This window comes from Enhydra lutris, unplaced genomic scaffold (assembly GCF_002288905.1).
Source record: "Enhydra lutris kenyoni isolate GAN:26980312 unplaced genomic scaffold, ASM228890v2 scaffoldscaffold17, whole genome shotgun sequence".
Taxonomy (NCBI): Eukaryota; Metazoa; Chordata; class Mammalia; order Carnivora; family Mustelidae; genus Enhydra; species Enhydra lutris.
The window spans coordinates 27,729,398-27,858,267 of NW_019154101.1; the positions used below are offsets into that span (position 1 = coordinate 27,729,398).

General features: G+C 38.1%; 1 protein-coding gene across 4 annotated transcripts; it reads left to right on the forward strand.

The window, feature by feature from the left end:
* The first annotated feature begins 54,536 nt into the window (after positions 1 to 54,536).
* On the forward strand, positions 54,537 to 120,042 carry LOC111147636 (EYA transcriptional coactivator and phosphatase 4). 4 transcript variants are annotated; one of them, XM_022503825.1, is made up of 17 exons: positions 54,546 to 54,672; positions 56,043 to 56,111; positions 64,408 to 64,500; positions 68,909 to 68,975; positions 70,126 to 70,268; positions 70,412 to 70,555; positions 72,380 to 72,459; positions 76,094 to 76,259; positions 85,067 to 85,203; positions 86,666 to 86,749; positions 101,645 to 101,734; positions 107,246 to 107,304; positions 107,412 to 107,572; positions 110,130 to 110,244; positions 114,085 to 114,206; positions 116,128 to 116,228; positions 119,962 to 120,042. In XM_022503825.1, the coding sequence occupies exons 1-17, from the start codon at positions 54,552 to 54,554 to the stop codon at positions 120,040 to 120,042; spliced, it is 1,833 nt and encodes a 610-aa protein (XP_022359533.1). In that variant the 5' UTR covers positions 54,546 to 54,551. The 4 variants fall into 4 exon arrangements, with proteins under 4 accessions (XP_022359534.1, XP_022359533.1, XP_022359531.1 ...); XM_022503826.1 differs by lacking the exons at positions 56,043 to 56,111; positions 116,128 to 116,228 and adding an exon at positions 116,267 to 116,367 and having other exon boundaries at positions 54,537 to 54,672; positions 64,423 to 64,500; positions 70,102 to 70,268; positions 76,094 to 76,277; positions 85,070 to 85,203; XM_022503823.1 differs by lacking the exons at positions 56,043 to 56,111; positions 116,128 to 116,228 and adding an exon at positions 116,267 to 116,367 and having other exon boundaries at positions 54,552 to 54,672; positions 64,423 to 64,500; positions 70,433 to 70,555; positions 76,094 to 76,277; positions 85,070 to 85,203.
* The last annotated feature ends 8,828 nt before the right edge of the window (positions 120,043 to 128,870 follow it).

Here is a 128,870-nt window from a genome sequence, read left to right on the forward strand (position 1 = left end):
CTGGGGACGGCTTGCAGGGAAGACTTAGGGCTGTGGCTGAATGTCAGAGAATAGATAAGATTTGAAGAAATGGGGAAAAGAGAACCCCAGTGGGTGCAAGAAAGGACTAGAAACCGAAACTGATGTGGATCTTTTTTTTTTTTTTTTTAAGATTTTATTTATTTATTTTACAGAGAGAGGTAGCACTAGGCAGAGGAAAAGGGAGAAGCAGGCTCCCCGCAGATGAGGGGCTCAGATCGCAGATCTCTGGGATCATGACCTGAGCCCAAGGCAGACACTTAACCGTCTGAACACCCAGGTGCCCCTGGTGGGGATTTGTTTTTATAGTTGCCCCACATGGTTCTACTTGATTCATGTGGGAAAATGGTCAGTGAGATTGGAAAATAGGTAAATTAACTCAGAATGTTGCCGGCTTGGATTTCTAATGTTTTGTTTTTTGTTTTTTGTTTTTTTTTTTGTTAGCACTCACTGGTTGTAGCTGCCACTATGAAGCAGTTTAGGCAGAAAAGAGGAGTTTTGCTTGTTTATTTGTCACTTTATTGTTTCAGTATTAAACTAGAATGTGGTGTCTTAGGGAACCTGAAAGGAGAGGATTTGAAAGATTTTGTAAGATGTGCGAGCAGGGCTCACCTTCCTGCTCATTTCTTGTTCACACACGTCCTGGCTGCTTGGCCACTTTCATGTCTTACCTCCTCATGAGGACCGGCTGATTGGGCTTATATTCTCCCAAGGTCTCACAGTAGGAGGAAAATGCCCACATGTTACTGCCTCTGATTTTATAATTTATACTTCTGTAGGTGAAACCTCTAGCCTAGAATCTCTCTCTTTTTCCTTATCTCAGGTCCAAATTTCTGGGGCAGGGAATGGCATTAGTGGGACGGGTTCACAAAACAGAAACTTGGCATTCAGGAGCCACCCCTGGGAGCACAGGAAGCAGGGGTGAGAAGAACTTCCAAGAAAAGACTGCTGAGCAGATAACCCAACAAGTACCTCTACTTTCTACCTTTGTCCAAGACTGTTTTCTCCATCGACCCTTCCCCAAGTCCTTTATTTTACATAATCCAGTTTTTATTGCTCTCCAGCCTTCCCTCATCACATATAACTCAGTGGTTATCACTTTTGCTTGTACAGAGACTTGGAGCTTGATTTCATAGGTCTGACATCTACAAGCTGCAGTCAACAAAGAAGAGATCGTGTGAGAGAGCTTTACGCCAAGTGGTAGGAGGTACTCCACTCACCCTTTGCTGAAAACCCTTCTTGCAGTTTACCCCTGCTGTCCCAATCCCCAGGATGACCAGCTGCTCTTCAGTGGGCCCAGTCCTTGTCCTCTGCTGTCAGACGCCATGGCAAATGTAAATTACTTTCTCCACTTCCTCCAGTTGTTACATGACTGTCTGATGAATGCACTTCATGTAGCGATTGAAATTACTTATCTTTCTGAAGATAATCTTGTCAAAATGAGTATATAAGTTTGGAATTAGGTAAATAAAACAAAACAAAACAAAACAAAAACTGTCAAATGCATTCAAAGAAATAAAACTAGTGACCAGTAACCTAGAGTCCAAATTTGAAGTTTTGGCAGGCCACCTTTCCAGGTATTGGGAGGTTACCGGTGGATTGCTGAGCAGGTGATACCATGATTCAACTGTAGTCGTCATGATAAAGCAACTTGACCTAGGGGCCTGGAGGCAGGGAAGCTAGCTCTGAGACTTACTTAAAAGGCCTGAGAGACAGTGAGCAAACTGGGGTTATTTTGAGGTGACATTTGACGCTATTTTTTTTTTTCATAGTTCAAACATGTTTTCTAAATTTTCTACATCGTGTATTATTTATTTGTCTTAAGAACCAATAAACATATTATAAAGCATGAAATAATAGATTCAGCTTGAAATAGGATGGTGGCAGTGGGAGGGATCTGGCTGCTTCTTCCTGACCGCCTGCATTATTCTCTAAAGATGAGAAAACATTTGATTTCCCCACATGTTGTTAGTGATGGGTTCCAGAGAATGGCTGTGGTCCTGGTTCAGCGTCTCTTGCAGTAAACTGAGTTCTTCTGAAATCTTTATGGTTCGTAATACGAAACAGTCTTCCTGGAGACTGTTAGCTGCTTTGAATTAATTTGGTCAGAGTCACACATCACATAAAGTTGCCTTTGTTTAGTGACTTTTATCCAGAGGACCCCAGGAGCTGAGAGGAGATTCTACTTTGCATCAGAATGATAATGTAAATTACTACAGTTGGGGGTAGTGAGGGTCTCTGAGTGTTTAGCATGGTGGCCGAGGTTCTGCTTCGGAGTTACTGGCCTACATAAATCCGTATGGTTATTCTGGACTTGGGGTATCTTTAGCACAAAGTTCTAGACTTGACTGAGTAGAAAACAGACACTTTGGAGGGCTGTCAGTGTGTTGGGCCAACCTAAGGTGGAAAGAAACAAGATCTTACAGTTTTCTTCTCAGCAGTTCATTTAGAGGAACACTAATTCTTGCCCTTAGAGTGACTGTTTACGAGCATCTTCTGTGTGTCAGGCACTGGAATGGGTGCTTGGGATATTTCAGTGAACGAAACAGGAGCGTGTGTGATGATGGCTTATTTCAGAAGATGATCAATGCCGGCAACAAAGCGAAGTATGCAGAGTATTGGGAAGGAGTGGGTTCTGGTTTTATTTTTTTATTTTTTTTTTTAAAGATTTTATTTATTTATTTGTCAGAGAGAGAGAGAGGGAGAGAGAGCAAGCACAGGCAGACAGAATGGCAGGCAGAGGCAGAGGGAGAAGCAGGCTCCCTGCTGAGCAAGGAGCTCGATGTGGGACTCGATCCCAGGACACTGGGATCATGACCTGAGCCGAAGGCAGCCGCTTAACCAACTGAGCCACCCAGGCATCCCGGGTTCTGGTTTTAAATTGGGCGATATTTAAGCAAAGACTTGAAGGAGCTGGTAGTACAGCCAGAGTAGGGCTGGGAGAAGTTCGTTCCCTTGGGCTTGAGCCACTGCACAGACCTTCAGTGGGAGCCTTGCCCACCTGGCGTGTTGCAGCACCAATGAGGAGGGCCTGGTGGCTCAGAGGGAGTGAGCCTAGAGTTTCATATTTGAAGTAGTAACATTCTAGAAAAAGCTGCTGGTTCTGTTAATCACTGTATTTTGAAAACATGTATTTACAGTTTTGATAAATCCATTGCAAATAATTTTTCCCTGACCTATGGGTAATAATCTCTGACAAGCAGCTCATCCATCACTGCCCACAGCCCCCAGACTGACTTGATTCCTTGCCAGGAACACCTCTTTCTGCCACAGGGCGAATGTCCTCCAAGACAAGGGCTCTGGCTGATCAGAAGGCTGTAAGCTTCTTCACCAGCAGACCTCAAAATCCTGAAGACATTTTTTTTAAAGTAATACTCTTAAAATTTTAGTTATATATACAGAGGAGGCATTAGATTCCAGAATTTTGATTCATAAAGACACAAAGATTCTGCTCATTATCTTACAGTTAATCATCTCATCTCTGTTGTCTTAGCAACCCATACAGTGTTCTCATTTGCTTTTCAATAAGCCAATAGTTGAATGGGCTCTTTGTTCATTTGTTTTCTAAATTTCTATCACCTGATACTCAATGTCTTTCTGGCCTGTTATTCTATCAAAGAAATGCCTTTTTATTTAAATTCATGTAACTAAAATTAAACTTTACTTTTTCTAAAAATCTAAATTTCTCCTGAGAAAATATCCAACCTGAGAATAATTGGACAAAATATATATGAGATTATATTGTAAAAATGTTTCCATTTTAATTGTAATTAATTCCAAGGCTCAGTGAACTTGGCAAACTGAGTTATGTGACAGACTTCACTTACACAGGCATATTTGTGAGTTACAGAGCAAGAAAAACGCCTTATGACAAATATAGGTGTCATAGATTTGATTTCCCCAAACTCACAGGCTTACGTTTCTCAAATGCATATTTTCTCTTACAATAGTCTAAAGTTTCCAAGTTCATGGCTTATTAAGGTAGACGTGGCATTGCTTACATGGCAGGGTAGGCAAATGTGGTGGATGGCCTGCGTTGGACTCCCAGGTGTTTGAGCTCAAGCAAACTGCTTAACTTCTCTGTGTCTCAGAGTTTTCCATCTGTAAAGTGGAGATAATGACATATTGTCCTACTAGGTACATTATGACTAAAATACTGACAAATGACAGTTGAACTATCAGAAGGAGACAAAAATAATGAAATAAAAATACAAGAATGTAAACTGCTGAGTCATGTAGGCTGTTTTGTGATTAATACTAGAAACCCTGCATTCTTTAGCAATTCCCCAGGGCATTTGCATGTCTTAGTACTGTATAATCATTCTCATCAGGTCTGATTACCTTGGCTCTCTAAAGAAAAGTTACGTTTAGCATCCTAACACATTGGGGAATTATTTCTATACAGAAGGTTCCATATTGACTGTGCCATTGCTAAAATTATGCATATCACAGCCACCCAAATGATTTGACTAAACCCTAATGACCATTTCTTTTTTTTTTTTCCTTTTTTTTTTTTTTATATTTTATTTATTTATTTGACAGAGAGAGATCACAAGTAGACAGAGAGGCAGGCAGGGAGAGAGAGGAGGAAGCAGGCTCCCTGCTGAGCAGAGAGCCCGACGTGGGGCTCGATCCCAGGATCCTGGGAATCATGACCTGAGCTGAAGGCAGAGGCTTTAACCCACTGAGCCACCCAGGTGCCCCCCTAATGACCATTTCTTGAAGGTCCTAGATAGCTGAAGTTTTGTAGAAATATTTCTTTTTCACATTAATAGGAGCAACTCAATGTCTGGATCATTTAGGAATTTTTTTTTTTTTTTTCAAACCACTTGATTCCTAGCATATTGTACCTGCCACATAGTAGGAAAGCAACAAATATTTGTTATATACATGAGTGAATGAATGAATAAGCGGCTAAGTTATTACATTTTCTTATGTGAAAAATTCTTTATATCTGGTCCTGAGTTATTCTCATTACCGTATGTGACATGATAACTAATACACCTCAAATATCATTTGTAAACATAAGGTAGAAACTCAGAGAGACCTCTTAGCTTTCTGTAGCAAGTTGGGGGCTTCTCCATCCTAGGTTGGCCCAAGTATGGTACCACTTTACATCACTGTTCCAGTGTTCCCTCTGGAGCTGGTTAGAGATACTCTACTTTCAAGAAAATCCTAGTTTGCATGGTAAGTTTTTCAGTCACTCTAACTAAATGCTCATGCCATTATCAGACTTTCTAAAGTAGAAGTGTAACAATCTCTCTCTCCCATCCCATCCTTTCCTCCTTCTCTGCTTTCCCTTTCTTTCTATCTTCTTCTCTTTCCTTCCTTAGGATGGTTTTTATTAAGGGTATTGCACTTTTGTTTCTAAAGCAACACCATATATGAAGATGCTTCTTGAAACAAAAGGTCACTGGGAAATAATTGTTCTGTTTTTATAGGCTTGACTTAAATAGCAAGCTCCTCTGTTGCATTCTGTCATGGGATAAGTTGGAAGAGAGGCCATGCTTCTGCAATGTAATACTAATTTTTCAGGAACGTACTCAGTCTTATTACATGAAGTGATGTAACCCTTATTTATTTATCTCCCCTACATGGACTCTTGTCTCGTTTTGTATTATTCTTCTGATGGGAGATCCAGAATCCCAGCTAATGGGGATATTAGGGGTCATGTAAGTGCCTCGTAAAGAGATGATGAGTGTGGTTTGTCTATGCTGCCCTCCATGAGCAGCTGTCATCCTGAAGGCAGCTATCAGGCGGTGGAAGGGAGCATTGTGTCCTGCACAGCAGGAGTCTAAACAGGCCAATGTAGCTCACACAACACTGACTTGACATATTCTTAAACATAATGTTCCATATGTGCTCTTGGGGTATAACTCTCCTAGGTTTCCTTGTCAAGAGATGCACTGATGGTAACCATGGTGGGGAGGAAGCATGAAATGCACTGGTACCACGTGACTGGAAGTGTGGGGGACCCACCAGCATTTCTCCAAAGAGGATTTGGAAGAGACAATCCTTTGTTATGCGGGACTGTCTCCTGCCCTGCACTGCACGACTGTCCTAACCTGGCTTCTTCCACATCTAAGTAGCAGCCCCAGTTGAAGTGAGAATCCCAACACTTCCTGGCATGGTTTCAGACATTACCCAGGTACCCTGTGGATGCCTGATTATGGTCAGAGGAGGCTACAGTGTAACCTAAAAGATCATAAGTCTGGTAGACTAAGAGAAGTTTTAAGAAATACAAGGCTTAGAAATTGGAGCCAGTGAAGCTGCCTTCCCAGGGCCCAGAATGAGTCACTCGACTTTGCTGGAAAAAGAGCTCTCATCTATAGCCTCTGACATTTAACCCCAGCATGGCTCTCACAGACACTTGACATTGGGACAAGGACATCCATGTGAGAGTATAGACAGCAAAGAATAACCTGTTAATACCTTAGAAAAACAACTTAAGGTCAGTATCCCAGTAACATCATTTGAGTTGTTGATGCTGCTTAGACAGAGTCAATAATCTCTACAGCCAGATGTCAAGGAACATTTCTGACAATGGAGTATGAGCAGTGTGAGGTTTCAGAATTATTTCCAAAATTCCTATATGTTCAGTGCCTTTTTACTCTTTCCATTCCATTTCCAGTCTACCCATTGCATTCCATTGACCAAATTCTTGATATTAGAGCATATGAATTTTTATGAAATTGAGTTTTCCTTCATGGAAAGGTTTTTTTTTTCCCTTCATGCAATAGAAATTAGTGATCATTGAGAAATCTTAGAAGCAGTTGGCTTTAAAATATTGATATCGTCTTCTTAATTTATCATTGACCATTACTTTATATAGGAGTTGGAAAGCCGTTAGAATTGATTTATTTTGCTGATGTAGATGGTGCGCTCCCAAATCTGTCACCCTGCATACTTTCATGTGTCCTTTCCCCTATGGTCATGCATTGAGGTCCATTTAATTAAAGTGACTAGGTGGCTGATAAATAAAATAAGAAAAAAAGAGAGTCCAGTGTAAAATGTAGGCCTTGTCTTCAGGTTAAGACTCGGAAGAATTGCAAAGGAATGCCTGTTTCCCATCTCTGTAATGCCAGGAGTGACCAAACTGGTTTTACAAAGCATGTGAATTGATTCTTGTGTATGGTAAGGGTGAAGAGGTTGCTGAGACTAGTTTATTTGGGCTATTTTGAATGGTTTTTTTTTTTTTTAAACCTCTCTAAATAATCTTACTCCTTTTCTTAAGGGAACAGAAATTTTATACAGTGGACCTTCATTAAATTCAATTTTCATATCCACATTGAAGCTGGATCAGTTGTTTGAACTCTCTCTGAGCAACTATTAGGACACGTTTCCATTTCTTTGTATTTCAGGAGTCTGATTTATTTAGCTTCTACTTTTTTTCTTCATGTTACTTTTACCCAGTTGGCCTTTCTTTTGATATTGTCAATAGTAAGAGTTAGAACTTCTCCGACTGATACGTGTTTCTTATTTCAAAGTTCTGTCTTAATATTGCTCCTTTTGCATGTATGCTGTAGAAGGTTTGTTCAGGAACTTTGGGAAGGTTCTAAATCAGTGAAGCAGAATTTCAGTGTAAGTGAAGACTTTTTTTGGGAGAGGGATAGGTAAATTTTCCATGCTGTAGAATGAGAAAAGTCTTTTTCCTGAAGAAAGTTCTGATATGGCTTCTTAGAGAAAGAAGGGAAAGAAAAAAAAAAAACAGTTTGCAGTTTAAAAACAGATTTTGTAAAATCTTGTCCCCTGTGGCAACTGGTGAATTGCAGGCAAAGACAAGAAGCCTGCACAGGGTTATTTTAGCGGATGAGACTGGTATATGATGAAGCAGCATTGGATTTGTTTAAAGAAGAATCACAAAGCTCATGGGTGATAGTTAATTAAGTAAGTATAAGGTATAACACAGCTAACTACATGGTTATTTATCTTTTGGTCAAATGTGTGCCTTCCAAGGTCTATAGTCATTTGCTGTTCTGTTTAGAGAGTGCAAATCTGGAAAGCTCGTGCCTACACCAGGTCATGCTAAATCCAGGTCAGTATCCCAGGGAATCCATTTGCTTTGCTAGTGGATTTTCTGGGCATAATTTATACATGCTCAGTTCTTTACAGTGTCAGACCAAGTATATTTATGTCATAATTTATTCTTTATGATTATAATTTGGAACACATATAAATTATCTCTAATGAAGCAGTGGGGACAGAAGGAAATTATTTGTTCAGCTAGTACTTTAGTATGTTTTTCTACCTCTTTCAAGTAGACGATATCTATGAGAAACTGATACTCAGTATTATTCATTATCTGGTTAGTTGACCAGATCAAGATGTTGATGTGTGGTGTGGAAAGGTGAAGAAAGTTAGGGAGTTAAAAACAGGTTGATAGAAGCTGTAGAGAAAAAAAAAAAAAAAAGTCAAATGAGGCCACTTATGTTTTAAATCAAGAATATGTTTTCAGTGAAACTGTTTTCTAATGATTCACAAAAGAATGTTGTCAACTTTTACTACATCTGCTGAAAATCAAAATATAAGTAGTTATATAGCCTAGAATTTTGGCAGGAATCTATGCTGTGACATGTAACAAAGTTCCCATTAAATGACAATACTTTTGTATTTTTCTGACTTTAAAAGTAGTTTCCTGACTTTTTAAAAAATGTTGACGGTGTTTTTTCTCCTTCACATTACATGGATCGATTGGCAACCTGCCTGTGTGATTTCCAGAGTAGGTTTCTTAGAATAATTTTGATGGGAAGATAATTGTTTAACATCAGTATATAAAGTTCTGCTGTAGTTTGAACAAATTATGTCAGAGAAAATAAAAAGAGGAGGCATTTGTATGATTACAATATACAGATTGTATATGGGAAATATGGAAGGAATAATTAGGTGATTGGATCTGAAAAAATAGGGACTAGTATTTCCAAATTTTATCATATTCATCAGGATTCCTTACCTCATTCTCTGACATTATTTGATTTTTATGTTTCTGAGTTTATTATCAAATAGCAACATATTTACGCTACTTATTTCTAAGTTTTCTTGTGCTTGTATATTCTCTATTTGCAAGTTTCCTATAACAGTGAAACCTGTTTAATCTATATTATGTATAAAACATCATTACTGCAATATAAACTGATCCAGACACTGGTTGGACACCTGCACACAAGCCCTCTTGCATAAGCGGTCTCTGCTAATATAAGGATTTGTATTTAGCAAAATCCCTGAAAATAGCTTGTGCCCCGGACATCATGTTGAAAGCTGGATCATAGTTGAGTCACGGATAGTAGTACAGTGTACAAAGTACTGTTTGTTACCTTACCTTTCAACAGTGTTATTTTACAAAAATGCTTTGGAGATGTTCTAAATTGTGATTTGGGTTCAAACCCACTTCTGTTTGGCTCTGCCCCTTTTATGTTAAATTGTAGACTTTTTCTTATTTAGCAGGCATACATTCTAATCCCGTCTAATCTTGTGTAAGAACCAAGACAAAAAACTTGCAGTGGTTCATGTGGTCAGGTTTGGTTTTGGAACTAAACTGAGGGATACGGCACAAGTTCTCCTACTTTGTTCTAATTCTAACACTCTCTTCTTAGGCAATAATATCAAATAGTCAACAGACTCTAGACACAAAAAGACCTGAGTTCAAATATCATTCCCTTACTTATCAACCTCTAGGTTTCCTATCCTCTCTTACCCTAGAGAAATGGTACCTTCCTCTTGTGTTGTCATGAAGACTAAATTAGATGATATTATGTTCAGTGTTTGACACCATAGTAAACATTCCGTGGGAGGTGGCTGTTACCTTCCCAGTGTCCACAACTGATCCTGGGGACTTATGACCTGACCAGATTGAAATGTGGCAGAATCCAGGGCTCAGTCTTCCTAGGAATAAGCAGCTTGGTTGGAGAGTCTTTTCCAGCATCTCTCTCTCATAAAAGAAACCTGATTTTTTAGCAGACACGGAAATGACGACAGGCAGCCGCAGTGCCACAGTATGTGTGTGGGGTGGGAACAGCAAGGACTGTACTGCTCTTGCTGACCTTTGAGGAGTAATCACGGGGCAGTAAGGGAAGCAGAGGGAAGATCCAGAGCTCGCTGGCTGTCACATTGTGACGAGCCATCTCCACTGGCTATGAGAAGATATTCATTTACACTTTTTTGCAAAATTTTAGCTGAAAATGTATTTTTTTTCAAAATTATTCATATTTTTGGGAGGGGGGAGTATATTCTCGGGAGAGGGGATTTGCATATGGGCATGTACACGCACACACACAGATCTTGTTCACACTATTGTATATCTGCGGACCCTGCACACCTTCCTCAGCCTGCATAAGGACACAGAAGGATATCCAATGATAGTTCTTAATACTTCTCCAGAATACCTTATTCGGCAAAAGTGCTTTGGTGCATCTGTTAAACTGTTGATTGGCAAGCTCTTCTTAGGTTGTCTTATCATTATTAAATTAATTACTTATTAGTTAGTAATTAGCTCTCTGAATAGAACACTTGCCCCTTTTATTCCCTTCAGATTTCTAAAAAGGTAGCATTGATGAAATAACACAGTCTTATAAAAACATTCCAAAGTGAGAATCTACTTAAGTATCTGGAAGCTTAAATTCACACTATTACTTATCAGCACAAATGTCGAAATGTGTACTGAAATGGCCTAGTCCATTTTTTCCCAGTGCAAATTCATTTTGATGAAGCACTATGGGAATATTTAACCATAATTAGGAATCAGATGCTTGCCTCTTTGCTGTCGTGATTCAGGGAGCAGCGCAATGTAAAGATGTCATCATCAAGGTATGCCTAGTAGGAGATGTTGCGCCATCGTAATTCCTTATATAAAAATTATGAACCATCACTAAGTACAGTCTTTATATACTAGCTCAGTCAATAATAATTAGGATTATGTTTGAATTCAAAGCAAGGATAATATATATTATATTGAAAATATAAAATGTCATGGTTATAAAGAGCTAAGAGGAAGGGTAGCAAGTGACAGGGTCAATAGAATTAGGGAGGAGACAGGGTTGTAGAACTGTTAATTATTTGATACCTCTATTCATTGTGAAAAGACTATTACACATAAATACCTTTGACTGGGAGCTTAAGAAATGGCATTGTGCTGTGGGGAAGCACCTGGGCTCTGGAGACAGACAAAGACTGGCCTTTGCTCCACAACCTGTGCCCTTCTCTTAACCTTCTGGTGTCTCTGTTTCGGCACTTCTGTCCTGGGGATACTGACTGTGTCTGCTGTCCCGAGTTGTTGCAGGGCTTACATTTGTGGAACGAAAGCACTTAGAATGGCACTATGTGCTATTTTTAAAATTTCTGTTGCTATTATTTACTATTTATTATTTATTATTTCTGTGCTTATGTGTCTGTATAATAGGAAGCATTAATATTATATAGGCCAAGTAGCAAAAATGAGTAAAAATGTGTTAGGCTAAATAAGAATTGTTGTGGTTGTAGTGCACCTGAAAATAAACAGGATTCTGGGATTCACAAAACAGAAAAGGACCAAAAAATGTCCTTTCTAACCCTCTTCCTTTGTTTTTATAGAAAGACAGAAATTGACCTGAGAGAGAATGAAAACTATGTTGTAGCTGCCTTACTTTAGTGATAATTTTCCACAAGCTTTGTTTAACTCTGAAAAGATCTACCCAAGTATTGGAGTCTTAGAGGGCAAAGTCCTATAAAATAAGTCCAATTCACTTTCCCACCAAATGCTTTCTTTAGCTGAAAGGGGAAAAAAAAAATAAGATGTTGTTCAGGGTTTTTTTTTTTTTTTTTTTTTCCTGAAGATTCATTTATTTCAGTGAGAAAAAGAGAGTGCTGGAGGGAGAGGTAGAGGGGCAGAGAGAGTGAGTCAAGCACTCTGTGCTAAATGTGAGCCCAGACGCAGGGCTCGATCTTGCAACCCTGAGATCCTGACCTGAGCTGAAACCAGGAGTCAGACACTTAACTGACTGTGCCACCCAGGCACCCCCTGGTATATTTGTCAAGGAGAGTATGTATAGTTAGTGTACAATGTTAGTTCCATACAAAAATGACAGTTTGATGAAAATGTTTAAGAAAGCCTACTTTTTAATTTCAAGGATTTTCCTGTATATCATATGTATTTTTCATGATTGAGTTTATCTCCTTAAAATAATCTATTCAAATCTGAGTGATTATAGTTTCCTTTATGCACCTTCAAATTTTAGACTGTGTTTTTTAAGGAAAGGAGGTTGCTTCCACAACGCATACCTCAGAACTGGAAGACATCTTTTCCTTTCCTTTATGTCCAATAAAAGTGTCTTGGGAATTTGAACTCTCCCTTTGTACCACTTTCTTTCCTTAGGTTTTCAGATTCAAAGTGAGGGTTGCCAAAAAACGATAGAGTAGATGGGAAACCTAAAGCACATGGTCTCTTTTCTAATCCCGATGCTATTTAGTGACAAGGAGAGAGCAGTTAACATCCTTACTTACTGAAGCGATGAATGACTTTATTCCATTAATTCATTCACCTCCATTTAGCCAGTGACACATGAAGATCTGTGTTGGTCCCAGTCACTGTGCCTCTCCTGAAAAGACAGTCCACACTCTCAATGGGTTTCCCAGTAGCAGTTCTTAGTTCAGTATTTTTCTTAAAACATTCACAACTGTGTTTTTTCATATTAGAAATATAATACATTATAGATCCTTTAGATAAAATAAATACATGCAGTCACACTAAATAAAACAAATCCTCTCTATTTCCAGTTTCTAAGGTCTAGTGATGAGAACAAGTCTAGTTGTTGTCTTAAATATTAAAGGCTTTTCCTAATATAAATTTGAGACTAATCATCTGCTGTGCACTTAATTAGCAAATATGAGCCTATAAGTAATAGAAGGCATTTTAACTGAGCTTTGGAATGTACTTTCGGCTTATAGGTGGCCCTGCTTCATCAGCCACCACAAAGTGGTTTGCTTATATCCAGCCTCTAGTCCCCTTGGCTCTTCGTGTGAGGTCAGAGAAATAGGAAACCTGGATGTCCTATTCACTTGATTCAACATCTATTATTACATTCTATTTTAAAACTCCCCTCTGACAGTACCTGCTCGCCCATGTTTAGTTATCTTTAGTTATGCTATTATTTCTGTTTGAACATACTTCCTTGGTCCTTTTTGTGGATAACTCTTGCCTTGTGGAACCCGGTTCCAGAAAGTCATTTCCTGGGGTCATAGATTCGAGGTACCTTTCCTAACTGTCCTTTTGTTCCCCAGGCACACCACTGCCATGGCCATAACACGCTGTGCTAGAATATTGTCTGACTCCCTGCCACCCTAACTGGCCTTTGGTTGGTAGGGACTTTGTTTTCGTAGCTGTGTTCCAAAGGATCTTAGCCATGTGCTGGCATATGGAAGTGTGGGTGTCATGAAATATCTAGCAAATATGAGAATGAGTGAGTGGATTAGCATCATTTTGGCAGTCTCTCTTCTGCAATAAAAATCAGAATGAAATATACTTCTGACAGTCTCAGTGTTTCTAACTGAATATGAAAGGTATCTTGATGGTAGAAAGCACCATTGAGCTGAAAACCTTAAGGTTGTCTAGTAACTTTTTAAATTTATTCTTCCATTTGTCACAGTGAGGTGACTGATTTGCACAAGAATCATAAAAAATCCTCCTCAATATTTTATATTCTACCCATCTATAGATTGTAAATACTCTTCATCAATTCAACAAATTAATTCAACAAATATTTATTGAATGCAAATAATATGCCAGGCACTACTTTAGATGAAGGTACAGCAGGGTACAAAACAGACTTAAGTTTCCCTGTTGGGGCTTACATTCTAGTAGAGGGAGGCAAACAATAAGCAAGATTAATACATAAAATAAGAGTATATTATGTGGTACTGGGTAATATGGAAAAAGAGCAAGAAAAGAAGAACAGGAATATGTGGGGACAGGGGGTGATAATTTTATATTGTATGGCCAGGGAAGGCCTTCAAGCATTAGAGGAAATGAGGGGGTTAGCCTTGCAGATATCTGGGAGAAGAGTTACAGGCAGATGGAACTGCATGTGCAAAGGTCCTGAGGTGACAGCATGTTTATTATGTTTTAGGATCATTGTGTCTGGCAGGAGAGCAGTGAGAATGGAATTGAGAGATAGATGATGTGATGCAGCCTGGGGTTGAGAATCAAGGCACCTCATTTAAGCTCATTATAGGGCTTTTATCTTTTGCTCTGAATGAGCTGGAAAGTCATTGGAAGGCTGGGATCCGAGGATGAACAATTGGACTTTGTTTTTAATAGGATCGCTTTGATTACTCTGTAGAGTAGTGCTGTAACTGTTTGTGATGGAAATGTTCTATAATCTGTGCTGTCCGCTATAATAGCTACTAGTTACATACGGCCGTTGAAGGCTTGAAATGTGACTAGTGCGAGCGAGTGAGTGAATTTTTAATTTCAGTTGATTTATATTTAAATACAGCCACATGTAGCTAGTATTTACTGTATCAGACAACATAGATCTAGAGGAAAGACTGAAGGGAAACCCAAAGTTGCTATCTATATCAAGTATTACCTTGTCTATAGAATATAGATTGTCAAACTTCATTAATATTTCCATTAATTAATTTAACAGGTTATTCAGCACTTAAGTGTGGGTCAAGCTCTGTCCTAGGTCTTGGAAGGTATTAAAAACTATTAGATGTAGTTCTTGCCCTAAACAGGTTTGCAGAATAATAGGAGAGATAAGACACATACGTGAGTAGTGATAGACTACATTTCTTTATGATAGACTATCATAAAGAAATGACTGCTGGTTGGTGGGAGAAGGAAAGTGAGCGAAGTCAGGGCTTGGAAGACAGGACTTCTAGCTGTGCCTCAGGGGAGTTTCACGCAGACAGAACCTCCTGGGCAGTGGCATGAATATGACCTTGCCTGTGCGGGACTCCTACTCTAGTATCTGTGAAAACAGCAGGGAAGCTAGGACTGGGAAGGAATATTTTACTTTGGAAAGCCTTTGAAACAGTGTATATTTTCTGAATTCTCTTCATTAACAATGTCCTAAGATTTCAGGATGTTCAATGCCTTGGCCTTCAGAATCCAATGTTGTCCTTGACTAAATGCTGATATGTGTGGGTTAGGTTTGCTTTGCCAGTATCCATCAACCTGCATATCCCTCAAATAAGTTCAAGTTGAAAGCTGTTAACAAGTTGTATAAACGTGTTTTTATACCTTAACAAACTATATAATTTCCAAGTGTACACAACTATGACTTTTTAATTCTAGAATGTTTCTGGCCAAAATTAAAGTGAAATTTATTCATGTCACTCCTCCTCATAATTATCTGAACAGAATAAGTTAGGAAGAAATGCAGAACCTTTTTAGTAAGCTTTATAATGACAGAGAAAAGCTGATTAGAGAAATAACATATCTAGAGCATTGGTTTTCCCAGAAGTTGGAAGATAAATCACTTATTGGACTTCCAACTTTTGGATGTATCATATCTGTGTTTCTCTTTAGTAGATTTTGCATACAGCTGTTGGTATTATATATATATATATATATATACATATATATATATATATATATACATACACACATACACTCTAGCTTTGAATTTAGAAAGAAAGGGAAAATAACCTTTGCTGTCACATTTGGTTGTTGTTGTTAGGGAAAGGATTAATTAAAACACTTAAGTGTTCATGTGATTACTCAGTGCTATCAACCACAGATTATCCAAGGGTTTTATCAAACTACACTGTTAAATAACAGCATCTAGGCATTTTTTAATTGCAGGAAAGGTATTCATCTCAAGAGCTTTATTTAGATCACTCTGTGTCTTTAGCCTTGTTGGGAGTTTGCATTTCTTAGACTTAAGAGAAGATTGGACTAGATGTTGAATGGGGGACTGTGGGGGTGGGAAAATAGTGATCCCCTCCAAGCTCAGACTCTCCCACATCACCAGGACTTTTGTTCTTGTTCTCTCCCTTCCTGCTTTCCAAGCCCGCTCCCCCGCACCCCCACCCCCACCCCCGTACCCCCCCCAATGGCGTCACATTACAGCAGGCTTAACAGAAACAGCTCACTGGGTGCCAGCTCCCCGGACTCCAGTAATCCCAGGAACCCCTGTGCCATGGATAAAATGCAATAATAAATCTTCTCAGCTCCAGTGATTTTAGTCTCCTGAATTCAATTAAGTTGAGCCTAGTAGGAATTTGTAAATCAAATAGTGAACTCTATGTAGATTCAAATTCAATTTAGGGCTCCTATGTTTGTTACTGATTTTCTGGGGGAGAAAAAAAAAAAAAAGAAAAACACCGCTGCTGTTTTCCATTTTTCAGCTTCCTTGTAAAGGTATTTCTTATTGAAACCAAACTCATATTTCTTAAATTCCTAGACCACTATCTATCATGCAGTTCAAGTCTCTTTTCCAAATGGTAGAGTGCCAGAACTCAAAAGCTGCTTGTTTGGGTTGTCTGATTTTCTCTAGCATTCTTTGGAGGATCTGAAGTAGAGGGGAAGAAAACACTGACCTATAATAAGAACTATACCTGGAAAGGGGATTAGGACACGCTTTAGTATGCAAACTCTCCCAGAACTATAATTCATACCTGTAGAGGGTTTCTTTTATTCTTGGTGCTGCTGTTTGGGTTTTGCTAAAAGAGTATTTTGTTATATACGAAACATCCCATGCTTCTTACTAAGTGTGTCGTATGTTTTATGTGTGCAACACGACCATCCTTCTTCTGTTTTTTCTCAGTGAGTGCCCACCTCAAGTTCTGGGTGACAAGCTCAGGAAGGTACTCCTGCCCTGAGGGAGGGCAGCATCTGGCTCCATGGCAGATCCCATGTGCACTTTTGTTAATGGGCTCAAATTTGCCAGGAAGTCTTTTATGTGGTTACATTACAGATGGACTGTCTGCATAGTCTTGTCCTCCTGAATGATTGGTGTAGAGGTGAAAAGGAAAAAAAAAAAAAATCTTTGGTTTCTAGAATCTAGATTGAATGAATCTCAGCAAGAGAAAAATTTTATAAAAAGTTGTTCTCAGGACAATTGAGTTTCAAGTATAATAGTAGAGAATATAAATTCTGGAGCCAGATCGACTTAATTTGAAACAACTTAATTTGAAACCCGGATTTACCACTGGCTGGCAGCAAGGCCTCAGATAGCTTTCTTAACCTCTTAGTGCCTCCGTTTCTCCACCCAAGCGTGAGGTGATAGGGACAATGCCTACTTCATAGGTTTCTGTGAAGATTAAAAGAGTTTACTTCCCAGAGGTGCTAAGGATAGTGTCTGGCACACACCTGGCACTCGGTCTATCCATGGTATTCTTAAGACTGGAGTATGTTCTTGCTTGTATGGGTTAAATTCAGCTTTAAGTGTCAAGTGGTTTAATGCTATTTTTTTTTTATTTTTGATGGGGCTCAGGGAGATGCATGGTCATTTCTAGTGGAGAGTAACTTCGGTTCCTTTTTAAGTCATGAAAAAAGAGTTCACCTTCCACTAACTAGACTTTGATCTTACACAACCCCTGGTCCAATCTGGATTTTATTATAAGTGAAAATGAAGTAGGTGACTCTGTCTGTGGTCCTTGGGTCCTAGGTCTATAGCTGCCATGTTACATGGAAAAGGCCTGGGTCCTGATGGACAAAGAAGACATTTGAGGTTGGATTGGCAAAATAATGTGGAAGCATCTACTGCTCTCCACCAAAATTAAAGCATTAAAATTTATATTCAGTTCTTCTGGGGTCATCTTAATGGACTTAAAAAAAAAAAAAAGAGGGCTATGAAGCTTTTGAAACACTTCAAACACAACTACAACTGATGTCTATCTATTAAAAGTTTAACATGGCAGATTCACTAACATTTGCAAAGCCAGACCATGACCTTAGTGTCCTATGTGCTATATTTGTTGATTAAATCTATTTCGTTAGTTTAGTGAGATGATAGTGGCATATACTAGAAGTTGCATACGTGAACAGAAAAATTAACATCCTAGAACACTTCCTGTCAAATGTGATATGAGTAAAATGCTCATGCAAAAGATATTTCTAAAAGATAAGATTGTGTTACTGGTGTTTCTTAAATACAAATTACGTGCTGCTTTTGCTCCAAGTGGGATTTAAACTTTTATAGTGAACATCAGTGTGTGAAGACTAGGTGAGAGAGAACAGACATTTTGAGAAAGTATTATTTAAGTTGGTGTATAAATCCAGCTTAATTAAGGATATTGGATAATTAGTATTCTGGTCACAAATTTTCAAAAAATGACCACCTACCATAAAAATTAGCAATTTCTTCCAAAGGTAGTGATTACAATTTGACTATGAGGGAGCTCCTTTTAGAAAAAATTCTCTGTATTTTTTTGTCGAACTAAGTTTGTAATTCCTTCTATCAATCATGAACCTTCCTTTTCCCCTTGAAGGCTCCCTACTCTCTTAAGCAGCTCGAAGTCCCTCCTATTGACCTGGCTTTCCTCCCCTCCTGTGGGCTCCCTGCAGTCCACTTCAAACGGGGCTCAGGTTCCCCAGTGGGCCAGTTAAATGATTACCCCCAGGTGTTGATTCACCCTTGGCTTTGTTGGATTTTACCTCCTTCAACCTTGAGTCATGGGGGAAGGGGAAGTGACTTGGAAGAAGATCAAAGTCGCGGTTCTCTAGTTGGAGCCTTGGAACTGGGATTGAGCCCCTCAGCCCTGTCTTTTGCCCCTCCCGACCCAACCCGACCGTGCCTGGACCTTCAGCCCCTTCTGAGCCTAATCAGAAGATGGAGTGCAATGTGTGGCTCAACCATCAGCAGTGCAGCTGGAAGTATGTTTACTTTCGAATATAAGCAGTGAAAAGGCTAATGTTGCATGCTGTTTACTTAATTGTATAGTACAATTGTATAGTACAATTATAGAAATAAAAATAACAGATGAGGGCTCAATGTTTGATTCAGTATTTTTATTTTTTATTCTTATTTATTTATTTATTTTATAAAAAATTTTTATTCTATAAAATTTATTATTTATTATTTATTATATTTATTTATTAAATATTAAAATATTTATTTTATTTTATTTTTCATTTTTTATTTTTATTTTTCAAGATTTTATTTATTTGAGAGAGAGAGCACGAGAGAGAGAGCATAAGCAGGGGGAAGGGTGGAAGGATAGGGAGAAGCAGACGCCCCACTGAGCAAGGAGCCCAGCTTGGGGTTTGATCCCAGGACCCTGAGATCATGACCTGAGCCTAAGCCAGACACCTAACCAACTGAGCCACCAGGCAACCCTGATTAGGTGTTTTTAGAGAGCAGACTCCATTCTCTACAAGGTGTTATGAGAGAAAGTTAAGATGAATTAAAAAAGTTAAGAGTCAAACAGTTAAGATAGTTCTTATGGAGCAGAACACAATTGTTACTGATGTTTCTATAAAAATAGGAAACTATGAGAAGAGCAAATAAAAATGCCACATAGGCATGATTTTTTTTATCTGTAATCAACAAAGTATTGCATACTTTTTAAAGAAAATGTAGGATATACAGAATTTATGAAAAGAAAACAAAATCATTCTACCAGAGATAACTGCACTTTGGTACATATTTTTATGGATATTTGGAATAATACTTTATCCTCACTTTTTCTATTTTGCTTTTTAAAAAACTTTACATGATGAACATTTCACTATGTAATTGAAAATTATTTGCATAATTATCACATCACAGGATTTAACAGTTTATGTAATCATTCTCCTCTTTTGGGGACACTTCTGTTCCTTTTAAAGTTTCCCCTCTTATAAATAATTCATTGAATATATTTATGCATAAGTCTTCTCATATTTCTAATTTTCTTAAAATGAACTTCTAGAAATGGAATTCTAGGTCGAAGGTCATGCATATTTTAAAGCTCTTGAAACCTTTTGCCGGAGAACTTTCCACCAAGCTGATGCCATTTTAAAGTCAGACCACGAGGGCATAGGAGCTTTTGTGTCATTCTTGAGAACACTGAGAAGTACCGTGTTTTTTTAAAAGCTACAACTTCTGCTATTTGGATAAGTAAAAATGGTATGTATTTCTCCAGTTGGGTAATTTTACAGTATACTTACGGAAGTGCATACATATTATAAATTATGTGTGCTATTTTCTGAATTTTCACAAAACTGGAAACAGCCATGTCATCAGCACCCAGGGAAGATCGGGAACATAACCAGCTTCTACCAGCCCCACTGTGATCACTTTCCAGCCACAATCCTTTTTTTGTTTGTTTCTTTTTGGGGGTGGTTTTTGACTTGTAATGTTATAGTTTAATGTTATCTGGTTTTTATTCTGTATTTGTGGAATTATATGTGCTGTATGTGTGTCCGGCTTCTTTTGCTTAACTTCTTTATAAAAGTCATTGTTATTTCTTTGTGTGGTTGTATATTTTAGTCTCCATTGATCCTGTCCGTCTGCATGCATTCTGTTAAGTGATCCTAATGTTGCCTGAGACTTCATTAAGACTCCTCATTTTTTGACACAGTCTGTCACCTCTGAATGATCTTCTTTGCCTGCTGGCTTGGGCGTAGGTCCCATGGCTCACCGTTTCAACTAGTCGCTTTCTAGTGGTCTTAATTTCCTATCCCTTTTTCTCTTTATCACACCCCTTTGCAAAAATCAAGAGTGCCTATCCTCTCTGCTTATGCTCCCAAGGCTTCTGAGTGTTTTCAGAATTACTGTGTGTATTAGCTAGACTGCAGAGTAACAAAGAAATCTAGAAGTGCCCAGATTAAATAAGATTGATGTTCTTTCACATCACAGGGCAGAGGTCAGTGGTGACCCAGGGCTGGTGTGGCTTCTGCTCTCCCCCACCACTTGACTGGTGCTGATGGGTCCACAGTGGTTGCTCTACTTTGCACCATTTTCCTACAGCTAGAAGGGTTAAGGATAAGGACAAACCCAACTGGAAAGACACATGTCTCTGAAATTCACTCTTATTAGAGAGAATGTCTTCGTGTGTACACATCTACCTGTGAAAAGGTTGTGAAATGCAAAATTATGGCTGGGTGGCTATGAACACAACTAAAATCCTATTTTTTTTAGTGAAGGAAGAAGGAAATACCCAGATACTGGGGGAAATCCAGAAGAATGCTAGAAAACCTTACCAATTCATTCTTGGTTTCAACAAGGCCCTCCATCCTGCCTAGCAATATTCTTTTTACCCAAAATTCTCTCTCATTTTTAGTAGTATATTTATTTGAAACTCACTTCACTCTCCTTAAACTGACTCTACTTCATCTTCCCTTCATATTCCCACATGCAAAGAGTTTGCCCAGCACCTCCCAGATAAATTAGAACTATCAACAAGGGATTTCTTTTATTTCCTCCCTTAATCTGCATCTGGCTGCATCTTTCTTTGCCTTTTACCTTGTTATTCTGACACAAAGTACTCCTGTCCTGTCAAAGGCCAATTCTTTCCATATATGTTCAGGATTCCCCACCATTTCAGAGGTTATCCATGATTTCTGGTGCTAATCCAGTGCATTATTTTAACTCTCCTATAGATCATACCCTCCTGGCTTTCTTGCCATCTTTTGATTCTTTCTTTTCTGTTGTCTCTTCTGTATTCTCCTTTAATGCTTATCCCTTAAGGAACAGTCCTTTCCAGGATCCTCTCATGTTTATCTTCTCACTGCCTACCGTTGCACAGGGAACATGTTCCATACCCAGACGTTGTGGACACTCCATAGTGTGGATGAACCTCAACGCTGTCTCCAGCACAGGCCTCTCCCTCACACTTCTGTTAACACTGGATATCTCTCTTTGCATGTCCCTTGGACACCTCAATCCCTCTGTGTCCAAAATTGAACTCACATACTTCTCCAAAATTTCTTCCCTTTCTTTCTATCACAGTGAATCATGGTGCCTTTCCTGTCACAGAAATCTGGACATCCATCCTTGATGCTTTTCTCATAGTTTATCGATCATAATTTATTAGAAAAATCCATCTCCCTAGACTTTTTAGAATCTACTGAGTTTTGAACTCATACCTGTTATCTGTCAGAGTCTCTTAATAATTTCCACACATCTGGTTTTCTCCTCTCCAGTCCACTTTCTGTGTGTTAGCAAGAATGATTTATACAAAATAACAAATAAATTAGGTAATTTCCTATTTAAACCATAGGTGGCTCTCCACTGCCTGCAGAACTAATCCACTTTTCTTAGCCAGATGGATAGGGCCCTTCAGGGTCTGAAGGCTGCTGACCTCTACACCACCTTCTTCATTCCTAGCTCCTTGTATGTCTGTACTCTCTATGCTCATTGCCGTGTTTGGGCTTTTGCCTGTGTTCCCACTCTGCTTGGATTACCCTCTCTTCCTTCGTTTAGCTCTTATTTAGATTTTAGTACATAGCTTCTGGTTTTCTCTGCAAAGAACCTTCCTCTGATCTGTTTCCTTCAGGGCTGCTGGAAATCGTTCTCATATTTTTCCCAATGATTATGTGCCTGCACTGATGGTAGAGAATTTGGAAAACCCTATTGTAATTTTTTAAATCTATTTGTCTGTATGCCTACTAGACTCTGAGCTTCTTGAGGATAGAAACTCTTTGTCCTCCACTCCATCTGTGGATGATGTTAAAAGCATCGCGAGAAGTAGCATTGGCACAGCTAGGCTGTCTCTCCTCCATTCATTGGGCTCTGCCTGTGTTCCTCTGAGTCGTGGCTTGGAAATTTTCTCTAGAGATCAAGCTGGAGGCCTCACCTGACTTTGTCTTTCATCCTTCTCAGATCACTGTTGTCTGTTGGATGATGTTCGATGTCTTGAGAACCATTGTTTCATATTTCTTATTTGTTTGTTTGTTTTTAAAGATTTATTTATTTATTTGACAGAGAGAGAGAGAGAGAGAGAGAGATCACAAGTAGGCGGAGAGGCAGGTGGAGGGGTGGGGGAAGCAGGCTCCCTGTTGAGCAGAGAGCTCTGGGGCTCCATCCCAGGATCCTGAAATCATGACCTGAGCCGAAGGCAGAAGCTTAACCCACTGAGCCACCTGGCACCCCTTTCTTGTTTGTTTTTGAGTTGTTTTAGGTGAGAGGCTAAAAATGAGCTCCCTGATACCCTTGCCTTCATTAGAAGCAAAAGTTACATCATGCGTTTTACCTATTTGAAGTGGATGATGAAGAGAATGTGAGTGAGGGACTTACACATCCATAAACTGGGCTTCAGATAGAATCTCAACATAACTTAGAACAGAGAGAGCATTAAGAATATTGTGTATTACATTAATATATCATAGATAAGCAAAGCTACACATGTATAGGTATACACATGTATAAGTATTTATACACCTGTATTTTTGCATTAAGAATGATTGGACTTTTGCATTGAGAATCAATACCCCAAATCTGACTACTCTATCTTCTTGGTAAAAAAAATTAAAAAAAATTTTTAAAAAGTAGTAGAACCACATTCCCTGAGGTGAAATTGTATTTCCTCTCTGGGTTCCTCCGCAACTTATATACCATGGGTCACACATGAATGGGAGAGTAGGGTAAACACCACCTCTGTATAGCTTTCAACCTAAATGAGTGGAAATTGGGGTGGTCCAGTGCCCTCGGTAGTTATGCCGTATGGGCACACAGGTGGGCTTGGTGGCTTGCTTAATACATCCAGCTTGTGTGCAGTGGGGTCCAGTGCACAACAATATGTTGCTGTTGTTTGTCTCCTGATCATTATTTCCTTCAGGACTGTTGTCTTGACTATCGGTTTTTACAATGATATTTTTGATGTGTCATTTGAAATTAAATTTAAAATTAAGAATATTCAGTTGGAAACCCAGAAACCATTTACATTAAGTGTACTCAGTTTATAAAAGGGGAAACTGAAGATCAGAGAAGTTAAGGAACTCGCCCCATAATTGGGTTAAGCTTGAAACAGAAGCAAGAATAGACCTTAATTTCTTGGCTCATAATTTACTCCCTTTCTACTTCACTGTGCAAACTGTGTGGTACCTACACAGGGAAAGGAAAATCATCTTTTAGGAAGGTGGGTCTTTTGGTAAAACAGGAATACATGTTGAAGCAAGAAGGTCTGGATAGGACTGTGGTGATTCAGACCTAAAACAGAGGGGCCCTGGACTAGGCTGGAGTAAGTGGGAACAAGAAATAAAAAGGCGAATATGAGACCTGTTGTCAGGATAACTCACAGGACTTGTGATGAGTTGATTAATTTGTAGGCTTTGCATGGGATAGAATATATAGTTTGTGGAATGTTGAATGAGTGAAGGAGTATGTCTTTGTGTGATGCTTACTCATACATACACATATACACAGCCCTCATGCATTTCACAGGTGCATTCTATACTGGACGTTCATAACCAGGCATGTCATTAGTATTTAAAAAACCTTTAAAGTGATTTATTCCTTTAATCTGTATAATAGCACCCTAAGTTACTGTCCCCACTATATAGATAGAAATAAGGCTCTGGGAGGTTCAAGGTTTGCCTAAAATCACAAATTAGTATGAGGAGCTGAGCTGGGATTTGAGGACATATTTCTTGATTTAAAGTCTGAATCTTTCTACAGGAGCCTTTTTTAAAAAAAAAATTTAATTTAATTTAATTTTTTTTCAATGTTCCAAAATTCATTGTTTATGTACCACACCCAGAGCTCCATGCAATATGTGCCCTCCACAGGAGCCTTTTTAATTATCCAAAACATATAGAGAATATTTCTGTTGTTGTTGTTTTCATTATTTTCCCATCATGGCTGATTTTTAAACCCAATGTGTCATTCTTTCCCTTTATTGTATTCAGTGCACAGTATTCCTGTTCCGAAAATAAATACCCCACCCCTCTTCTCTGATTTTCCAATTTTGTTTCACCTTTCCGGTTTTCCCCCGTGTTTTACAGCTAACTCTATGTTGCTTGAGGATGTACTCGTGCATTGTGACATTCATTTTGCTGGTGATCAGGAGCTTTCCTACTTGAGCCTTTCCTCCTTTAACAGTTGGGGGAAAACAGTATGCATTCCGAACCTGAGTACCACCTAGCAAAAACCTGGGAAGTCTGTGTGCTGGTTGACTGCATTCTGGGGTGCGTTCACAATGGCCTGACTCTTCGGGCTGCTGTCTGAACACCAGCTTGCACTTTTCACAGTGTGGAGAGGATCGCTGTGGCGGGTCTTTGGATTGTGTTACCTAGATGGCCGACTCTTAGATGTCTCATGAATTTTTCTCCCTAGATGCTCGACTCTTAGATGTCTTGTGAATTTTTCTCCATACAGTGCCCAGCACAGTACCTTATAGATACTAGTTGCTCAAGGATACTTGTTGGATGCATATATAATAAAAGTTATTATTGTCATTATTCTGTGGACTTTGTCTATGACATTTAACATACTGAGCTTGCTTCAGCAGCACATATACTGAAATTAGAACGATACAGAGACCTTTAACATGCATATACATATATGGGATATGTATAAACACACATGCTTGCTCTCAGTATATTTGAAACACATAATGGGTAAGACAGTACACTGATGAATTGTATGAAGTTTGACACATGAACTTAAGGTTTTGTTCAAAATGAGTACTTTCTGGAGCACCTGGGTGGCTCAGTCAGTTAAGCATCTGTCTTCATCTCGTGTCATGAACCCTGGGATCAAGACCCAAGACTGGCGGCCTCCTTGCTCAGTGGGGAGTCTGCTTCTCCCTTTCTTTCTGCCCCTCACCCCTCTCGAGTCTGCTTCTCCCTTTGCTTACCTTGCTTATGCTCTCTCAAATAAAGAAAATCTTTTAAAAAAATGAGGACTTTCTATTTTAAATTAGCTGGAGAAATATTAATACAATAACCAAGATAACTATAAACAGATTAATCAAATATGTATAACCAGGGATCTAAAGATAAATTGTGATTTTATAAAGTTTACAATTTTGACATTTTCAAGTTAGAATATCAAGTATTTCTTTCTTTGGTGTACGAAGATAGAGAAAAGAGCTGAGTGAGAGCAATAATTTCTAAATTGCTGAAGACATACTGCTATGGCATACAGCTCCTTTTGTGGGTATGTGCAAATAGAGTAATTTTCTGCTTTCTCTCTCTTGTCCCTCGGCCACTGTCACACTGTCTAACTGTATGCATTCATGAGAACATGAGATGGCCTTTTCCTCTTGATATAGAGGGCAGAATTGTGCAATAGTATTTCAGTATTCCTTTGTGCTTCCTCCAATTCTTTAATTCCTAATGTGGTTTCAATGAGTGCAGACTTTGACAACCTGACAAATTAGAGAGAAGGGATAGAGTCAGGGAGAAACATCCCGTAGCATGGTTTCCACTTCCGTAAACTCGTGAATCAGTGTGCCAGCCAGGTCTACACTGTGATAGGGACCAACATTGTTGGTCTTATATCAAAATGGAATAGCTGGTTTGTACACAGATAATCCTCCTGTTGTCCATCATTTGTGTTCCATCAGAGTTCCTCCTTTGGGATATAGCCCTTTCCTTTACAAGACGTCAGTGGTCCTGTGTCTTCGGGCTCCTTAGAACACCTCTGTGCGTCATCATTAAGCCTTCTTGATAGACACTGCCTGGAATCCTCTTCTCGTGTGTGATTGTTAGGGTGTGTCTTCATGATCAAACTATGAATTCTTACAGGAAATGAGTTCTAGTTTACAAAACTCAGTAACCTGTCAACGTGCCTCAGAGGAAGTAGACTTCAGATATGTATTTGTGAATGAATGAGAGGATTTTGTCTTGTATAAAAATAATCATGCACATAAACCACAAATATTATTTCCTTCCCTGAATTTAAAAAGTAGTGCAGTTCGGTCTAACAGTATCCCGGCCATGACAGTCTGAGAGGGTGTGATCTCCTTACGCAGTACAAACACCAGCTTCTTCATCTTGTGTGTAGAATGCCTCACATAGTGCCAGGCACACAGTGGGCATCAAAGACAGAGTTTTTTTTTTAAGGATTTTATTTATTTATTTGACAGACAGAGATCACAAGTAGGCAGAGAGACAGGCAGAGAGAGGAGGAGGAAGCAGGCTCCCCCCTGAGCAAAGAGCTCGATGCAGGGCTCAATCCCAGGACCCTAGGATCATGACCCGAGCTGAAGGCAGAGGCTTTAACCCACTGAGCCACTTAGGCATCCCAAAGACAGACTTTTTTTTTTTTTTTTTAAAGATTTTACTTATTTATTTATTTATTTGACAGAAAGAGAGAGAGCACAAGTAGGGGGAGCTGCAGAGGGAGAGGGTGAAGCAGGCTTCCAGCTGATCAGGGAGCCCGATGTGGACCTTGATCCCAGGACCCTGGTCTTATGACCTGAGCTAAAGGCAGACACTTAACTGACTGATCCATGCAGGCGCCCCAAAGAAAGACATTTATGAATGACTGACTGAAATGTCTCATTTCTGAAAAATCAGAAGAGATGTTCCATCTGTTGAGTATGTATGTGGGGTAAATGTGGAAAGAGCATTTCTGAGGTGACCCGCCACAATGAAGGAGCCATGGGCATATAGTTAGGCAAATGACTGCACAAGAGGGTTCTGATGACATCTGCAGTTTTAGTCTCTGGAGAATCACTGAAACAACAACAACAACAAAAATAAAACAAGGAAACCTCATAACTTAGGATGTAGGAATTTCTCATAATTTAAGAAACATTCTTTTGGGGGAAAGCCATAACTTCATGCATCTTTCATTTTCAGTAATAAAGCTCATTCAGCAGCCATAGTGGGAAGAGCCAATAGCATATTGATAGACATCCCAGTGTCAGGTAAAGACTGCAGAAAGAAGGGGTACTTTACAAGTATGATGTATCTTTTCTGATTATTATTTTTGCCATTATTACAAATAATATCTTGCATTTGCTTACAACTTAGTTTCTTAACTTTATTAAGATTTTTATTTTAATTCCAGCATAGTTAACATACAGTGTTATTAGTTTCAGGTGTGCAATATAGTGACTCAACCATTATGTGGATTATTCAGTGCTCGTCATAATAAGTGTACTCTTTAATCCTCATCGCCTATTTCATCCATTCCCCAACCCCCACGCTGGTAACACTTTGTGCTCTGTAGTTAAGAGTCTGTTTCTTGATTTGTCTCTCTCTTTTTAAAAAATCTTTGTTCATTTGTTTTGTTTCTTAAATTCTACGTAGGAGTAAGATCATATGGTATTTGTCTTTTCCCACTTAGCATTATACTCTCTACTCTCCTTTGTGTTGTTGCAAATGGCAAGATTTCACTCTTTTTTATGGCTGAGTAATATTCGTGTGTGTGTGTGTGTGTGTGTGTGTGTGTGTGTGTGTGTTTAGTATTTTTGTATTCTTTGGGATAAATGCCCAGTAGTGCCCTTTCTGGATCATAGGGTAGTTCTATTTTTTATTTTTTGAGGAACCTCCATACTGTTTCCATCGTGGCTGTAACAATTTACATTCCCACCAACAGGGGACAAGGGTTCCTGTCTTCCCACATCTTCTCCAACACTGTTATTTCTTGTGTTTTTGATTCCAGCCATCCTGACAGGTGTCAGGGGCTATCTCATTGTGGTTTTGATTTGCATTTCCCTGATGATGAGTGAAATTGGACATCTTTTCATGTGTCCATTGGTCATCTGGATATCTTCTTTGGAGAAATGTTTGTTCATGTCTTCTCCCCATTTTTTAATTGGATTATTTGTTTTTTGTGTGTGTTGAGTTGTATAAGTTCTTTACATATTTTGAATACTAATCCTTTATTAGATATATCATTTGCAAATGTCTTCTCCCATTTAGAAGGTTGTCTTTTAGTTTTGTTGATTGTTACCTTTGCTGTGAAGAAGCTTTTTATTTTTATGTAGTTCCAGTAGTTTACTTTTGCTTTGATTTTCCTTGCCTCAGAAGACCCATCTAGAAAAATGTTGCCATGGCCAGTGTCAGAAAAATTACTGCCTATTCTCTCTTTTAGGACTTTTATGGTTTCAGGTCTCACAATTAAGTCTTCAATCCATTTTGAGTATGTTTTTGTCAGTTATATAAGAAAGTGGTCCAGTTTCATAGCTATCCAGTTTTCCCAATTCCATTTGCTGAAAAGACTGTCTTTTTCTCACTACATATTCCTGCCTCTTTAGTCAAAGATTAACTGACCATATAATCCTGGGTTTATTTCAGGGCTCTCTATTCTGTTCTGTTGACCTATGTGTCTATTTTTGTGCCAGTACCATACTGTTTTGATGAGTACAGGTTGGTTGAATAATTTAAAACCTGAATTTGTGATGCCTCCAGCTTTGTAGAACTAAGGGTTTTATAAGATTTTATTTATTTATTTGACAGAAAGCTCACAAGTAGTCAGAGAGGCAGGCAGAGAGAAGGGGGGAAGCAGGCTCCCTGCCAAGCAGAGAGCCTGATGTGGGGCTCAATCTCAGGACCCTGAGATCATGACCTGCTCCGAAGGCAGAAGCTTAACCCACTGAGCCACCCAGGCACCCCCAACTTAGGGTTTTAAAAGCATCTTCCCCAACATGGGCCCTACTGTTTGTATTCCATCTTCCTTGTGAGGCAAGACAAAGGCTGTTTTCCTGGTTCCATACACGAGAAAATGGAGGTGTTAAGAATCTAAGGAATGGCACTCCTTGGGGAAAGAGTGGTGCGGGACTAGGGTCCCAGCCCGGCAGACATCCCAGGCCACTTGGACTTTTAAAATAGAACCCACAAGTAGGGGCTTGACTTTACCATTCACTGAAGCAATGTTTTGTTTTGTTTTTTTAAAGATTTTGTTTGTTTATTTGACAGAGATCACAAGTAGGCAGAGAGGCAGGTGCGGGGGTGGGGGAGTAGGCTCCCTGCTGAGCAGAGAGCCCAATGCAGGGCTCAATCCCAGGACCTTGGGAGGATCATGACCTGGGCCGAAGGCAGAGGCTTAACCCACTGAGCCACCCAGGCGCCCCACTGAAACAATGTTTGAAGGAGGGATGACCTTGACGATATTGAGAACTTCAACACTTCTGTAAGCATGAGAGAAACGAGCAGGGCCAATCTGGCGGTGTGCCGAGGTGACTGCACACTGGGAGGCTATCCGTGCGGCAGGACTGTGTGTTGAGTTGTGTGCAAAGGGCCGGGGGTAAGGCTAGTGGTGTTGTCAGCCTGTGAAACCCGACCAGCAGCTCTCTGACTCCCGACGCTCCATTTGATGCAGACTGAGCAGGGTCTGCTGTAGTGTTAGAAGTAGCTGCAAACTTTATACCGAAGAGGCTGCTCTGTATGGCCTTTCCTCTGGCTCACTTTTCTCCTCACCTATCACTTGTTATTGCAGCTGTCCTTCAAGTCAAGTTTCCCTGAAGAAACCAGATGGAGATGCTTTAGGAAAAAAAAAAAAAAAAAAAAAATCCCCCTTCCCTGTTTCTTCCCTCCATTTGGCTCACTGGTAGGTAGACTGGTCCTCCTCTACAGTGAACCCAAGGCTCCATCCACGGCAGCCCTGCAAGAGGCAGGTCAGAGGGAGCCTCTACTTTTTCCCCTGGGCAGATGCACTCAGCAGAAAGATCCACTGCTGTTCCTACCGCATGCTGATGATAATTGCACCTGGAGTCGTATTCCCATATAAATGTCGTTCAAATTAGCTTAGCTCGTCTATCCAAGAATTCTTGAAAGAACCCAGGAAGCAGAGCTGCTCAGACTGCCAGCACATTAATCCAAACATGCCAAGGAGTCTAAATAAATCAAGTAACATCTCATTTGGGATAAGGTTTAATATACTGAGCTTGTGGCAAGCCACAATGTTTGGAATTTACTCCGCATGCCTAAAATTTGGTTACAATAGGTTTTATTTAGCATGGGTTCTCAAGAGTGGCCTCCAAGGTCTTCATTTTAATGTCTCTGTATTTAGGCACTATTTCCCTGGGTGTCCCTGAAGCTCTCCCTCACTTTGAGAGGGGACACAGAGAAATGGAACTGCAAAATGTGGAGATTTCTGACATGGGGCAGTGCATTGTGGGAAGGGATCAGAACCATGCTTATTGTTGTCTTGCTTAAAGCTATATTCGAGCAAGAGCAGCTCGGTTTTAGATGTTTTCCTTCGAGAACATCCACATTGTCAAGAGCTGAACCAGGTAAATGACCAGTTTAACCAGGACTCTTTCCTCGTGTTCAGAAATTCATAGATGGGTGTGAATTCAGAAACCTCGTCAGCTGGAATTACTGTTACAACTGAACAGTTCACTGTTTGCATGATAATGGCATTTTAAAGATATGCTTTGTCTCCAAGCTCTTTTTTTGTCTTTACACTTTTTTTTTTTTTTTTTTTTTTTTAAGTAACGTTTTGGTACAAATCCTTTTGGTGTGAAAGGGAATAAAACTATTTTTTTTTTTTACCCACATGTAAACATCTGTCCCCACCCTCTATCTCTATGAGATTTTAACATCAGTTTACATTCACTTTGGATCTTAGAAATAAACACAAGACGGTGCTGAAGATTCTTGTGTATTCTCTGTCCTTGAGAAAGGACTGTCCTGGATTTAGAAGCTCTCACTATCATGAATGCATTGTATCTCGCTACATATTTATAAATTTAGAGACAATATGTAATATGTGTTGGTCAAGTTGTAAAATCCCTATGAATATAAAACAATTCACACAGTTCTGTGGCTTATTTTTTTCCCTAAGCTTATATTCTTTATCCATATTAATGAATGTAGCTCTGCCTCATTTATTGTAAACATTGTATACTATTCTATAGTATTTATATAATCCAAATTATCTATGCATTGTTTTCTTTTTTTTTTAAGATTTTATTTTTTTATTTGACAGAGAGAGAGATCACAGTAGACAGAGCAGCAGGTGGGGCAGGGGGTGCAGGGGGCAGTCTCCCTACTGAGCAGAGAGCAGGATGCCAGGCTTGATCCCAGAACCCTGAGATCATGACCCAAGGCAGAGGCTTAACCCACTGAGTCAGCCAGGCGCCCCTATGCATTCCTTTCTAGATAGACATTTAAGTTGTTTCTAATCGTTACTCTTACAAACGAACAATGTTATGCGATAATTTTTCTGGAGTCGAAATAGAAAGAGGAATTAGGAGACTTAGTACATAGTGTTGACTGTACCAGAGCCACTGACAGCTAAGCACTTCAGCATTTATCTTCTAATACAAACATTAATAACAGAATTTTAGAATAGCAGCATACACATCAATGAAAACATTTTGTGACATTCGTAAATATCTTAAACATCTCCATGAAAAATAATAGCTACAAATTATAAAGTTATAATACCACCCTTCTTGCTCTGCTGCTTTCTGGGTGTTTCGTTACCTCTAGTCAGAAAGCCCATAGGATTGAGGTTCCTGCCGTGACTGGCCCTATAAAGGCTTCAGTACCTTTCTGCTGTGTTTACTTGATGCCATGACTTTTCCCTGCCCGTCTTGTCCACTGTTGGACTGTCCACATTTCAGAGGACAGATGTGTCTTCTTCCCATGGAACTTCTGATCCCTGCTCAGTACTTTTTTTGGGGGTGGGGAGCAGGGGGGAATACGGGGCATGGGGTGGGGTGGGGTTGGGATGGGGAAGAGAAAGGCACTTTTAAAAGGTAAGGGATTTTAGCAGGTGTTGGGGTGGGTAAAGTGACTGGAGGGTTTGCCCCAGGCTGACAGGAAGGAGAGCTACCAGGGAAAGGGGAAGGAAAGATACTGCAGAGAGGAGTGATCTAAACTGTGGCATTCTGAAATCTTAACACTCACATAGAATACACACAACAAATGTGCATTCATACTTCACAATTGTACCAGTTATTAGAATCATGGAAAATTGAAAACTGGTTCTGCAGTCATTAGTCTAAACACAGCTTCAACTTTGCTAGATATTGAAGCATTTCTTTCCAAATTAGCTGTACCAATTTATATTCCCACCGGAAGTATGAGAATGACCTACGTTACCACATTCTAGCTGACATTTGACCTCATCTGATTTTGTAATTTTGCTAGTCTGATGGGCTTAATACAATATTTCACTGTTGTTTAAAGTTGCAGTTCCCTGATTACTAGGATTAGTTGAGTACCTGGCCAGTGCACTTTCTGTAATTTTTAAAATGAATTTTATTATAAAGGTCATAGGGTTTTATATTTGTGTATAAAATGTAAAAAAAAAAAAAAAAGAAAACTAAAATTAACCCATAATCCACCACACAAATATACTTATTATTTTATTTTTAAAAAACAGCTTTATTGGGGTGCCTGGGTGGCTTAGTGGGTTAAGCCTCTGCCTTTGGCTCAGGTTCTGGGATCTACCCCCACATTGGGCTCTCTGCTTAAGCAGGGAGCCTCCTTCCCCCTCTCTCTCTGCCTGCCTCTCTGCCTACTTGTGATCTCTCTCTCTGTCAATAAATAACTAAAATCTTTAAAAAACAAAACAAAAACAGCTTTATTGAGGTACATTTAACAGGTACATGTAAAGTGTTCAGTTTGATGTTTTGACATACATACATGCCAGTGAATTCATCACCACAGCCAAGATCATTAATTTATCCATCATCCCAAAAGTCTAGTCCTGCCTCTTCATTTATTTTTTCTCCCATCCTCCTTCTCCCTTACCTCCCATCTCCTGGCAACCACAGATGTCCTTTCATAATATTTTCAGATTCCTCCATGTCGTGAGCATCTGTCCCTGGGTCAAGTCGTTCCTTTGTATTACTGAGCAGTATTCTCCTGGGGGCTGATACCACAGCTTGTCTGTCCGTTCACCTCTTAGTGGATATTTGTGTTGTTTCCAGTTATTTAATTGATTAGCCATTTTATATTTTGTGGAGTTTTAAATATATATGTATATATTTAATTTATTTAACGTATATTTAAAATATAATATAAATATATATATATTTAAAACTCTACTATGTATATGTATGTATGTATACATATATATATATATATATACACACACCCATATATTTTCTCATAAGCTAAACATTAAACATGAAATAATACCTGTTATTAATCAGAGTCTGGGACAGTGTCTGGCATGTATGGTATTCAGTAATCATGTGGTAAAAGAAGTAGGTATCTTTTGGCAAATCTAAAAGCTAATTGGGAAAACAAAGCAAGCAAACTTCAGAAGTGAGAGTGCATGGAGTAATTGAACTGAACTGAAAGCTGTCATATGCCTCTTTTATCCAAATGCCAGGGGGTCCTGTCCTGCTACTTAGAAGTCTTTCCTTTCCCTCAAAGCCTTACATCACTCCTTCCTTGTTGCAAACAGTCTCTTCCTTTTGTTCCTATTTTGTTCCATCCTTTTCCCAGCCTCTGAGTTCAAAACCTCTGTTACCTCTGTGAAATGTCCCTGTCTTCATGGCTGATTCGTGTCCAGGTTCTAGGAATTTAGCTTCCCACTCAGTTTTCCTTCTTTTGTTTACCACTTGATAATCAGACCTTTATTTTTTTTAAGATTTTATTTATTTATTTGACCGACAGAGATCACAAGTAGACAGAGAGGCAGGCAGAGAGGGATGGAGAAGCAGGCTCCCTGCTGAGCCCTATGCGGGGGCTCCATCCCAGGACTCTGAGCTGAAGGCAGAAGCTTTAACCCACTGAGCCACCCAGGCGCCCGATAATCAGACCTTTAAATAACCATCAGTGCATTGCCCTGTCCTGCTCTTTTGTATAGTGTCTACCCATCTCCCACCTCAGCACGCCTGCAGGCTCCCCTCTTGTCTCCTGGACTTGTTTTTGCCTCCCAGAGTCAGCCTCCACGTGGTCCTCACATCTCTCTCTAATGTGTTATTTTGTCCATGCTGCCTTGTTGCCTCCCACCCTCCGGCTGCTCTTCTCCGCCTGCAGACTGCACTTCAGTCCTCAACAGGAACCTCAGTGAGCTCTGTGCTTCTTGCCACCTGCCCCCTGATCACGGTGATGCAGAAACATTTTACTGTTTGCAGTACACGCTACGCCTTTTCCCTGCACATGCTATGCCTTTTCCCACCTCCATGCCTTTGAGTCAGCCTGTCCTCCCATCTTCCGGAATCCCTCACTAACTTTGACTGGGGGAGAGTAACCTCAGAACTCTGTTTTGACACCTTCTTTTATTTCTACGTGCACGTGCACGTGCATGTGCCTTCCCACAGAGTCCAGGAAGTGAACCCCGTCTCATCCAGACTGCCCGTGTCCACAGGACTGCCCTGTACTGTGCTGTTGCTCCATCTCCCTTCCTAGACTGTGACCGTCGTCACAGAGTGTAGAGACCGTGGCTTTTTTACCACCATTGAATCTTCTAACTGGTACGATGGCGGATGTCTAGTAGATGCTCAATAAATATGTGGGGTGCTAGATCCATGTGAGTGACTCACATTGTGGTGCTTAATACATACGAATAGATGAATGTCGGATTTACATGTCTGATCATCAAGTTGTAATTTCCCAGCCAAAATATTCTTAAGGTCTTTTACCTCATTTTCAATCCTGTTTTCACCACTTCAGTCAAAAATCATTTAAATTCCTACCTGAACTGTTGCGTTAGCTTCCAGCCTGTGTCAGTTTAAGTTCTACTTCTTGTCTGTACCTCACTCATGCATGTGAACCAGACTCATCTCCTGCAGTGACTGCCCCGGTCACAGCACTCTCTGGTCAGAAGCCTGTGCCTGGCCTTCCGCAGCCTTAGCGAATCCAGTAATCCAACTCCTCTCTATTCTCCCAACATCATTCCCCATTTTAGTTAGCCTATTCTCCCCACTTCCCCGTGCCAGCTTGTGTTCTAGGGCTCAACTCTATCTTCTGGCCAGAATACCCTGTCCCCATGCCTCCATCGGTCAAAATTCTGCTAATAATCTGTCCTACCAAAGTTGAACCTTTGTGACCAAGCCATATCTCCTATGGACTCTCTAGGTATTTCTGCTGTATAGCCCACTGACACTCTCACTGGATGATAGTGAGTCTCATAAATAAATGAAGTAACCCATTGCAAAGATTTCCAAGTGAATAGCAATTGTTACACAAGGGAGTGTTTACTCTTCTCCCCTACCCCACTCCAGAATGGGAGCTCCACAAAAGTCAAGTTTGTTCATAAAGGAGAACCGAGGGCCTAGGCACCCAAGTATTTGGCAAATAAATAAATGAAAGTATGAAATTGTGTGCCAAATGGTGGAATTTAAATAATCTTTCTTCAGAAAAAAAAAAACTTTGAAGAAAATATGAACAAATTTGAGTGATTTCTGAATTTTAAAGAATGTGATACTTTAGAACTAATTTCTTGAGTGAAATCACAAACCAGCAAATCACCATATTCATTTATATAAAATGTAGTACTGAAATTCTGAATTTTAGAGCAGCTTCTAAAAAGTACTAATTTCTATACACGAAGAGTGTCAATTAGTCAATCATATTTTCTGGAATTTTTAAGTTGAAATTAACTCAGGATAATTCTAGTTCAGATCTAGATAGATGGAGCATAAAAATGGTATGAAAATAGTCTACCAAAATAAAAATAGATGCTGGTTCTTGATTCAGAGAGTAGTGTGAGGACACCTAGGTTTTGCCATGGCTAAGGTCATTTACCGATTTGTTCCTAAATTATATGTGATTTTTAAAATAAGAAAAGCAGGGGTGCCTAGGTGGCTCAGCCATTAAGCATCTGCCTTCAGCTCAGGTCATGATCCCAGGGTCCTGGGATCCAGCCCCGCATCAGGCTCCCTGCTCATGGGGCGCCTATTTCTCCCTCTCCCACTCCCTCTGATTGTGTTCCCTCTCTCTCTCTGTCAAATAAATAAATAAAAAGATCTTTAAAATAAGAAAAGCATAACTCACTCTTTCAAACTCCTTAACCCAAAATCTAACATATAGTAGACATTTTTTAAATATTTGAATTCAAGCCACTGGAGATTTTGTTTTGTTTTGTTTTGTTTTGTTTTTGCCAGTGGGAAGGGTATTTAAGAAGGGAACTGACATAGTTATAGTTGTATTTTGTATTTGAGAAAAATAATCTGATGATTGTCTGGAGGATGATTTGGAGAAACAAACAAAAAAACAGAACGAGCAGCTGTTTGTTCATTCACTAATGAAGGAATGGTCATAGAGCTCCTACTACTTGGTATGCACCAAAGAATGAGTGAAACGCCAAGATGCTGTGTGATAAGTATAGCCTACAGAAAAAGTTTAGATGAAGAATTATGAAAACCTAATTTAAGAAGTGATTAGGATAAAAAGGAGTAAATATCTGTGTATCTATTTAGACAGAAACCCTGAGGGTGTTTGGTGAACTCTATAAAGACCGAAGGCTCGAGTCTCTCACCCGGGTTTCTGACTTGAAGGACCAGTCTAATAGTATAGTTCGAGGTAAGAATTTAAGTACGTGTAAAGGAAATGAAGAGTTGAGCTGTGGTCATATTCTATTAGGAGAGTCTGTGTAAATCCCTGTGGAGAAAAGAGTATAAAATTGAAAAGAAGATCTGGTGCTTAGAAGGGATATGTGGGCTGAGGATGGATGGCTTTTGAATTGATCAACAACAACAAAAAGTTGTTGAAGACACAAATACATGTGGAAATTGTTGTTGAAGACACAAATACATGTGGAAATTGTTGTTGAAGACACAAATACATGTGAAAATTCCCAGAAGGGGCTTTGCCTGAGTGAGATGAGATGTGGGCTGAGGCTGGAAGATTATGGACATCAAAAGGTTAAGAGGACACAAAAATGACCCACGAAGAAGACTGGAAACTCATGGCCAGAACTGACGTCAAGAAACCAGGAAAGGGTAGTTGTCTCAGTGAAAATGGTTTCAAGTGCAGGTACTAGAGAAGCTGACTCACCTAGCTCGAAACAATAAGGTAATTTATTGGATCACATAACTAGAATTCCAAAGGTAAAACGGCCTTGGGCACGGTTGATCCAGGCACTCAATAATTTCATCAAGAAACCAGTTTCTTTTGTCTTCTTTCACTCCACCATCCAATCTTGGATTTGCCCTGTCTGTTTCTCCTCTGGTGATAGAATGATGGGTTGTAGAAATCAGGGCTACGTGCTCCCTCATTCACACCCCGCTGAAGAAGCAGTTTGCGTCTGGAAGCTCTCCTAAAAGAGCGAAGAGGAGCTTCGCGCAAGTCTCCAGCATATGTGTTCTGTGTATCCCCTGGGCACTGTTAAAATCAAAAACACGTGGAGACCCGCCTTGAAAGTTCCCTGAGCAGACAAAACCAGTTTATTCATACAACAAAGCTTAATTTAGCTTATTCTGCAAGGCTAACTTGACCTGGGTCATTTCTTGATTATGCCTCTGGAAATCATAAGCAACATTTGAATCGTTTCCCAAGGTTGAAATGAGGTGACTGCCGATCAATTCCCTACCATTGAAGAGAATTCTAATATTGTCACCAATCACTGTGAAGAACACACAGTCGCTGCTTTCTCACTAGATATGCTTCTTTGTAACAATACACCCCTCAGCCTCACTTCAGGTATTGGTTTGGGTGCTCCCGGTTTGCAGACTGTCTTTCTTGTGTGTCTTAGTTTACTACTTCAGTGATTCATTGGCTTTTACTTTGGCTCCTTCTGAACTCTTGACAGCACAAATATGGTTACGTGACTTAGGATTCCTAAAACAGTCATTAACTTGGGAAAAGAATTAGACTGCCATCTCCTGGAGCTGAGTGTGGTTTTAGCTTTCCCCAAGGCACTACTCTTTGTTGGTGAGGAATGGATACCACAACACAAATGGAGATATTTTTTTTAAGGTAAAAGGAAATGGCAAATGGAGAAGCCATAACCAGGCAACAGGACCACGCTGCAAGTATGAAGGAAGCCTAGGAGGAAGAAAGTTTGAGGAGAAGTCATGAACATCATGAAAAGCCAAGGAGGATCAAAGTGAGAGTTGATGAAAAAAACACAAAAGCCCATTGGATTAGTAATTAGGAGGTGACGCTAATGACTGCATAGACTATGGATACTGGTTGAAGTAGACAGAGGGTCATTGAGGTGAGGAGGGGCTAGGAAGAACTGAGGCCAGTGTGCAGACTCTGGATTTTGCAAGGAAGAGTAAGGATAAGAAAGCAGCCGGAGGGGAAAAACAGTAACAGGAATGTTTTGGGTTTGTTTTGTTTGTTTGTTTGTTTTGTTTGCTTTTTTTCCCCAATTATCAATTAAATCTGTCAAAGTCTAGTCCGTGGCTCCTGATGAGGTTCTGATGCTCTCTTCCAGTGCCAGTTGCATGAATTTTGTTAATTTGTCAAATCCTAGAGTTCTCATCACTTTAGAGAAAAAGAAAGCTCTTTTGTTTTTTGAATCCCACAGAGTTGGTGAATTTCAGAAATGATTTAAAGAAAGAGTGTTATTTCTATTTTAGGGAAATGCTTATGTTTAGGAGAGATTATAAATGTTATACTGCAATGAGGCATCAAAAGATTTTATTTGGAGTCTAAAAATGGAATATTTTTACTTTTTACCTCCATGCTTGGTGCTGTGGTCTCAATGTCAGTGTCCCCCTAAAATGCACATGTTGAAATCCTAATGCCCAAAGATGATAGTCTTAGGGTGCGGTGCCTTTGAGAGGTGCTTAAGTCATGAGGGTAGAGTCCTTATGAATCGGGTTAGTGTCCTTAAAAAAGAGGCTCCCGAGAGATCCCTGGCCCTTCTACCATGAAAGGGCACAGTGGAAAACTGTTAGCTATGAGCCAAGAAGAGAGTCTTCACCAGGGAACTCAAGCCTGCTGGCATCTTGATCTTGGACTTCCCAGCCTCCAGAACTGTGAGCAATAAATTTCTGTTGTTTATCAGCAATCCAGCCTGTAGTATTTTGTTATAGCAGCCTGAACATACCAAGACACTTGGTTTTAAGCTAAAGTTTGTATTTTGCAAAGAATGCAAGAAAATGTTTAATGTCTGGGAAAATTTTATTCTTTATTAAAATTATAGAAAGTAATGCCTCTTGCATGCTATGTACTCATTAATTATTAATTATCTATACTTCAAATTTAAGGACAAAAATAGGGAGATTCTGTCAAACTATCAAATTCTTTACTCTTGAACCATATATTTTAAATTATTAGATACATGATTCTCAAAAACCAGTAAAACGATGCCACAGAAAACTAATAATATTGAGCAGTACAATAAAACCTAAGTAACTAGGATTAACTAGGTCAGTCAGGTGAAATTAGTGAGTGATTTAGTCACACATTCACATGCAGTGATTAACTGAACCATCCGTATGTACCTTATACATTTTTCATGCTGTAGATACAGCAATGAACAAAATCTCCCTGCTCTCATGGAGCCTACATTGCAAACGGAGAGAGAATTAACAAACAGGAGCATCTGGGAGGCTCAGTCGGTTAAGCATCTGCCTTCGGCTCAGGTTATGATCCCTGAGTCCTGGGATGGAGCCCTGAGTCGGGCTCCATGCTCAGCGGGCAGCCTGCTTCTCCCTCTGCCCTTCATCCTGCTCCTGTTCTCACTTTCTCTCTCTCAAATAAGTAAATAAAATCTTTAAAAAAAAACCAAAAACAAACAGATAAACTAATATATTCTGTGCCAGGGGAGGTAATTGCCTTGAAGTAGAATAAAGCAACATTAATGGGGTAGTAGGCAATATTGGTTGGGGTGGCATTGCTGTTTTCTAAGGAGAACAGGAAATCCTCTCTTTAACAGGAAAAGTTTGAGCAGAGAAACAGGACAAGGAAGATGGCTGGGGGAGCTCTATTCCAGGTAAAGGAAATGTCCAGAGCCGAGGCCCTGCTCTGTGAGACCTGTTGGGCATGTTTGAAGGTCAGCAGTCAGGGTTGGGTAGATGGGCCAGAGGAGCTTCGTGAGTGAGGGGAATCATTGGGAGCCAAGGTCAGAGAGATGGGGAATTGGAGTATCTGTCATGTGAGGAAGGAGGCCTTAGGGCCAGGTGAGGAATTTGGGAACACTCTAAGAGGGTGAGGTGTATGGGACACCTGGGTGGCTCCATCCGTGGATCATGTTTGTTGATTTTGGCTCTGGTCATCATCTTGGGGTGGTGAGATGGAGCCCCGGGACTGGGCTCTGCACTCAGCAGGAATCTACTTGAGATTCTTTCTCTCTCCCTCTCCTTCTGCCCCGGCCCCTGCTCTTTCTCTCAAATGAGTAAATTTTTAATATGTTAAAAAAAAAAAAAAAAAGAGGAGTCGGGTGGTAATTAGAAGGTTTTGAAAAGTTTGAGGTGGTTATTGCAAAGCCCTAATGCCATGGGGAAATCAAGCTATTCTGGGGCAAGTGTGAAACTGAGAGAGTTAAGAACAAATGTAACTTTTTTTTTTTCCTTTTTAATACATAATAAAAATAAACTGATGCACCTCGGAAATTTATGCAAGTAATAGAACTGACAGATCTACTCTAGTAAATAGGCAAGATCAATTTGTAGGGGTGCCTGGGTGGCTCAGTGAGTTAAAGCCTCTGCCTTCAGCTCAGGTCAGGATCTGAGGGTCCTGGGATCAAGCCCTGCATGGGGCTTTCTGCTCAGCAGGGAGCCTGCTTCCCCCCTCTCTCTCTGCCTGCCTCTTTGCCTACTTGTGATCTCTCTCTCTCTGTCAAATAAATAAATAAAATCTTTTTTTTTTAAAGATCAATTTGTAATTATGAGCACAGTAAGTACTCATGTAGAAACAACCAAGTAGACCCTCGTTAACCCTTTGTTAGAAACAACCTGGTAGACTGTAGTTAACCCTTTGTCATGTATTTGTTTGTATTTGGTAAACCTTGCTTCATAGCAAGTAGAATAGGAGGCACACCCTCCCCCCATCACTGACAGATTGCAACAGATTACTGAGGTGAGTGTCCTAGAAATTAATGGCATTATGACACTTTTATTGAAAAGAAATAATTACATCGTAGTGTATTTTTGTCAAGCTTTTAGGAACTGGGCAAGTGCTTTAAATTTAGAACATTGTGTACTCCCCTTAAATGTGAATGGTTGGAACACATCTAAGTTTATGCAATATTTAAAAACCTTTTTGGCAGTGAGATTCAGGGGATAGCGATCTCAATGCCTCTCTCATCCTACATTTTATAGGCTAAACAGCAACTTATTTCTGAACTTGGAGGTAGCCATCCATTTTTTTCCAGGCAGAAGTTACAGCAGGATTTTACTTTGGAAAATGAGAAAAGAGTCAAGATGGCACGTGAGCTCAACAAAATATTCAATATGCTTGATACATTCTGCCAAGATTTTTGTCAAGAGCATTATTCCCCACCCCCAGCATCTGCAAAGGACCCAACATTTCCTGAGGGACCTTAATAGATGAGACATTGAATTCCCTGCCGTCAGTGTTGCCTTCCACCTGGGAAAAAGAGAGCCCTGTAATTGAAACCTAGCATATGCATTGTCATCCCTCCTGCCTGCCCCTCTGGTGCTTTACAAATTAAAAAGATCTCTAAGGCTCAGCCTGCTTTCCAGCTGCCAGCCCTTGGTAGACATGAGGGAGCCAGAAGGGACCAGGTGGAACAGTTTTGAGTTGCACTAAACTCACAGCGCAAGGAGGTTGGCCGTAACTTCCCAATGAATATTTATACCAGCCCCATTTCTCATCTTGCTCTTTGGCATGGGTCAGAGTGCTGAGCTCCTGCTGATTTCAAGGGCCCTGCATTGTTTTTGGACCTGCTCCGTGAAGTATTATGTCAGATGAGAAATGGGCCCCGGTTCCTATCACTAAGATGGCTGGTTGACTTTTTTTTTTTTTAATGGAGACTATCATGTTATAGTGTCATAAGGATGGGGCAGTGAGGGAATTCCCTGACGTCTCCTGGCATTCCTGTTCCTTGAATCAGACACTCAACTACTGTTTACTACGAAGTGGCACTTTAATTGCTTCTGTTCAGGGCCACACAGTCCCCTGATTTGTGTATTGCCATATTTTCTTCTTTTTCTTGGGGGTTTTATTTTTGTTTGCTAAGGTCAGGCACTTATCACAGGGCTCCCTCATCATCTTTCACATTCTGATCCTTCATGGCAGGTGCTAACTTCCTTGCGTTCAAAGTGAATGGGTTGAGTAACCTCATAAAGATACAGAATGTCTTGGCGTGAAAAGGAAGAGAGTACGGAATGCCTGTCTATTTCGGGGTTATTTAGAGAGTCCTATAAACCTGAGAAGATATTCAGAAAACCGTCTACACATACATCCATTAACTTTTCCTAGGTAGTAGATCATAGACTTATATTCATGTTTCTGATTCCCAGTCTGTACTTTTATCTAATACAATGCATACTTTATGTGTATTTTATCATCACATTGCTTATGAGAAATCATTTTTCATTGTTTCTTCCTAGGACATAAACTATAGACAGTAAAATTCTTGTGAATTGTTGACTCTAAAATTACATTCTTAGGTAATTAACTGTAAATAATTAGTAAGAGCTGTGGTCACAAGAATCTAGTACAAGTTCTCTAAGCAGAAGGCAGGCGGGATAACCTCAGTCTTTTGTGACAGCAGTACCAGAAAAGAGGAGCAAAGACATGCATTATACAAAGTATGTATGGAATTCAACAAGGGGTGTGTCAGAGGCTCTTGATACATTTATGAAGGTGGGGGGAATGATAGAAAAATACAGACTGAAGGCGAGGACTGCTAGTAGCTCAATAATTATTCCCGAGGACCTCATGTAAATCTGGAGTTACACCTCTAGTGTCCTCTTCAAGATCTCTTTGACATTGGCCCTTTAACATTTTTACTGTGATTCGGTATTGAAGGCATGCTAAGAAAATTTACTGGTGTCATAGCACAAGGGAAAAATAGGTTGAGCAGCAGAATCAGAATGTAATGGGACAAGCTGAAACAATGGACTTGCTCCAACAGGATGGCATTTAGTAGGAACACACAAAAAGCTTTTTACTTGGGTTCCAAATGCCAACTGCATGTGTAGTGACTGAGAGAAAACAGGACTGTAAATCCTGACATGGGACAAAGGCTTAAGGGTTTTGTTAGTTGGGTTTCAGCATGTATTAGTACTTGAAGTGTGGTAGCAAAGCTCATGTACTCTTAGGCTAGGGTGAGATGGTTCATGGTGAGTTGCACTGCCTCTGCTGTATTTTGTGCCTGTAAAGGCTCTAGTTCAGGGCAGCCCTCTTTGGAGTTTGAAGAGCAGTTATGGGGAAGAAGGTTTCGGCTTGACCCATGTCAATGGGTTCAATTTCTTCTAAGACCAAAATTCCATGGAAACCATGTATGGAAAACGTTCTCATAGTAAGAGTGATCTGAAAATGAACTGAGCTGGCTCTTAAGAAAATAATTTTCGTGTCAACGCAAGTTTTCAAACAGACAAATCAGGCATTTATTGACAGTGTCGTGAAATTGATTGTAGTAATAGCTAACATTTATTAAGATCTACTGTTTGCCAGATTCCATGCAGTGTGTGTGTGTGTGTGTGTGTGTGTGTGCGCACATGCGCACGTGCGCGCACACGCATGCGTGTGCATGATGTTATTTAATTTACACAGTAGCCCTCCAATGGATATTATTATCTTCATTTTTGAGCCCCAGGTCCAGTGACTGGTAAATGGGTAAGACAGGGTTTAAAACCCCGGTCTGAATCTACTGTGTAAGCTTTTAACACTGCATTCACAACCTCGAGCATAAAATGAAATTTTTCCATCTGAAGACATTGAATGTCCTTTGAACCCTGAAATTCCATGATTTTAGTAGGGGACCATCTTTTTTTTCAGGGGGGGCATCTTTATTTTATACATTCATTCATCCAGTCTTTCTCAGAAAAAGGAGTTGATGTGTTTCTGGGTATAATTGATGGCATTAGCTGTTTTGATTGTGGTCTTCAGTTTTCCTGCTTACTGGAGGGAAATAATTTCCTGCTTCATTAACCATGGTTTGTAACTGATCTAACAGAAACTTGAGTCCTGTACTATTCAAATAATGCTTGGGAATTTTTTTTTCTTTGTTTACAGATTAAGTTGGGGGGTGGGGCTTTAAAAATTGGCATTTAAAGATACGCTTCTGTTTTTTGAAAAATACTTCCTCGAATGTCTTTGGTGGGGAAACCATGTTTTATCTGGATAATTTGTTAGGATCATAGTGAAGAAGGGGCCAGAGTTGCAGATCTCAAGTGTAGAGCTATAAGCCCTGGAAAGGGAAGACTGTGGAAGTGTCCAGAGAACAGTGTGTTCATGGCTTTATTTGCTGTTACACCAGGGCCTGAGGTCACCCTGGCAGACAGGTCACTTGTACTGCAAGCATTCATGCTGGCCCCAGGGACAGGCATGAGGTCACTGGCAAAGTGCAAGAACAGCTCCCATTATGCATGGCCCATTTTCTTGATACTGGTTGCTAGGGGTCTTCTTCCTCCTCCATTTCCGCTTCTCTCTGGTGGAACCTGGTTCTGACCATGTCTGGTAAAATGGGTGAGGGAGGGTCTCCTTTTTAAGACCGTCTGTTCAGGGATATAATGGATCTAGAACTACTAGAGTGATCCATATCTCCCAGCCTTACAGCCAGAGGAGAAACTGGCTTAGATTTGTAGCTATGACGGTGATTTCTTGGATTCTAAACTGAAATGTTTAAGATAGCCTGTCGTTGTTACCTGCTGGCTTTTTCCAGACTGTGGGAACTGGTACTCCATAGTGATGTGCCATGACTTTCCTCTGATCTAGGTTGACCAAGTTGCTTTATTTTCTTTTTTCTTCCACAGTGGCTTTCTGTACACAGGCAGGACGTCCTTCTCTTCACCTCCAACATATGGGTGTACACACACACACAAAACCTTCTACTCATTTGGGAGATCTAACACTGCACATACAGATGTGAAAACTTGCACATACACTCACATCAGAGAACTGATCCCTGTTTTGCTCCACCTGTCCTCTTGCTCTCTGCTAGCCTGCAGGCTCACTGAAGATACCATGTGTATTCCTAGAACTAGCTCCAGAACATAATAGATGTTCAAGCAGTGTCTTCTGAACTAGACTACACTTGACTACCTCAGATCACTTCATCTACATTTTTCCTGTTCCTATTTGTTGTTCATTCATTAGTGCTTACCAAGTAGCCTGCACAATTGTAAGTGTAGCGACTAAAAACAATGAATAATATAGAAATAATCCCTGTCCTAACAGAGCTGAGACTCATTATTGAAGTGGAGGCTAATGTTGTTATTCCTACTTTGCAGCTAAGGGGAATTAAGACTTATATTGGGAAAGGGAGTGATACGCAAAGCAAAACCTAAACTCTTTCCTTAAACTCCTTCTGGGGGCTAAAATGAAGATAGACTCTGACAGCGAGAGACATAGAGCCATACGCACATACTGTCCACTTTCTGCAAAGAGAAGAAGCTGCTGTGAGAGCAAATGTCCTGGAAAGTATTGGATGCTTTTGCATTTTTGGGTCGTGAAGGATTGATGGAATCTCAGCCAGTATGTGCAAAAGCTGTGACCCATTACCAGGATCTGTGCAGAAGGAATTATGGTTTCTGAGTTAGAGTAGACTTTGAAATACACAGATACAAACTTTGCTCTTTCTTGGGTTTCAAGAGGATTTTTTTTTAATCTGTTAGAAATAAACTCCCATCTATGCTACAGAAGATTTCCAGAAAAGAACCAAGAAACGAGTTGCATGTGGCCTGCAATTCTTAACTTTTAAGTGAGTTTTTGTGCTTATGGGTGAGTTCATTTTTTATATTTCCCCAACTAATGCTAGTATTCATGTGGTCTTATGACATAAGGACCACTAAAAGGGGGTTGAAACGGGATTCTCGGGTAGAAAAGGGGGTCACCTTTAAGTATGGTAATAACTAGTATAGATTTGGCAGAGTAGATGCTTATACTGACTTTAGGAATTTTTTGAATACTATACAAAATGTTTTATTGCAGGATTCTGCATTCCTGATTGGGTTTTCACAGTGTGACAGAATTAAAGTCACTTTAAAAAATGGGAAACATACAATGTGTGATAGAAAGAACCTGGACTCTGCCCTCAGAAAGACATGAGTTCAAATTCTGCTGCTGCTACTTTCTACCCGCGTGGTCTTGGGCATGTTGTGTATCCTCTGTAAGTCTCAGTCGCTTCACCTATAAAGTATAAGAAGTAATATGCATATAAGTGTGTTACTGAATATGTGAATTATATTCAGTAACAAATTCATATGTAGAATCTATATGAAGTTCCAGGCATAGAATGTGTCAGACTATGTGTACGCAGTGAAAACTGGTACCGTTAATCATTTTCTGCTGTTGAAGTCTATGGTAAATTTTGTATCTCGTATATTCTATTTTGTATAAAGTAGACTTAAAAAGAATCTGAAGTTTCAGAATTCAATTAATTACAGAACATGCAGAAGGAAGTACAGGAATATTCTCGCTGAATACTTTGTGGTAGTAATGTGTGTCTATTCTCAAAAGGCTCTTTTAAAATTTTAAGAAAGATCAACCCACTGAAGTGAATTCAAGCAAAGGGGACTTACTGTAAAGATTCAGATCATTGCATTTTGGTTTCCTGGAAATTGGAATGTAAAATACCAAGGCTGTTTTTGTTTTGTTTTGCGGGAGGAACATGGTTTCACTCCTCTCTTCAGTGTATGCTCCCTGTTTTCATTCCTGACTAATTTTCCTTGCTTCTTCATCTTGTATGTGGTCTAAACTGGCTGAGCCCATATACTACCTTGCAGCTTTAGTGGTATTACTACTAAATGCTTCCTCCAGAATTCCTTTGAAATCATCGAAATCCAGTTAATAGTTTCTGGGAAAAGTTGCCATATTCTGAATTCGCATTGATTTCTGTTTCATTCAGTGAACATTTAATGTACTTTAATTTTCTTTGCCCAAGATCTGCCTTCTCATTTGGATCCTAAACTCCTGGACAGTAGGGCCATGTTTTCTTCACTCAGGAATCCTAACAACTGTGACAGTACTTTGCATGTGATAAGCAGTCATTATTTTTTGATCCATTACATTAAAAATATTTTGGGCAGGTCCAGTGGGAGATAATAAAGTTATGAGCATTCATTACTTACTATAATTCAGCTTGTTACCAGGAGAGTGCTACAGATAATAGTTTTGTTTTTTTTGTTTGTTTGTTTGTTTTTTGCGGGGGGGATACTACTATTTCCCTCTTTTTTTATTCTGGTTGCTATAAAGTTTTTCTACTTCTTGCCATTTTTGGAATTTGGCTACAAAGTGCCTAGGTATGGTTTTCTTTTCCCTTTTCTCATTTGTTGTTCATTTTATTTCAAGGATCTGTGCATTGGTGTTTCATCACATTTGGAAAAATATGTGCCATTACTTATTTCAATATTATTCTGTCTTACTCTTTTGCTTCCTGATAATATTACACAAGTTACTTATACTCAATTTAATTTCCCCACCTCCTGTTTTTGTCTTGCTCTTCCAGTTTGAGTAGTTTCTAATGGCCCAGCTTCAGACTTACTGATTCTGTCTTTTGCAGTGTTTAATCTGCTGTTAAATCCATACAAAGAATATTTTTATTTAATATATTGTAATTTTTGTTCTAGAATTTTCATTTTTTGAGTTTCTGTTTCTTTTCTATATGCAATACATATAAATAATATATACGTATTATATACATAGGTGTATTATATGTATGTATATGTATATATTATATACATTTATGTATATAATATGTACACATGTGTATATAAATATATATGACACATATGTATGTATATATGTGACACACACAAACACATTTTCTGTGGGCATGTATCTTTTCCTGTAAGTTATTTCATATATTCACAATAATTTTTAAATCCTTGTCTAATAATTCTCAAACCTGGGTCATATACAGGTCTGCTTCTGTTTACTGTGTTTTCTCTTTACTGGAGCTTTTTATTAAGAATCAAAATATTTATGATATTTTGAACGTTACATACAAAAACTCAGTAGAGCCTGAAGCATACTATTTGTTTTGTTGTATTTATTTCCTGAAAAGTCTAAATCCTTTTCTCTGGCTGGCAGTTAAGGTGAGGGTCTGAGCATTCAGATTCCTCTTAAGAGTTGAGCAAGAGGGGAACTTCCAATTACTAAACAACAATCATTTTTATATTTCAGTTTTTGAATTGGAACAGTATGGACTGAAGTTTCAGATATTTTTGGTTCATGTTTTGATTTAGTACTGGCAAGGCCCTTGTACATATAACTTGGTAAATTCACTCATTCATTCTAGTATTTCTTGTTGTTTTGTTTTTATGGATTTCTCAGTTTTTTCTGTGTAAATAATTATGTTACCTGTGAATTAACAGAATTTTTTCTTTCTAAACTTACCCCTTTTATTTATTTATTTATTTATTTTCGTCCCCTTGTATTGGCTAAGATTACCAGTAAAATATATTAAAATGGGAAAAACAGATATCCTTGCCTTGGTTCTGATCTTAGGGAGAAGTAATTCAGTATTTCATCATTAAATATGGTATAAGCTATATATTTTTTGAGAATGATCTTTATCAGATATGAGGGAAATATCGCTTTTCTAGCTGGCTGAGAGTTTCCATCATGAATGGATGATGAATATTATTAAATGTTTTTTGTACTCATTGAAATAATATTCTGTTAATATATTGAATTGCACTGTTTGATTTTCAAATTTTGTTTTAAATTTTCAAATGTTAAATAAACTTTGCATTTTTGGGATAAAGCACACTTAGTCATGATACAGTGGTTATTTTATTGCTACATTTCACTTAATAATATTTTGTTAAATTTTTCATCTATGCTGATGAGAAGTATAGATCCAGAGTTTTTTTTTTTTTTTAATTGTCTTTGTCAGGTTTTAGATGAGAGTAATCCTTTTCTCATGCAATGGAGTAAAATGTGTTTCCTCCTACTTTTTTTAAAAAATAATTTATAAAAACTTTATTTTTCTTTTTTTATTAGAATTCACTAAGAAAACTATATGACCCTGGAATTGTTGTTGTTGTTGTTTGTCGTGGTTTTTTTTGGAGGAGGGAGTGTTTAATTACTAATTCAGTTTCTTTAATTTGATATAGAACTCTTGAGATTTCTTATTTTTTATTGGATTGGTTTTATAGGTTGTGTCTTTTAAGAATTTTGCTGATTTTATCTAAATTAGTGAATGCTGGGGTGCCTGGGTGGCTCAGTGGGTTAAGCCTCTGCCTTTGGCTCAGATCATGATCCCAGGGTCCTGGGATTGAGCCCTGCATCGTGCTCTCTGCTCAGCAGGGACCCTGCTTCCCCCCCTGTGTCTCTGCCTGCCTCTCTGCCTACTTGTGATCTCTGTCTGTCAAATAAATAAATAAAATCTTTTAAGAAATAAATAAATAAATTAGTGAATGCTTTGGCATAAGGTTGTTCATAATATTTTTTTATTATCTTTTTAAATATTTTTATTGTCTCTAATGGTTATCTTTTGGATTTGTAAATTGTCTCTATGATAGATTTTTCTCTTTCAATGATTTAGGCTCTTTTTTATTTCCTTCCTTTTATTTACTTGGGGTTTAATATGTTTTTCTTTAGTTTATTAGGGTAGAAATTTAGATCACAGATTTCAAACCCTCTCCTTTTCTAATATAATCTTTTAAAGATATAAATTCTCATTAGCCACTGCTTTATTCGCATATCACAAATTCTGATTTGAAGTCTTTTTTTTATTGTTTTAAGGGCTTTATTTTTTTATCAGTTATAGCTCATAACACAGCTGAGAGGAAAGTACAGAGATTTCCTATATACCCTCTGTTCCAATGCATGTATAGCCTCTTCTATTATTATTACTCACCAGAATGGAGCATTTGTTACCAAGAATGAACCTACACTGACTTATCATCCTATCTGTAAGTCCATAGTTTACTTTAGGGTTAACTCTTGGTATCGTATATGCAATGGGTTTGAACAATGTATAATGACACATAACTTTAATTATAATATACAGGGGCGCCTGGGTGGCTCAGGGGGTTAAAGCCTCTGCCTTCGGCTCAGGTCATGATCCCAGGGTTCTGGGATCAAGCCCCGCATCGGGCTCTCTGCTCGGCGGGGAGCCTGCTTCCTCCTCTCTCTCTGCCTGCCTCTCTGCCTACTTGTGATCTCTCTCTGTCAAATAAATAAATAAAATCTTTAAAAAAAAAATTATAATATACAGAATATGTTCACGGCCCTAAAAATTTTGTTTACTCTGATTTATCCCTCCCTCCTCTCTACCCTAGCAAGATAGTTTTGCTTTTCTAGAATATCATATAATTGGAATCATAAAGTACATATGGCTTTTCAGATTGGATATTCACTTAGTAATATGCAGTGAAGATTTCATGTCTTTTCATGGCTGGAAAGCTTGTTTCCTTTTAATACTGAATAATGACCCATTGACTCTATATATTAGAATTTATCCATTCACCTAGTGAAAAACATCTTGTTTCCAAGTTTTGATGATTATAAATGAAGCTACAATATACATCTGTGTGCAGATTTTTGTGTGGACATATATTTTCAACTCCTTTACATAAATATCAAGGAGTGTGACTGCTGGATCATATGGTAAGAATATGTTTAGTTTTATAAGTAACTGCCAGAATGTCTTCCAAAGTGGGTGGGCTCTTTTGCATTCCCACCAGAAATGCAGCAGTATATGGGAGTTCCTGTTGCTCCATATTCTTGCCAGAATTTGATGTCAGTATTCCAGCTTTGGGCCATTCTAGTAAATAGTGAAGTGTTATCTTATTGTTTTAACTTGCATTTCCTTGATAACATGTGATGTGGACTATCTTTTTATTTATTTATTTATTTTGTCATCTATACATCTTCTTTGATGAGGTGTCTGTTGAAGTGTTTGGCCATTTTTAAGCAGGTTGTTTATCTCTTGTTGAATTTTAAGAGTTCTTTATGTACTTTGGATAACAGTCCTTAATCAGATATGTCTTTTGCAGACATTTTCTTCCAGTCTGTGGTTTGTCTTTGAATTCTTTTGACATTGAATTTTGAAGAGAAGTTTTTAATTTTAATGAAGCCCGGCTTACCAGTATTTATTTTTCAAGGATTCTGTCTTTGGTGTTGTATTCAAAACTTACAGTTTTGCATTTTATGTCAGTCTATGATCAATTTTGAATTAGATTTTGTGAAGGGTATTGGGTCTGTGTCTAGGCTTATATTTTGTGTGTTTGTGTGTGACTAGTTGTTCCAGCACCATTTGTTAGAGAAACTGCCTTTGCTCTACTGTATTCTGTTTGTTACTTTGCCAAAGATCAGTTGACTACATTTGGGGTGATTTGAGGTGTTTTCATTAGTATTTTGTCCTAAGTACTTTCTAAATTCATTGGTGATTTCTACTTTGACTCATAGGTTATTTAGAATTGTGTTGTTTAATTTTCAAGTATTAATGATTATTTCATATATTTTACTATCCTTGCTTTCTAATTTAATTAATTATGGCCAGATACTATACTCTGTAAAGTTTAATTTAAAATGAAATGATACTTACTTTATCCCCTAACCTTACAGTCATCCTGGTAGACATTCCACGTACACTTGAAAATAATGTGTAATCTATAATTATTTGGTGTTAGTATACTCTGTCAACTACAGCATGTTGATGACAGTGTCTACTTTTGCAATTGGTTATTGTGTAAGGAATGTTATAAAATCTCCAAATATGACCATGGACTGCTAGTCAGTTTCTTCCTTTAATTCTGCTTAGTTTTTCCTTTATATATTTTTAAGCTCAGTTAGTAAGTACATGCACATCTAAGGTTGTGAAGAATTTATCATTTCTTTCATTTTCTTAATCTCTTTGTATCTGGTAATATTCTTCATTTTGAGGACCATTTTGTGATATTATAATAGCCCAGACACTTATCTTACATTTATTATTTACATGTCATATTGTTTTCCGTTCTTTACTCTGAACCTAGTTGTGCCTTATCACTGCTCAAGTTCCCAGAAGGCAAACTCTAACATAGGGATTTATGTGCCAGGAGTTTATTGGGTTGTGCTTCCAGTGGTAATATTTTGAGGGGAATGATGGAAGCATGATTAGACTGAGAGATTTTGATCTTCAGTGCAATTGCAACAAAGGTCCTAGCTGATCTTATGGTGGCTCTAGACACAAGTGACATTCTGGGTGAGGGTAATACCTTTATACCCCTTCATGGTCGGTCAGTAGGTGAGGGTAAGTCCAGAAAGGGTGTGATTTAGGGCAAAATGACTCTCTTTAGTTGAGACATTTCTTGGAAAGGAATTTAGTTGAGAACTGCTAGTTGGTAACACTACCAGCATCTATAGGAATGAATTTTTCTGGGCAGTATGCCATAGTATCACAGTGTGTCTGTATTTAAAATACTCCTCTTGTAGATCCCTAATAGTTGGGCTGTGGTTTTTTAATATACTCTGACAATCTCTGTCTCTTCATTGAACTGTTTAGTCCATTGATATTTAGTGCAAACATTGATATGCTTAGGTTTGAGTGTGCTGTCTTGCTACATGTTTTCTGTTTTTCACATATGTTCTTCCTTACTTTCTCTATTCCTGGTTTTTGGGGTTAATCAATCCTTTTAAATGTTTTATTTTAACTTTTCTATTGACTTTTTATTATATCTGTCAATATTTTTTCTTATTAATATTTAATGTTAGTTATTACTTGAGGAATCCTAAATGTCTTCTCCAAGCATAACATAACATCACATGCCAAATGAAAGAACCTTAAAAGAATGTAATTTTGTCCCACTATCTTTGTGATATTGATATATATTTTGCTCCTGTGCTATATTATAAATCACATAATGCAGTGTTGTGGAATTTTTTTGTTTGTTTGTTTGCTTGTTTTTGTTTTTTGTTTTTGCTTCATTTGGCAGTCTTTCATGAAAAAAAAAAAAAAGAGATAATCTTTGTATTTACCTATATATTTACATTTCTGTCACTCTTCATTCCTTCCCCTAGTTCTGAGTTTTTATCTGGTATCTTTACTTTTAACAGAAGGTCTTCTTTCATTATTATTTTTATAGGATAGCTTATTGGTGATAAGTTCTCTCAATTTTTATTTATTTCATGTGTTTTCCTTCTTTCATTGAAGCATGTATGGCTTATTTGGACTACTGTAAAATTCTGCTTTTTTAAGTTTCTGTTTCCAAAGAGGGTCAATCTTTTAAGAGTCTCAGTTTTATTTAGGGTCTCAATTCCAGCACATTCCCTTATGTCAAACTGTCTATTCCTAAGTAGATATTAAAGGTGTAACAACTCTAGCCCTCAGTCCTTAACATCAGTTTTCAGCTCTGGATCCACAAGGTCAGCTGGAAGTTTCTGTTCTGACTTTGTTTGTACTTTACTTCTAGCTATTGATTTCTTTGTCACTGGTGGCTGAGGACATCAAATTTTAGGGGTTAAATATTTTCAGCATTTCTACATGTTTATAATAGAGATGGTCAAGGTAGGAGGGAGGGTATCCCTATCAACTTAAACAGCTAAGATGACAGAATATTTCTTCTGTACTTTATTATACAGAATAGTTATAGGATTACAAATAAATTATGAAGCTCAACTATCATGGAAGCTGTATTTATTTATTAATCTTTAATGGACTGTCATGTTCATCTAGCTAACAAAGAAGTCTTAGCTTTTAGTCTCCATTCTTACTGTGAGATCACATGTGTGCTCAGTAAAAAAATATATGTCGTTTTTTAAGAAATCATTGCTGAGATTTTAGTTTTTGCTCTGCTCTTCCTGCTCTAACAGGTCTATGGAAATGCAGGACCTTGCAAGTCCTCATCCTCTTGTTGGAAGTGGTGATACTCCTGGTAGCTCCAAACTGGAGAAGGCTAATCTCAGCAGTACATCTGTCACCACAAATGGAACAGGAGGTAAGTGTACCACCACGGAGGCACCCAGAATCACTTTTCAATGTTTGCTATAATTTCAGATGTTAGGAGTCTACTAATAAATAAATCCTTATCAGCAATAACATAATCAGCATTATGTCTGGGGACGATATGGCTAATAGATTATTATTCTGCTGATTATCTTGCACCTCCTCTGTAGCTGGAAAAAATCAGAAAAAGTAGATATCCCTGAACAACATTTTAAAGACTTTTAGCAAAGCTTCCTTTTTGTATTTGCCCTAGGAAATATTTCAAAACAAAAATGTAGAAAATGTGGCCAAAAGGATTTACACTCTGATCTTGTGTGTGTGTCAGAGAGAGAAAGAGAGATTATACTAGTTTTTGGTTTTATTCTGAATTGCAGGAGAGAGGCTACCCCAAATTTTTCTTAAAAACCTTTTTTCTTAAGAGGTTTGAGAATAGAAAAATATTTATGTCTGCTGCACTCTCTTTTCAAGGAGATTAATACCTGATGTATTTAAAGTGGGAATTAAAGTTTTTTCAGATACTTTCTCATTTGATTAGCTTATAATCATGCCATAGCATATGGTAACAATAACAGTTATTTCAAATATTCTGCCCTACTGATTTTATAATATGCATTCAGCCATCAAAAGATATGGTCTGATTTTTGCATCAGAATATGTATATGCATCACATACCTATATATATGATATATATATACACATGTGTAAACTACTTTTTAAATTATTCATCATTTTGAAGTTTTATCTATTTTAGTCATTAGAGAAAAAGTATATGCATTTGTTTTAATTTATAAACTAATAATATTATTAGATAACAGCATTTGCCACATCATATTTTCTTTTAAAATTTCAATAAGTATTTATGAAATTGACACACCTCTTCCCATTTATTTTAAAATAACTGTGCAGTCTAAACTTTTTCTGTAAAATTGTATGCATTGCAATTTGCCTGTATTTAATAATGTTTTGCACCAAACCCTTTGTAGATTAACATTCCCTTGTTTATGATGTTTATTTGTCTCTAAACATGCATCTATAATTTTAGCTATTTAATTATGGGAGTGCAAATTTTTAAGATTGTTTAGTGATGATTTCTGGTGTAAGGACATTTAGATTTAAACTTTAACTTAGATACATGTAACAAGATTTTTAAAACCTTTGGAATCAAATCTTGGAGTTTCACTAATCATCATGTATATGTATTTAACGGAACTAAAACAGACCTGATAAAATAAAGGATAAAAATCATACAGTGCAGTTATGATTTTAGCTAAAAGGTCAGGCACCAGTGCAGGCATTGAAGACTATTCCTGCACACTGAGCCGGCATTCGGACAATGAACCCTTATACTGTTCCTGTTCCCAGGGGACAACATGACTGTTTTAAACACTGCAGACTGGTTGCTGAGTTGCAACACCCCCTCTTCCGCAACAAGTATGAGAGATGATGGTACACTGCATGTGTTTGGGTGTGTTGGTATTGCCCTTCTGGTTTGCTTTCTGTGGCTCTTTCTGTTTGCATTTCCTTTTCTGTGTTAGGTACTTGTAACAAAAAAGGAGAAATAAACATGACTTTTTGTTGCTTATAGATAATAGTTGACTATGTGTTTTCCTTACCAACTAGTATTCTAATCTTAGATTCCTTAAACCAATGGTATTTTTTCTTACATTGGTTTATAATGTTGCGCCAACATATGCATCTGTTGTTTTTCTAACTACGTATCATCTAAGTGCCTAATAGAGCACAGCAGCCCTAGCTCTAAGAGTGGGTGAACCAGATTGCACAGACATACAATCTTGGTCATCCCCGTGACCTACAGACTGTCTTCATTGAAATTCTTAACATGGCAAAAAGATATCTGTGATTTTAAGGCTGTCAATAAATAATCCAGTTAAAGTGCCTAAAGCAACATAAACATTTAAAATTCCATCATTTAAAGAATTATCAGTGTGAAAGCTACACATTTAAAATTATAAATCAGTATTAACCCTTAAAATACTTTGAACTATAATTACTGCATTCATATACAGAAAATATATAGAAGTGTAAACAAACTTTCTTTTTTTAAAAGAGCTATTTATTTATTAGAAAGAGAGTGTGGGGAGGGGCAGAAGGAGAGGGAAAGAGAGATTCTTCAAGAAGACTCCTCATTAAGCGCAGAGCCTGACATAAAACTCAACCCCAGGACCCTGAGATTGTGACCTGAGCTGAAACCAAGAGGCACACACTCAATGAATGAGCCAGCCAGGCACGCCATAACATTTTTCTTTTTCTAAATCAAAAGCTAATATACTACTAAAATCAAAAATAAAAACAAGACTATAACACTAACATGGAATCACCCAATAGTAAAATTAAAAAGAAGACCTCCCTACCTGTTGGAAATGTGCATTACAAAAGAATAGTTAGGATAGGCAGTTTGGCCAGATCTCTCTGTTTCTGATTAAATGAAAATATATGACCAGTGAGTGAAAAATAATTCCATTATATCCATTATTTATTTTTTAAAAATAATTTTAACTTGAAATGTTTTCCATTTCCACCTTGAAATACACATTTTATACTTAAAAATCTGTTGCAAGAATTTAGTTTCTCTTAATTCTAACTCAGGAGTCTTTTTCTATAAAGAGCTGGATAGTAAGTATTTTAGTCTTTATAGAACATACCATGTCTGTCTCATCTACTCCACCCTGCCATCCTAACTCAAAAGCAGCCATAGTCAATGCATAAATGAATGAGATTCATCAGGTTCCAATAAAACCCAGTATTCAAATTTCATAGTTATGACAACACAAAATATTCTAGTTTTGATCTTTTTTTAAAAAAACATTTCATTTGTGAAAAACATTCTTAGCTCACTGGCTATTGTTCTGTTTTCAGATATTCATGTAACATGGGAGCTTTACCATAGTGAATATGTACAGTGTTTAGTAATTTAGATGAATCTCAACCAGATATATTTTTCTAAGTGTTAAGTATCAGATTTTCCTAGTTCTTAGTGTTAATGTTAAGAGTCATGTGGCCATGTGGGAAGAACAAAGAATTGTGTGTCAGGAGGAACACACTTACTAGCTGTGTTACCTTGGACGAGTCACTTAACCTCTCTGAGCTTTAATCTCTTTCTATGAAAGGAGGAAAATAATATTTCCCTGCCAAAGCTTTTGTGTTAAACTGTATACTAGTGTATACAAATTGCTTGCCAGTAAAAACCAGTATGTTTCTCTTTCTTTAATTAACAATTCAATAATGACTAGGCAATAGTTTTAAAAGAAAATGAAAACATACATTATGTTAAAAGGTTTTCTAATATTTGGTCATAAAATATATTTTTCTGCATTTAGAATGCGCAAACTGGCCAAAGAAGGCAAGTTTTTAGTAATAAAATGTTAGGTATACTTTGATTGTTAACGATGTAATCTTGGTGGCTTACTGACATGAAATTTATGAATTTATGAATTTTAATGACTTCGGGGAGTTTATTGTATGAGTGTATGTTGGGTATTTATAGCACAAACAAAGATTTGGTGCATATCTCTCCCATTGACAATAAACTGTTTTATCTTTAATCTTGGGTTTTATTGTGGGAATTGGATCCCTTTATAAAATTATTATAATAAAAGAAAAAAGCAAAAGCTAATTTCGTGGCTTTGAAAACCTTTCCTTTAACTTTGAGGTTTTCAAAAGGACTTGAATTATATAGTTTTTACTAATATGAATAAGTTGATAGTGTCCCCTTAATATCTTACCATATTACATTGGTACTCTTAAATATATTACATTATTCTTTGAAGTGATTTAAACTGTTTCAACACCTTAGAGCTAATTATATAATTACATCTGCAGATTTATATTGGAAAATAATTTTTCTTTCAAATTTTTATTGCTTGTAAAATTGTTAAAATGTAGAACTGTCAATAAAAGTAGAATATATTCAATCATACCCTAGCATATAGATCAGTGGTTAACAAATTTTTTTCTGCAAAGAGTGAGATAATAAATATTTTGGGCTTTGCAGGTTATAAGGTCTCTGTTTTAGGTATTCAGCCCTGCTGTTGTTCCACAAAAGCAGCTATAGACAATGGGCTTGGCTGTGTTCAAATAAAACTGGATCTGTGAACACTGAAATTTGAAATTAACAGAATTTTCACAAGTCACAAATATCCTTCTTTAGATATTCTTCAACTGTTGAAAAATTTAAAAGTCATTCATAGCTCACAGGCTATCCAGAAACAGGCCATGGGGAAGATTTGGCATGTGGGATGTAATTTGCTGCCCCCGAGATGAGCTATATGTATGCTCTGAGTCCTTCATGTATATGCATACTTACGCATATAAATGCATGCCGATCTTATGAAAAGTTGCAGAAATACATAAGCTTTTTATTTGCTTAATGGTGTCAAGATTCACGATTAGCTGTACTTTACAGAAAGACATCTGTTGGAATTGCTTAGGATAGGATCTAAAAGTGGATTTTCACTTTCTCAATTAAAATGTATCAAGTTCCTGTTATATGCCAGGCTCTGTGCTAGGAAATGGGAACCCAGTGACCTATAGAATATGATACTGGCCATCAAGGGACCAAAAGTCTAGCAGAGGGAAACAGACAAGAAAGTAATGAGTGCATAATGTGTTCAAGGTGAGTGCATAGCAGAGGGAGGGAATATTTGATTCTACATGGAGATTAAGAAAATGCTTTAGAGAGAAGGTTTGGGGGAACCTAAATCAGACATTCTGATCAGATTTACAACATTTTCTATATTTAAAATCTATATATCATAGAAAAGAATCTTTCAGAATTTTTATTATGTTTATTATACACATGATTTTTCTTATGCAAGGGGTTTATTTCTGAATGTTACATGTTCATGAAGTAGAACCATTTACTATCGTGCCTCTATTCTTTTTAGATTCTTTTTTTTTAAATGAAAGCCATAAGCTGCTTTATTAAATTATTTTACAAAAATTATTTTATTTCTGGATATTTAGGAGTGAAAGACACTTGGTGCTCATAGATAGAGTGAACATATTGATTCAGACAAACTAAATCATAGGCTATACTAATTATTAAAAAGTAGTAGGCCATACTGCGTGCTCCCCTGCAGTGTTATAAATTGTATCCTTCCTGATCTAACTCCTCCTGAAATGCTTTGCAACACCTGTGCTGTCAGAAGGAGCTACGGGTGATTTTGTGGTTCAGAAAGAAGTATATTTAGAATTAGCATATGTATGTCTTTTAAGTGTATACCAGTTTAATCACAGATTTTGGAAGATGAAATGTAAAATGTAAATTACTTGGGTCACCTTCTCTTTCAAGGATTAACTCTGCTAGTGCAACTAATGAACATGAACTTTGAATTATTACAATAAACAGACTTTCTTCACAAATCATTAATATACATTAACTTTGTACTTGAGTTCCAAAGATAATCTGAACAGACAAGATTAAATTTGCTTTGAAAATATGTGTAGGAGGGTATGGATCAAGGTTGAGGCACAGCTGACCCCGGACAATAATCCTGTACAATTTTGATTTAGTCCATAGGTATCAATTATTTTTAAAGGTAAAAAAAAATCCAATTATACCAATATATTATAATCAATATATTAAAAATATTTTGACTTATTTTTAAACATCTGTCTCTGTGAAAAACATCCAAATTACAACTATATAACAAGAAATGCTTGTATTTCTTAAATAGTAAGTTCTGTACAAAGTGCTATATATAGTTTCTCATCTCACTTTCAGAGAAACCCTGAATTACTGAATTAACCCTGAACTCTGAATTACTTATTTTGAGTATATAGAGGAGTAAAACCACAATACTCTTTAACTTCGAATTTTAAAATATGATTGTTGCTTTTGAAATCCAAACATTTGTCTGTAAGTTTCATTTTGTTGAAAAATATGATGTTTCTCTTTTATAGAAGATTGTCCTTTCCATTTTATAGCATGTAATGATTCTGGACACTGTCCTAATAGGTTAAAAACCCTGTTGAACCTGTGTTAATTTAAGAAAAGTGAAATACAGTGAGAAAAAAATACATTTGAATGTGACCATGAATATACACTGATAATCATTTGGAATGAGGATTTTTGTAAGTTTTAGAAAATAGTAAGATGTTTCATTTTTGAATATCTTTCCAGTAATGCTCTGCACATATTTAACTAAAAACAAAGTTGCCTGCCACTAGAAAAGTATATGGCATATTTAATTTAAAGTACAGAAGCAAAACCAAGACAAAAGAAATCAGAATACATTTCAAATATATGTGGACCTTTATTGAAAATGACTTAACATTTTTCAAACCTTTATAATTAAAATAGTATTTCCTTTGTCCTAGTAACCTGTTTCATAAATATTAAGATACTCATTTGTATTCTGTCTTTTTAATCAACTAATCATATATGGAATGTCCATTTCACTTCTCTTGGTTTTCTGCCCCTGGAGGAGCAAACTGTTTATTATTACCTAATGTTATTTTTTTTGTTGTTCACAAAATCAAACCAAATTATTTTGCATTTTACTTGGAGCTCAAGAGATGTTTGTTGATGTCGACCTAATGTGAGAATAATTTACTTACTGTAGCAACATAATCAAATTTCCCTCTTTTCCTTTTTGTTCTTACCTGCATGTGAAAAATAAATAGCAATAATGTGCAGTTTTTCCCCAAATCCATTTGTTGAATTATTACTTTAAAATCCATGCATGTTAGTACACCGAACGCTTCTTAACATCTATGATTCTCTTCATATGCTTTTTACAGATGCCTTTTCTTGGTAAAATGAAACTTCTTTTTCTGTCGTTGACTGAATTCAGACCTTTAAAATTTTAATGAGCAACATTTCCAGTATAGTGAATGCAACTACAAACTCTTTGTCTCCCTTTTCTTCCTCCTCCTTTTGACCACCTGAAACATGCAAATTGAGGAGATTATAATCAACATCAATACAAAGTTGGGATCCAAAGTAACAAAACTAATCCTCATGTCTGGCTTCTAGACTAGTTTTTTAGACCCAGCTCACGTTCTGATCCTTCCTCCTCAATTCACAAGCAAATTATGGAATTTTTTTACAACGATTTTATAAGTATTGTTTATAGATTTAGGCCCATGTACATAGGAATTTAGCCAGCATTAGAATTTAGAAGTTTCAAGAGACTGTCCACTGTATTAGTGTTGCCGAAGGCTTTGGGCTGTGCTTTTTTGTCAGAAGTCGAACGTGGACATTACATCAGAGAGAGAACTTTACATCCATCCTGGCCACACTCTGGATCACCTTCATACAGATGAAAGGAATTCTTGAATAATTCGTGCTTCCTGAGAGGCAGTATGGTTTAGAATTTGGATTCTGATCCCATACCACCTGGTCTCAAATTCTAGTTCTTCCTAGCTATGTGACTACAGGCAAGTTATTTAGCTACTTTGTGCTTCAGCTTAGTCATTTGAAGAGTAAGATGATAATATTATCTACCTCATAGGATCGTCATGAGGAGGAAATGAGTTCATATCTGGAAAGCATAGCAGCAGCCCCCGGCACATATTAAATATCTTTTAAGTGTGTGTTGTTATTATCTGCTTTCACACTTGCTCCTTATCGCCTTTTAAGAAATTTCATGAGAAGACACGGAAAATGTACTGTAGTAGCCTGTTCTCATATTTGCAGTTTTCATTTCTGACGTTTTTTTTCTTAAATACGCTCTCTGGAGAATAAGGCCATTCTTATCCATCTCTGAGCCTTTGTGAGGAGTCCCTGTGGTGAACATAACCATTTTTATACCTGAAGGCAGGCTATTATGATGGAGAGATTGTGGATGGAGAGCTAAAGACCTGAGTTCTGATCATAGTTTCTTCATCTCCTGCAAAGGAATGAATGCAAACTCCTTAGCCCACCCTTCAGCTTTCTGTTATATAAAATGGAGACAGTGGTTCCTATCCATCAGAGTTGTTTTAACGATCAGCTCCATGTCAGTGGTCTAGCACATAGTAAGCTCCTGATAAATAGTTTTGTAGTAGTTAATAATTTGTAGTGGGAAATATAATTAGCAGTCAGGTATAACTATAAATGCATCACTATGTAATAGACTACTATATAAATTACTACCGTAAAGTTTTCACCACCAATTCATTATTTATCACTATACAGTAACTAGACCCTATGCCTCAGATTATTGTTGTTATTGAAAAATAGGGCAAGCTTAAACTTCCCTTTTGCTAGGGTAAGTAATCCAAATTTCTTCACTACTGCTTTCCAACATTTACAGTACTCCTCTGAATCTTTGGGCAAATCTTCACGACATTCTTTTCTTTCTTTTTTTTTTTTTTTAAGATTTTATTTATTTATTTGACAGAGACAGAGATCACAAGTAGACAGAGAGTCAGGCGGCGGGGCGGGGGGGGGAGTGGGGGGGGGAAAGCAGGCTCCCTGCTTAGCAGAGAGCCTGATGCGGGGCTTCATCCCAGGACCCTGAGATCACAACCTGAGCCAAAGGCAGAGGCTTAAGCCACTGAGCCACCCAGGCACCCCTCTTTAGGACATTCTTAAGTCATGAATGCTAACTTAACTCCAGGGCTCACTGTGGGGCAGGAAGAGGGGGTGGTTCCGGTCAATTCTGTTTGTGTGGAAAGAGAGCATAATCATTACTGCATGGTTCTCTATCAGCTAGTTGATTGCCTTTCTAACAGAGTAACATTGCTGACTTGCTTGGTTGATGGGAACACTCTGACTGCAGGATTCTTTTTGCCATGTTTGCTCATGGTTGGCTAGTCTTCAGCTTGCTTCTTCATAGTTTTCTGCTTGCTTGTAAGTTATTTAACTGTATCATTCCATTCATAACCAGGAAACACAAGAGGTGTTCAGTAGAAAGTAATTTAGTTGATCCCCTTGCTGCTGTGATGTATGTAGCAGAGCTTTGCCCACAAAGGGAAAATATGGTGTGACAAAAACAGGCCGGGGCTTTTCCACGGCCCCCTTCCCCTACTCACTGCATCTAATAATGCCAATAATGATGTGTGCCTGCCGACATCACTCCCAAGTGAGGATTTTGGCAAAATATATGACTTCAGAGTAGAAATAACCTTTTAAAGAGTTTTCAGAACTGCTGTAGAAATGATCTTTCTCTCTGCTTATCTCTATAATGCATTAAAAATTGTTATACCATTAAAATAAAACCCCCAATATCTTATGACTGTTTAGATATTTAAAAACAGAAATTTATTGTGTGCCTCATTGTCCATCCATCTCAGGAACAGGCCCATGGTTTCTTTATTTGCATATGCTTCCATTGTACTTTTATGCAATCTATCATGTGTTTTTTAAAAAAATGTCTCCTTGGGAAGAATAAAATATAAGCTAGTAAATCTCTTTGTTATGATTTGGATTAAATGGGCTAAGGACCGACTGTGATTCCTTTTTTCTGTCTTTTGACTCTAATGTCAGAGGGTGCTTAGGTGAGTTACAAATGCAAACATGTGTACTGCTCTTTCCCCTTATAAGGTTGACTGCCTTTAAAACCAGATCTGAGAGAACTAGCTTAGTCAGAGGATTTTTATATTAAATCCTCTAGAAATGCATGTCCATTTTTTAGAAGCTCAATTAACACAACTTTCCTCATCGATTTCTCAAGTGTTCTCTTGCATGCCCATGGTAGTTGGAAAAGCCACTAGTGGAACAGTCAGCATCTTTGATAAACATTTAGAAATAAAACTCACATGTCCTTATTCTTCTACATAGTGTCTCTCCTTGCAGTCAAAACAGAGCCTTTGAACAGCAGTGAAGCGGCAACCACCACTGGAGATGGAGCCCTTGAAACTTTTACTGGGTCAGGTAAAGCCTCAAGCTCATGCGTTGCTACCTACGTATTGGGGTACACATCATCTTCCTGGCGAATAAGCAGCATAAATACCAAAACGAAGTTTCGAGAATGTGGGTTTTTATCACTTTAGCGTCTGATGTGTTTATTTTGAGAGCTAATGGTGACAGAAGTGTATATTTTTTAAAAATTATATTTGGAATCATTTTTACTGGATTTGCAGTTGACAGCAAAACTGTCCTCTGACCTCCTTGTTAGAAAGAAGCAGGGCTGGCTTCCTTTGTAATGATTTTATACAGTGTTTAATTTAATCATTAGGTCATAATCGTTGGCTTTGTTCCCTTAACTTGTCCATTTAAATGGCATAAAAAACTCCCTTCTCTCCCAACATTCGAGATGTAAAACTATCCATTTGATTCCTTCTAAATAACCTTGTTTCCTCTCTGGGTTTAAAAAAAATCCTCCTGTGTAAGCAGCTGAGTGACAAGTATTAAAGGTTAATGGGCTGCTGGAGGACACATGCTGGTTGCATTAGGACCCAGCCTGAGAGCACTACTTTCACCTAGTGCTTCAAAGAGAACAATAGCGTATCTTTAAACAGCAATCCTTTTAAATATAAATACCTGATAACTCCCAGGTGGGCACAAAGGACACGCATTAAGTTGACTTCGTTAAAGATTTTAAGCTACAATATTTAGTTTATTATCTGGTGAAAGGATTTTTTTTTTTTTAACCCGAGAAGGATTTTAATAGCACAAAGATGAACAGTAAACATAGAGAAATTTTTGTGGTAATTTACATTGTAGTTCTGTTGGTCTACTATGATATTTCTTACGTTTCATCCATATTCTCACACGCAAAGGTTTTACGTGTGTATGCTTCCGGTATAAAGAGTGGAAGTACGTCCTTGAATATAATATTGAAGCATACATTGCATTTTCATAGAAATAGATGATCCCCCCTCGTTAATTCACACTGATTGGGAGCAGTTGCTGTGTATTCACATAAATATTGGTATTTCAGACAGAAAGAGGTAATAATTCATACACTCTGCCTTGAGACTCATATGTGCCAATTCATATCCTTTCTAGCAATTCACTTGCCTCCCGCGAGATAAATAGGTACCAGCTTACTCTAGCAGTCTTTACTGCTCACCTACCATAACTCTTGTAAAACTTTCTGCAGAGTAAATGCTTTGGGAACACATTTTTAGGGAAAGAAGTGGAAATACTAAGTAATTGCTGGCATACTTAAATACCATACCACAAGTTTATTGAAAACTAAATGACAGCGTTGTAGAACGTTAGTCCCACAAGGAATTTCAGAGGTCTCTGATCTGATTTATAGGCAGGAGCACAGAGGTGCAGATAAGTTAAAGGTGGTGAAGGCCAGACGGTCCTGGTCTCACAGCTGGTCACTGGTATGCGTGAGTGCAGAGCCGTGGTCTGACGAGTCTGGCAGTCCCTTCTATAATAGTCCATTGGAAAATACAAAACTGGGAAAAGAAATAGTTGTGAGCAGTCATCCTCTCTAAAATTCATGCATATTATCTTTATCTTTATAAATAGTTATCCAGTTTTCTTTTACGAATTATCTAAGGCTGTGCTGTCCCATAGTCACTAGCCCTATGTGGCTATTTAAGTCTAAATTATTTAAAATTTGGTAAAAGTAAAAATGTTGTCTCTCATCACAGCAGTCACATTTCAAGTGTTTAAGAGCTGCCTGTGGTCTTTTTGTGGCTATGGTGTTGAACAGCTCAGATATAGAACATTTCTAGCACCATGGACCAGGTTCCTTTAGACAAAGTGTTCAAAGTCAGGGATTCCCAACAGTAGCACTATTAAAAATTTGGCTTTTTTTCTTTTTTTGTTTGTAGTGGAGGATCTGTCCTCTGCATTGGAAGGGGTTTAGCGGCATCCCTATTGTCTATCCTAGAAGGACAGTAATACTCCCCAGTCATGATAACCCAAAATGTCTCCAGACATTTTAAATATCCCCTTGTAGGTAAAAATCCTACCTGCCCAGCTCCCTCACTTCCCATCTCCTGCCCCACTGAAAATCTCTGATCTAAGGTGTCACAGTAATTAGACTAAAACCTTAAAATTGTTTGCATCACCCTCTGAGAATCTTGTAATACTATATAGAAATTTGCTTTTATTAACTTTTAGGACATTTTGAAAACAAGCAGTTTGTTTACTTTTATTTGCAGAGATGATGGAATATAATGAGTTGAGCGTGTTGGGTAATAACTCTTGTTTACTGAAATGACAATGGGGAATGAGAGGAACGTCTCTGAAATCTGTACATGGTAGTCCAGAAACCATACCGGAGATTAAGCTGCCCTGTGTAGAAACAGACTTTACTATGGTCGGCGGAATCTCATCCCACCTTAAGGAAATTTTGTTGTTTTCTGTTACCTGAAGACTCATGAGTTAGAATAAATACATACATTTTAGTGTAGAAGCAAGTTTTGTATGAACATCTTAGTTTTCTGAGCTAGAGGTTTTGCATTCTATTTAGCAAGTGAACATACAGACATTAATAAAAATTTTAAATGTTGAGCCTTGGTACTGTTATGGGTACATTATTTTAATATTGTCTAGATTCATTCATTAGCAGGAGGAAAATCCTATATTCAGATTTCCATTCAGGTATATGGGGCTTTTTCTCTGAAATATTTTTGCTCTTTGGCTTTTTTTTTTAAAATAAAAGTTGCTCTGGTGGATGGTTCTTTTCATTTCCTGATGTCACTTTGGAACAGTTTTGTGATATGCAATCTTGAGAAGAATTGATTACTATAAAATGACATTTTATAAATAAGTGACAACACATGGAGTTATGCCTCGTTTAACTATATTTTTGCTCACTATTGTGAGTTAATGAAACAGACTGAATTTCCTGGGGAATAACACTATTGCTGTTATGTAATAAACGCTTAGCATCTGTAATGTGGTAGGAAAAGCATGTTCTCGTTAAGGTGATTTGAAAGTTTTAAACATTAAGCTTTTAATAAATCAGTATAAAATTAATGGTTCATTGGTCAATTGATTTGCAAATTTAAATAGCAATTTCACTTAAATTTTGTTTAGTTAAAACATTTAGAACCTGACACCTCTCGTCATATTCAATGATTCTCAAACTGATTCATAATATCCTTGAAAACTTACTTTCTGTGCTATTGCTATGAAAAACCATAATACACTTTCCATACTCAGAGCTTACAGGCCAAATAGCATTTTAAATACACTAAATTCTATGTGTTTACAAAATGACAGATCACAAGGGTACTTAATAGCATTTGGATGTAGGAATATATCATGTTTCATAAAACAGTTAGCAACCTAAACCTATTTGTCACTTTTACAATTCTCAAAGTTTAGCTCCAGAATTATTATGAACAACTTAGGAAGGACACAGTACTTTGAAGTATAACTATGATTGATTAGACTAAACTAATTCCAGCACTGCATTGTGTACTACTTTAATCTTTTTGAAAAGTGAATGAACAGCAGATGGCCTAATAAAGACACTCTGTGTGCTTGCCCAGTATGGATTGGCTCTGAAGGGACTGCCTCAACGCTATGGAGTCCATGTACTTGCAATACATCTGTCTTAGTCAAGGCAGTTGGTTAAGAGAAACTTCCAGACTTCTGAATGTAGTCCAGTTTGGGGCTGCATGTTAGGACAAAATGTTAACAGGACCTGACTTTCACTTTTGAGTTCTCCTCCAGAAAGTGCTGTCTCTGATAGTTCAGAATATATTTGTAAATATGATCGCTGGGGTATTATGCAATGGTGTTTCGTAAGACATGGTGTGTTACCACTCATGCTTTCTATGCATACTCCACTTAGTACTCAGATATCTTGGACTCTGCATTTTTAACTGCTCATCTGATTGGTAAAATTAGAGGATGTAAATAATAGTATTTTACAATTTCAAAATGCAGTTGGAAACTCGCATTTTTCTTGAAATTTTATTGTATTTTTAGTAGAATAGATATGGAGGAAGAGCAGTATGTTGCTGTCCTAGTTGGAATTTAAAACATAAAACCTAAAGTCTGAAAATTTTTAAAAATTTACTTTGTCACAAAATCATAATGGTCTGGAATCAAGGATATTTATTCCTACTTAATCGTACGTAAGAATATGCTACTGATGTGAGAATGTGAAAGAACAACAAAGAGAAAGGATTGTGAGGAGATTTCATTTTATGCTCTTAGACCAAACTTGAAGCAGTTCCATTACAAGAAAATATTTAGGCATCTGTTTCTGTTTAGAAAATGATTTTTTTCTGTTTAGAAAACGAGTGAATTTGTAGAAACATCTCTTGAACATGATAATTTCTTCAAACTGGCTTTGTCATTCTAGTGAAACATATTCACGAAGCAACTTTTTTTGCACTGGTTTTTTTGTGTCTTACAGTAATAACAAGTAGTGGCTACAGCCCCAGATCAGCACATCAATATTCCCCACAGCTATATCCTTCCAAGTAAGTGCTCAGTAGATTCCTTTGTGTATGTAAGTGTGTCAAAGATAGTTGAATAGATGGATGCTTGCACAGAGCAGTTGGGTGGGTTAGACATATGGACAAATACCCTATACAAATCCAGGAACAGAGATATACTCCTGTTTGTCCAGACAGTTCCTTTAATTCTGGATCTTTGTATACCTCGAGGAAAGCGTCAAGCTCAAACCAGAAAACACTGATTTCTGGATGAAAATTCAAAAATGCTGACTAGCTTAAGGAAAATCTGAAAAGATTACATCTTATTCAAACGTTAACCCTTCATAATTTGTTCCATATAACATCATTTTCATGGGATTTCAAGTTCTCAGGCACATATTTTAGAATAATGTGCTCCATTGTTTTTTACAACAAACAAAGTCAACTTATTGAAGGCAGGGGTAGAAATTTCAAATTTAACAATATTAGGTATATATCTGAATTTGGTTACAATCAGCCAGATGTGTTAAGGTTTTGGAGTCATGATCCACACACATTTAAATGTTATTCTCTGGAGCAGCTACAGTCTCTGCCCTTAAGTACAGACTGGGGTTTGGATATCCATTCGGGAACATTCTGTAAAATGTGGCACAATAAAGGGAGTGGCATTCCATTTCTTTTCAGGAAACAGCTGCCTACCTTTTTCCTTTCTTTTCTTTTTTCTTAAATGTCCTGTTCTCGGCAGAGAATTGGTAGGACTTTTCATGACTTGTGTATCTGTGGTATAGCAGCAGGGGAGACTGTAGGTAGAAACTGTAGGTAAGCTCATGAGCATGCTAACTGGCCTGGGCTCCACTTCCCTGGTCCGCACATTAATTGAGATACTATTCCAGAGGTCAACAAGTGCTGTAGACAGAAGACTTTAGATCTAATATCTGATCCAGATGTCTCATGATATAGGTGAGACGTAAGTCTTTAAGGAGTTTAAGCCATTTGTCCCAAGTCGCTATACTGACTGGTAGCAGAGCCCGGGCTCCGGACGTTTGGACTTTTGTCCTTTCCCTGTTGTTAGAATTGTATTGTGGATGAAGAAGAGGGTTACTTCCTGGCTATGATAAGGTTTCACTGAATCTAAGCTGTCTGAAGTAATGTGCAGTCTTTGTTGCCACAGTAATGCTATTTTTCTGATATTTAGGCCCTATCCACACATTCTTTCTACACCAGCAGCTCAAACGATGTCTGCCTACGCAGGCCAGACTCAGTATTCGGGGATGCAGCAGCCAGCGGTCTACACAGCCTACTCACAGACAGGACAGCCCTACAGCCTGCCCACTTACGGTATCGCACCTCTTTCCTCTGTTTCTTTGCTTAGGAGCGGGTAATCCTGCTGCCTAGTGCTTAGATATTCTAGCGTAAGTGACAACTCAGGAGCAAGGTCATTCTACTAATGCGAGGGTCTGTGCTCTGCATTTCCCAAACAGATCTGGGCGTGATGTTGCCAGGCATCAAGACGGAGAGTGGACTTTCACAGACCCCATCCCCATTACAGAGCGGGTGCCTCAGTTACAGCCCAGGGTTTTCCACCCCACAGCCAGGCCAGACGCCGTATTCTTACCAGATGCCAGGTAAGCCACCGCACAGGAAGCATGTTACGCGAGGAGGAATTCTCTGGATGAGACTCCTTGGCTTCAGAATAGGGATATGCCTTTGTGAAAATGGTTTTAATTGTTACTGCTGTTTGCATCCGGGAAGACAAATAGCTAGAGAAGAGGAAAAACAAACAAACAAACAAAAAAACATGGTGGAAAGAATTGAATATACATCAGGAAACGTGACCTATACCAAATTTCAGTACTTAAGTTGAAGTTGTATGAAATTGGCAGGACACTAAGTCCAAGCAGAGTAACCTCCGAGCCATGTCAATCATACACAGACGTCTATTTAAGTGAGGTTCAAAGATTCATGTGTGTTTTCTTGTCCATATTCCTTAAGTGTGTAATGGTGCTTTGATTATATTTAAAATTGAGTTAATACCTTTCTAAGTCCTGTTTACCGTTTAACTATTTTGGATTTTCTGTTCATTCCTCAAATACCTCTCCTCTATTAATACTTTATTTCTTACTTGAAATATTTGTATAATTACTAATATAATTCTATATATTCAATATATTCATTATATAATCAATTCAATATATAATTCTAATATATAATTAGAAATATAAATATTTCTAATGCTAGAAATATTTATATAATTTGTACTCCCCCCCCCCCCAACAACAATCCTCTGCATCTGAGTATTTAATTTTGCTTCTACATTTGGTCATTATGTAGTAGTTGCAGAAAGAATTTTAGTGACATAGTAAATGCATTAAAAGCTTTCTGCCGTTGTGTCTGTTCTGTCTACATTTGGGGTTATGTAAATCATACTTTTTTAATCAACCCAGTGTTGAAATTTTAGTCCAACTAAAGTGAAATAATTACCTAGACCTTTTTGGCTGAAAGGGCAGATCTCTTTTTACCTAAACTGTAGAAATATAGTAGTATATATAGAAATATAGTTACATAAATGTTAAAGCCACAGTGGGCCACACATCGTCAGTTAGGAGTATGAAAGCAACCATGAGTACATTTTCATTGGTCCCCCCAATACTTCATGTTGGATATTCTGGGCCAGATCAGTTTGTGTTAATTATATAATATTATTGCAATTCTAAACACACTGATAAAACAAGTAATCAGCTGTGTCAGTAGTCTTTCATTTTACTTCTTCATAAGTCCATTCCATGGAACATATGTTTAAAAAATGATCTTTAAATTGAAATCTCACTTGTTTTTAATTGAAAAAATAATTTAAAAAACAATTAAATTTCTAACTTTGTAGTCAAATCTTTGAAGGCTCTCAAGCCCTACGTGACTGTACTATACTTAGTCTGAGTCCCACTTCACATCTTTCTTGACTCCAAGGAAAGGACAGAGGAGGAAAGAAAAGACAGGGTGCTGCAAGCATCAGTTCTAAGTTGGTTCTATGTTTCCTAAGCTAACCTTATCCACATGTTTAGCTCAAATGGTTTCTGTGTGCATATGCAGCTTGTATGACCATTTGAAAGTTCCGGTAGCTTCCTAGGAGTACTCTGCATAACATTTTATTCTTTGAAAACCTCTGCTCTTCTAGGCATTTAACCTTCAAAGGTTAACTGCTGTCCTTAAGACTGTTCCCATGTGTTCCTGTTTAGTCCAACAGACATCTACAGCAAAGACTTTATCTGTTGTCACAAGAAGGATAGAGCTAAGCACTCATTTCCTTATAAATCTCTCAACTTCAAATTTCATGTTTTGTTGCCTTAACAAAATTAAAAATATACTTCTCTCATTGGCTTCTGCAAAGTGAAATGTTTTTATAATTTTGCAAAGAGATACTTTTTAAGTGCAATTTTTTTCTTTATTTCTAGGTTCTAGTTTTGCACCATCATCTACTATTTATGCAAATAATTCAGTCTCCAATTCAACAAATTTTAGTGGTTCACAACAGGTATAGTAGCTTTTTTGTATTTAGGCTTTTTGTGTCTTTCAGATCTTTGAAGATAGTTTCGGTTATCATGTAAGTGTATACTCTCCTAGAAAAAGGTTTTTTCAAGGTGGTAAAAAATTAGCTTTCCAGAATTCTTGGGATCTGTGTTATTCTGGGTATTTTAGGTTTTCTGATTGTTTGTCCTTTAAACATTTAAGCCATGATTTTTATTTTAATCATTTGGCACAGAACTACAAAATATATTGTGTATTTTCCGATTATTTTAAACTGTTTACTAAACATAATTTCATTTTTGAAAAGTTATTATGAAAATTAATTAAGAAATTGAACTACAACCCATAAGTAGGTTATGACATTGATAGTACAGAATATTTGCTACTAAACCAAATGCCTCTTGGATTTTTTTTTTCTTTTAGTTCTGTGGTTCATTTTAATAAATGTTTGATTCCTACTTTCCTGATAGCTGTAATTTTTGCTTTTGTCAGGGTGCTTGCCTCTAGTAGTCCTTAGTCCTCCTCTTAATTATGCTTTCTTAGTATTTTGTGAGTTCTAAAATCTAGTTTGTTAGAATTGTGTGTGGAGCAAGAATGAACATTTGCTATGGGTGAATATACTGACACTTCAGAATCTTTTGTGCTTATTTCCTAGTTCGGTCAAGTTCAGAGTCGTTGAGATAGAAGGGTAGTTGATTTCCTTGGTGGACAGTACACTATTTTACTTTAACGTAGTTGTTGGACTTTTATATATTCTAAAATCTAAGTTATTGCACAAGTGCGCTCTTTGGATTTATTGAAGGGATTATATCAATTGCCTTCTTTTAATGTTTATTAATGTAACAAAAGGCAAAAAAGAAATTGTGATTATTAGTGTGGAAAAATACTATTTTTCATAGAATTAAATTGTGTAATTTGGCATTAGTTAGAAAAAATGGTTTCTTAAAACATTAAACATCAAAGCTGGTATGTCTATTTTATATTGAAAAATATTGAGAATTTTTGATAATCCAGGTAGCTTCATTTTACTTACTTTTTTGTTGATATAGGAAACATTTATTGAGCACTTATTATTCATTAGACTTTTGACCAGGCATTGAAGATTCAAAAATAATGGAATAAATGGAATAAAGGAAGCAATTCTAAAGAAACAGATAGGAAAATAATATGAACAGAGGGTAGGATATAATGAATATAATAGTAGAAATACACACTAGGCAGAGTGGTGCATAGCATAAAGGAAAGACTACTCTGTTCTACTTGGGAGGATTTATAAAAGATTCATAAAGGAGAAGAAAGATTTATAGCATAAAACAGATCCAATACTATCTAAACATTTAAAAATACAGTGGCTCCAATATGACTCATAACCTATATCTTAGACCATGGTTGGAATGCCAGTCTATTAGTTTTGCTAATACTTATTGAGTAGTTATTATGTCTTAGGACCTGGTCTGTATGCTGGGGACATGTAAGTGAGGACCAGAGTGGATAGGACCTGGTTCTGGCCTCCTGGATATCACCAACTGCCAAGAGAAGCAGACAATAAACCAGTAAATGCATGAATAAATATAGAATTGGAAAGCACGAAGAGTCATAATGGAGTCTATTAAAAATATTAATAGACATCTAATTTTGAGTAGGGAAGATTTTGTGAAGGCTTGTCTGTAGAAGCGACATTCAGGACGTCATCTAAGACTGGTGAAGAAGGAGGGCCAGGGTGTTTCGGGCATAGAAAGTAGCAGGTACCAAACATCTGGAGAGGTAAAACCCTTGGTGTGCCAGTGAATTCCAAGAAGGGGAGGGTTTAGTTTGTGCAGGAGGGCAGAGGGGGAAGCATATTTATAAAGATAGGCAGGGCTCTGTATGTGTATCCCTCTGTGAGGGATTTCAGTTTTATTCCAAGCCCAATGGGAAGCTATTAGGGTATTCCAAGCAGGAGCATAGTGTCATACAGTTTCTGTTTTGAAAATAGCACTCTGGCTTTAGGCACTTTGGAGAAAACTAAACCTGGAAATGAGACAAATTAGAAAACTGGTCCACTGGCTCCAACAGGAAGTGAAGGTAGCTTGGACCAGGGTGACAGTAGTGGGAGGAAGTGAAGGGGGGGGATCTCTGAGATATGTTTGAGTACAAAAAGATGTTTTAGTCACCAGTAGCTAGCAGTGTGGACCTTTCCTCTAAGTCACTTCATCTTCCCGTAAGGACAGTAGTAGCCTCAGGGAGAGCTTCAGCACACAGACGTCAGAGTCAGCCTCTCTGGGGACCAGTTCCAGCCTGAAATTTGCTAGCTGTCTGACCTCGAGCGCACAGATCACTTCACCACACTGTGCCTTCTTCCCCCTCAGTGAAAAATGGGGTAACAGTAGCATGTAGGTGGGTGTGAGGATTAAATGGGTGAATCCACTTTGAACATTGCCTGTGTGTGTCTTACTCTGACAAAGACAGGTTGCTAGGAGCTTTGTCCAAGTGTTGTTGAGAGGTGTTTTCCTTAGCTTACAGGTGGTGATGGGGAACATCAGATCCTGAAATTAGCAGACAAACAAATTTTCGTTTCCTGCCATACTAGAGTTGAACTAGACAACGGGGGTTGGCGTGCCAACTCCCCATGCAGTCAAAATGCCATGTGTAACCTTTGACTCTTCTAAAAGTTAACTGAAATAGCCCACTGTTGACAGGAAGCCTTACTGACGACTTAAACAGCCAATTAACACAGACTTTATATGTTATAGGTGTTATATATTATATTCTTACAATAAAGTTAGCTAGAAAAAAATATTATTAAGAAAATCATAAGGAAGAGAAAATACATTTACCATACTATATTCTATATTTATTGAAAAAATCTGCATATCAGTGGACCCATGCAATTCAAACCCATGTTAGTCAAGGGTCATCTCTACTTAATCCTTTCTGATAATACACATATTTGCTTATACAGATATTTACTTACATAAAGATTTTCCTTTTTTGAAAACCACATCAAATGTGTATCTTTGTTCCCTTAGGAACATGTATCAGGGAATCTTAATCCTGACCAAGGTTTTACCATCACTGATAACAATTTGGGCTAAAACATGCTAGATACATTAAACACAAATTATTACAACAAATTCTTATTTGTTATCTTAATATGTAAAGGATTTTGAAGGATTACTTAGATTACTTTAAGGTTCTTAGAATTTTTTAATAAAAGGCAGGTCAGAGGAGTTGACCCAATGCTTTCTTCTTTCTCTAGCAAATGAGGCAAACTCAATATTTAAAAACCTCACTAGGGACTTTAGTCAGGACCTTAGATGACACATAGCCTATGAAAGCGTGGGTAAAAAACTCTGTTATTCTATTTTCTTTTATTTACTCTTTCGCCTAAGACCTTAAGACGTACATCCCCAGATAAGTAATTGTGGTTACGTGAGGCATGTGCAGCCTTTAGGCAGTTGGAGAGTTATGTGCTGGACCTGGTTGGTGAAGCCAGCAGGGTAGTTCGTAACTGTGTGAACTCGCTAGGATCACCTCAAAACTGGGGACTCTAAAACAAATGGAACCAAATACTAACCTTTCAGTTACCATAGTGATTTCTTTTCTTTGGACCAGAAGTAATTTCTCCTTCAAGGACACACACGTCTCAATTCTTCTTTCAGGATTACCCATCCTACACAGCCTTTGGCCAAAACCAGTATGCACAGTATTACTCAACCTCCACGTACGGGGCATATATGACGTCAAATAACACGGCTGATGGCACATCGTCGTCGACCTCAACCTATCAGTTGCAGGAATCTCTCCCAGGACTGACCAGCCAACCAGGTACAGATCCTCATCCAGGTGAAATACTTTGACGTTTTGCTGGGTCTACTATATGGGGGAAAAGACATTTTGGAGACCAGGCTCAAAGTTCTCATCTAATGATGCTGATATTTCATCTGGGCCAATACTGCCATGTAAGATGAGGCTTTTCTTCCAGCGTTTCAAAAAACCCTTCTTTTAGATGTGGATGGTTAAGAGATTTTAATTTCAAGTGATCCATATATATATGGATATAAAAAGGTCAGTGGAACGTTTGCCTGACTAATCCTTTCTTTTGTAAAGATCATGACAATATGGAAAGGCTGTAGTAATATTATTTTCTTTAGGTATAACTGATAGTATTTCCTTTAAGCTTGAGAGCCTGTGTAGCTCTTTCATCTTTGTGAATCCTCATGAGCTCCGGGCAGTGAACATTTCCTACATTCCTAGGATGTGTAGGATCATGTGTAGGTAGTTTAATATCTTTCTCTGATTAGCACTTACTTAAGATCCGTTGTATTCTTCGTTGTCAGAAGCTTATCTGCAGTGCCACTGGACTTGAATTTGCTGACACAGCTGAAGTATTTCAAGCTAAAGGCAAATTTAATAAAGATTCAGTGTAATCTTATTCAAAATTCCAGCAGGACTTTTTGGAGAAGTCATCAAGATGATTCTAAAATTAAAAGGAAAGGCAAAGGAACTAGATTAGCTGAAATAATTTTGAAAAATAAGAACAAAGTTTGGTGACTGACATTGCCTGATTTCAAGACTTATTATAAAGTACAGTTATCAAAAATGTGTGGTATTGACAAAAGGATAGATACATAGAACAATGGAGTAGAATAGAAAGTCCAGAAATAGACCTGTAAGCATACACTCAAAAATGGAACTTCGACAAAGGTGTGAAATCGTTGGAGAATAAAGGGTTTTTTGTTTGTTTGTTTTTTTAATGGTACTGGAACAATTAGACATCCATATGCAAAAATAACAACAATAATAGTACAAACAAAAAACAAATCCCGAGACAGAATCTTGACTTGTAACTCACACCATATACCATACGAATAAAAACTAAAACTATAAACCTTCTAGAAGAGGACATGGTGGAAATTTTTGCAGCCTTGGGTTACATAAAGATTTCATAGCATGACATTAAAAACACAATCTATAAAAGAAAGGAAATAAGCCTTCATAAAATCAAGAACTTCTGTTCCTTGAAGGACACTGTCACAAGAAGAAAAACACAAGCCACAGATTTGGAGGAAATAGTTGGAAAACATATATCTGATAAAGGGCTTGCATCTAGAATATATAAAGTATTACCAAGATTCAATAAGAAAAATGAAGTTAAGAATTTTTATAGTCACCATTAGTATGTTCAAGCTCTTTTTTTCTGACTTCAGTTATTTGCAAGATCCAAACTTATCTTTTTTTGTCCAGTTGGACAAAAAAGTCCAGTTGGACTTATCTTTTTTTTTTTTTTGTCCAGTTGGAAGGACAAGAAGACGAAGAAACATGGTAACAACAGTATAAATTCTTTCTAAGTGGACCCGTGATTCCAAGAAGATTTAAGGCCATTTAACAATTATTTATGAGTACCTAATAGGTCGCAGGTACTGCCAATATTCCAGTAGGGAATGAGATCTCTGCATACCTTTAGCTTCCATTTGACAAACAAGACAAATCTCAAGCAAATAATTAAAACTGTATGAGTGTTGGAAAGGGAAAATGCTAGCTAATACAATAATGTTAGCAAGAAACTAATTTGAACCTAAAGAAGTAAAAATGAAGCTAACACTTCAAGTAATAGCCAAGATATGCTCAGATCATGAATTGATGAAATAATGGTATTTCTTTTTGGTTCCCTCTTCAGAATATGGTCTCTAATTGTGGCTCCAAGGAAAAACTTTCTAGTATTCTACTAGACTTTGTCTTTGGTGCTCCTACCTTTCAGTTTCTTTCTCCTTATCTTCCTTTCAGAGCCTCCCTTCCGTGACCACACAGCCCTCTTGAATTTCCAGTCCTTGTCCCCTTAAGGCTCCTGTTTAGGTTTTTCATCTAGCCCCAGCCTCTCGGAGTGGTTGTATCTTGTGCAGGGCTGAGACTAAGTAAGGCCGGGGAAGGACAGGGTACAAAACTGAGGGAGGCATTCATTCTCAAGGCCCTTAAAATTCACACCTTTTGTACCTCACTTGCCTTACCCTCATTTCAGCTTAAATCCCATGTGCTAAATCTGTCCTGATCCTCTTTGAGCCAGTAGTTACATTTCATCAAAAATATTACTTTAAGTGAAAGAATGTATGGGGTGCCTAGGTGGCTCAGTTGATTAAGGGTCAGACTCTTGGTTTTGGCTCAAATTATGATCTCAGGGTCATGGGATCAAACCCCATATTGGTCTCCCAGCTCAGCAGTAAGTCTGCTGTAGATTTTCTCCCTCTCCTGCTGCCGCTCCCCACACCATGCACATGCATGTGTGAGACCCTGTGCATGAATCTAGAAGGAGGCAAGGGTGGGAGGGAAAGGAAGGAAGGAAGGAAGGAAGAAGGGATGGATGGATGGATGGATGGAAGGGGGGAGGAGGGAGGGAGAGAGGGAGAGGGAAGGGAAAGAAGGGAAGGAAAGGTGAAGGGAAGGAAAGGAAAGGAAGGAAGGGAAAGAGAGAGAGAAAGAAGATGAGAAAGAAAGAAAGAGGAAAGAAGAAAACGTGATTTTAGAATACTTGCTTAATGGATACTACAGACACTTTAGATAAGGGGATGTCTTATCACACTGTGAAAGATTTTTTTCCGTAGTAAATGTATAGGGAAACAGGGTAGGATGACTGTATTAAAAACAAAATCACACAAGTATTTGATCACCAAGGTACTGGAGACCCGAGTAACAGGACCAGGACCAACAGACAGTATTTGAGTGCACTAGAATAGAACTACCATGAGTGAAAACCACTTGGTTTTCAAATATAATATCCATTGGATAACACTTCAAATTTGCTGTTGTGTATTTTACTCTAATTTCAGTGTGATCACAAAAGTTTCTCTTCAGGAAAGACACAGATGGGCACTTTCCATTAATTAAAGAATAATAAATATTCAGAATAGCTATTTTGCTTACATTAAAAATATTAAATGCAGGCATGTAGGTATTCTGAATGTATGACTTTGGATGTGACATATCCATGTGTAACATCCTCATAGTACTATTAGAATGCAATTTTTTTTAGCTTTCCATTGATTGCTAATGCTAACAAATAGAGTTTTATAAAATTTTCGGGTCTTATCAGACTTTCTGTTGAATTTAAAGAAGAAGTCATTTTTACTTGTAACTGTATTATTCTCTTAACCAAAATTATAATAGTAACATATCTGGATTTTTAGGGAATCCTGTGACCCCAGCTCTTCAGGCAAGGTAGTTTTAAGTTTGATTTTGTTTTTCTAGATCTGGCATGTATCCAAATCAACCAGTTTATAACTGTGGGATTTTTCTTTGTTATTGATGAATTTTGAGGTACTTAGTTCAAGGGTATGAAAGGTATTTCCCATTGACCAGCTCTGTCTTTTGGACTGAACACAGAGACCTAACAATTAAATTCATAGTTCTTCATAAATCATTAACTGTTCACAGCTCTCATTTTTAAAATAGAAACATACTTTATGTTCTCTAAGAGACAGCTGGTGGTTCTTCTGACATAGACTTAGAAATTAAGTTGCATCTAAATAGCCAAAGCTTAGAAGGTATACTTATTCATTACTGTACTAATTAAAGGAGAATTATTCAATCACATATAATGTTGGCCCAAGAAAAGCCTAGGGCAATTGGTAATGACTGACGTTATTTGGAAATTGCAAATAGCATTCAGTTCTTGACTTTACCTTATTAGGCAGTTCGACAATGTATTTAAAGAAACATTAGCATACTGATTAAGAACAGATATTTGAGTTAATATTACCTTTATAAAGATCTCTTTTTGCCTTTAACAAAGATTATCTCAGGCATATTATATTTTTTATTTGCATTGAAAAAGTATGATGAACATTACAAATTTTTGTAGCTCCCGCTCTTTCAGTATTTTAAACATCTTGAACATGAAAAATAATCAGTAATTTGTAACAGTATCATCCTCTACTCTGAGACCTTAGCAAGCATTACAATACATTAGCTAATTAAACTTTACAGGTACTTCAGAAATGTAAAGGATATAATAAGATCACTTTACTCTTTGAAAAGAAACTGGTTTCTTTGGCAGAACTCAGTAGAATTTCCATAGCTTCATGGCATTTCACACAAGGACAGGAAGGCAGGCAAAGTGCTCCTTCATTTAAGTGAAGCTAACAAGGGGATTTAGATAGAAAGGACTGACCACATTTAACTTCTCTGCCAATTTACTTTCCCCCTACCTGCAGCATTAATGTACCCTAGTGCCATTACCTGAGTGAAATTTGGCAGAGACACTGGAATTAACAGCTTTCTCTTAAAAAAAAAAAAAAAAAAAAAGTGTCAACAAATTTTTAATGACCAGCTGAGCTCAAGTTCCTGGTTTTGCCCTTTATCAGAAGAAAGGATAGCACCATCCAAAGATACAGAGGTCAGAGCTGTTCGCCTGGGTGGTTGCTCTAGGGACCCAGATGTCACGCGTGCACTCATCAGGACCTACTCTTGTACTGTGGAGATTTTTTGATGAATTCATTGGCCCTCACAAAATTATAAGAGGTCTGTATACTCTTTTGATGGGTAGAAACAGATTTAAGTTTGACCTCTTTGTAACCTGGAAACCTGGAGGATCTGTTGCTCTTTGGGAGAGAAAGGATAACCTAGTGGTTAAAGCAGGAATTTTGGAATCATACCAGCATTCTGCATACAAGCTATTTCATCTTGGTAAGTTAATTTAAAATCTCATGCGCCTCTGGTTCTCCCATTATTAAAAGAGGATAATGAAGGACCAGATTCACTGGGTTAAAGTAAAGTTTAAGTCAGACATATATATGTAAAGAATGTTTTACAATAAAGAGCTCTGACAAATCAATAAGAAAAAGATAACGATCTTTTTTTTTTTTTTTTTTTTTTTGAGAGGAGAGAGAGAGAGAGAGGGATTGAGAGAACCGGTGGGAGGAGGGGCAGAGGAAGAAGCAGATTCCCAGACAAGCAAGGAGTCCGATGCAGGACTCTTATCACAGAATCCTGGGATTTTACCTGAGATGGAGGCAGAAGCTTAACCAACTGAGCCACCTAGGGACCAGACCTTTTTTTTTTTTTTTTTAAGATTTTATTTATTTATTTGACAGAGAGAAATCAGAAGTAGGCAGAGAGGCAGACAGAGAGAAGGGGGAAGCAGACTCCCTGCTGAGCAGAGAGTCCGATGCGGGGCTCCATCCCAGGACCCTGAGATCATGACCTGAGCCGAAGGCAGAGACTTAAACCACTGAGCCACCCAGGCGCCCCAGACCATTTTTTTTTTTAATGGGCAAAAGATTTAAACAGTTATGTCATAAAGATACCAAATGGGCAAAAAAAGAAAAAAAGTGTTTTACATCATTATTCAACAAGAAGATGCTAATTAAAACTACAGTGGGACCAACATAGCCCCACAATAGATCATAAAAGGCTAGCAAAGCCAAGTATTGGCAAGGATGCGGAGCAACTAGAAATCTCATTGCTAGTCAGAGAGTGAATTAGTACAACCACACTAGAAAAAGGTGGTCAGTGTCTACTGAAGATGAATATACACCTTCCTCTGACCCAGCAGTCCCACTGCTAAAAATCTACCCTGGTGGAATAGGAGCTTATGTCCACAAGAGCTGAACAAGCATGTTTATAGCAGCTTTATTTGTAATTGCCTAAAACTACAAATAACCTAATGTTCATTCACAAAAGTCAAATAAAGCATAGTATACATATTTAAGGAAGTTCTAGCCACATGAAGGAAAAAGCAAACAACTGCTCCAGGTTACAAAATGCAAGAATCTCACAGACATGAGGAGACTCAGAATGAATGAATGGAGCCAAACACATATTTCAGTAAATTTTTTAAGAAAGAAGGCAGCGCGTAACACATACTAAGGATAAATGTGGAGCTACTCTTCATCATTTTCTTAAAATGATATGCCTTTACTTTCATCAAAACATGTGGGTCCATATTTTGTCCAGATTCTTAGAGCCCTTTTAAGATCCTTCTGTAACTTGGCAAAAATCAGTGATATCAAATCCTACTTTTATTGAAACGCGGACACTGCCTATGACCAGCCTTTTCCCTTCTGCCTCCTCCTGCTCTTCAGCAGCCGGCTCTCCAGCTCATTTAATAGCTGAGTTGTTCTGCCAAACTCCTTCTTTCTGGATCCAGTTGACAATCAGCCACCCATAACTGATCACAACGGCTTTGCAATTTTGCAAGTTTTCAACCTTTCAGCTCTTGCATTTTTGCAAGAGCAAAGGTGTCTCATGATAGTTAACAGCTGAAAATCGATCTATCATGAGTAGAAAGACAAGTTTTTGAGGGAGGTCATCCAAAAAATTATAAGCTTACTTAATAAATGGGGCTTAATTTGAATCAGCATTTTTATCAGAACAAGAACATTTGACTTGGAGGGCATAGTAACCTTATGAAAATTCTGTTTTAAAAAATTACTAAAAATAGAAAAATTTTTATGTGATTTTTTTTAAGTTTGCATGTATTTAAATACCTAAAGCTTTCATTTAATACTTGTGCGAGCTGAAACACAATTTACTCTAAGATGGGACAATCAATATTCAACTGAAAACTATGGAGCCTTTATTACATTGTCTACGCTGACACAGTCGCTAACAGAGACCTATCATAGGAACAGCGCTAACAATGTCTTAAGAGCAAATAATACTTGAAGCACAGACACGTGGTTTCTTTTGGTGCTGTCCTGACATGCACAGTGTTTCCCAAAGAAAATGTTATAACCATTGGAAATAATTACAAGTGAGCTATGTAAAAGTGACTGTTTATTTAGAACATCTCGGAAGAAATACGACCTAGATACTGTCTAGCCTGTTCAGATTTGTTTATTTAGATTAATAACTACTTGGCTGTCCTCATAATTATTTTTCCTTAATTTTATGACAAAGCATAATCATTATAACTTCTTTAGATTTAAGTGTAGTAATTTAAATTTAATTTTAAATGTAGTTTACCCTCAGACTCTCCTAGAAATGTTTACATATATAATTCACATCAAATTAAACATAAATCATTTTTACCTCAGTAATTCAGAAAGCAGCTGCTCTTGCCCATGCTTTCATATACAAAGAGAGAGATTCAGAGAGATTGAGTGAAATGCTTCAAGTCCTACAGTGTGTCTGACCCTTGTTACTTGTGAGGACCTCACTGTCATTTTGGTTTATGCAAACCCACTCCCACAGATTTGCCACAGCTCAGTACACTTTCCTTATAAGGTACCCTACCCCCAGTTGTAGACATGTCAGACATTCAGGTACCTAGGGGACATGCAGAGGTCAGTTAGATGCAAAGTCTGAAACTTCTGTAGGATGTGGCCTCATTGGAGGTATGGGTTTATGTATGGGTCATCTCAGAGAAGGTGATTAACCCATGAGAGGGTTAGATCGTCCAGATGGTGTGGAATAAGGAAGACAGTGACGGAAGGTTGGAACTCTTAAATACTAGCATACAAGGAATGGGAGGAGGAAAAGGAGTGCATGTCTCCTAGACAGAGAAGGCCCGGTGAGAGAAATTCCAGAGCTAGGAGACCACAAGCCAAATAATGGCTCTAAGGATGTGGTGTTTAAGAGGATCAAACACAGCTCAGGCATCCAGGATAAGGATAAGGACTGCATCTGTTTATTACATCTGTTGGTTAGGTGGTTAACAGGACTCTGAGTAAGAGTAGTTTTATTAGGGTTTTGGTGAAGCAATCATGACAAATCAGATGTCCGCAAGTGGAGACACATGGGCTATCCACTGCTGTCGTCCTTGGCCACGAGTGGCCGTCGAGCACCTGTAGCGGGGCTAGTATAGTTGGAGGTCTGCTGTAAGTGTAAAATACACACAGGAGATCAAAGACTTAGAATGAAAAGGAGATTATGTAAAACATGTTGTTGACAATTTTCATGTTGGTCACATGCTGAAATGATAATATTGTGTTTATATTGGCTCATTTAGTATATACAAATAAAACTAATTCTACATGTTTCTTTACATTTTTTATTGTGGCTTCTAGAAAATTTTAAATTATATATGTGGTTATATTTGTGGCTCACATCGTATTTCTTTTGGACAACCCTGTCATGTAATGTACTATTCTTTTAAGGAGTATCCCTTAAAAAAGAGAAGATAGCAAGCAGATAACTTCTAAGTGAAAATGCAAGGTCAAGGGAAGGACTTTTAAACTTGTTTGTGGCCCACAGAAAAGCAAAAGGTGGGAAGAAAGTTAAGAAAGGGTTTAACTAATGGAGCACAATTCCCTTAGAGGGTGAGGTTGGGAGTCAAGTTTATAGGTGGAGGGATGGGATTGATCCGGAAGAAGATATCCCCTCCTTTGAGCTCTGACATAAAAAGAGGGGAACAGAGCTAAATCTGGATAGATATATAGGGGACAGTAGAGACAAGGAAGGTGAAGACACATAGAGTATAAAACACATTCAGGTTTAATAGATCATGTAGATTGAAACTATGGGGGATTCGTGTGACCTGCAAAATTTTTAATTGAATGGGGATTTTGTGTATTTGGGATGATAAATCTTTTTTGTCAGGAGGAGCTTTCTATTATATAAAGATTCGTTAAGATAATTCATAACAAAGACCTGATCTAAAAATGAAGAGCTTTTCTTGACACAAGTCATGTTGTTTCTAGGAGAGTTTGATACCGTGCAGAGCCCTTCCACACCTATCAAAGATCTTGATGAGAGAACGTGCAGGAGTTCTGGGTCAAAATCGCGAGGAAGAGGCCGGAAAAACAATCCCTCCCCGCCTCCTGACAGTGACCTGGAGGTATGCTGACTTATCCATAAGGAGTGGAATCTGATGTTTTATTTTACTGAATGATATTCTACACCTTATGGTTCCATAAGGTTTCAACCTTAAAAAAAAGAAGGAAGTATCATGAAATGAGTGGATCTCATCATGTAGGGATTTCATAACTCTAAAATTTGAGATTTCATCCATTGTAATGGCAAAATTAAAAACTTAAAAACGATGGAACTTTATAAATTCCAGACCTGAGATAATTGCATCTTTTGGTCCTAATTGACACAAACAGAAATTTACAAAATAAAGTCACTGTTAGTGGGATAATCATCTGAGAGACACTCTGTTTAGTAGTATTAAGGTAATGAAGAATGTTTATATGGTTGAATAAAATTTGGGGGGGTCAATAAAATTTGAAAAAAAGGTGAAATTAATCTGTATGGAAAAGAAAAGTTGTCTTCTGAAAAATGGGAAAAATTCCGATCATTTGGTAACATGATAACATTTTTATCTCTATAAAAACTTCTATGCATCCTATTCCTCTGGTTGAAAGCTCTTTTGAGATATGTTCATGCCAAGCAGGTTGATTTTTATTCTAAAACATCAGGGAAACTATCTTAACCATACTATGTTACTTCTTACACAACTGCATCCTTCATTAAGAAAAATACCCAAATTTCCAGACTTGATAAAATCAAATGATAGTCATTGTGCCTCTTTGAAAAACATCACTCCTTTCACCTGAAGGACAGTAGCACATTCCAGTGCCTTCAGGAACCCAGAAGGTGACAGAAATGAGTGAACAGGGCCAGGGAGCCAACAGAAGAATGTGGGGAGCAGGGAGGATTGGCCCAGTTGAAGAGGGCCCACAAATCACTGCCACGTGGAATGTCAGTCAGCATCGTTGTATCTTCCTGTTTCCCTGCTGTGCTCAGAACCCTGATGTTTGTGTGAAATCTTCTAATCCTGAAATGTTGATCAATAATTTGAAATCTTTCTAAACACTGTGCAAGCTAAACAACCCCTCTGAAGGCCTAATCTAACCCAAAGGTCTACAGTTTGCAATTTCTGTCTGGGGATCGCTCAATGATTTTTTAAAATATTTTTAAAAATATTTTTACACAAATTGCAAAACCTCATGAATCCATGAGGTGAGAGATTTTAAAATAAGATTTCAAGCACACTTATATCCTAAGTTCACGTGTGTCTTTTGGGGTATTAACTGCAAGTAAATATTTGGATGAATTCATTCAAATTAGGACATCTGATATTTAAGCTTATTATGACTTTTTTTTAAAATCACTCTTCCCCCTCTGGTTTTATCACAGTGACATCTGGGAAACTTGGAAAAAAATTAATGGAGTAGAGTAGTTTTCTGTAAAATGGTATTGAGATGATGCCCAACGACAAAGTCAGATGTTTTCAACTAAGAGATTTCTGTTTCCTTAGAACTTGATAATTCTTTGATACTTGTATTTTTCTTCAGCGTGTGTTTGTCTGGGACTTGGATGAAACCATCATTGTTTTCCACTCACTGCTCACAGGGTCTTATGCCCAGAAGTATGGCAAGGTAAGAAGATCAAGACATTTTACCCCAAGGCACCTTGTTGGAATTTTATTTTGTTCAAAAATCCAGAGCAATTTCAAGTCATGATCTCAGGGTCAAGAGATTAAGCCCTGTGTTGGGCTCTGCGCTCAGCAAGGAGTCTGCTTGAAATTCTCTCTCTCCTGCTGCCCCTCCCCCAGAGCACACTCTCATGTGCTCTCTCTCTCTCTCTCTCTCTCTCAAATAAATAAATCTTTAAAAAAAAAATCCAGAGCAATTTAAATACATTTAGGTGTTTTTATCGTAGGCTGTCAAATCTGTTCGTAATTAATTTTCAGTGGCTCATTGTTCTTTAATGAGAACCGGCAAATTTTACAAAAATAATTCGACATTGAATTCTTTTTTCAGAATGCCTTTGAATTTTCTGCCTCAAAAGCAAGGTTATTACTATGACATAATCACTTTAGAAAAAATTATTTTGTAAATTAAAATGGACTTGCAACATTATAAAATCATATATTATCCTCTAATAAGGAAATTTTAAGAAATTGTTTGAAATCACTTATTGCACCAAATGTTGCTATTGAATGTCAGTTGAAATAAGGAAATAATCTTTTGTCTGAGAGATCCTTTGGATTTATGAAACTAAGTATTTTTTTTATATATAACTTTGAATAAGCATTTGAACAGCAAGTGGGGATAACATCCCCGCACACACACAAATTCAGAGACCGATGGTCTGGTGACTCCTCTTCCTTTCTTTCTTGCCATCCTTTTTGTGGTTAGCTAGCTTCTTATGACTGTGTTGGTGTACACTGTGTAAGTGCTAGTACAAAGATCAGGAAACTCCCTGTCAGGGAAAGCACTTGTCAGGTCCGCAGTGGTTTAGGACATTCCTGTCTGAATCTTTGACTCTGTAGGATTCATAATCTGACTAGAGTCAACTCAGAATATGTTTGGTCTGCCTTCAATTACCGTATTCAGAGTTACATCTGACTTGGCTCCTTTACATATTACACTTATAGAAGTGCCTTCCCTGCGTTTTTATAGTGTTTCATTATTTACGAGGGTCTCATGACAGCCCAGCATGCCATGTTTAGCAGTTTTGTTAAGTTTTGTCTTCTAGACCAGAAATGATGAGTTACACTCAAGTATTTCCTCCTTGAAATATTCATGGGATGTGCTTTTGGTGAATCTGCCCTGTATTTGATTTTTGGTTTAAGTAATATACGTAACTAAACAAATATGAAAGGTAACAGTTTTGCTTAACAGCTATTTAGGGGCGCCTGGGTGGTTCAGTGGGTTAAAGCCTCTGCCCTCAGCTCAGGTTATGATCCCAGAGTCCTGGGATCGAGCCCTGCATCAGGCTCTCTGCTTAGCAGGGAGCCTGCTTCCCCCCTCTCTCTCTGCCTGCTGTTCTGCCTACTTGTGATCTCTGTCTATTAAATAAATAAATACAATCTTTAAAAAAAAACCACACACAAAAAACAGCTATTTAGAAAAAATGAGCCTTAGCCCCTTTATGACAGTCATTATCATTTAAGACCACAGTCTCCAAAGTAGGATATATGAATATGTGCAGATACACAAGACGCTCCACAGAGATAAGGAAAAAAGATAATGTGTATACACACGTGTGCACACACACACATATACACACACATTTTGTCCTACAATTTGTATTTTTTATGTTTTATAATGCACTTACTTTACAAATGCATGCATATTATTATAATTTAAAGAATATGCATATAACATATAAATTAAGTAACCATACAAAGATTTGGGGTGCACATTCAAAATTCAATGACTGGTAGAGTATACAGTCTAAAAAATTTCCAGATAACAATCTAAAGCATTTCTTCTGGAATAGTTTTAGCTGATGAGGAATACACAATAAATCCTGCTTGAGCTGACCGCAGTATTTTTATACAGCTAAGTTTCATATTACTTCACTATTTAAGATAATCTAACTTGAACATATGAATCGAAATGAAGTTCCCTTCAAAATAGGCTCCGTCAGAGGCTATCCCTAAATATCCATGTAGTTTCCATTGTGTCAGATCAGTGGTGGAAGTCATCTTTTGGAATTACCTTTAGATTTTTGGAGTGTTTCCTCACTTCAGAACTTCATCCTTTTGTGGTGGTTTTAATTGTTAGAAATAGTAAGGTCATTTGAACCCAAGGTGATAAATAAGGAGCATGGTTGTCATATATATATATATATATTTTTTTTTTTTCTTTTTGGCAAAAATACCATAAAGTTGCACCCTTCCCAGAACTGAGCATAGACCTCCTTTTGCGATAACAAGGGGCACCAGTAAAGAGTTAAGGAGTCCGGGGTGGGTGGGTGGTGAACTATAAAAAAACCTGAATAACAAGTCACCTTTCTTGAGTGACTCAGACTGGTTCCAAGAGTGATTTAATAGCAAAGTTCTCATGCTTCCCTCAGCAGTGATGTATCATCAAAAGGGACCTGTCACCTCCCCAAGATGGCCACCTGGACATGCAGCATTCATTTCACGGACAAGTCCCATTCTCTTAAAGTACTGTCAGAAAGCTTTCTTGGAATACAAAAGAGACATTGTCAATGCCTAAAACAGGAGAGCTTATCAAAAGAGTGGGGCAAAGTGAGGGGAAGGAGGGAAGTAATGCTGCTGAGTGCCCGCAGCGTGCCAGGCGTGAAGTGTCGCAACGGTTGTAAGACAGGATTTTCTCCCCATCTCTAGCGGAGAAAACATACTCAGGGAATAAAATGTGTGCAGTCATCAGGCTAGTCCATGGCACAGATGAGTCATGGGGCCTTGGACTCTTTGACCCCAGAGCCCATCTCGTCTCTGCTACAGCGCATCACAGCGCAGACCTTCAACGCGCCATGAGCGCAGTATATGACTTAGCCTAGAAAGAGTAAAGACAGGCAGTGAGGAACTGTGTAGGCCATTATGGGAGTCCTCTGTAGGCTGAAAGGATTTGAATGATCTTCTCTCAGAAGACTGGAATACTTTTTCATCAAGAGATAAACCTTGTGAAATGGATTGTGGCAGACAGATGTCACTGCCTCATGGCGGTCTAGCACAGGAACAGAACCAGGGGCACTTTTGATAGTCTGGGGAAGGTAAACTGACATCTGTAGAACACCTGCTGGGTGGTAGATGGAGCCGGTGTTTGGCTTTTCACAAGCAGTAGGGATGATGATTAAGGACAAGAAGCTTTCAGTTAAAAAAACTTCACTTTGAAACCCCAGCCGCTGAGCCAGTGCTTGCCACTCTGTGACCTCAAGCAAAGTCCTTAATCGCTGGGCTTCAATTTCTGTAAAATGGAAATAATAGTACCTGTAGTGAATAAGAATGAAAGGGATAACATGTCTAAAGGGCTTTTCAGAACAGTTGGCATGAATTAACATTCAAAAAACTTTCACAAATGTCATCCCCCTTAATTCTCTTAATTACTCTGCTGTAACTTCTTGTGATCCAAGTTCAGTGGATGCAGAAACCCAGGGTTATGAGAAGCTGAGAAACGTGACCAAGGTCACAAAAATGCTAAATGCTGGTACATTTGGCCCGTCTCATAACAATTCCTTGTACTTTATACGATTCTACAGGAGGGAAGCCTGTTGGAATACACCATAATGAATAATGTTTTACTTGGGGCAGTTTAAGGAAATTAAAGTAAAAATTTATTTAGGCTCCATTTTTTTCTAATCAGAATGAAAACACCCTTCTTGAAATCCATGAAAAACAACTAAGATGACTTTATTTATTGAATTATTACCTACATTTTTCTAAAAGTCGTTTGATTCTTGACATGTTTCTTAATATCCAAAAGGAAGTTGGCATAGTCCTCTCTCCAGTAAGACATTACTATTTGGCATATTGGGAAAGAGCTAAATAAGAGATGCTATGTCCCCATCTTTTGAAGCTGGAGACCACATGCAGCTCAGAGGTCATTCAGTGGGGCCAAAAGGGCATTGGGCAGCTTCCACTTGACCACAAACCACAAGTAAAAACGGTGAAACTAGAGCTCTGTAGACAGACTATATTCATCTAGCAACTGTTTTTTAATGCAAGACCCGCTTCTTGCTCTGATGGAGCTTACAAGCAAACAAAATCAGAGCAGATAGTCGTAACCCCTGTGAAGACAGTGAAACTGCGTCCTGTAGAGCATCACAGGGGACTGAGCGTGGAGGTGACATTGATACTGAGACCTGGATTACAGAAGGAGCTAGCCGTGCTGATGTCGGGGGAAGGGGAGAACATGGAGGACTATTCTGGGCAGAGGGCACAGGAGGGCCCTGGAACAGGAACAGCCTTCCAGTGTTCCAGGAATATAAAGGAGTAGTGTCTCTGGAAGCTTGTAAACAAGGGAGAGAATAATTCAGGGTAAGAATGGAGTGGTGAGTGGGGGGCCACATCCACTAGGGTATCTCCCATAAGGCACTTGGGGTTTATTCAAGCTGCAGTGTGTTGGAGGGGTTTTGGCTGAGTAGGGACATGATGGTTTATAATTGGGTGCTCTGTGGAGACTCGCAGGCTGCTATGCAGTAAGGAAGAAGTGGTAGCAGTTTAGACCGGAACAGTGTTTCTCGAACTCCCACGTGAGTCACCATAACCTGCAGGGCTTATGAAACACAGATGCTGCGTCCCAACCCCATAGTTTCAAATTCTGTAGGTCTGGGTGGGGCCTGAGATTTTGCATTTGGAATAAACCCTCAATAAAGCTGATGAACCATGCTTTAAGAACCACTAGAATAGAGTAGTTCCCCAACATTTTCTTCTTGAAAAAGTGAGTTCTGGAACATGTTAATTGATAGTCTTTGTGGAAAGGCTCATGGCCAAAGAGACTTAGAGACTACTTATATTTTATGGCCATTCAGTGCACATTATCATGTTAGAGGTCTTGAGAGGTTTTAACAGCTGAGAATCCTTTGTAACCATGTTTAATTCCTCAGTTCCTTAGTGTCTTCAGTAATGACCTTGAGGACTGCTTGAAGTGAGGTCATTCTGGTGTCTAGATGACAACTTAGAAGGACTTTGCTAATAAGAAAAGTGACCAGGGCCATTCTATCCAGAGGAAAGGACAACCCTTATGCTACTTAAAGTTCGCCTCAGCGTGCAATTGTTAATGTCTTCAGTTGTTTTCATTTGTTCAATGAGTCTTGGTTGCACAACATGCGCTTTTAAGCCTAACATTTTTGTGTAACAGTGATTTTTTCAGTTCTTTCCTTCTAGCTCGAGAATGCTTGTGCACATTTACTGCGTCACGCCAAGGCTCTTTATGTAAAACACCCGAGAGCGTGCTCTGGGTGAAATGGAGATGCTAAGGGACTAGAGATAACAGACTTCCCTCCCTCCTGTAGCCGATCCCTTCCCACAGTTCTCGGTCACCACAAGAGGGTTTCCTGAGTCCTGGGTGATGCTCAGAGCACCGTTTTTAAAGCAGTTACCCAGCTGAAGAAGCACCGAGCTAGAAGGTAGAGGGAAATCCTGTGCCTGGATTGCCTGTTGCCTCAGGCAACTCTTTTAACCTCTGAGCCTGTCTCATCTCAAAATGGGTATAATCAGTTTCCTTCTTGGGGTTACTGGATGGATTAAATGAGGTAATGTAAATGTATAAAAGGTAGCACTCTGCTCTGAAAACTATCATCCACATCCCAGGCCAGAGAAACTTACAAAAATACACATTATTTCCCCCAAATGAGAAATGACTAATGGCAGTTATTTCTGGACCCATAGAAGGTCAGTGTTTGTATGAAGTGGTATCATAGTGGCCTGATATTTAATGAGCTGGGAGACGGAAATATAAGTGCCAGAGATACAGTCATGTCCTGACAGAACCATGCCTACTTACCTCTCTATTTATCCTCCTTTCTCTCACTGAGAAAAAAATAAGCACCATTTGGTATTCTTGCTATGGGCCTGACATTTTGCCCAGTGTCCTGTCCAAGGCATTATCTCCATAACTTTCATCACCGCCCTGTGTGGTTGGTAGTGTCTCACACAGCTCATAAGTGCTATGGCCAGTCAGAACCCACATCTCTTTGACATGTTCTTAATCTCTGCATTCTTTTGGTCTTATGGTTTCTATAAAAATAAAATGCATGGAACATAATAATTTAGGGATGCCACGTCAGTCATAAATAGCCCTGTGTAACAAACTTTTCATTTTATTTATTTATTTATTTATTAAATTTTATTTATTTATTTGAGAGAGAGACATTGAGAGAGAGCATGAGAAGGGAGAAGAACAGAGGGAGAAGCAGACTCCCCACAGAGCAGGGAGCCTGAAGCGGGACTCGATCCCAGGACTCTGGGATCATGACCTTTGCTGAAGGCAGTCGCTCAACCAACGGAGCCACCCAGGCGCCCAACTTCTTCATTTTAATTTAGAAAAGAAACTTCTGGAAAACCCTAGCTCCACTTACAAATAAATGATACTATGAATATTCCAAGAATCTTCCTAAAAGCTTAACACTCTTGCACTCTGTTCTGTTGTCCACACAACATGCTCTTTTCCCAAGCAGAACAGTTTCTGGATGTTTATCATAAGGGCAAGTGAGCTCTGTGGGTGTTTGAGCCTTGAGGCTTATGAAGCTGATGATGGGCTTTACAGCAGAGCACCTGTGGGCACGTATAGTTTTCAGCCATGTAGAACTCCAGAATAGGAGTTTGTAAATTGGGCAGGACATAGATGAGGAATCACCTCATCCATCATTGGTTAGAGTTTGTGAAGACTCCCTATTCCCTGATTATGTGTATGTATTATTTTATTTGATAAGTTATAGTAATTCCTCTTTTTTGAAGGAGGGATGAAAGGAACTAAATAAATTGTGCTTTAGGGATTTGATCCATTGGGGAGCATTAATGTGCCATGTGCTGTGAAGCCATGATTCTCTAAAGTTATTCCATAGTATGGGTGAGGAAGCTAAGGATATAGCCCGAGTCAGGGAAACGATTGAAGGAAAAGTGAACAGTGGGTTAGTTACTTTGTACTGAGAAATTGAACTTCAAGCTCCCCAAACTACTTGCTTGTTGTAGACAACATCTTATGTAAGAGCAGCGCTGGAGAAATAGATGTCCGTCAGCATAAGCCCATTGATTACTTTTATATTAAAAGTGTATACACGCTTACATAGAAAGACTTCTGAAATGGCACCAGCTAGATTTTAAGTTTTGGGGTAGTTATGAAGATAAGTACTGACTTAGGGGCTGGCCAACTAAGGAAAAGCAATATGGTTTAAAAGGAAGTGATTAGAATTAATTAAGGGCTAGAACCATGGACTAGAGGCCACCCCAGTGGCAACGTTAACACCAGTGCAGGTCACCTCCCCTCTGAGCATAATGACTAAAGCATTCTGGCATTGAAGGGAGAATAGACCTGAGTTTAAATTCTAGCTCTACCTCTGACCTCAGTAGTGTATTTAAACTTTGTGAGCCTCAGTTACCTTCTGTATAAAAAAAGGAGGGATGATAAAATTAATCACGTGATTAGGAGGGTTAAATGAGCTAAGGCATTAAAATTCGACACATTACCTACCACAGAATAAACATTCAGTAAGTTTAATGTACTTTATGTGGTTTCAAGGAAATCTGAACGTTGGGAAACTGAATTTTGGGAAAACTGAATGTTTCCTAAAGAAATGTGCATATATTTATATCTGCTGTTTTATCTCAGATGTCAGATACTCGGCTCACTGTTGGAGGGAATTAGAGGGTGACAAGACAGTGTGTGGTCCATACAAACGAGTGAGAGCAGAATTCGTAGGTTTCACAAATGTTGTACTGTGTTATGTTGTTGTTCATAATATGTGTGTTTGTGTGCACATATGTGTACATGAATGGTGTGTACATAATTACAGTGCGTAGGTATGTATGAGTAAAGCTAAGTCAAAGACAGTGACGTTTCTCAAACTCTGTCATAGGGACTCCTCTTGCAGAGCTCTGTGTTCCTTTTCTGTTGAATAAATGTTCCTTTCAGAGATTGAGTGGCTCTAGGTGATACCGTAAATAGCCAAACATCATACTCACTTTTATTGAAGCCCAGCCTCACCAAATTATTGCTGGGAGTAGATGAGAAAAGGGAAAGATCTTGAAGGGACCTCACATTTATTAGCTTGAAGCTAATATACCAGAAAGGTGAGTGGTAATCCATTTCCTAAAACATGAACTTCTAGAGGAGACCTCTATAACCTCCCTTGAAATTTCAGTCCCTGTTTATGATCTCAGTTTATAAACTTGTTCCATCTCCCATCTTGAGCAGGCGGACAGGACAGATTTTATTATCAACGTCCCTTAAATTTCCTTAAATCATCAACTGTCCATTTTCTAGGTAATGTCTCACCTCTCTTTTCCACAGCCTTCCTCTCATGTTCCATTCATCTCATGCTCCCCGCCTCCACCAAGTCCCGTGGCCAACCCAGTTGGTGTGTTCAGTCATCTCTGCCCCGCCTCTCCTCTCTCAGTCTTGGGCTTTCCAGCTCATCAGTCCATGACTGTTCTCCCCAACCTGTCCTTCACACCCAGTTGCAAAGCTATAGTATAAACATAATGTTACTTTGTTTTTTAAGTTTAAAAATATATATGGCATACGATAGGTTAGAAGGGCCAAAAAATAATAAAAATTGAACAAGTCTCATGGATCTGGAGTCTCCACACTAGCAGTGGTACAGCATAACAACTGTAAGTCTAGCTTATTACTACTACTATAATTCCCCTTGAATTATATATGTTCTGTCCTTAGTTTAATAAATTTGGACGAGCTGTATTCATTGGACTCTCTTCTGATTGAAACAGAAGTTGGTAGTGGTAAATTGTATGATGCCTCCATCGGGGTTTCTGATTACTTAATACTGACTACTATTTAATTGCAAATATGTTGCTTACACTGGACACTTAGATTTGGGATGAATGCTCTTAATCCTGAGCAAAAATTAGCTAGTTTTCCACCTTTGCCAGCTCTCCAGCAGGTATCTGTGTGGGTCATTTGGTCACTGAAGTTAAGTCCACAGGTAGTCTTTATGGAGGTGAAGATGGGGAAGTGCACTCTTACAACTTTAAACTATTAGTAGGGAATTCTAGTTCCTAAGAAATTCTACTGAACCAGCATTCTGCTCAGTGATCAGACGGGTCAAGTCTTAGAGTCCTTCGGAAGCAACCTAAAGGCTTACCTCTTGGGAAACCAGAAGGTCATACGAGCTCCGCTGTTCCCTACTGTCCCAGAACTTCATGAGAGCTCTTAACTAGTACTTTTCAAATATCAACATGCCTATGAATCACTTGATGATCTTATTAACCTGCATATTCTGCTTGGGTAGATCTGGGGTAGGGTCTGCCATTTGGTCTTTCTTAAAACCTTCCAGGTGATGTCAGGGCTGCTGGTCTGTGAACCACACTTTGAGTAGCCAGGCACTGATCTGTTGATTTTCTTATTTATACATTGGAATCACTGGAGAGCTTTGAAATTACTGATGCATAGCTCCCACCTCAGAAAATCTGAGGTCACTGGTGTGGGGTGGGGGGTAAGCAGTGGGATTTTTAAACACTCTCCAGGTGTTTCTCATGTGTGGTCAGGTTTGACGAGCTCTGCATTAGACATCATCCCTGAAGCCCCGGATGTCCCTGCAGCCCCACTTCCCCATAAAGCCTCATTGTCCTTATCCTGCTCTTTTGGCATCAGAATCATGTTGCAGAAAACCCCACCTGACTCTCTACCTGTTTCTCAACAGCTGATTGGGCCCAGTGGGTACAGCATGTCTGAGTTAATTCATTCTTCAGCTGACTATTTCAAACCTTCTCTCCCCTCAGACCTTCACAGCTCCTTCTCAATTTTGCACAAAACTCCTCTTCACTGGAGGAAAAAACGAACAAACACAAACAAACAAAAACCCAAACTGAAAGACTGAAAAAAATTCTTTCATCTTCACACCATAACCATGTTCTCTGCCTTCTCTTTTGCACCTCCATCCACGTCCTGGATCTAGGCCCTTGTACTTACCCAATAAACTGACTCTGCAAATGACCTTTTTCATGCCTACATCCCTGGCTCCCCACTCTCCTGGAATTTTCTTTATGCCATATTTCATTTTGTAATGGTCCAATCACCAGAAAAGCCTCTGGAGCCCGTTTTCCAGGTGTAGCTCTCATTCTCTGCCTGTGCCTTCAAGTCTGAGGAATGACCTGCTTGCCAAATGCCTGCCTTATTTTGCTGGGGCCTCTCACATGTGTCTGAATCAGCTGCGCACTCCATCCCTCTCTAAGGACTCGCTCCACTCCCCTTCTCTGACTGGGGTCACAGTGCCTCACACCAGTCCACGCACACGAACTCCCTCTTCCCTCTACATGTGCTCTCTGCCCCCTCTTCTCTGCATGGCTAGGTCCTTACCCTGTTCAGGTTCTTAGTTCAACTGTCACCTCCTGAGAAAGGCCTTCCCTGAACTTTGTTTAAATGAGCCATCACCACCTGTTCCCATGGTCTTCTGTATCTGTCAACTCTGATTTTTTTCTCTACCTGACATACTATATATTTACATGGATTTTGTCCGCTTATGTATCAGGTATCTCATCTAGTAATAATATTAACCCCATAGGGGAAAGAACTTTGCTTGTTGGATTCTCTGCTCTCTGCCTAGAATTTGAACACGTCTAACACATCATAGATGCTCGCTGACTACACGCTAATGGAGTGGGTATTCCTGGGACCTTCTCCAGTTCCCCCAAGAAGCCTGAAGCCCTTTGCCTGTCCATCACAAAGAAACATGTCTGTTGTAAAATTGCCCCTCTGATTCCTGACTGAGTTTTTCTTCACCCCCCATCACTGATGAGAACAGTTCATGTACTCTCACAAACCCGCTAGCTCTTCCTACCTGAGTTCATAATGCTGTTGTCTTCCTCCTTCTGTAATAAATTTGCACATCTTCTGCCTCTGTGCCCACAAGTCAACAAATGTGCTTCTGGTCCCAAAGGAGTAACTGTTCCAAGAGCTTTAGTTCTTTTTGGGGGGGGAAAAATAGTTCCTTCTTTCTTTTAAAATCTGTAACTGCTGCCTCTCCTGAGATATTTTTACATTGTGTCTCTAGAGGAGGAATTCCAGCTGATGGCCCAGTGCAGGCCAGAGGCCCATAGACAGACAGTCTGGCTCCAATTTATGTTCTGTGCTAACATGGCTAATAGGCGTTAGTGTTTTGATATAGAGAAGTGCCGTACTTGATCCTGACTTGGTTAAAAACTGGTAACATCTGGCTTAGAATCACACATTTAAGGGCCAAGACTTATTTTCTTCATCCTCCCTCCCTCCCTCCCTCTCTCTCTCTCTCTCTCTCTCTTTCTCTTTCTCTCTCTCTCTCTTTTCCCTTCTCTCTCTGTCTCCCCCTCCCTCCCTTAAAACGTCTTGGGAATAGTTGAAGTATTTTAATAGAGCGGTACACAGAGCAAATTGGCAGAAGTTCAGTTTGCGCCATGTTAAACTCTGATGTAGACACTTGGAACCTACTGAAACTGTTAAATATGTATAATATGTATCAGAGCTTCCACAAAACCCCGTTGGTGCCCTTATTATCCCACTACCCCCCATCCAAGATTTCACCATCACTTCATCTCAGACCCTAAACTCAACACGCACTACAGTTAAACTTAAAAAGGGCAGTTACTCTTGATTCATAAGGTGCCCATAATTCTACAAACATCTCATGAAAATGAGCAAACATCTCTGTATAAAACTTGGGTTCAATCCAGAAGTATGTTTAACTCTCAGACGCCTGATAAAACCATGGGGTTGCTGGCTCTGGTAGCTCCTTCGTAGGAGTCTGGCCAAGCAGAGGGTATCCACCATTACAGATCCTCGCAAGGGCCACCTCCACCAACTTGCTGGTCACCTTTCTTGGAGTCTTAACATCTGTGGGTTCTTCAGCTAGAAAAATGTGGTATCGTAACCCGCTTAGATTTAGCTGTCCTAGTGACTTAGTAAGCTGCTGGGGGAGAAGGGGGAACTCGGTATTTGAAAGTAAGCCCTCACTAAACATTCTCTTAGAAACAGGATCACCACTTCTTACAGACATGGTTTTCCTTGGCTTGGACATGACTATCCCTAGCCCATCTGTGCCAAGCCTTTGGCATGGCTGATGCAAACCCTCCCTTTCAACAGGCCTTGTTCTCTGGAAACCTCAGTAAAATACAGCTAGTTCACACTCCGACAAACCTCAAACCTAAACTTTCCCAGTTAACAAATGATATTTTGCCAGAATGCTTACTAAGTCCTGGCTCTGAGGAGAGGGTGATGTGGAATCACCATTGCCTGAAAAATCAACAGACGACCCCTTCTAGTGCCGTGGGGTTGCATTCCCGTGGAGCGCTCGAATACAGTTTTCATCATACCATACGCTGTGCTTACTTGTTAGAGAATTCATGTTGGTTTTTTTTTATTGTATTTGCATGCTTATCAGATACACAAAATGCATTCTTCATGGATTTGCCTATCACGGGTAGCATAGAGAGTTATGGACTTCAGAAGCATGGAATCAATGAAAGTAACAATCAAAGAGGAACAGTATGTTTTCTCCCAGCCTCGTAAATCTGATCTATAAATGCAAAGAATGTGAGACATGAATATAAGAAATTCAGTAATTTTATTTAAAACTTAAAAAAGAAAATTTGGCACATTATAGGGGAAGAATTCAACCAACCGAGTCTCCAGAAGGAAAACCTTTTAAATAGGACGTTTCTGAATCCCCATCTGAAATATATATCTTTAGGCAGTAATCATCAGAAACATAACGGAGTAGTGTAGAGCTCGGTTTTATTGTCTTGCATCAGTGAACATTCCTCAAAAGCAGAGAGCGTCACTAATGGAATTATATGTTTTCATGCTATAATTACATTTGATTTTTCCTGATATTTCTATAGACTTTTTGTTCATGGCCCCATGACTAGACAGAATATTTACAAGTTTTCCATCCTCAGCCTCTGCACCCCACCCCAAAAAAGAGAGACAGAGACTAGAAATAGGAATTCCTGAACAGAAAAAGACAAATGTAGAGTTTGAAACAAAATTATTCAACCTTCAGGGATTTTCTTTCAACAGCAACGAAAACATGAACAACAACAAAAGAAGTAAGGAAAAAGAATTTCATACTTGAAGGTAACAGCATAAGATCCCTCTGAGACACAAATGAGGCACTCCCTATTTCTGTTTGGTTCTTGAATATTTGTTGGAGAAAATGGAATTTTATCTGGGTCTTTGGGTATGTTGCTCCAAGTGATCCTTTCAGTGCAAGACAAATGAATCTAGCAGACATGTCTGAGCGACTGCAGGACATGATACCAGGATGCCATCAAGTATGTGAACAGTGGACATCTGTTTTTGGAGAGTCTCTGACTATGAAATCCACAGAAATCTCTAAGGAAGTGATGCAAACAATTAGAAAATTGTGTCGACATCCAGCGTGTTTTTACTGCCCTGTCTTCATCTTCTCCCACATCGAGTCTTCACTTGGCTCAGCACACCTCAGTGACCTCTTTCTTTCTTAGCACTCAATTCCTATTCTCTAGGTTTTAATCACTATGGACTATGAAACTGACACTCACTGCAAATATGTTTACTCTAGGGTTTCCTCCTTAAAGCATTATGGAAGGGAGTAAAGGCAGAAAATCTGTTGTTACTGTGTAGGAATGAGAAAAGCAAGGGCTTCTCCTGCTAAGTGGAATGAGGTCAGGGTTATATACTGACATAGATTGGCCTGTTGGGTTGCATATCCTTATCATAAATTGAAGTAAAGTTAACATTAATTTCTCCAAGTTTAAATACATTTTTTTGAAATGCCATTTATTAGAACATTGAAAACACAAGTTTGGTTCTCTCTCCTCAAATCCCTATAGTCTGGCTCCTGGCCCAGCCACTCAACCCAAATCACCCTCTAAAGTCTTCCAAAATAACTTCTCAGCCAAAACCAACAGTATCCTTCTAGACTTGTCAGCTGTATTCAAAACCATATTCTTCTCCCTGCTAATACCCATTCTGGTCTCAAATTATGAGGCTTTGTCCCTTCCAGGTTTTCTAGTTTCTGTATCTCCAGAGGTATACCTATTGCAATTCTTCTTTCAAGATCATTTCAATCTCCCATCATTTCAACCACAATATTTGTGCCTGAATTACTTCCCCAGCCCTATCCCTAAACTCTCCCTACTTGTCAAAGTCTTACACCTCTGTTTTCAGGTTTTCAGCTCTGGTTAATCATGGTAAAGTACCAGCTTTGGTCTTGGTTCTCAGCTCATTGCTGCTAGATAATATCTTGGTTTCTGTAGACAAGAATCAATCACTTGCCTCCTTACTAACTCCCTTATGTTCATTAAACTTCAAACGTATATATTTTCTACTCAGATTACTTTCACTGAACTAATGTTCCTTTAGTTATCCTCAACCCTACCCTCTCTAGTCAAATGCAGGTTAGACCAACTTATATGCATATTCAAATAAATACTGCCTGTTGATCAAAATGCAATTAATAATTGAGTGGTGGTTTTACTGTGTTCCGCCATCTCTTAAGTCTGCTCCATTCTTCAGTAGCCCATCCAAATATATTTCTCCAAAGGACTTTCCATGGGGTATGTATGTATAAACGGGGTCCTGTGAACTAGCTTGCTTCCTTCTTCCTCCTCACGAACATACAGATGTATGTGGAAATGTGTTCGAAGTTGTCTTGATGTGTGTATAAATTCCTATAAATTCAGAGATGTAGCTCTATATTTAGTATGGTTTCGATTACTTTTTGGAAAGGCAGCTTTTTAGATCATTGGGAAATCTTTTGGATCCTAGGTAAAAATCCATACAGTCTACCCACCCCCACTGCCCACAACAATAGGCACTTAAAATATTCTTAATAATAAGTGGTTACTGAAATTTTACCTCATTCCATGTGTATTTTCATTTCAGGATCCCCCCATGGCTGTAACCCTGGGACTCCGAATGGAAGAAATGATTTTTAATCTTGCTGATACACATTTATTTTTTAATGACTTAGAGGTAAGAATTGAAAAAGAAAGGAATAGTCATATCCCAACTATTACAATGCTTAGATGGTTTCTGACTAGACAGATAAGCCTCAAGAATCTGAAAAATACTTCGCTCAAGAGGATAGGAAAGTTTCTGTCAAGGGGAAAGTGTATATACAAATACAAACAAAAGCTAACTTGCGATAATAAAGTCTGCCTCTGTACAGGCACCTGTTTGAAAGAAAAGTATCTCAGAAGAGGAGAAGGTCTGCTTTGCTGTCCCATGCTGGATAACCCCTTTGGCACCTTTAGAATTAACATTAGCTTTTCCAGGTTACTAACCAGGGTATTATTTAGGTTAAATCACTGGGTACTATTCAAGGTGCTGGCATGGGTCCTTAGGGTTTGTAGATAATCTGAAGCCTCATTTTAAACAACATTATCATTCCTTATTTCCTCTGCATCTAGGTAAAACCTTGTTAGAGCCATTTACATAGCACATCTGACTGGTTGCATTGCATTTATTTTCTTTTGTTCTCATTTATCATTTCATTTCTAACCTCAAAGGGAAAGTTAAAAACAGTAACAGAATGAGAGAACTCCCCCTCCCCCAATAGTCTCAAGACCGCTGAATAAATACTGTAATAAGGTATATATGATCTGGCTTCTAATGATCTGGGTGATTAGGCATTCAGATGGTAAAGTTTGAAGTAATTGAGTAGCTAGGCACTGAGCAGACGTACTTCTCAATCCAGTGCTGCCGTGGTGAAATACTTCTTAAGTGACACGTTTACATTTATCTTTTACCCAGTGGTTTCACAGTGAAATAAAAGTGTTTATCTGTAATCATATTATAAATGGAGAGGGAGATTATTATTGCAGAAATCCCACCTTGTGCAGAACATTTTATATTGGATTTCCTATTAATTGAATAATAACCTTTGAAATAAATTTATTTATCACATTATTTTTGTAGAGGAGAAACTATAGGGTCCACAAGCATAAAAATCGTGTCTAAGGTTACCTGGTAGCTAAGTGGCAAAACTGGGATTTGAAACTCTGGAGTTTCTCTGGCTCCAGAGCTCATACTTCACCCCCAGACCACTCTGAAATTAACAGAAGGGTGTGAGAAAGAAAAGCCAAATTAGTCAGTGTCTTAAGTAAGTTTTAAAAATTGACAAGGTCTTAAAACCAGTTTCAGCTGCACTTGAGACATGAGTAAAAATTCTGGTTTTTAGTATATCCCATAAATGTATGTGCTGGAAATCTGGGTAATGTCATTTTTTTTTTTTTTTTTTTTTTTTTTTGGTGGTGGTGTTTTCTCTGCAGTGAGTCACTGTTTTTACTGGATAATAAAATTACTGTCTGTTTAAAGAGGTTTTATTTGTTTTCTTTAATGGCCAATATGAAAGATCAGTATTCCTCAGCAAGTTTTCCAATTTCAGATAATAAGGAAAAATAATCACCTCTCTAAAACCTGATTTAAATTAATCCTGCTACTTATTAGTAGTGTAGCATACAGAATGACTTTGTATATACATTATAATAGAAAACACATTTTAATCTTTTTTGGAACTTGAATTTTTATATATGGCAATAACTTTTAGGTTGGTTTTTCTGTTGGTTAAAATGGATGAGTCTCATTTTTCTAAAGAAAATAATAAGATCACTCATCCTTTTAAACCTGTAAAGGACCAAAAAAAAAAAAAATGTGGTTTTATTTAGATTTTAGAGGTTTTATTTCATTTCATTAATTATTTTTTACTAGAAATAAATGGAATAAATGACCTTTTGTCTTTATAGTGGCACATTAGAAGCCAGATGGAATAAATTTACCACCCAACTTTTTACAGAATAGTAAAGTGAGGAAGCAAAAGTAGCATATCGTGAATTTGCAAATACATTTAGCAAGTTTGACATGAATATTGGCATATCAGAAGCATGTGGTCAGTTATGAGGCTTTAAGAATTTTTATCTTGGATTATGTACTATATAAAATATATTTTTAAAATGCCCGACAGGGTCTCTGGTAAAAATAGTAACTGAGAAAATATTGGTATTGACTTTCTCTTCTGATTATAGCTTTTTAGTGATGTTCTAAAATGTGATTAAAAATTCCATTTGACTCTAGCACTACAACTTAGTATCCAACAGTATCTTATCAATGAAATGATTGAGTATCTGCTTATAAATTGACTGAACACTCATCTGTGCGGCACACGCATGCGCACGACATAGGCGCATGTTAAGTCCGGATGAAGTGCCCAAGGAAACTCAAAGTCTTATTATTGCCTTCAGTGAGATAAACAGGCATGAAAATAAAATCTAAACAGTAGCTTCCAGGGTCATTCAGTGCTGTTACATATATATCCACGATCCTGCTACATCTGATTTTGAAAGTCAACTTGACTTTCTACCCATTTTTTATTTTAGTGAACCTCTGGTAAGCAGATTGTCATGGGCTGCAGAACTGGCATTGAGCGCTTTCTGCTTCTGCAAACAAAGAGGCAAATTCCTCAAGAGAGTAACTACAGCGTTAGCCTATTATTATTTTTTTCTTCTGTATTTAATCACTCAGGGTTCCTTTTCTTAACCCAGAAATCTAATTTGAGACTCAAATCCTTCAATAGATACTGTAACATATGTAGTAGCAGCTGCTCTCACATAATTCCTTAAAAGATACAAATTTAAATCCTAATAGACACTTCCCCGGATCCTGCCCAACTGCAGAGAAAGCAAATGCTGACACTACTCCTCTGAAGAAGAGAATGCTCTCTGTTGAAATAAAATGTTGTTTCAGTTAGAATAACTTCCAGAAAAGGAGGCACTGGGGAGTTCAGGTTCACGAAAGTGAGAGAAGACTGCTCTGTGGATTATAACTGATAAAGATCAGTGACAACTTTATGGTCACCTTGCAAGACAAAATTAAAGAATTTAAGATTAGTAACAGAATTAGTCCAAATATTTGAGTCCTTATACTGAAATTTGTTGAAGCCAAGCATCGCATTGTTTTTAGTAGTTCAGGTTTTGGTCAAAAATAATACTTGTAGAATTCCTCTGAGTGAAAACTAATTGAAGAACAATTATTTCGAATCTTCTAAAAATGTAAGTGATTAAAGTTCAGGTTTCTTTCACTGGACTGTAATCCTTAGGCAAGAGTCCAGAGTCAACAAGCATAGTTAACTAGGCATAAATTAAAAGAGAAGTTCCATTCGGAAAAATCTCAAACATAACTTCAAATATGGAGCTTATGCTCCAGTAAGTTTGATATACTGATGTCCTCAGGAGTAAAAAATAAATTTAGGGGCAAATCGTACAAATTAATCATGTGAGTTAATACTCGAAATGTCAGAGGAATTTCTCTACAAATTAGAATGAGAAGGTATGAAATCTAGAAATAACTTCTAATTACCAGAGTTGTTCGTAGGGATTTCCCCCCACTTTTTTTTGGATATGTATTTATTTATTGTAGTTTATAATAAAAGAGAGAGATGGAAACTATTTACATAATGAAAGATTTCAGAACTTCAGTGGAATGAACAACTTCACATGATGCCACTTTGATAGTGATTTACTTCCATCTTCATGCTTACCGAGAAGGTCACCATCTCTAAATAAGATATAAGTCTTTTTGTCTAGAACTGCTTTGCTGCCTCCCTATTCTGGGAGAAGTTTATTTCCAGTTTTCATGCTAATGATTAAATCTCTCCACCCTTTCCTTTAGAGCCCAACGCAATAGCCACTACTGTTGCTTGCCGTACTTTTCCCTGAGATTTTTCTGGAAGCCTGGTGCCTCCTTTGGTTAAAGTTTGGGCTGGACTCCATTCCACCCATGCTTAGTCAAAAATGGGGTAAACCCTTTCCAAATGCATGCCCCACCCGGACTCCTATAGCCTTGGCCGATACCCCATTCTTTCCCAACTCCCCTCCACTCTTGATGAAAATAGCTTCTTACGTTCCTTACCATATAGAGTACTGTTTTTAATATAATTGGAACTTTGATTAGAAAATTTAAATGATTGTGGTAATTTTGTCAAGAACTGTCATTTGTCTAGATAGCTGCCATTTAGTCAACAAAGAATTGATGAGAGATTACCGTGTGCCAGATTGTGCCTTGGCTGGGAGTGGGGAGGTAATATGGAGGTGGCCCAAACACCCCCCTCAGGGAGCTTTCAGTCAAATTAACTTTTTGGAGCCCTTCCTTACCTATGAGTATTGGTTGACATTTATGTTAAAATCTCTAATTTATGTGTAATTTATGTAAATCATATGAACCTTTAATTTACTTGGATTTTCAAGTTTCAAAATTATATTGATTGGGCTACTTTTTTATTTTACATTTTGAAAGAAGCCCAACTCAGCTAGTTCACCCTCAGACTATAAGAGGGTCTAATATACTCGATGCGGAAAGCTGGAGATGAGATACAAAATACTTCACCATCAGATACTTACCAGGTCCTATAATGAACATAAACAGTAGCTGAAGAGCCCTTGTTTAGTAAGGCACCTTCTTGTCAAAGTTAATAATTTTTTAAAAAGTGATTTTGAAGAGTAAGCATTATGTTACACAGTCAGGATCTGTGAGTATCTGAAATAATTTGAGGGGAGAAAACGAGGTCCAAAAGGCTAAAACATACTTATCCTGAAGTTATTAAGTACTAGGTATTTTAAATGCCCTAGCCAAATTCCCCCTTCAGATCATATACAATTTCACTAAAACTTTACAGATTATTTGAAGATATAACAGGATCCTTAGAACAACAAAGAAGGGTTTACTTTTTATCTTTCTAGATAAGTGACCATTTGAGAACACTGTGACTTCCGTCAGGGCAAGTGTATGTGTATATGTACCTAAAGTTTATTCTCCTCTGAGTTTGTAGCACATTGAAGACAGTAAACCTTCATTATTTCCCTTTTATTCATAAGTATCATTTCCAGCGTCAGGATTCCAAAACTTGAACAAAAGAAATAAAAGATACCAACTCCCATGGCTATCTAGCTTTTTTCTGTGTTAAAAGACCAGGACTTTTAGAATAACATCAGCATGGTCTTTTCATGGTACCCCCGGCCCAGCAAAATGCAGGAAGTCCAGAAATCTCAAAGGACACCGTAATCATCGGGCCCATCCCGATGGGCTCAACAAATAGCAAATAATAGTAATCACCTGAGGTTCAGCCACACAGTTCTGTATGTCTTCAGATTAGCTTTGTTTCCATACTGTATATACAACAGAAAGGGCTGAAAGTGAACACCAGTCATTCTTATAAAAGTTCAGAAAATCATTTATTATCCGTATTTTTCAGAATAAACAATTTTAAGCTGCTCTAAAGAAATCCACATGCCATATGTTTTCAGACCCCTTTTTATGGTACTCTCCTGGATTTAAAACAGAAATGCTGCCTTGTCCCCAGCTTGGCAATGGGATAGATGGGCAAATGCTGCCACCTTCTGGCCATGACCCAATCAAATGGAAAGATGGAAAAACCAAATATCACACAGGCATTGTTTGAAAAACAAATAACTTTTCCAATGTTTTTAACAGGAATGTGATCAAGTTCATATAGATGATGTTTCCTCTGATGATAATGGGCAGGACTTAAGGTAAGCCAGGCCTTTCAGTATGCTCTTTCCTACAGAAATTCAGCTATGGAGTTTTGCACCTGTAATTATTTCTTTTATTTCTTTTTAATGTATTTTGGGTGTTGCAGTACCTACAGTTTTGCAACTGATGGCTTCCATGCAGCTGCAAGTAGTGCAAACCTTTGTTTGCCAACAGGTGTAAGAGGAGGTGTTGACTGGATGAGGAAGTTGGCTTTTCGTTACAGAAGAGTAAAAGAACTATATAACACCTACAAGAACAATGTTGGAGGTATGTGTGGCTCGTTAAATCTAATAAAGATACTGCAGAGAGAGGTAGACACTGAACTGTAGTTCCGTGTTCCGTGTTAGAGACTATTCTACTAGAAAAGATATTAGCAAGAGCCCCTGCTGAACTACACAGTCAGAATTTTAAGTGTCTTCGTTGGTGGGGGGAAAACATGTAACCACAAAATAAAACAGGCGGCTCTGGCCAAAGGAGTTGGGAATTCTTTGTACCCAAATGTTTGGTCAAGATTCACAGCAGGACATGGAAAGTGTACCCGTCTTGTACAGACACTATTCATGTAAACCCGACAGGGGAACTCCTTGAGGCAGCGAGGAAACCTGTCTGAAAGCAAAAGTCCCAGTCATTAAAGCGAAGTGGTTAGTCCTCATTACCTTTCTGGAATACTTTCCAAAATAAACATAAGCAGTGCTTTATATTATTTCAATGACTTAAGTCTATTTTATTTTTTTAAAAATTGCAGGTTATCTGGCAGTATGTCTTTGCCATGTAGAGTATTAACTGTGATTATCATGGTTTTCAAATGTTCGGATACTCTGTAGGTTTTATCTAAGCTGTTTTACCTTCATCCATTTGTTACAGGTGGTATCATAACCTGTAACATCAAAACTAAAATCCTGGATACATTTCTTGATAAAATAAACCTCGGCTGTTTCTATTATTAGGATCAGTTTTAGGTCAGCAAGATCCTAAAATTAGCTATGAAGTCACATAACATTTTTCTCCCAGGGTTTTCTGTTTGTTTCTCTCTCTCTTTTTAAAGGAGGAATGAGGAGTTTAAAATCAGAATCTAAAATTGAATGATAAGTTAAATATACTTATGCATACAATACATATGTACATAAATATACATAGAATATAGTATAGTAAGTAACGTTTTCATCTATGGTATATATATTACATATGGTGGGGCTGTGTGTCAGTTCATCTTGTATTCCCAGTGTCTAATAACCCTTAAGGTACATCATAGATGCTCAGTAGATACTCTGTAGCTCAAAAGAACAAAAAACATACAGGGGTTCATGGGTGGCTCAGTCGGTTAAGTGTCTGCCTTCCGCTCAGGTCATGATCCCGGGGTCCTGGGATCAAGCCCCGAGTTGCGCTCACTGCTCAGTGGGAAGTCTCCTTCTTCTTCTCCCTCTTCTTGTGTGCGCTTTCTCTCTCTCTCAAATGAATAAATAAAATCATTGAAAAAAATGTAGAACCATAAGCAATAGCAATGTTATTATTATGGTTGTTAGAACCAAAAAGGGATCTTAGAAATCTTCATTTCCAAAGTAGAAATAGGCTCCTGTAGGACAGACAACTCCAGTTTCCAAATTCACTCTAATGCTGTAGATAAGACATTCATAAAATCAGACAAACAGATATTCTGTTTAAATTCCATTGTGGGTAACATGTTTAATTTTACAATAAATGTCTCCTTGAGAAATCTGAAGTAATTTTTATTTAGATAGGCATAGTTTCCCTCATGAAGGGTATTAAAGTTATGTAAAAACTAAGATTACTAATAAATAATGTTATAGCTTTAAAAGTTTAAGTGCTGACATGCAAGTCCATTTTCTATGCTCTGTTAGCATCCCTTTTTTTTGAAATAAGGACAAATGAGAGTTGCCAGAAATTAATACATTATGATAAATCATCCATCTGTATATGTGCTCCTAATTTTCTAAAATACAACTTAAATAAGAAACTTCTTTCTAGCAGATTTGCATGATCTTGTTCTATCATAAAACAAGGGTTATTTATTTATTTACTTATTATTCACTAAGCTCCATGTCAAGTGGGGAGCCTGACGTGGGGCTCAATCTCACAACCCTGAGATAAGGACCGGAGCTGGGTTCAAGAGTTGGATGCTCAACCGACTAAGCCACCCAGACACCCCATAAGCAAGGACTTTTTAAATAAAACAATTAGTATGTCTTCTTGTTTTCTTAGCCCAACATCAGTGCAGTTTTAACCATTGTTTATAACTTGTATCACATGCTTTTTAATTTTAAACACAATTTTAAATTTTAAACACAATTCTTTTTAAAACGCACAGTATTAGTGATAGCTTTGGTGCTCGTAGCTACATATGATAACATCCATGGAAAATGGTAATGATTGTGGTTGTTAAGAAGTGAAACATTTTCAGATAGCCAGTGTTTGAGGTTCGTATCCCTCGGCAGGTCGACCCTGGTTTCCTCCCCAGACCTATCATATCCCATCTTTTGGGATGGGACCCCGGCACAGGCGTGGCTGAAGCCCCTCAGGTGATCGTGTCCACGGTGCCACCTTCTGGGTTTGGTGAGAGCAGAGGCTGGGACTCATTCTTTCATTGTTACATCCCCACTGTTTGGCCCAGGACCTGAAATCTAGAAGCTGTTCAGTGAATGTTTGAATGAATGAATGGATCACCAGTTCCTAAGTGAAAGATCACTATCGATACAAATCAGTCTCTCCCTGTTTCTGATATGATCTCTACTAGACAGAAGGGGGACCAAACTAGGTATTCCTGAAATTTTTCATCTCTTGATTCTGCCTTGGTTTTCGGTTGCAGGACTCCTTGGCCCTGCCAAGAGAGATGCATGGTTACAGTTAAGGGCAGAGATTGAAGGTCTCACCGACTCCTGGCTAACAAACGCACTTAAATCTTTATCAATTATTAGTACTAGGTAAGTGGTATTATTTCAGTTTCTGTATTTATTGAAGATGTGGTTGTAATAGTACAACACATATACAGATTCATTAATTACTAGAGTATTTTGGAATTTCTGGGGACCTAACAATTCACTGAAGCAAGTGATTTTCAATGTGTGTTGGGGGAGGTGTTTGGGGGCAGAAGATGGGAGTTGCTGCTTCCCAGAATAACCAGGAGATCCCTTGTCTTTACCCTCCTTTCTACATAACTACTGATAATCTCCCAGGAAGGTCATGGGACTAGTCATAAAAGAAAGAAAAACAACAAAAAAGACAGCACCCTGTTGGTGGCAAAGTACAGGAGATGATGAATAAAAATAAAACAGTAGTTTACACATAGACTGCATGTTTTAAGCGTTTGGGCCCACTATAGATAATATGCATAATTTAAATGCAAGAAAGTTGCCAGTGGAAGCTCTTTGAAAAACTTGTAATCTTTGCACCATTTGAACTAAATAGTGAAATACTGCCTTAGTAGCGTAGATAATAGAACTGAATAGACTTATAATTAGTTGAACACCATGTGCCATAAATGCTAGTTCATGAAGTAGTATAAATCCGGAAAGCAATCACTAGTTAGGGTGGATGAAGCATGCATAGCCAAGCTGTGGTAGCACAAATTCAGAAGAAGAGGTCATATTTGGACTGATTGAACAGAAATCTTGGTGGGGTAAAAGGAGAATCCAGGAATAGAATACAGAAGTTAGCATGTATATGTCCCATCCTGCACGTGACGTCCAGCTGCCACATGACCAGCAACTATATTGATGTCAGAAACTATGAGTGGGTGGATGGAGATGGGTAGGAAGTGGCAGGTTTCCTGGGTCAGGATGGGGAAGCCACACCAGAGTACTTGGCTTGCTCTGGGCACCACATTCCAATGGGGGCTGTGGCATATTTGACACATCTTTTGTCCAGCGAAGTGGCCAGAAGGGTTTCAGGCTGAGGATACCACATGAAAGGGGCAGTTGGAGGGAGGAACCAAGGAGTTTCATCTGAAGGAGTGTCCCATGTGGGACAAGATGACCAATTTCAATTGTTTGAGATGTTAGGCTGAAAATAAATTACATTTCCCTCTGATCTGTAAAGGAGAAAATTAGAATGGATGAGTGGGAAGCCTAGGAAGGAAAGTTCTGACTCTATGGGAGGAAGAACTGTCTCACAACTGAAGCTGTTTTAAAATGGGACTTGCTGGCTTGTGATCTGTAACTAGGGATATGGAGACAAAAGGTCAAGGAAATTAGGATGGGAGGACTCCTAAGTGTCTGAAATTGTGCATAAAATGTAGTAGAATGTGCATTTCTCTGAGGAGGAAGTCAGCAGCTTTCACTCTTTCTAAAAGAGTTCTCTTAGATGCTTAAATACCAAAGGTTCTTACAGTGTTATGTAGATCATATATGTGTTACCCATAATAGAAAGAGATTATTATTATTATACACATGGCTTTAAGGCAACTACATGGGTATGTGACTTTTAAGAAATAAAAATATAACAAAGAGAAGAAGGGGAAAAATAAGTCATTACACATTAGAGATTTAAGTGCTGTGAAATTTGCTAAGTCATCCACATGTAGGACCTGACTGGTCCTTATAAAATGTCCAAGATGTCAGGAGAACGGAAACTTATATAAAACATGGCTGTTTTATACGTTTCTGAGCCTTTAGCTAAGTTTGCACCTTCCAGCTCTAATTCTTCTCCTGTGAATATAGTCAAAGGTCATAACCAAATGTGTAGGAAATTTTTCTATGTAAGACATTATTTATATAATGTTCAGAAACCAAACCATCTTAAGTGAGCTAACTTAAAAAAAAAAAAAAATGATCCCGCAGCCACAAGTGGTTTTCACACATTATATTTTGTTGGGAAAGGAGGACTAATAGAGAGTATGACATATATAAATAGGCTCATGATACAAACAAGCAAAAAATGTAGAAGAAATTATATATATAGTATGGTACTAATGAGAAAATCTATATGCAAACAAATCCTGAAAGTAAACACACAAAATGGTGAGAGCAGTTACCCTCTGCTCTCTGGATAGCTAAATAATTGATGCTTTTCATGTTCTTGATGTTTTCCCATATTTCACAAATGTATATACATGCAACCTATAAATATATGCAATGTTTGTAATTAAAAGTTACATGCATTATAAATTGAATATTAGATAAATGCAATGTTTGCAATTTTAAAGTCTATAATTTACAAGTATATATGAGGTTTGTAACTTAGGAAAGAAATGATATAACTCCAAATTTCACTGTCTCAGTGGCAAAGCTAGATTGCAAAACATTACTTCAGTACAGTTATGTGTTTATGTATTATGCTAAATAATCTGCCATTATTTGGGGAGTTTCTGTCTGATAACAGGCAAATCACTTTCTAGGTCTCTAATGCCTTATCAGCAGCATTAAGGTTTCCATTGGTGATACTTATTAAACTTCTACCTCTGGAAGGCTTTGTTTCTTCATCCCATATAAGTGAGAACCTCATCACGTGCTTCCAGAAGTCAGAGCTCCCATTATAAAATCAGGTTATCTATGGAAATAATTTAGAAATGAAAATGTTTTAAAAACCTGTAATTATACAGGTTTTATAATTGTTCTTGGGACAAATTGCAGTTTTTCTTTACGCAGGATACGTCTAAAGAATATAAAGCATAATATTAAGTGTACTGGGGGATAAGCATATACATACCATGAAAAGTTGGCACCCAACTTGGTCTTCTATCTTCTAAATTCTAACCAAGCTTATGAAAATCAATCTAGAGACTTCTCGAGAATATTTTGGGGGCTCTCACTAATATGTATTAAAGGCTCGTGCTACAAAATATCAATAGAGAAAGGCCCATCCCTATATGCCTTCTGAGTCCCAATTTGATGTGTGCGGTTTGAGCCCCTCAAGGCAGGAAGGCTCAATTTTTACATAATCCAAAAGGAAGGACCACAATCCATTCTTTCCAGATCCCTGCCTCTCAGTTCCTACTCTCTTAGTGTTTCCTTTATCTCCCTGAAATATTACCATGAGAGAAACAGCTGTAAGTTACAAATTGGGACACTGTCACTCTCAGAGAGTAGAGCCTTTGTAGACGGATTAAAACTGGGCCCATTAAATGCAGTTTGCTCTTTGTTGTTGTTAAGAAGGAGATTCAGGGATTCACCTTTTCTGGATTAAATAAGGGTCCTCTCCATTCTTACTTATTCAGGATCCCCATCTCTCAGCCCCTTGATTTGGAATGCTGAACTATTTCTCGCACAAAATCCCAAAACACCTTTTACCCATCCTATCACCTTCTTTCTGCCTATGTCTACTACTTTTCTTCTAACCCCAGGACATAGACTCTTACCCCAAAAAACACTTCGTCTGGATACCCATGAAGCTTAGAGCTACACTCTCCCTCTGATAACCTTCCCATAATTGCCACTGGCTGAGGTAGGTGTGCTTCTCTGAGGTTCCACAGAAGCCAGAGGAGATCTTTATTATAGAACACATTTCATATTGCAGATGTCTTATTTCCTTCTCTCTCTCCTATCTCTCTTGTGATCTGGAGGGGAGCGGGGACAAAATGTCATCCATGTGTGACTTCTTTTTGCCTGTCTTCCTCCACGTCCTCCATTTTGGGATGTATTCCTAACCCCTGTCACGGAGCCTGCCGGGTAGCAGACAGTCCGTAAATAACTGTTGACGTTTAAAGGTTAGGTTATCAGGGCCCATTTTTTATGGAATCAAAAGACCACAGTGACCATTTACAACCTGCACCATTAGAAATTATTTAGAATTAGAAAACAACTCTGCGTATTTCCTCCCTGTCTTAGGAGTAACTGCGTAAATGTCTTGGTCACGACAACCCAACTGATCCCAGCACTTGCGAAGGTTCTCCTCTATAGTTTAGGAGGTGCTTTCCCCATTGAGAATATTTACAGTGCAACTAAAATAGGTAAGAAAATTCTTTCTAACTCTGCATGAAATGTGTTCACATCTGTGTCTTAGAGGATGTTCTCGGTATGTCTCTCTGCATGATTCCCTCTTTTATCGGTTTTGCTACAAAAAAAAATTTGCTATCAAGCAAATTTGAACAGAGCTCAGATAACAAAGCAGCCTGTGACCCATTGTACACATGCAAATTTTATGAAAACTGTTCCCTAGTGAAATTCTGAGGCCAATATCAGGACAGTTCTGTATACTTATTTATGTCTTTGTATTTGTCTTTCATTGCAGCCCCTGTTTTCTAAATAACAGAGTGTCTTTGGCCATGGTACTGAATATCTTAGTTAGGATGGTATATGGTATTTCATCTTTGCAGATGCAGTAATCTAGATCTAAGATAAAAATATGATGCTGGCATTATAGGGAAGTGCCAGATGGATGGAAATAACATCCTTAATTCCAGGAAAAATAATATCTCACGAATTATAACTCATGAATGGCTGGAAATCCACATTTTCAACAATGTTCCACAGTAGTCAGAGAACTACAGCCTTGTTTATTTGCTTACTATCCGTCTTCAGAGCCATCTTTGATTTAAAGAGACTATGTCTCTAATCATCTTTCAAAAACTGAGCTTCCTAACCTCCGCCGTCCTGAAAGAGTTAAAAGAAAACAGCCTCCGTATGGCACTGTCTTGTCAAGGAAATGCCTGGGGAAGTAGGTTGTATAATGTACCCCGCAGGTCAGCAAACTTAGGTGCTGGCACCTTGACAAGAGCTCAGAATCCCAAAATCCCCTACCAAAAATAACCTTCGCTGGGTCTCACAGAGTTTCTGTATTGGCACCAGCTAAAAAGAGCCCCCGGTTGCAGCTGTTTGAGGAGTGGAGTTAAAGAGAGCCTTTATAAGCTTTCGTAATGTAAATTCCACATTGTCATAGGCACTGCAGCTCAGAGCCCTGATGCCAGGCCCACTCATTCGTTACAGAAATGTATGTATTCCTCCTAGCAGGCTTAACCTAGCTCACTTTATTTTGCATTTTGACACGTCAAATCATTTCACACCAGCATAAATGTTTCTTCTAGCTGGGACAAGATTCTTTTTTTTTTAACTGGCCAAATTGTTCCTTATATTTAATCTGAAAAAACAATCATTTTTATTTTTCCCTTTAAGCTAGTATTTTTTTGGAGTTCTGAACTATCAGATTAGGAAAAAAAAAAAAAATGCAAAAATAGCCATGACTGCATGAACATTGTGGGAGTGAAATTCAGAGAATTATGCCAGTGTTGTAAAATGAAGAACATGTAGAAATTCCACCATGTTATTCCCATAGTGCAGTCAGAGGAGACAGGTGCCAGCAGTTCTGTGACCCAAACAACTCCCTTAGTACAATTAATCTGAGCAGACTAGCTCCCAGCCACTTGAAGAAAGGAGTTGTTTATCAAGGTAAATGCACATCTTAGTATTTCCTCTTTCCTTACAGACGAACCTTCAGTTTTTTACAAAAACTTGTAAATACTACTTGTTTTTTTACAAAAACTTGTAAATACTACAAGTATTTTTTACAAAAACTTGTCTATACTACTTAAACTAGATAAAATAGATACACAGAATTAAACAAAAAAAATGTTAAAACTCATGGTTGCTTGTAAAGTTGTTCCAGCATTCTTTTGGTGGTGTAAAAGATGCTAACATTTTCTCCGGGTCAATGTTTAACCCTACTGACTATTTTGGAGTGTGAAGCGCATTTGCATAATACTCTGTCTCAAGTAAAGACTTATATTTTTCAAACGTATTTGTTGATTTCATAAAGCCAGAGGTTGCAAGCTAGTCTAAGTGATTGATGTTCAAGAAAAATTAACCTAACACTTTATGAATCTTTAGGTTAATGAATGCAATGGCTGGAAGAATAAGCAGTGCATTGTTTTTCAGGCAAGGAAAGCTGTTTTGAGCGTATAGTGTCCAGATTTGGCACTAACATAACTTATGTTGTGATTGGAGATGGCCGAGATGAGGAGCATGCCGCTAACCAGGTAACTTCACTCTGAACTTTATCTCGTTTATCTTCCAGGAAAAGAAAGTTGCTTTGAACGAATAATGCAAAGGTTTGGCAGAAAAGTAGTATATGTTGTAATTGGGGATGGTGTAGAAGAAGAACAGGCAGCAAAAAAGGTAACCTGTCTCAAACAATGTTGGTGTGATACTTCTGATGCAAGCTTTTGTGTTTGCATTCCTGTAGTTTGGCCCAATGGCAGCTTGACAAATGACTTAAATGTGTAGCTGCAAAGCTGTAAAAGCATGAGAAGGTTAATACTTACATTCAAAGAAACCATTTGGAGTCTAGCACTTTTTGCCTGAAATTTGAAACAAAATGTACAAAAATTTAGTCAGATTTATTTGTGCGTGCGTGTGTGTGTGTGTGTACGGGTAATGCACACAGATATGGTGATTTTTGAGAAAGGTGGGGGGAAAATAACCATTTTTAAACACATGAAGCTCAACCTGATAGACAGCTTTAGGGAGCTCCATAGAAATCATGTAAGTGGCTCTGTTCTTACCCTCTTGCTCACCCTCCTTTATGCCAATGGTCCTTGTGAGTGCCTTGTAGTAAGTGTGTTCCATAGTGATAAATGATAAGGAAAGATTTAGTAGCTGAAGGAAAACACTGTTGCTAGAGAATTTAGTAAATGCTATCGGAATGACATATACTATCCAGATCCTTTGTTGCCAACTTGTCATTGAGACTTAGAGGCAGTACGCCTTATGTCTTCTAGAAGTCTGTTTCAGCGAGCTGCTAGCATTTGATTGAAGCCAAGCAGCTGGCATTGAACATACTCAGAAAATCTTGTAGGCCCTAGGTATTTAAATAAGCCTTTCCATCTGGCCCATATTTTTGAAGAAGAAATTAATGTAGTTAAAAACCGTTAAATGGTTGGCCCAAGATCAAAAGAGGAATGATACCGGGGATTGGTCCTAGGAACCAAACTATCGGTTGACACAACACTGAGATCGAATGCTTCCTTTACTAAATGGTCCCAAAATATCATCCAGCCAGGATAAAAAATCATATAATTTGTAAAATAAAGCAAAACAATGCTTGCTAATTTTTTTTAAAGATTTTATTTATTTATTTGACAGACAGAGATCACAAGTAGGCAGAGAGGTAGGCAGAGAGAGAGGAGGAAGCAGGCTCCATGCTGAGCAGAGAGCCCAATGCAGGGCTCGATCCCAGGACCCCGAGATCATGACCTGAGCCGAAGGCAGAGGTTTAACCCACTGAGCCACCCAGGCACCCCGATGCTTGCTATTTTTAAACAGAGACATAATCAGCTTATAATGTTGTACATAGAAAGAATGTTGTCCTTATTCTGAGGAGATCTCAAATCATCTAATGAAGCCTTCACTAACCACTTGCAAAGTGCTCAAGGGTTTACCTGATTTCTGTTTTCCTAAATAAATAAATAAAGGAAATTTTAAGAAAAGTTTAGCTATACTAGAAAGCTGAAAGAAATGACTTTGGTTTGTAGATCATTCAAATCAAGCAAAGTGAAGAAAGAGAACGAGCTTCTGTTTTAGAAAGTTTGGTGAAGTATTGGAAGCCATAATTGAAAAATTCCATGCTTTTTCATTAACACTAAGAGAACTGGCATAGGCTTTGACTCCCACAGAACTCTTGGTTGTAATTGTTGGCAGCATCACTGACACAAGACAGCACACTGACCCCCTAGGACATTCTGTATTAGGCCAGAGATGGAGCCTCAAGAAACCCAACTTTCATTGCCAACTGCTTCTAAAAAGCCTTCCAGTGGCACACAGTAGAAGTATCTTTTGGAGTTTGTCCATGTCTGGAGTCCTGCTGTTTTTCATATTGGCACCATCATGACCCACAACAAGTAGTCAATGCACAAACGCAGCAAAACATTTTGCATGTCTTGTAGACTATGTGAAATTCACACATACCTAGGTCAGGGCAATATAAATTCACTTTTCCAAACCAGAAACATTATATGCCTGAAACTGAAAATCTATAAAGTCTACACCACTTATCCACGGTGTGAAAACAGGACTTGGCTCTTCAGTTGTTACACCCTCTGCTTTATACCTGAAACTTCAGGAGAAAAAGTCGTGACTCCAAGTGGAAGAGAACCTTGTTAGAATGCTATTTCCAAATGGTTGTTTATGTAGGTACAGTTTTGGTGATGGTTAAAGCTTATGGGTTCTGTTTGGAAAAACAGGTGGCTGGTTCCTCTAGTATCCAGAATGCATGCTTTCCTTTGGATGTGGCTATAATCGCATGCGCAGAAATACAAAGTACTATTTGGTTATTATAAATAGATCTGAGCTGAATGAGAAAAAAAAGGTTACTTCTAGGTGAATTTCTGTGCTTTAAATGGACCTAGAAACATGTTTTCTTTTGCAAATTTAAGAAGAGATTTCAAAGGTTAAGAACTAATGTATAAACCACAGCCCCCTATAGAAATATATAATGTGAGCCATTATTGTAATTGCAAGTTTTCTGGAAGTTGCATTAAAATAAATAAGAGGGAGAATTAATTTTAGTAATACACTTTAACCCAATATGTTAAAATATTATTGTCTCAACACCTAATAAATACACTAGTTACTAATGTGATGTTTACATTCTAAGTCTCTGAAATTCAGTATGCATTTAGAACAGGACTTGTCACAGTTCAAGTACTCAACAGATATATGGGGCTACTGGCTACCATATTGGACAACAAAGAATCATAACAATAGTGATTGTTATTTTAATGTTTAACCTTTATAATACATTTTCCATGTTATACATACATATATGTATCTCCATTTATATATATATATATATATATATATATGTGTGTAATGCATATATATGTATATGTATTCTACACATATATATTCTACAAGATACCATCAGCAAAAATTACAAATAATGCTTTGGTTTTAATTGCTACTATGCATTATTTCTTTTTTTCATTATTGTCCATAATGGAGTATTTTTAGACAGTTTTTTGGAATCACAATTTTTCATGAAACTTATCACACAAATACTATATCCTGGTATATCTTTGGAGAGGCTCAAACCATTGTAATGTCTAAGAATATTTTACCCACAAGAGGTCGTTTCTGTCCCCTTTAATGTATATCACCCTTATTGTGAATGGATGCTGGAGAGCTTTCTCTCAGTCCCATACCAATGAAATAAGTCAGTGCTACTGGTTTATTACTTACGCCAGACAAGGAAGAAGGTCGATCATCCCCACATTGTTTTCTACCTTCTATAGTCCGGCTTCAAATTATTTAGTACATATAAAGAAATTCACCTTCTTCCTCTCATATAGACAAAAAGCCTTGGACATAGGAAGTGTATCATTTTTTTAAAAATATTGTTTCTAACTCTAAGGAGTGTTGTGGTTAAAAATTGCTTTCTATCAGTCATGGAGGCTTTTCATGCTCAACTTGCTTCCCTGGATGCTGATGTTGGTCATGATTTTCCAGAATAAATACTAAACTACCTAAGAAATCTCAGTATTTGCTTTTATAAACACTAAAATCCAGTTCAGATCTATTTCTCTAGTATTTTGACAATATAATATGGATGCTACCAAGGCTTCAAATACGATCCTGCCTCCTTTGAGTTCCCTCCCTTGAACGTGGGTGAACCACACGTCTTGGTGTTTATTGCTGCTTTATTGAGACGATAGTTATGATTTCTCTCCATTCCTTCCCCTTCTCTCCTCTGTCCCTCCCTCTGTTAATACACAGCACAACATGCCCTTTTGGAGGATATCAAGTCACTCAGACCTCTTGGCTCTTCATCAAGCACTGGAATTAGAGTATTTGTAACTGTGTTCTCTAGCTGGAGATCCATTTTTTTTTTTTTTTAATTTCAAAGTACACTGAATTTTTATGTGTGATTCAATGCCTCTGGCTTTACACATATAAATTGTCTTAAAGGATGAAATCATATTTGGAATGAAAATTCCAGAATGAAGAATTCAGATTGCTGAATGGAGTTAAACTTTAGCGCTACAGAAAGGAAGCTCTATGGTCTTATATTTACAACACTTTAATGGTTTAAAACAAAAAAAATCTGTGGAGGTTGCTGGTACACACCGAGTGAGTCCTCACTGGAATTAACAGCTTTAGCAAAGAACGCTGACCCTGGCAGAACGCCAACACAGGCTCCGTCCGACAAGGTGGTGTTCAACAACATTCCTCAAAATGGGAGATCTTCTCAGCCCTGAGGTTTGAATCTGACTTTAGCCTACCTAGCCCAGAAAATCTGAATTGGAATGCACTCAGACTGTATAAGGACAATCCTATCTAGACCTGTAATTTGTGTAAATTATTGATGAAAATAATTTACTGTGACTTTATTAGCAGCTGACTTTGCAAGTGGATGCAATTTTTCTTTCATTTTTTGGGGAGGGAAGGGGGTGGGCAATGGGAGTCTCATAATGTCTCTTTTTTAAGTTTGGCAAACAGAATGTTCATACTGATGTGTTGTGCCTTAAAGACAAGACAGCGTTTGTGTGTTACGGTGTAACTTTGGTTAAAATCTCTGTAGATAATGAAAAACAAAAACAACAACAAAAAAAAAACCTTTGTGATCATTCTTAAGATGACCAAATTTAAAATTCAAGCTATCAGAGCTTAATACTGCATCACCAAGAAACTGAGTATTTGTTGCAACAAGAAAACAATGATAATAAAGGAAAGCTTGTATTTTATTTGGGTTCTTAATAATTCCAATAATTATATGAGGCAACTACTTATGCATCCAGCCATAAGCAGAAGGTTTGGGAAAGACTGTGGGACCGTTACTTAGAAAGTGAAATGTATGTTGAAGTCTCAAGTACCCCTTTTTACAGTTCTTCTGGAGAAAACTAAGAGCCATATTCAAGACTACTTACACTATTTTGAGTTTGACTTTTTGATATGTGTAAGTTGTGTAGAGGAACATAGTCTCATTAAATTCATAAACAAATAGCACCCAAACTTTCTTAGGCTATGCCATGAACATGGCTTGAAATTCACATTGAGTGAACATGGCTTAAAATAAAAGCTAGGTGCATTCATTCCCAATGCCGTTGCAAAAACGAAATGTCATCAGTGTTGGAAGGCGAATGCCCAAATGCCCTCTGAAGAAAGGATGAGTCAATGAAAATTTCACCTAGAATGTATCATCCTAAAATAAATTGGCAAGTGAGCCAGATCTTGGCAGCAATACTAAAATTACAACAGCGAAATAGTATCTGGTTCTCCGTCTGAATGCGTCAGTCCAGTTTCTCTCCCTTAGAGACCCACGCACCTTCGTTTCTGCCCGCCCTGTTCCTGCACAATGGCTTGCATTCATCTCAAGGAGAACCTGTCATCGGTGTGTGTGCATGTGTTTTTTTTTTTTTCTTGGTGTGTAGCCCATGTTAAGAACACGATACAAGTTCTCCTGTCATTTTGTATGACATGATTTCCCTTGTGGAAATTTAAGACCTCAAGATCTAGGAGTGTTTTAATAGTGTCTGCACCTGCAGCTCTGTGTTTAAACTGTCCTAATGTGGAAGCAGGAGTCCAGCTAATAGGCAGCCCCCCTAACCAGAGGCTGGTCTGTGATAGCTCATCATCTGAGGCTTCGGTGGCTCCCGTGAGATCAGTGCTTTTGGACACTGATCCCAACATTCACTATGGAAGTTTAATTTTCTAGGTTGTAAACCTCTATTTCTTTACTGAATGCTAAGGCCATATTTACACCAGGCAGAAAGAGCTTGAGATCCAAGTTTGCAGATTTTAAGACTCCGACTTCATCACACAAACTTTAAACTTATTCTTTAAATTTTATAACTTTTGGCTCTCTCTGCCCCAAGCACTGCTGCAGATGAATTAAGCTTGCAATAATTTTAATAATAATGATCATCATCATCATCATCATCATCTCACACTTCTATTGGTATGTAGCTTGAAAATGGCAGTTTAAAAAAAAACAAAGAGCTGCACTGATGATCAATTCTGTTTTGTGCACTAAAACCTTAAATATTTATTACTGTGAATGAAACAATATTCTCTTTCTAGCCAGTTTCTTTAAATGATAGAATTGTGGCATTGCATCTAGACTCTTAATTATTTTTCATATCAAACAAGCAAGGATTTTAATGCTGCTAACCCTGCAGGGCCAGAAAGGAACAGTCCTTCACAGGCAAAGGAAGGGTCACCAATGACATCACCCAGTGCTGTTTCTCACATACATTTTCTCCCCTGCTTGTGTGTTCAGAAGAGGCTGCTGGCATAAAGCCCAAGCTGTTCACGAAGAGCTCGTCCAAAACAACGGCACAGGCCAATATGGCTCACCTCACAGCCTGTCATGCAACTTGGAGCATGCTCACACTAGAACTGCCCTTCCTGTGCTAGGAACGGAGGTCCTCTTCCTTTCTGATCTAAAACAACAACAACAACAAAAAAGCCAACAAGCAAAAGGAACAACCTCTTTGGCAACTCCCACTTGCTTTTGACATAGACTGTTGTGCTTTGTTATTAACCAGTTCAAAAAACGTTCTGTCACTGAGTTTTCGGCTAGTACGTGTACGAACGTGGTCCATCACTAGGAAAGGTAACCACCTCGTGTCACACTTGAGAAATATCGAAGCAGGTGGCCTGGCTACAATAGTATAGCTTACAAGATTAAGTCACTATTTTCCTACAAAAGTTTGTAAGTCAAATTCAGAGACCAAAAAAAAAAAAAAAAAAAAAAAATTAGAATCAAGCAGTTGGTGCACAAAAAAGTGAATAACTCTAAAAATGTTTTTTCGTTAGTCTCATGGGTAAAGATTCAAGATAATGTCAATAGCATGCTCCAGTTTGAAGTTTTTTTTTTCTTTTAAGTGGATTTGTTTATGACAAGCCTATGTTCTCAGTGAATATGGCATTTAGTATTTCTTTCAAAAACAAATTAAAGCATCATGAGCCAAAGTTGCATTTTGACTCTCAACTACGGTAGCATTTTGGAAATCTCACAAAGTCAAGGGTTTCTGTTATGTATTAGTAAAGTATAGATTATCGGGGCCGACATAATTTAAAGAAATGTAAATTAATATTAAAAGCTTGTAAAAATATGTACATCTTTACTATTTCTCAATAAATACCTTTGGAAATGTTTTCATTTTCTTCACCCTCCCATGTTGTAGAGTTTTTGTTGTGTGGACTTAGCTCAATTCTGAATAATGTGAAATGTATATTTAGGCTTTCTGATGTATTTTTATCTTCCTTTGCTTATGTCTCGGTGATGTCTTTTGCAGTTAAGGCAAGCTGAGATGTAACATGACAGAATGTCACTCATCAAGACTAAAAAGCAGGCTGGTGTGCCAAAAGGATGCAAGTTGCTTTGTTTTTGTTTTTTCTGTTTTGTTTTTTTGCTTGTTTTTTTTTGTTTTACATAGGAGCAGTCACATTCAAGTGTAATGCAGAAAGGAGTTGCAGTTCATTAATGACAACATAACATCTCTTAGAATATTGAAAGCAGGGTTTTTTAAATGAATATGGGACCCAGTTTCTAAGTAGCTCGAAGAATGATAAAAGCAGAGTTGTTCTTAAATAGCTTTTTTACTTATCGAAATTCAAGTTAGTTAACACATAGTGTATTATTCATTTTAGGGTAGAATTTAGTCATTCATCAGTTGCACATAACACCCAGTGCTCATTCCATCACGTGCCCTCCTTCATGCCTGTCACACAGTTACCCCATCTCCCCACCCCCCTCCCCTCCAGCAGCCCCCAGTTTGTTTCTAGAGTTCAGGGTCTCTTATGGTTTGTCTCCCTCTCTATTTTCATCATATTTTTCCTTCCCTTCCCTTATGTTCATCTGTTTTGTTTCTTAAATTCCACATAGAGTGAAATCCTCTGGTATGTGTGTTTCTCTGACTGACTTATTTTACTTAGCATAAAACTCTCTAGTTCCATCCATGTTGTTGCAAATGGCAAGATTTTTGATGGCTGAGTAATAGTCCATTGTCTTAAATAGCTTTTAACAGCTTTATCACCTTGTGTATGGTATTGATTTATTTGCAAATCTGCTCTTCAAATGCAAACCAAAAGGAGATTTCAGACATCCTCATTCACAACTTTTTAAAAGGTTCACCTCTAAATCGAGTATGTCCCACAAGTTCGCCCAGCACTTCTATCATTTCCCTGCTTTACTGTTAAATAATACTCCCTCAACCTACGCAACATGGCACAAAATTTTGTTTATCCTTTGTATTGGATGACTCCCCACTAGAATGTGTTCTCTGTGAGGGCAGGAATTTTTGTCTCATTTTGTTCTGTTCACTTCTATTTAACTACTATCTAGGAAAATATCTGTCATGTAATGATACCCCAAAAAATATTTGCTGAAGGAATGTATAAACCATAGGAAAACACTTGTATGATTATGGTCTGGAATTAAAGAGATTTTAAAAGGTTGCACTAGATTTTTTTTAAAAAGAGAAAATGTGCGAGTAAGTTTGGATGGAATTAACATAAATTTTTACAACTTAGCTGGAGTGTCTACTTGCCTAAAAATGTATGAAAATAAAGAGCAAGGTTGGCCCTAAGTAAAGACATATTTGAGAAAAGAGTTACACGTGAACTGAGAATAATCTGAAAAGAAAAAATAAGTTTGTGATAAATTAGTAATTGCTTCCTCTGCCCCCATTACTTTTATTAAATAATAATAAAATGCAACATCAGTAGCTTTCTTTGATTTAAATTACTTAAAGCCACAAAATATCACGTAAAAATTAGATCTATTTGCAAAGTCTGTGGTTTGTGATTCTGAGATCCAGGGACAGAAAAAGAAAGGGGAATGTGTGATTTCCCTTAGCTATCAAAAGATAACCGCCGTTTCACATCTGTTCATAATATTCAGTTTAAAAAAATTAGTTATTGAATATTGCAGTATAAAAGAACATATATTCTCACTCATGGGTCACTACTCAAAAACCTCTGAAATCTGACCGGGCCAAAGTCAATTCTGGGGATCTACTCTAGTAAACTAGATGCTTTCTCACAGCACCAAGGGGAAAACTTTCCAAGTTCTGACTTTAAATGCCTGTCCCTCATCCAAAGAACCTTCCAGAATTGTGTTAGCCACAATTTGAAAAATGTCCAAACATAATTAATATCTGACAAAGCAGGTAACTCTATACAAGCCAGAATATTATCTTCTCCCCCCACCCCATAAAATGCTTTTTTTGAGAGAGAGAGAGAGAGAGAGCACGTGCCAAGGGGAGGGGCAGATGGAGAGGGAGAGGAAGAGAGAAAAAGTCTTAGGCAGGTTCTATGCCTGACACAGGGCTTGATCTCATGACCCTGAGATCATAACCTGAGCTGAAATAAAGTATTGGATGCTGAACTGACTGAGCTTCCCAGGTACCCCACCCCAATTAAATACTTTTTGATTGGGGCTTGTTGGAACACTGTCTCTGTGCCTAAAGGGTACCGTGTTGTTTTGTATTCATAAAATCTTAGATTTCTGTGCCCATTGGCTGCAGTGATGATGTCAGTCTAGTTCTCTGTGAAGCCTTCAGTGAAAATACACAGAATTGAATGAAAGTGTGTGTTGGAGGGTGTCCGGGAGCCATCAAGTAAATCAGTCTCCATAGAACCACAGTTACCGCTGACTCTGAACTCGTCACACTCTTGAACCTCAAGCTCTTGGGCATTAGATAGGGTGACTCTGAAGAGAGTATGTAAAGGGGGCTACCATGGGCATCACATGGGGCATGGTGAATAGTTTGCCCAGGCACTTAGCCCATCCTCAAAGGAAAGAGTCCTGGAGAAAATGATTCCCAAGCTAGAAATCCAAGGACAAAATGGAGAAGGCCAGGGATTGGAACCATCTAGACAAAGTAGAAAGTATGTAAGAGAGTGTATAGGTAAGAGAGAAAAATGACCAAGGAACCACTGAAAATAATTACTATATCTGGAACACAGGGTCAAGAGAAGGAATAGTAAGAAATGAGACTGGAAAATATGCAAGGGTCAGATCATGAGGATTTCAATATACCATTTGATTTTATTTTCAATACAAGTAGTTTTGATTTTATCATGGGATCAGTAGGTGTCAAATGAAAGGCTAGTAAAAAGAGGATGCAGGTGTCCAGATTTGCACGGGGTAAAAGTTACTACACCCCCACAGTGGAGAATGGAAGATCTGTGAGGCTGGTACAGGGTCCCAGAGAGTTTTTTTTTTTTTTTAAAGATTTTATTTATTTATTTGACAGAGATCACAAGTAGGTAGATAGGCAGGCAGAGAGAGAGAGGAGAAAGCAGGCTCCCTGCCAAGCAGAGAGCCTGATGCGGGACTCGATCCCAGGACCCTGAGATCATGACCTGAGCCTGAAGTCAGAGGCTCAACCCACTTAGCCATCCAGGCGCCCCCCCCCCCCCCAGTTATTGATAGATTCCTCAGTTAGGTGATGGTCATGAATGTGGAGACAAGGATACAGATTTAAAGAGATTAAGATGCTAAGAATAATTAGCTTTTAGCAATTGTTCCTGCTTCTCCTCATGCCCTCAGGCAAATCCAGCCTTACCTTTGGGTTTCTGGTTTGGGAAATTTGGTAGATCCAGTGCCCAAGATGTAGATGTAGGGCCATTCACAGAGATCAGAAACATAAAAGAAAAAAGGATTCTCGTAGCCATTTCCATTGCTGTTGGTGGTGTTAGTTATTAGAGAAAGATACTGAGTGCTGTGATTGGAAGTGTTACTTGGGAGATGGTCATGGACCTCAAAGTAGAGTTGTCCAGTGGGATGGTGAACTTGTAGTGACTTCCTGGTTGGTCATTAAACACCTTCTTGCGTCATAACGGAATTTGCAAGCATTCAGTGAAATCCTAAATCATTTCATCATATCAAATCATTAGTTATTTAAACAAGATTTGTCATTTGTGCTAACTTGAGATAGCATTAGTGAAAACTAGAAATGATGGCAGAAATATAGAATGTGTATGTACAGTGTACACCATGGAAAATTATTTGGGGTTACCACTTGACTTATCATCCTGCTTTCCTATCTCTTGCCTTACCCCAGTTTCCTACAAAGATAAAGTAATACTGTATCTGGATTTACAACCCTGAAGTAATTCAAATGCCTCTGTGAACTTCCCATCAGTCTCTTGTACAAGTCATTACCAGCTAATGTCTACTTGGAAACAAACATGACATTTTAATTTATTTGCCAAACAATGAAGACCTGATAGAGAAGGAGCTGTACACCAGAAAGATAAGTGATTGAGTCCTTCTTCAACAGATTCATGTACTCCAACAAAATAACGGCTTTCATTAAATTATATGTTATGGTGGGATAAACTATTTGCATGGAAGTGGCCAGTAATTATGTGTATGTGAATAGAAATTAAAATTAATGCCAAACACACAGCTATAAAACCATCCTATTTAGCTTGTGAAATTACATCTACATCAATTACGGAAACGGCAGGGGGTGAGGTGGAGGAGACATTAGAGTGGGCTCTGGAAAAAAGGTGGTATAACACATCATTTTTTAAACTTGCATTTAAAGTTTTACAAATGACCAGTGTATTTTCCAAATGTTGAGGACCGGCTGCTTTCCTAAATAAAATCTACGATCACAGATTATGATCACTTCTAGCAGTATACGTTGTCACCATGCTTGGCTCAAGAACTGAACTGGTTCTTAAGAAAAGAGAACATTGTTCTGTCTATCCAAAACAGGGATATTCATTCATGCACCCTTTTCTATCTCTTTGAAGCCTGTATTATTGCTGTTGTGGTTTTACTCTTCCGACTTCGGCAGGGACAGACCCACATGGAGACAGCTGGTACCATTGAAGGAAGGTGAGGAGTGGGATTATGCTGGGGGTGGGGGAGGCAGGCTTTGATTTAATGAGTAGTTTTGGAGGCAGCTCTGAAATGAGCATGCAGAAGGAGAAAAAGGAAGGAAACTAACATTTGAAGAGACTTAATGAACCAGGAGCTTATGGTATCTTACCTCATTTAGTTATCACATCCCTGAGAAATGGTATCATTAGTCCTGTTATATAGCTCAAGTGACCCCCTAAAGTCCTGTGATGTGTGGGTGGCACAAATAGAATTTGAACTTGGGTCCAGCAAGTGGACTGTCTGGACTACAATGTTAGGCTTATTCCATTGTATCTGGCTGTCCACTTACTACAGTCGAGTTGCACAGAACTTATAGAATTATGATCTGAGGAAAAGTGCAACCCAGAACATGTGAGATTGCAAGCAATGGAATTACCATAATTCTTTTCTCTCCCTGGGGGCATAAATGCCATTGCACATACCATCCTGTGTTGCCTATGTGACAAATGACCCTTGTGCAGTAAAAATGTTACTTCTGCAGAGAAGTGGTACAAAGGGCCCTCAGCAGATCTGGCTTAAGGATCACAATTATATCCAGTTCTGTATGGAAACCCAAGAGATAACTACCCAATGGAAGCTGCTGAATTGGTTTACATTTAAGCAAAAACACATTCTCCAGATGCTCCCTCTTCAAAACACCTTTCCTGGAGATAACGCATATATCAACAGCTTTTGGCACAACTGACTTACACACATCGTGAACTAAAGCATGGGCCTGAGGAGGCTTCTGATGAGAGTGGGGAATTAGGGAGTTTCTAGAGCTACCAAGTATCAGGAAAAC

Coding starts and splice junctions, on each gene's coding strand:
- LOC111147636 (XM_022503825.1), top strand. CDS start 54,552: ATGGAAATGCAGGACCTTGCAAGTCCTCATCCTCTTGTTGGAAGTGGT. Junction 56,112..64,407: donor CACCCCCTCTTCCGCAACAA/GTATGAGAGATG, acceptor TCTTCTACATAG/TGTCTCTCCTTGCAGTCAAA. Junction 110,245..114,084: donor TTATCAATTATTAGTACTAG/GTAAGTGGTATT, acceptor TCCCTGTCTTAG/GAGTAACTGCGTAAATGTCT.